Here is a 122,280-nt window from a genome sequence, read left to right as displayed (position 1 = left end):
TAAACAGAATAACCAAATGCGTACGTGCAGATTGCAAATAGGCACCAACTTTCTTCACGTATACTCATCTGCTCTTGAATTCGAGAAGTCTTGTCCTCTCGAGCTAAAGCCGGGATTTGGCAAGCCCATCTTTTGCAGCCCCACCACCAGCTCTTCTTTGCCACTACACCAGCCACTTACTATGTCTGCCTGTGTGCCTGAGCTGTGAACAGTTTACAAACTGATCTGGGCTAAAAATAATCCAGTGCAACATCTGTTGGTTCAAACCTGTCCTCTTTATTAGTCACAGGATGGCATTAGCCTGGGGTCATTTCTGTCAGACAAATTGCCTGCTTGACATAATCACCATCTCTTCTCTTTTCTGGAGCAGATGGATCATTTCCATGATGGTTTCGGCTGCACTGGTGGTTTATATTTAGTTATTTGAGATAGAGTGATAGCTAGAAATGCGCTCCAAGTGGCTTCGACCCCCCTGGTCTGGGGTTAAGGTGAGGGTGAGATGTCCATTACCCCATGCCACTAATGGTGGAGGAGCATTGCCAGCTCGGTTTCAAGCCAAGTCAGCCAGGTTTCATGTTTAACATGAGGACCTATTTTGGTAATCCCTTCGGTGATGCTGGTGATCCCCGTTGGGTTTTGGAGCCTCCGATAAAGGTCAGCATGACACCTTGAGGTGGGGGAGCATTGTCTGTCCTTGCTTAAATTGCAACGTAGAGTGCAAACTCCATGGGGCAGTGTGTCAAAATGGGGCAAGTCTGTTGCGTCCTCCCAGGCTGGTGAGGTTAAATTGAAGATATACAAGGTTTAAAAGGAGATTTTGGGGGCAAAGGATTCCAAACAGATTTTTTTTTTTTAGGTTTACATGCAGAGTAGCATGTGCCTGTTGATTCCTCAGTTGACTAATCAGTGGATTTGATGTGTGGAAATGGTTTAAGGGCTGATCTCTGGTGACATATAGAGTGTCATAATATAGTTGTTTGCTTTCTATTGTCTGTTGAAAGAAATCAGGCTTATTTTTATTGCCTTTTTAAAATAAACCAAATTTGAAATACAGACCCTTGTAGCAGTCCAAGAAAAAATTCTCCAGTTATATTTTGCAAGAAAACTTCACTCGTATGTGCTGTTTATTTCTATTATTATTAGTGTTCACATGGCCCTCTAGTTGTTCTCATTTTTTTACACATAGACGTTCCTCTCAGAAATTTATAATCTCAGCTTATTTCCTGGTGTCCTTGTAATGCTTTAGAAAATCAGAGGACAAATTAATCTCTGTAATAATTTAATTTTTTTCTAGAAGATTTAGTCTAAGGTGAAATTTAGTCCCAGAACTTCACTAAATCATGTCAGCAATATTAATTAGAATATGCACTTTATTCATTTTCTTTATTATATGCAGCTACTTGATGTCTTCTTGCATGTCAGCTACAGCTCCAATTCTGGAAATAATAAACTAGATAATTTCTCATAGATCACTACTTAGAAGAAGGTGACTAGTAGGTTGCATGTGCTATTAGTGCTGTTTTAAGGCCGAAGTGAACAGCCCCACTCATTAATGTTTAAGAACTTGCTTGCTCCCAGAACATGACGATAGCATTAATTCTCATTTACGAGAAACCTTTGGAGTAATATTTGTTACCGGTAAAAGCAAGAAATGAGGTTGTCATCTCAGCAGAGATAAACATTTAAGTTTACAGTATTCTTTTCATAGTATAACACTATTACACCACCAGTTGTTTAAACAGACGTTTCTAAATCAACTGCTCTTTTAAAATCTAATTTAGTAAACACTGTGGCTCATCGTGGCCCAGGAAGGTTCTGTTCCCCCACCCCAAGACCACCTCGGGGGGCACATTCAGCTCTGAAGAGCCGTGGTCCAGTGACCGTGACTCGCCCGACGGGGGTTTGTGTGTAGAGGGTTGCACCACTGGCAGGCACATCGGCACAGCAAACACGAGGGGCAGCAGGCAAATGGTCATTCCTCAAAACACACACGTACGCCTCTGCCAGTAAGTGCCTTTTCAGTACAAAAATACTGTACAAAGGAATGTCCTGGTACAACGTCAGGTCCATGTTGTATTATTACAGTTCCTAATAGCAGGTGTGTTGTGGTGTCATGACCACGTTAAGTCTGGGAACAGCTTCTCATTAACCATATGAGTTGGGGGAGGGAATATGATGAAAAAAAGATTAGGTGTCCTGTTTTGAAGAGGAAGCCTCTTTGACATCGTTTTTAGAAGAAATTTAAGCCATGCTTTTGGTTGTTCCTAAGGCTTCATTCAATCCTTAGAAAGTGTCAGCCTAACTGTAACGGTTGCAAGCATGAGAGAAAAATCACATCTCATAACCAGCACACTAACTAAGATAGATTAAGTTCTGCTGCCAAAATGTTTTTCTATATGGGCATATGTTTGCCAGTACAGATTACTCTGTATACGGTTCCCGATTTGGACTGTTTTTTTCTGATAAAACTCTCCAGGCAAACCCTCTGCAGTGTAGACAAGGCCTCCGCTTACCAGATCAGCGGTCGCACGATCCGCGTCCTGGGGCATCTGCTCATTTGACACAAAGCTGCAAACCCGCTGTGGTATGACATACATGTGTTGTTCGTGGTAAATCCCCGGGGACACACAACCACCCAACTCTCTTGGTGAAGCCAATGAAAAGTACCAGAGCTGGGAGGGTCAAAGGCTGAGCTTCAAAGGGGAAATCCCATCTGAAGGCAGATGAAGCCTGTGGGTATCTCATGCTGGGACTCTACAGCTGGCTTGGGGGATCCCATGCCAATCCCCATCATCTGGTCCCCAACACCCTCTGCACAGACACAGCCATGCTTCTTCGTAGGGGGGCGAAGAGTACTTAATGCCTAAGGAGGGATACCATAAGTTACTGCAGAACACGGTGATGGTTTCAGAATGGATTTAGGACAAATATCGTACATTTAATTAAGATTTGTTTGGACTCAGCTAGGATAATTCAAGAGTAAGTTTCTAGCTCAGGGCCAGTGAGACCTTGTTTTAGTTCCACTGTACCACAAGCTACCCATAAGCCCTTGGCAAGGGTTCAGCATCACTATGTCCCTTCCTTATGTGTAAGATGAGGGTGACTGAACTTCCCTCAGAGGTACATGGCGGGGGAAACTGCATTTAAGGTTGGGACATGCCCAGAATCAGTGATAATATCTTGGCTAGCATCTTTAAGTGGAAATAATATGTTAATGATGTCAGTTTTGGCCTTAGGCAGATTTCTTTAATGCCTGTAGAGAGAAGTTTGTGTTCTCCCAAATCTAATAGTGTTGGTGATGTCCTCATGCAAGGGATCAAATTCAGTGCAGTAAGAGCTCCTTGAGCCTCGTCTGATTTTGTTTAATAATGAAGCTGTTTAATAATTAAACCAGTTAAGTTAAACAGTTTTCATTATTTCAGGAATCTCCATTTAGTTTACAAGAACTCTGACAAAAGCATGAATACAGGAAAAAAAGGGCTAAACCAAGCAATTTTAGCTGTTGTCGTCTCTGTTTATCACAAAATCTCCCACTCCATCAAGTTGCTCTTTGAAATGAAACCTCAGCCCATAGTTCACATCTCTTCCTGTCTTCAGACATTGATATGAATGACTTCAGAAAAGTGTGCTGGCCCTCACTTGGCACATTTTATTTAATTCATTATATTATGATCATTTATAATGCATAAGAAAATCACAGGATATGCAGACACTGAAATGTTAAAACTCTGCTAATATGAGGGCCATATTCTTGTAAAGCATCAGAAAGCATGTTTGAGTATTCCACTATGATCACAAATAACTTCATGCTATATTCATTTAAAAGATTATTAAAAATATTTAAATAATGTTTATGACATATACTTTTTGTATTAAAAAAGGAAAACAGCAAACTAATATGTAAAATTTAATTATTTTAATTCATTTAAAATGTTGTATTTCTAAAGTAATGGAATAGCATTGTTTTATACTTACAATATTAATCTGATCTTTAATCAGAGCTAACAACGTTTTCACACAAAATTATTAATGTAATGAACGTAATATACTCTTTTTTAATCTTGTACTTAAAGAAACCCAAAGGCTTGCATACCTATCCGGGCACCATCAGAACTATTTAGAAGAATGTAACAATCTGTATGATGTGAGTTTAATTAAGATTTAATATGATATTTCTGAAACATTCAGATTTTCAGCAGGGAGAAAAAAAAAGAGGTGTCATAGACTGTGACATCTGACCATGTTTCTTTTCTTTGGATGTTCACCTTTTCAGCTGTTTTAAAAGGCTTGTGATTTTTGAGAAAATGGTAACCTTGTGTAATCTGAGCAGGAGGTACTTTTAAGGATTTAAACATTTATTTGATGCCAGCATCAACAGAGGTCTCTGGGACATGTAGATAAGAGTTGTCCAGAGAAATTGCTCAACAACAAATGTATTCAGGCATGCAGTGAGGAGAAAGGTTGAATATTAACAGAGATACAGTGATTGCTCAGAGGGGTTGGTCCTATCACTGTCAAGCTGGGAAATGAGGGCTGCCGCCTGTATATATAGGAACAGGGAGGACCTCTCCCTGTCGGAGCTGCTGGTGGGAGAAGGTCACTGAGCTGCTCAAGCAAGCCAGGACCATGAAACTGCTCCTGCTCTTCCTGCTCTGTGTTGCCTCTGTGAAATCCCAGGGCGCTACTGACTATGACGATGAGGTTGTAATACTGATCATAATTAATAATAATAAGAGTAAAAATGATTAATTTTATTTAATTGCATGCATGACTTAGTTTATGGGAGTTAGCTAAGGTAGAAGCTGTGGGGAAAAATGATTCGTCCAGTGCGTGTTCTTTTTCCACGTGAAGTGTTCAAAGAAATAACCTTTGTATTATTTCTTCATGTATATGTAACTGCACAATATTTATTTTCTAGTTTTGGATATATTTTCTTCCTATTTCTTTTCTTTCTCTGTAGGGACTGCAGAATGTATGACGGTAAGATTAGTTACTTAGCTTAATTTGTTTAAGGATAATAATTTAGCAATATTGACATATGATGTTGAAGACAATTAATTTGTCAGGTGCAAAAAAGTGGAAATACGTAATTAATCGTATCCTGTCTCAAAGACAGTATAAACTTTTCTATGGATTCAGTAGACATCATTGAAAAAAAAAAATTAACTGCCAGATCAGATATCTTTACATTTGAAATGGAGAGGAAGCAATTGTTAAACAAAAAGGCAAACAAGGAGGATCAATCTAAAATAACAATTTAACCTATTTTGTTTAAAATAAGTTTGTTGTTTTAAACAAAAAAAAATTGTTTAAAATATTTTAATGGAAAATACAATTTAGTATCTCAGTACATTTTTTTGTATTTTGAAAATCCCTGCAACAATGAAATAGGTCAGGGTGATCAGAAATGAGATTTTTTTTCTGTTGTACAATCTAAGCGTTTGTGTCTGTACGTTGACTACTGATAAGACTACTATGCTAAGTAACTTTCAGCAATTTTGTGATTTGTATGCTGCCTACTTTTGAAAGCTTTTGAAACTACTTGAAGCCTCTGATCCTGGATCCTTACAAACGTTTGTTATTTGTAGCTAAGTCTGAGTGGGACTGGGATGGTCAAAGATTTTGATCCAGTTGTTCAAATAACAATTCAAATGGTATAGTTTCAACAACTGCTTAGGAACAAAGCCTGATTTTCTTGCTCAGCCTCTTAGACTTTCTCATTTCTGGCAGTGATGGGGAATGTATGCATGAGAGGGAGCTCTAAAAACCTACCCTGAGTGATTTTATTGAATGGTTTTCCTAATTCCGTCAGTTTATAGCTGGCTTGTGGCCTCAGACCTGATGATATATTTGACTGTGTCCTGTTTTTCTGAGACATTACAAATTTTCCGGTAGCCCAATGAAAAATTGGGACACTGATAACATTATGATAAATATTCTTCTTAGCCCCAACAATGTCTAATTACTCTTTTTTTTATATCTGACTACTTCAAGTTTCATGGTGCTTAGTGGCTCTGAACTATATAAACTTTATTCCTTGGTTAGAAAGAACTATTGAAATACTGTTTTGCTTTGGGTTGAAGGCTTTTTAGTTTGTTTGTATCTAGGAGGAGGGAGTGTGACTATTCTTACAAGGGAGGGCATACCAAAGACTTTTACATAATGTCAGTATAATATTTCCATTCTTGCTTTTTTCATGCCATTCCATGGTTTTCTTTGCTGTTTAAAATACTAAAGAGTGCTGAATGGATGCCTCCACCCTGTGCATAGCATTTCAAAATAGCAGTCCCAGACTCAGAGAGTTTCCTCTCCCCCTGGCTTTGCAGGACGACAGCCCCCAGCTCGGGGTTCGAGGCCACCGACCCGTGGACAAAAGGCGGGAAGCAGCCCCCACGCTCCGACCCGTGGCACCTCCCATCAGTGGAAGCGGGTACCAGCCCCGGCCCCCAAAGCGGGTGAAGCCGAGCGACAAGAAAGAACGTATCATCTACCCTGACGCTGGTGGCTGCAAGCATTGGGGAGAGGAGCTGGTGGGTGTCTGACCGTTGATGCAGCTGATAACAGACTGTCCTTTTCTTCTAGTGTGGCCAACACGGAGTTTTCTTCACCAAATAAGGGATGGTCGTTCAGTTAGAGCAGCCCAAGTTTGCATCTTTTTGCTTGATTTTTGTAGGACTGCATTCAGAAGAGTAATGCCACGGAGTCTGTGGGATTAGTCACAGTCAGACAGCCTACAGTGAAGGTGGGGAGATGAGATTTGAACTGTAAATGAGGAAAGGAAGTATCTATGGGTTAACCTACACTTTCCCCATTGCTTTGCATAGCTAATTATTAAGGACAGAAAAAAGCTCTGCAGAAGCGCTTGCATTTCAGATAATCTCGAGAAACCCTAGGGACCAAAAAATGTAATCACAGAATCACAGAATCACAGAATCAATCAGGTTGGAAGAGACCTCAGGGATCATCGAGTCCAACCGTTGCCCTTACACCACCCTGTCAACTAGACCATGGCACTAAGTGCCATGTCCAGTCTTTTCTTAAACACATCCAGAGATGGTGACTCCACCACCTCCCTGGGCAGCCCATTCCAATGTCTAATAACCCTTTCTGTAAAGAAATTCTTCCTGATGTCCAACCTGAACCTCCCCTGGCGAAGCTTGAGGCTGTGCCCTCTTGTCCTATCGCTAGTTGCCCGGGAGAAGAGGCCAACTCCCACTTCACTACAACCTCCCTTCAGGTAGTTGTAGACTGCAATAAGGTCACCTTGGAGCCTCCTCTTCTCCAGGCTAAACAACCCCAGCTCCCTCAGCCGTTCCTCGTAGGTCAGACCCTCCAGACCCTTCACCAGCTTGGTCGCCCTCCTCTGGACTCGCTCCAACACCTCAACATCTTTCTTGAAGTGCGGGGCCCAGAACTGAACACAGTACTCAAGATGCGGCCTCACCAGTGCCGAGTAGAGAGGGACGATCACTTCCCTAGACCGGCTGGCTACACTATTCCTAATAGAGGCCAGGATGCCATTGGCCTTCTTGGCCACCTGGGCACACTGCTGGCTCATGTTTAGCCGGCTGTCGATCAGCACCCCCAGGTCTCTTTCCACCGGGCCGCTTTCTAACCACTCTTCCCCCAGCCTGTAGAGCTGCATGGGGTTGTTGTGGCCGAAGTGTAAGACCCGGCACTTGTTCTTGTTGAACCTCATGCCGTTGGTCTCGGCCCATCTATCTAACCTGTCCAAATCCCTCTGTAGGGCCTTCCTACCCTCCAGCAGATCGACACTCCCACCCAGCTTGGTGTCATCTGCAATCTCCCCTGTCTGTCTTAAAATTTGTTTCAAACCGTAATTATAGTCTACCCTCAGCCACTGCCCCAGCTGTTACGGAAGAGCGTGCAAGTATGCTGAGATCTAGCATACTCTTCACTGCCTTGCAGTGGTCTATCACACTGTCCCTGCTGTGCTCTCTGACAGAAAATGCAAGCTGTAATGGTGTGTAGAGGCATCTTAGTGCCTGAGAGCAAATTTGAGTGTGGAGGTTTCCAACAAATGAAGTCTGTTAAAGCATAATGAATACATGATTGTGGTACAGAGTCACACTGCTGCCTGGGTATTTTGGTTCTCATGGGACTTCAGAATTTCCCACCTCTCTTTAAAACACTGTTGTCCTTGATGGTGCAGTGCTTGTTGCAGAAGCAATGGTACTCAGCTTCTCGAGGTGATGATAATATTTTAATGAAACGCACTTTGTTATCTCATGTGAGAGGTACATGCAACAAGATGTAAAGAACAAGGTTGATTCTCTGAGGCTAGTGAAAGAGGAAAGGAGAAGGTAAAAACATGCACAAGCAGCAGGTAGTTCCTGACAAGCTTTAATCATAGTTCAGGTGGCTTAACACCGTGAACATTTAACAGTGCAGAAAAGTGAAAAGCAGATAGTGGACCAAAAAAGTGTGAAGAGAGAGGGCTTTTCCTAAGAGCTTCAACAAAAGAGCCTTCCTGGGGGACTCAGGGCTCCTTCCTGCCCTTCAGACTGCAGCTTCTTCATAGAAGTTGAATGTGTTGAGTCCTTATCTAGATGCTTAAATATATGGTCTCACATTACTAACTATTCAGTGTGTTCCAAGGTATGGTCATTCACTGATGGGATTAGAAACTTTTTATCTTGACTTTTATTCACAGCCCTTTTTATTTTTTTTAAGGGAGTGCTGTGTCCAACTGGATGTGAGCTGCAAACTACCCTGGTAAAACAGGAAAAAAATGTGAAAGCAGTTGTTCGTGATCTCAAGGACAAAGTGAGCAAACTGTCTGAAACCTCTACAACTTTCTATGAATACGTGACTGTTCTAGACGATAAATTGGTGAAGAGGCAAAAACAAAGAAAAGGTATGCTATTTCTATGGACGATTGGTGTAAACAGTAGTGCAGTTCTATTGGCATTGCTACTGTTACTTGTTAGTGGGACTGCTTAAAAAAAAAAGCGGACTATTTAGCAAAGTTCCATTACCATGTCATCTTAAAAAATATCCTTTGAGAGAGGCAAAGGAATGGATCTCATACTAAAGCAAGATTCATATGAGGCCCCTAAATGTAGGGGTCGTGTGTTACCCTCCACCTGCTTTCCTATGTCAATCCAATCCCTTTATGGGCAGCTCCTGGCTTGGCACCATGGCTCTTTGGAAAGAAGGTAATTATAGTTCTTTGGCAGAATATAGCACCACTGACAAATCTACTAGCTAGTAGAGAAATAACAATACACATTGTACCACTTTGCACATTGTGGAAAGGTAAACAAAAGAAATGCATATCCTTCCTCCCCGCTAAGGAAAGAAGTGGCTTCTCAAATTGTGCTTACAGATTGCTCTTCATTATTTCATAGCTGGAAAACACGTTGAAAACTAATCTGCTTTTCATCTTTTTGCTTTTCTAGACAATGATGATATACTTTCTCAGTACAACACAGAAGTAGAATTGCATTATAATTATATAAAGGATAATCTGGACAACAACATCCCATCTAGCCTCAGGGTCCTCCGTGCAGTTGTGGATTCTTTACACAAAAAGATACAAAAACTAGAAAATGCCATTGCAACCCAGGTGGACTACTGCCGTTCCCCATGTGTTGTTTCCTGTAATATTCCAGTGGTTTCAGGCAAAGGTACTCATTTAACTATAACGACATCTCTTCTCCCATTTATATCACTGTGCAAATTGATAGATGCTTCATTCAATTGGTGTGAACATTCCTCTGAAGCCTGTGTCATTGATTAGGATAGCAGAAAAGATGGGAGGTGATCCTAAATGAAAAAAGTCTTTTATGGATGCCTGTACTTGTCAGACCAAAGATCCTCTTACCCAATATCAGTCTTCATTAGTGGCCAGTAGCAATATGTGCTTCAGGATCTTTGTAAGGTGGAGGTGATACATTTGTGACTATCATAGTTACATGTACCCTTGATTTTTTCAGTCAAGCAAAGTTCTTCTTTCACAGGCTCATCTAGTTCAAAAAGTCATTGGCAAATATGCAGTCTTCCATCACTCAGGTTGACCTTCTAGAAATTCCTGTTTGGAAAAGTAGAACAATGCAAGTGCACTATTCTTTCTTCCCTAATTCTTTCACATGATGTATCACAGAAATCAAAATGAAAGCAGAATTACATATATGTTTAAAATTGTTCCCTTATAATCAGCAAACTGAAGGATAAGAAGATTGTTGAAGAAGTTCAGAGCTCTTTCAGTAACAGTGTCTCTGGTTTATTCTTGCAGAATGTGAGGATATTATCAGAAAGGGAGGTGAGATATCTGAAATGTACCTCATCCAGCCAGATCCTTTCGCCAAACCATACAGAGTATACTGTGACATGCAAACAGATAATGGAGGTTAGTGTGAAATAACTATGTTGTTAAAATATTAATTAATATGGATGCTACAAAAAATCATATTAGTAATTTGCATTTTATGCAAACTAATATGGAGTTATAACTTTTGTAATTACCTGAGTATTAGTCTGATTGACTCATCCAGAAAAGTCTTGTTGGTCCCCTTCAGATGCACAGTAGGATACTTCTACAATGAAAATGAAAATAAATTGCTGGGATGGGGTTGGTAAATACAAACATATCTTACTATGACTAGAATGGACAACATATAGGTGGGCAGGCAAGGAGAGCCTGGCTCATTTCTTAGCCTGCTACTATGCGCTAGACAAAAGACCAGGGCAGTCCTTCAAGTTCTGCTTTTTCCACCTTTCCTTATGAAGCAAGGCACTACTTGAGTATGAGTAAAAATGGCAAGGCTGAGCTCATAAACAGTGAAAATTCAGACCTGCTGCAAGGAAGCCATATGCTCTGTTTGTCTTGAGATGAAGATAAAAGGGCTGTATCTTAACGTTTCATGCTCCTTTCTTAATGGCGATTTAATCTAAATACTGTCACTCCTGCAGGCTGGACTTTGATTCAGAACCGCCAGGACGGCAGTGTTAATTTTGGAAGAGTATGGGATCAATATAAAAAAGGATTTGGAAATGTTGCAAAGAGTGGAGGGAAGAACTACTGTGATACACCAGGTAAAACTGCTGGGCATGAAACTTGCAGAGCTCTTCTTACTGAAACTGTTTTCTCATATTTCTTGAAGATCTTTAATTTTTTTAAAATTAACTAATCCACTTTGGCAGACATGTAGGCAAATCATAAAGTTGTCTTGGAGTATATTGTGAAGTCTATTTCACAGAGCTCTCACTTGTTGCTTCTCAGGTGAATATTGGCTTGGAAATGACAAGATCAGCCAGCTTACCAAAATAGGGCCCACTGAAGTTTTAATTGAAATGGAGGACTGGAATGGCGATAAAGTATCAGCTCATTATGGAGGTTTCACCATACAGAATGAAGGAAACAAGTATCAGCTTTCAGTTAGTAACTACAAAGGCAATGCAGGCAACGCGCTAATGGAAGGAGCTTCACAGCTGCATGGAGAAAACAGGACAATGACAATTCACAACGGCATGTTCTTCAGTACTTACGACAGAGACAATGATGGATGGTGTGTACTTGCATTAGACATTTAAAAAAATGATATATCGGGCTTATGTCTCTGCTTAAAATAGAGCTAAACATAGAATATTGATTTTGCTGTTAGTTTTCATAGCAGTTCATAGTATCTTAAAATGTGTTTTCTCCCTGCAAGTTACCAGTCAAATGTCCATGTCATTTCCTTCATGTAGCCAAAGGCCGAATTGGCATAGCCAAGGGCAAGTAAAACTGTATTTTAGGATAATGCTGCTCCACAGCCAAGTGAGAAGCAAGCACACTGAATTTTATTGATTCCATGAATGGTGTTACCATAGACAAATCAGCAAATTTGGATGCAATATATTCATTGTCAGAGACTGATTGTGGCTGCGCTGAGGACACTGTCTTGCTTAAGTAGGAATATTGGTATTCACTCCAGTAATACATAATGGGTACTGAGGAAAGAGACAGGTAGCACGTCGTATTACTCAGAAGACAGGAGCTCAGTTCTAAAGTACATAATTCAGCACTGTATCTCTACACTATGTGCTATGTCTTTATCTTAACACCTGATTACATATTCATGAATAAAGGAATTGTTTAGATTGGGGAAGACATACATTTCTCATTGTTTTATATCTTTAAATTCCATTGATATTGCAATTATCATTATGAACTGCAAGTAATTGTAGTTACCAACCAGTAAACTAAAATGACATTCCCAAAGAGATGCAGCTAAAATTTTACTTGTTTTTCTTAGCTGCTTCACCTTCCAAGTGCACCATGTAGCACACACTTGTGATGGTCAATTTTCTACAAAAAGTTCAGAGAGGATTTTAAACGTTTATTATGGTTTGTAATTTCAGTACAGGGGCAGGTGTATGTACTCTGTTGATCTGCTTACTGTTCATCTGTCACTCTTAACACTTGCTTTTCCCTCATCAGGTTAACTGCAGATCCAAGAAAACAGTGCTCCAAACAAGATGGTGGTGGATGGTGGTACAACCGCTGCCACTCGTCCAACCCCAACGGCAGATACTATTGGGGAGGGACCTACAGCTGGGATATGGCAAAACATGGTACAGATGATGGTGTTGTATGGATGAACTGGAAAGGGTCATGGTATTCAATGAAGAAGATGAGCATGAAGATCAGGCCATACTTTCCACATTAACCATTATCAAAATGTCCAGAATCAGGGATTTTCTTTTAATATTTTTACTTGGTTATCTCTTTAGGCACAGTATTCAGGCTTGTCTTTACATATGAGAACCAAATATGTATGTACGAGCATATTGTGACCTGAAGTGAAAAGCTATGTATGTCAACTGTAAATCAAAATTTGACCAATGAGAATAACTCAGAAGTGTATTTTGTTCCATTTTTCATTTGTTCACAAGACAGAAGGAATTAGCATAGAATAACGCTTATTAAAAAAAAAAAAAAACCCGACTTGTTTCACTCTTTTACAAAGGACTTCTATACCACATTTGAAGAGGGAGAGGATTATTTTTAAATGTTTTCTAAAAATTAAATAAAGCCTTAAAAACTAAAGTTTTCTTCACATGATTCCAAAGTATTTATGCATTATCCAAGGAGAAGCAAACACATTCCACCAAATGAGGGATGGTATTTTTCTCTTATATCTTAAAGGTACAGTAACTACCTGCGTGACAAGTTGAGAAGGAATAAAGTGAAAAGATACTATCCAACAAACGGGTAGGTCACCGGTCAGTTCAAATCCTGTATGCTGGATAAAATATGCCCTTTCCTGGGACCTGGCTCACATGTTGTGCCTCATAATACCCCTTCCACCATCTCACATCCTTTTATCATAGAACAAAATACAGTGTTAGAAGACCTGGCTGGTATGTCTTTCACACAATCACTATTGTGGGACTAGAGCAACCAGTGACTCCAATCATAGGGTAGGTGGAGGTTGGGTATTTCATCGAAGCTAGTGGTCTAGGCTCCCTCTGTAGCTGGGAGCAGAGGTGGTCCCAAAGACAGGACTTCCCAACCCTAGTAGGCAGGATCAACCATCTCTCAGAGGGGACTGCCTTCCTCTACAGAGGAGGGGACCCAGATCACTAGTGATAGATGGATTCCCATCTGAAACTTCTCATGTTGATTTAACCTGTGGACCCCAGGAGGACAAGGAGGAGACATCATGGTGGCACCTCACTACAGGAGCACAAATGTTCAGCATCCCCACCAGCAGGCTTCCACTGAGGCTAGGGAACAAAAAGACAAGGTGGAAAGCAGAAGCACCTTTTCCAAAAGCACAGAGATTTCTCCGCACATGCCTGTAAAGATGTCTTTGCTCTTCAGCAAACTCTCTAAAAATGTTAGACAGTGACTGTGTTTGAGAAGCACTAGAAAAAAGGCTAAAAGTGAGCTGCTTTGCCAGTATTTGTTTTCATACCATTGTTAAATGGTATGAAAATTGCTGGCCAGTGAGATTGGAGGCAAAGATGTTTGCTCATGCTTGTTTCTCAACAGAAGCACAGAAATATTAAACAGAGTAAATACTTGTGTAATTTTATGTCATAAGGTATAAAGGTAAATACAGCACGTTCTTGTGTAATTGTGTAACTGATATAACTGGTTTTCCATGCAGCCAGCTTTTTGGTAAGAAATCCTTAAAACACACTGACAGCAAGTTGCTGATTTAAACCCCTTATCTGTAGAAGAATCCTTGCTTGACACCTGTTCCAAAAAATATTCTAAACCAAGGAAATATATACTATAGCCATCCAGGTGCTCCTCATCTTGCTTGTGCTGATTACAGTCATAACCTTTTAGTGGTCACTAGAAAACAACAGCCTGTTTTGGGAGTTGTATTTTGATGAGTTGTCATGAACTGTCTTATTTTGAAAGCTACAGTACGCCTGATAAACTATCTAGAATTCATCAATGGGATGGAAGGTCTACCTCCATATTTGTAAAATCAAAGCTTTGGAGATCCTTAAAAGTCAGTCCTAAAATGCAAGCATCATTTATCAAAGTGTACTCCATGTTAGGTGTGTGGCAAAAGTGAGAACCCAAACCACCCATGGCTCTGCCTGAGAACTGACTCCTGCCACTGTTGGGCTCTCCTCGAAATGGAAATAAGACGAGATGGCCCAGAAATGTGACTGTCAAACTCGATCAGACTTTCACGGTTCACTTTAGTGGAGGCAGGAGTTCGTGGTGAACATACTTCTAAATTCTTTTACTTCTTTAAAATGGTTAAACAAAGTAAATAATTCAAATTGTAAATATTTTTATCTCTAGACAAGTTGTGAGCTGCCAAAGACATAGACATAGACAAAGGTATAGTCAGAGACATAGACGAGGTTTATATAAAAAGGGTTTTAAAATCAATATTTCCTTCAAAAAGTTTGTCAGTTATAAATAAGATGAAAAAACTATTTTGTTAATAATTAATCAGTGTTTATTTTTTAAGCCACAGATGTGTCCAGTTGCCTTCAAATTCACAGGGTAAAGGTACATCATGCACATATATATTAAAAAAAAATCCTTTCAACTTGTAGTTGTAGCATATATATTAAAAGCCTGTCTTTCTACAGGGTTTCTATGGGCCTGATTTTCATTCTAACAATTTTGAGGGAATAGTCAGATGCTCTAAATGGCAGCCAGACCACGCCATTTTCAATCTCATAAGGAATGTTGTACCTGGGGTCATAGTGGCCCCCCAGGTAGTAAATGCCATTGAGGTTGGCTGCCTGGCAGCTGTTGTACCACCAGCCACCGCCGTACATCTCCGCGCAGCTCTCCTCCCAGCGGTCCTGGTCCCGGTCGAAGGTGCTGAACCGCATCTGGGCATGGGATGTGTATTCGGTGCCCTCCTCCAGCCAGCCTGCGATCAGCGCGTCCCCGGCAGTCCCCTCATAGGAGGACACAGCAAGGGCATACCCTTCTGCTTCAGACCCTACCTGTATGATGTATTCTGCATACACAGCATTTCCATCCCAGTCCTCTAACTCTACCCGAAGGAGAGTATCGTTCTGAGTCAGCAAGTGTATGTTTTCATTGCCCAGCCAGAACTCTCCTCGCCCTCTGCCATCCACGCTGCCGAAACCTCTCTTGTAGTCTTGCCAGGTCCTGTTAAAATTCACTGATCCATCCATTCTCTGTTGGATCAATAGCCATCCTCCCAAAGTGGTCTCTTGGTCGCAATAAACTGACAAAACCTTATTGGATCCCGCTGGCTTGATTTTGAAAATGCCACTTTTAGCACCAAAAGTGTGTTTCTGGCGGATATCATCACAGTCTAAAAAGAAAAGTTGATCTGGTTTGACGGGAGTTATCAGCAAAATTTAATAAAAGGTTCAGAGGAATCCAAGTACCAATAGCTCTGAGGAAAATTGTTAAACACATCTTGGACTACACTAGGTATAGTGACAGGCAACATTAAAAAGAATTTCAGAAAACAAAACTTTATATACTTCTTAAATTGTGAATTGTCTATGTAATACCCGAGTATTTATGAAATATTTTCCTTTTTGTTTCCAAGGTGGCAACAAACAGACACAGTGCTTGCATTTTATCATCAAACTGTTGTACTGCAATATCTAAAACCAATGCGTCAGCTTGGTTACAGATGGAGTTTGCCTCCACTGCCTCAATAACTACTTCCATCATGCCTGTGTACCTTTCCCAGTGTTGGCTGTCCTTTGCTTCACTCCTGACGATCTGAAGCTGCGTGCCTGAAAGTCTGGGGTATCCTCTGCACTCTGATCATGTTGCACCCCACCTAGCTGCTCAGTTATTTCACGAGTCTTTAGTGATTTGGTTTCGAAAGTGGAGCCTCCCTTGTTGAAACTAGAAGAGCTGCTGGTCACTACAGTCTTGGAGTGACTTGCACTGCCAGATGGGAATCCAGATGGCTGAAGGTGAAGTCCTCCAAAGTCATCTTCTTCCTCCTCTCCTAAGTCTGTAAATTTGCCTTTCCCTGAATGACTGTATGCTCCAGTACCTAAGTGGCTACTGCCTGTGCCAGTTACGTGGCTGCTAGTTGAAATGCTGCTAGATCCGCTAAAGTGCCTATTAGCATTGGATGGAGAGTCAGGAGTAAAAAATGACTCTAGCTCAGGGAATAACCCCTCTAGCTTGTGTAATTCATCCGTCCCACCAACATGGTACATGCTCCCTTCCCCTCCAGTGCTTCCTGCTCCTTGTAAATAAGAGCAGTCTGAGCCATCAGAAGAAACCATTTTTTCAACTACTTCTTCTCTAGGGCCATCAGGTCCAGTGACAAATTTTGTGGTGGTAGTTTTGGTGCATCTACGAACAGTGGAGGAGGTTTTGTCTCCCAGACTAAGTGTTTCTCTCCCATGAGTAGGAGTGACTAATTTGCTGGTGTGTGAAGGTCCATCCCCTCTCGATTCTGCTATGTGATACCGGCTGTCGCCTCGGGAGGGGTTCTTGTCTGTTTCTGATCTTTCTAATACTACTTGCATCTGCCTGATGTTATTAATTATGTTCAGAGCTTGCATTTCTGGCAGAGGCTTATGCTTAAAATGCTCAGGAACATCCGAGTCCTTAAGTGGCCTCATTTTCAGTGTGCTCAAGGTGGTGGCTTGAAGCTCTGGGTGCAAGTTGATGGAGTTGGCTTGGGTAAGTTGCTTCTGGATGTTGTCGTAGCTTTCTTTGTCCACCTGGTAATCAAAACTTCTAGCACAGGTTCCTTTGCAAGCTCGTATCTTAATATCAATGTCCACCTACATAAACAGAGAGAAATAATTTGGTTAGGGAGCTTTCCTGACTTTCTCAAGGAAGTGTATCCTTTAACTGGACTGGGGAAAGGTGGGAGCTGCCCTGGTACCCCCCACCTACAGCTGAGCTTTTCCAAAGCTCAGTTTTGAAATCATCCCTGGTTTTACTTCCGCTGTAAATACAACACATGCAATAGTACAGTGCACATGAGCTCCATGGAGAAGTACATTGTAGCACGTTCCCAACCTTTGCTCCCTTTATTTTCAGGGCATAGGGATGTCTTCCTGGGTTTGAAGGGAGTGCTGCAGAGCTGGGCACACTCCCTGGGGACCTGGGCAGAAACAGGTCCTCCAAGGAGAGGGAGAGACACTGAACTTGTCCCAGAGCCTGTCATGGCCCTGCTGTGAGGCCTGCCATCCTGCACGTACCACTGTTTTCCCAAATGATCCAAAAGCTGGATCTCTGATCCAGGGATCAAAATGGGCTTTTGAGCAAAACCGTTTGTGCCAGGACTTTTCCTTGCATTACCACCAGAAGAATTGTCTGCAATCTGGGAACACGGGCTCTAATGCCAGCACTGGCTGTGGGCGGCGGTGACAGCACCAGGGAAGGAGAGGGCACGTCCCCCTCATCCTAGCTGCTCAGCAGCTCCTTACAGGAGGAGAAACACCTCATACAGAGCCAATTATCAGCAGATATAACATCCTTGCTGCCTGTCTGAGAGCAGAAGCAGCAGATGGGACCAGGAGTCTTCCTGAGCTCACATTGGTTCCCACACAGCAGGAAAAGAAAACCAATCTGCACAGAAAGCAACTCATTTGGGTATTTGCCTCAGCAGGTCAGATCCTGTGAGAGCTGCATCATGTTTTCTCCCAGAGGGAGCCCTGCTCACCATGTACAGTACAATGGATTGACCCTCTTTCTGTAGCTAAGCTCTGGAAAGAATGGGAGTTAGGTAGCTACCTACCTCCAAGCGCTTCATCTCCACCACCTGTTCCTGGATGCTGCTCTGCAGAGCTTTAATTCTGTTGAGTTGAGTGACAACTCTCTGCTTTAATGTCACAATTTTCCGCCTCAGTTCTCCTGACACGTGACCGTAATTCTCATCAATCTCTGAAACAGAAATGCATCACAGTCACCTATGCATGTGTGATTTTCTTTCCTAAAAGAGTAGCATATTTTAAAATATGTAAAGAAAACATGTCATTAAGAACATATTTCTCATAGTACTAAGCAGGTAAAAATTACATTAGTTTTTACTAGTTAACAGTTAAAGAGTCTTGTATTACTATGTTTATTCTGGCTCTTGATAATAAGGTCCAGTGCAGCATATATTTTCACTACACATTGCTTATGCACAAAAAAAATAATAATTCAGCAACGGATAATAAACCTGGGTGCAAGATACTCACTCTGAGCACTGTCCAGGTTTGGTTTCAGTACATTTACCGTTTCCACAATTATCCGATTGGATTTTTTATAGTTGTTTTGATTTTCTGCGAGCAGCTTCTTGATTTTGTCTATTCTGTGACTATAATCCTGGTCCGTTTCATCAATCAGTCCTTGCATTCTGCAGCCTGATGGACATTTTGTACCCTAAGATTGGAAGAGGGAAATAATTGTGTTAAAATATTCACGAATAAACCTTTTTTTAACATTATGTTTTCAAACTTTTGGCCAACACTGAAAACACATTAAAAAAAATTTAGGGCAAGATTCTGCCAGTTCTCTTTAGATGTCCTGTGTTATTCATACAATGACTTCTCCAAGGACTTGTGTGACTTATAGCAAGCCACCTGGGGACTGCCTTTACCTCCTATGCCTTTGACACTGGTGGGATGGAATCAGTGAAGCGCGTCCTCGGAAACCTGCCATAAAGGGAGGATCAAGTAAACCCTTAATTTTCCCTCTCCTCTGTTCCTCAGGGATGAAATTATATATATATATATTCCAAAGGACTGCTGTAAGGAGAAATTTGTTGGCCAGTTTGAGCAAGGATATCAGAGGCCAACGTATTTAAGCAAAATTTTCCTCAGAAAAGCTTAATCTTCTTACAGACTAAAGCTCTTTGCCAAGATTTCATCAAATAAATGTAACATAGAGATGGGCTGAGATGCAAGAGAAAGACAAATTAACAGTTTATACACAAAGACATCCAGTCAATCATTACAAATCTTTTACGGAACATTTTGTCATCAGACTTCCTAAAAAGTAACTAGTGAAGTGTAAGTTTTTTCTAGCTATTTCTTTTCTTTGTCTTTCTTTCTGGTGCCCTTCTCTTGCCAAATCCAAAAGTGGCAATATCAAAATTCTGAAAAGAAATCCTTCTTATTTTTTTCTAGGAATACATTTCTTTTATTTCATCTTTCTTTTCCAGACTTACTTTCCCTTCCGATTCTGCACCCCTGCAAATTACGTTCTCCCTCTTTCTTTCCTCTCATGTTTTTCTTTCTTTGTTTTCCGCAGGAGATCTCTCCAGGCTGCCCCCACATGAAACATTACCTGTCCTCCCTCAGACCCAAAGCCCAACCGCGTGCTGGCTGCACGGCACCCATTGTAGTGGTCCAGCTGAGGTCCATGCATGCCCTACTGATGGGCACCACTTTCGCCCCCAGAGCTCCTTGCTCACCCAGTCATCGTCCGCACAGACGGGCCAGTTCTTCTCATACTGGCAGGTGGACTGGGACATGTGCTCCACAATCCTGGGACCACGCACTCCTGCACCCTCCTTTTCAAAGGTAGTTTCTCCATCTTGTGCCTGCCAGCAGATAAAGGGGGAAAAGCAAAACCAAGATTAACTAAACAGCTGCCAAGAGAACAGAAACATGATGCTGACATCCTCAAACACTCAGTGGCATAGCTGACATGTGGAAATTACAGCCATCTGGAAAGCATCACACAGAACAGTGCAAGGATTTTATTCCTGACATTTCTTGAAAGATATGATTTTTTTAGTTTTGTCAGAATAAAGCTTTTCTTCTCTTAAAATTAATGCTGCTATGTAGGGATCTGGTGATGCTCAGGATATATTATGATAATATAATTCCACAGAAATCTTTTGTTCTGTGTGTAAATATAATATTAACGTGAAATTAGATTGCAACTGATTAACTTAAAGCAAATACTTAAAAAGTCCAATGTTCTATTTCCATTTGCTGCAATCTCCCTAAATTTCTCATTCTACCACCTTCAGTCTACACAAAACAGGCTTAAAGATAGTTTTCCCATTAGTGTTTCTTATGTTAATCACAGTTGCTAGCTGTAAGCTTGTAGCACTGTGTTGCCTGGCATAAAGAGCAAGAAAGCTAATAACATCATAACAAAAATAATCATGTCAGTGATGGATGGATTCCACTGTGCTAATGGAAAAAAGACAAACAAATATACTGAGATTTTCTTCAAAACTGAGAAGCAAAAGTGCATATATACAGGCTAATTCTAAGCCAAAACACTGTAAAGATTCCTACTGTGTTATTGCTCAGTAAAGGTCTGGAAAATAAATCTTTTTCATAAAAGAAAGCCCTGTTTTAGGGCTTGAGATGTAATTAGGTCTGACTGGACTCGTCTGCACACCTTATGTTCTTTTCAAGCAGCATAATTAATGCTTGAAAAGGTTAATGATTAATTATTATTGTGATTAATGATCAATTCTGAGGCAGATAAACTTTTCCTAGTTCTAGTCTCCAGGACCAGAACCTCAGCCCTGGGGAACTGGAATGTCATTATTAAAATCAGATGGTTTGATTCATCCTGAGGATCTGGTCGAAGTGCCTCTTAAATGTAACATATAAAAACTTTACTTTTAGGTGGTCTGTGCCCTTTCAGCATTGACAGCTCCAATATGACTGCTTCTGTTTCATCACATCTGCTTCCTACAATTTCTGTCATTTGTTAAATCATGCACATCCTTCAAAAAACAGTCACAAAGAGAAACATAAAGAATGTAACATTACGGCCTAAGATTATTGCCTAAGACCTCAGTGAGAAAACAGCAAGGTTACAGCATAGTTGAAAATGAAGTCTACCTCTTTCATTATCTAAAAATTGATTCTTACTCATCTCTAGTTTAACCTGATGTTGCTGCCACAGGAATCCTTGGGTTCTAATGTGTATTTTATAATAAAAGTATTGTGTGTCATTTGTAGGTGGAAAACCCTGCTGAAGTACCATCCAAAAGAGAGTAGAGTTCATTCTTATAAGCATGAAAATTCCTGAGTGGCTGGACCCACTAGCATCCAGTCAGTTAGGTTTAAGACTTACAGCATCACCGATGAATCTATGAATTCGTGTTAATGCATCTGCTTTGCTGGTCCTGAAGCCAGGCAGATTCAGCAAAACTGAATTAAGCAAAACTAGAGAGCTGGATACTCAAGAACTACCGATGAAAGTTCAGCAGTGAAGTGGTTACAGTACGCTTGTGCTACGTGTGTGCATTGAATTTTACGAGCTAGGTGACAGCCAAAATGTATCTATCATCTAATGAATGAACATTAAATAAACGCTCATTCTTCAAAAGAGAAAGATATGAAAAGAATCAAGTAAGCAAACTCATACCCAGGCTAAGTTGAGGCACAGCAATGCACAGAGGATCCTCACTGATGTCATCTTCAGGAGAAGAGCGAACAAAACTCTGATTGAAAGGATACTCTTCACCGGTCTTTTGGTGCAATTTAAACCTTAATGCAAAGCTGAGATTAATCATTATGCTCCCTTCTGTTTGGAGACAAAACATGCCAAATGCTCCCCCCTTAGGTGATTACCTAAGGCCTCTTGCACAAGTTCCTGGTGTTATTTGCTCCAGATAAGTTTGTACAACAACAACGTGCGGGTAACACCATGTATTCCAGTAAAAAAAATCTGTCTAAAGCTTAGTTTCTCGTAACTGGATCTTCATCGAAGATGTATGCAGGACCTAGTGCGATCCAGTAATACTTATCTGCTTGAGGACACACACTCTGGGCAATGGGCATTTAGCTCACATAATCAAAGAGTTGATATTTGGAAAAGGAAGTCATTGGTTTGACCTTTCTGTGAGACTGTGTTCCACTGCTGTGAAATCCACCGGCCTTTCCAAAGCAAGTAAGATAGGCTGATACAGTCTATCTGTGACCATGTGGTCATCAACCAAAACTAATTCCTGAGGTCTGCAGAGCTCAGTTTACATGCATTTTTACAGATGGACCTTACTGGTGTTTGTATAATGCATGATGTGTTTCACAGAATCACAGAATCAACCAGGTTGGAAGAGACCTCAGGGATCATCGAGTCCAACCGCTGCCCCTACACCACCCTGTCAACTAGACCACGGCACTAAGTGCCATGTCCAGTCTTTTCTTAAACACATCCAGAGATGGTGACTCCACCACCTCCCTGGGCAGCCCATTCCAATGTCTAATAACCCTTTCTGTAAAGAAATTCTTCCTGATGTCCAACCTGAACCTCCCCTGGTGAAGCTTGAGGCTGTGCCCTCTTGTCCTATTGCTAGTTGCCCGGGAGAAGAGGCCAACTCCCACTTCACTACAACCTCCCTTCAGGTAGTTGTAGACTGCAATAAGGTCACCTCGGAGCCTCCTCTTCTCCAGGCTAAACAACCCCAGCTCCCTCAGCTGTTCCTCGTAGGTCAGACCCTCCAGACCCTTCACCAGCTTGGTCACCCTCCTCTGGACTCGCTCCAACACCTCAACATCTTTCTTGAAGTGCGGGGCCCAGAACTGAACACAGTACTCAAGATGTGGCCTCACCAGTGCCGAGTAGAGAGGGACGATCACTTCCCTAGACCGGCTGGCTACACTATTCCTAATAGAGGCCAGGATGCCATTGGCCTTCTTGGCCACCTGGGCACACTGCTGGCTCATGTTTAGCCGGCTGTCGATCAGCACCCCCAGGTCTCTTTCCACCGGGCCGCTTTCTAACCACTCTTCCCCCAGCCTGTAGAGCTGCATGGGGTTGTTGTGGCCGAAGTGTAAGACCCGGCACTTGTTCTTGTTGAACCTCATGCCGTTGGTCTCGGCCCATCTATCTAACCTGTCCAAATCCCTCTGTAGGGCCTTCCTATCCTCCAGCAGATCGACACTGCCACCCAGCTTGGTGTCATCTGCAAATTTACTGAGGGTGCACTCAATCCCTACGTCTAGATCATCTATAAAGATATTGAACAGCACCGGCCCCAGAACTGAGCCCTGGGGAACACCGCTAGTGACCGGCTGCCAGCTGGACTTTGCCCCATTCACCACCACTCTCTGGGCTCGGCCATCCAGCCAGATTTTAACTCATTGAAGAGTCCACACATCCAAGCCCCGGGCAGCCAGTTTGTCCAGGAGGATGCTGTGGGAGACAGTGTCGAATGCCTTCCTGAAGTCTAGATAGACTACATCCACAGCCCTGCCCTCATCTACTAAGCGGGTCACTTTGTTTAACATTATGCTGTCTCTTACACAAAAGGTATAATTTTTTATCAAGCAGGATTTGTTTGAAATGAATACATATTTATGAAGAGCACAGTAGAGTGGTACTTGAAAATGTCCCAGAACAGATCTTAAGCATAATTAAATCTTCCTAAGGAGTCATGTCTCCTTAAGTGTTTGCATAATGCGTACAGTTTGTGTGTGGCAATTGATGATCACGTGCTGCTGCTCTGAGCTCTGTAACAAACTTTACTGGGAAGTGTTGTACACGGCTGTCAGACACTTGAGATATGCTGCCCATCTCAAAAGTTGCCACCACAGTGAGCAGAAATGAGCAAGAAAACCTTTACATGAGCAAATGTGGGCCTAATCAGTTGAAAGAACGTAACTCTCTCTTGGCTTTTTAAAAGTTCATGATATTCACAAAACTCTCCATCATCTACAGGTTGAAACATCTTATCATATTCTGCTTTAGAAGGACATGTTTAAGCTCAATGCTGGCATTGTACAACGTATTTAATTCAAAATAGCTGATTGCATCTCTGGATCCATTCCAACAGCCTCTCAGGTTTTCTCTTATCCTTTCCTCTGCTTTTCCTTGCTTTCTGCCTTCAAGAGGCTTGAATCCTCTTCATGTAAAGTTCACTGCAGTTGAACTGGACCCCATTTCTGGCCTTGCACTTCATGCTTCTCTTACCTAGGAAAACCCTCTTAAACTTAACAGAACTTATACCCATCTCGCTAATAGTGAGTCATATCCTCAGGTAGCAGAAAACGGAAGAGCTCAGTAAGATGGTGCTACATTGATTAACACCTACACCATCAGGATCTGGTTTTGCGTGACAAAGGGTTTGTATTATAATTAAGGCTAATCTTATCTGTGCCCAGTCTGAAACAAGATATTGTGTCTATTTTGATTCACTGCAGCACGCTTTGTAAAATCTTCTGTTGAACCCCGTGCAGTGCCAGTAATACTATGCTGCAAAAAACCTCTTCTGATTTCAGCAGTAAGACAGTCCAACTAACTTTAGCGACAAATGTCCAAACAGACGACATGTTACCTTTGCTCAGTTTGAAGATCAGCCAGCCATGGCTGTGTTGTTTGGTTGATAAATGTCTGTAAGGCAGCTCCTGAACTCAAAGCAGATTTAATACACTTACATACCAAAATCCTCAGCTGCTAACTTCAGGAGGGGCAAGACTGGTGATGCTTCACCACTCCAAGTCCTACGCAGTTTTGTTCACTATGTTGCAGCAGTTCTGTGAAAGAATTATAAAAAGCTCAGAGAACAATAAGATGCTTAAAGGAGGGAAAGACCGCAATGAGAGGGAGTCTTGCAGGATTAGGACTAATTATTTTACAGAACAGAGTAAAATGAGCTTCATCTAAAATCTGCTGGGGTCCATGGAGAGTTTCCCACTCAAACCAACTAGCTCTAATTTAGCCTTCACAATAGATAAAAAACTCTGCTAAAGGATCACAACCTTAGGCCCTCTGTGGTCAGGAACACAAGAATTGCACGTACAACCTTCATGTGCTCCCCTTGTGCATACACTCCTGTACTCTGCTTTCCTGCAGGATTACGTGTGATGTTTCTTCCACCAACCCCTTCCTCCTCACATTGGGCATGGATGGTGCTCTGCAGGCAAGCAGCTGCCCAGAGCTGTACTTTCTTTTCATTGTATGATGATGCTCTGCAGACTGTTTAAAACTAAAGGGATTTTCCTATGGTGCTCATCTCTCAGCTGCCGCAGTGCTTTACAAATATTCACTCCCTGGGCATGACTTTCCCGTTTTCAAAGCTGCAGAAGCCAGGTGAGAATGTTAAGTCAAAAAGTAGTTATTAATTTTTGGGAACTGTTTTGATAGTCTGAGTCTTCAGAGCACACCATATGTGCAGAGCCCACTGACAGCAGCTGTAGCTCTGTGCCTGCATTGGGGCTCAGGAGGAACATCCAGCAGCCAGCTCTGAGATGTGTGTCTTGCCTCTGGTCCCACAGGAACCCAGAGATGAGGGCAGGAATAGCACCTAATTCTGCAGGGTATCAGCTGTAAGAGACAACTGTGCCCCACCTGGTCTTACTCACTGCATGCATTACAACCTTTGCGACAACTAAAGCATCCTTCGTAATTCAGATGTGACCTATCACCTTAGTTTTGGCTTTTCCCAATTTGTAAGAGCTTGATCTTGTGATCTTCAATACTCTCCAAACATTATTTTTGTAATTTAATAGGCCTTAAAAATCAAGACCATTCAGAGCACACCAAGGAGAAGAATTTCTGCCTTTTCAACTGTGCTAACAGAGGATGCGACAACTTGCTGGATGGTGTCCCAGGTACCAGCTACCGGTGTAAGACTGGACACGGCAGTAGCATGTGCCAGGCATCCTCCAACGCTGATGGAGGGCACAGCTCTCTGGTGACCTTCAAATGCAGAAAACTTAAGCTCTGGTCCAAGTCAAACTTGGCCACCAAGGTTAGAGGGACTGGAAAAAGCTGATAACCAATCATAAACATCAGGTAAGCTAAGAGGGGTTTCCTACTTCATGCAAAGGGGATTACTGGGTGAAGCTGGGGTGAAGGAGGAGCTCCTCAGGCCTTCCAGTTGAGGGCTGAATCTGGGCATGACCTTCAGCCTGTACCTTTGCTTTCATGTTGCAATCATCCAGTCACTTATCCCAGCGTTTGTTTGAAAAGCTAAAGGCCAAGAGCTAGACAAACTTTGGATTTAACTTTAATTCATGATCAAAGGACAGAAGTGCACTTCACTACTTCAGCTGCCCTGCTCTTGGCAGGTTGCCACAGCAATAGATGGGGAGTCTGGGATTTAACTCTGGCTTGCGTGCCCTGGATGTGAGCCAGCCCTTGTTTGCCCAGCACTGCCCCTGTCTCCTGTCCTACCACCGGTCCCCACCACCAGTTTCCAAGTGGTGCCTTCTCTTCCTCTTACCTGCTCATTCCTGTCCCTCCTCTGGATACCTTGTCTTAGACTCCATTCTCCTTCAGCCCCAGCTCTCAGCTCCACTTTCACTTCATATGCTCCTTAGACTACTTAAGTCTTTTGAATTTGTCACTAGCCAGTCCCAGCATCTGGTCCCACATTTTCCCTTGCAGTGCCCCAGAGGCTGAGGGACCCAGCAAGTCTACTTTTTCTTTTTCTTTTTTTTTTTTTTTTTTGGCTTTGAGGTGAGCATGCACAAGAGAAATTATTTCTGTTCCCGATTCCTCCTTTTTGTGCTACAGTGGTCTTTGAAAGAGTGACTGCAAGCACAAGATATGAAAGAAAGGCAAACTCATTGTATCCACCAAATCTTATAATGAACTTTTATAAACTCAGAGGGGGACAGGCTTGACTAAGTACAGATGACTTTCACTATAGGCTATGGTCTAAGGATCATGTACAATAAAGACTGATTTAGAAAAGAGAAATATGACCTCTCAGTATACAAAATAGGGGCATTAAGTCAAATTGCAATGTATTTGCTTGCAAAAAATAATACTGAGTATTATTCTCTCTCTAAGAGTGTCCTGGTTTCATTGGGATTTTTTTTTCAGTTTGTGGCCAGCCATGGTGATCAGGGCCATTAGCAGTTAAATGCAGGGCAGCTGACCCAGGCTGGCCCACAGGTGTGTTCTATATCATTAACAATCAAGTTCACTATAAAAGGGAGGGCTTGGGGAGGAGAGGTGAGGCTGTTTTTGCTACTTTCTTCTGGCTTTCCCTATCCCCTTCTCTCCTTCTCTCAATTGCTGACAATTGCTGTTCCTGGACAACTTGCTGCAACCTGTAGCTAAGTATACTTTTGTGTGTTTTGTGTTAGCATTTATATTGGTTTCTTTATTTTATTAAATCTGTTCAATTTTAACCCATGACTCTCCCTCTTTTTCCCAAATTCCTTCCTCAGTTGGGAAAGGGATATTGGGTGAGAGAAAAACTGTTATTGTTCAGCCCTGGGTGTGGGCTAAATGAAGACAGAGTCAGAAGAAATAGGAGATCTTTTCAGGCCCCTTTCTGATAGTTAAAGGGTTGGAAACAGTAGAAAGGAGCTCCAAAAGGCATGAGTCTTGCCAGTCTTCTTTTAGGGCCCAGAGAATGTAACTGCAGGCTGTGATCCTGCAGACTCCCTGATGAACTCTGGCATAGGACTTTGAAAGATCAGGCTGCTTGGGTTTGATAACTCTGACCCTCCTGACCACTGGAGCAGATGATCCTCTCCACAGAGGTTAAAATGATTTTAATAAGAGGATAAAACTTAGGACACTGATCAACAAATCAACTGGAAGAACAAGCTAATCTTAGCTCTGGTGAGCAACCCATAAAATGCCAGCTCACACCAGTGAAATGTGTATAGTTACAGCAGATTGTCATCAAATTAATCATTGTGGCCAAAAGCAGAGGAGAGGCAAATCACGGTTCAGACCTAGCAGAGTGTGGATACAGAAGTCAAAGTGACAGAGGGGAAAGGAGTATTTTTTAATTCTGTGTTGCAAATATATAAATAATAATGACCTTAAAGTCATATCATAGGTGGGATAAACTGAAAACAGAAAGTGGAAGGGACTTGTCCAATGCTACTTAAGTGGCTGTTTGCAGAACCAGGATCAGACTGGGCTTGCCAACCCTCAGCTTGCATCCTTCTCCCAGACCTCTCTACACATACTGCTTCAGCTACAAGGAACAGTGGGAGAGGCCTCATGGCACAAAATGTTCAGGAAAACTGCTTTGCTTGGTTAGGAACTGGGTGTCAAGCCTAGTGGTGAGCCACGCAGCATGGCTGGTTGCATGCGTGCAACATAGCTGTGCAAATACACCGGTTCAGTGGTGTGGAGGTGGTGTCCCTCATCCCAAACAGTTGTTAACCCTATGCTAACGATGGCTTCTCACCTACTCCTAAGAAACCTGCCTTCCTCTTAGATTTTGGCCCAAGGGTAAAACTGAACTAAGTCAAAACAACCTCACTTAAAATGACAGGGGGACAGCAGCTTATCATGCTATGGAGACTCAGATCCAGGGAAAGAGGCTCAGCAGCAGCTTAGCTAGAGACCTGGGCACCAAAACTGGTAAAATTGAAGCAGCATAAACTGCCTTTGAGATCTGTCTTAGTGTAATGTCTGTCTTTATAAAATAAAGCATTTGAATGTGCTAACCAGAAATACCAGGTGAACTTCTGGCCTCTCACTAGTAGCTAAAAATAAAGACCAGGATACACTTCGTATTTCACTTCTTAATATATCAAGTTGATATAGATATAGATGTGTAGATCTAGATATATATTCTGAGTGTATTTTTTGTTGCGCAATTTATCCACAAACCTAATTTGATTTGCTAATGCACCCCTCAAATGCACTCATCAAATATTCTGAGTACATCCAGACAGCATCGCAAACTCTTTGCTGTTCTTATCTGTGCTGTGAGATCCACATGAGCAATGTGGATCCCATGGAAAATTATTACCAGATCTAGAAAAAGAAAATGCAAGTAAAATATAATTAATTTCTGCTGCAAATTTTAACATTTTTTGGTGGGATAATGGCACTAGATAAGTTAGATTAATTTTTAAATATTTATGAATAAAAAGGGAGTATTCATGAACAGTGATTGTACAGTGTAATACTATGTGCTATATAGCAAAGGCAACTGTGTAACTTCTTAATATGTATGGTCTGGAGTAAAATATCTGTTCTTGGTCATTGATGATAGTACACTTCCTAACACATGCTGATTGAACATGTATTTGTTACTTTGGTAAGCTCAGTTAAACTAGGCCTCTTTCAAGTCGCTATGTACTTTGATCTATGTCACAAATCAATTTCATCAGAAAAAAAGAAAGAAAACTTTTGGAAACAAGCCCCATTTCATGGAGAAATAGCTCCAACACTCTCCTCTAAACAAAGAGCAGAAACTACTGGTGTGCAATGAAGGAAACACTGAATCAAACTGTTTGGATCAGAGTAACCTTCCAACCATCATAAAGTTTACTTTGTTTTGTTTGGCCAACAGTAGAGCACAGATAAGTTTAGATTTTTTGTAATAATCAAATTTATTGAGAATTTGTACAGAAAAAACAACCATGTACAGAGGGAAACACTGCTCAGGGAAGAGGCTTGGGCATTTTACAGTCAACGGTGTTTTATAGTCAAAACTGAACTGTGTGATGTTAGGTAAGTTCAGTGTCTGAGAGGTAAAAGATTTGTTTTCCCCGTTCAGACCAGTCTTTGTGAAATTGTCCCTTTATGAGTCTCCAACCTACAACAGAAAGAAAAAAAAAAAAGAGAGGATTTTAATGTTCTTCTAAAGAAAGAAGTACTTAAGTTTATGATGACATGTTGATAGTGTTCATACATAATTACACTAGTTGGAGATTAAAAATGTATCATTTAAAATGCATGAAGGCAAGGGATTATTTCTGATCATGAGACCATCCATTTATCTGTTAAAAGAACAGTAATGTTTTAGTATACAGTAGTGTGGAAGGTATACTAAAATCAAAGTACAAATATTTCTGTGACAAAATGGTAAATGAAGCCAACTTCTCTAAGATGCAGTAGGTTAACACTTCAGCTATCCATGCTCAGTGTTTGAAACGATAACTATGTTCTGTTGTCATTTCAAATATCTCCTCGGCCCTGTGGTCAAACCTGTTTGGCGCTGCCTAAGTTGTGCTGCTGTCCATCTACTGACAGCCTGTTGAATGGGATGATTTTCATTGCAGTTTTCTTCATGGAGTACCACCGGTCACGCCATGTTGCCCATATAATGCCATTGTCATATCCAGATGGACTAGCATCTTTTGATGTGTACACACCATCTGAAAAATAGTTGGAGCAAAACAGTTGCTTTCTAAAATAATTAATATGTCCACACATTTTTCTGGTACTAACACCTCCATGGCATCCCTAGGCACACTAACAGGCCCTGCTCACTGCCCTTCTGCCCCTAGTTTTCTTCTCTCAGGACTGATTCTCCCACTTTGGGCTAGAGAGCAGCCACAAGTTCCTACTGCTGATGTTAACAGTTATTGCAAAGAATGGGCTAGTGCCAGCTTTGGGAAATCCAGATGGCAAAACATACTCAATGAAAGTGACCCACTTTTCTTTGTCATTGAAACGTGGTGTCCTGGGTTATAGGTATTTAGAAGATACTTCACCTATATAATATTTGCCATTGAGGTGGGCAGCATGACATCTATTCATCCACCATCCAGATCCATCTTGCTCAGCACAGTTGCCAGCGAAGTTATCATTGTCATTATCATAGGTACTGAACCGCATGCCATTATGGTAGGTAAAGGATTTGTCACTTGGATCATCTCCAAAATCAAAGCCATCAAAGGCATCACCGGCTTCACCACCAATAAAGTAGGCATAAGTCAATCGGTACTTGTCTTCTTCACTTCCCACTTTGAATACAGCGTAGTCAGCAGTGCTGTTAACAAAGGAGAATGGTGAATATGAGCATGTTGCATTCCCAGTACATGCACAAATGAAAAATATATAGGTTAGAACTGCAGAAAAGGCATTTATGGCATCCTAGCATTTGAAAAGGAACTGGTTTTGCATGATTGTGTGCCTCAGTTCAATGACACACATCCAACCAACTTTTGTGTTACAGTATCAGACATGTTTTCTGACTACTAGTCTTCAGTGATGTATGAAAGATCTACATTGTATAACCACACATATATATATATCTCCCAGGTTCATAATGCTTAGGCTTACTTAGGTCACGAGGAAATTCTTGGTGGGAGGAAGGAGTGGATGTCTCAAGAAATAGCAAGGATAGTAAGCCCTCGTGGAGACTGGAATACAGAGAAAAGAAAGAGAAGAGAAGAGAAAGTAAATGAAAAGAGAATAAAAAATAAAATAAAACAAAGGAAAGGAAAAAAAAGTAGAGGAGAGAAGAGAAGAGAGAAAAGTTTAGTTGGAATGGACCTACAACAATCATCTAGTCCATAAGATGCATAAGATGTGAAGAAACTTGAAGAGAAGAAACAGATTCCTTCTGCCAAATAAACTAGGGCTGCCAGCATGTGGCCTTCAGACATGCACATGTGCCTGGCAACACAGTGACTGCTGTCACAGCTGTGAGTTCAGGAGCTAAAGCAGCGTCCTATGCATGTTATCAGCTCTAAGGGCTGATCTTTTTTTTGAAGAGCTGTACAAAGTGATGCAGCAGTGGGAGCAGTAGGTTTTAAGCTGTCATTTTCAGAAGCATCATGAGTAAATACCCTTTTTTGCCACTCCAGTCCTCCAGTTCTATTCGTAAGGTGTATGGCAGAGCGGACTGTGTAGTTATTAAATGAATCTTTTCATTGCCCAGCCAGAACTCGGTGGTGTCATCTGGAGACAGATGTCCAAATCCTTCCTTGTACTGAACCCAATTTTTCTTGAAGTCCTCACTCCCATCCAGTCTCTGGGAAAGATAAACACAAAACCAAAAACCTCAATCAAAAAGATACATATCTTATGTAGGTAAATAAAAACAGTGCTGATGCAATAAGCTTGCTCATAGTAATAATACATAAGTGGCATACCCTCTGTAATACTGTCCAGCCGTTGCCATATGAGTCAATCTCACAGTAGACTAGGAATGACTGCTTGGCTTTTTGAGGCTTGATAAAGTAAAGACCACTTTTTCTGGCACCTTTATTTGCAACATCTTGACAGTCTGAAGTAAAGATATTCAAAGGATTGTTATTAATCTAGCTACAGTTCTATCCTCAAATTTATTTGGTATTGTAACTTAGTGCAAGAAACACAATTAATCTAAATGTCATTGTTGCAAAGTTAGCTAGTCCACATACTTTAATGTCATTGCCATAAAAAGTCCTACTGAAGGTCACAGGACTTGTGTAAAATGAGGAGGAATTTAACCCCACATAGAGGTTAAGCAACCTAAATGTAAAATATAGTCATTGCATTAATTTCTACAGCAACAAAAAAGGCACTTTTGGAGCTAATGGAATAATTAATTTTTTTTCAGATGACTCAGTAGAAATGTGATAATGAGTTAACTTCTGTTTGTCCTGTGTCCATGGAAACTCTACTCATGTCCCTCATGTTTAACATACATTGCAAGATAATCATATTTTGGCCAAAAAGGCCAAAGGAGCAAGCAAGACCTCTGTTCCATCTGAATGCCTTGTTTGCAGAGCACCTACCTGGCACTTAGATTGATCCAAGCACTAGTTTCATAACTTGCAATCTTATATATCTTTGCAGAGATCTATGGCCCATAAGATTACAAATAACTCACCACTGTGATGCCAACTGGCCATACTTGTAACTGAATTAACCCTCCACCTTATATGAAGCATTTTGCGCACCTCTTCCAGTTGTCTCCTGTATTTCAGCTGTGTCTCTGCATGGCTCCCGACAGCTCGACTCAAGCTGGGCAATCTTCTCTTTCAGCTGTGCGATCCTGTTGCTGTTCAATATATGTGTATCTGTCAACTGTCTGGACAGAGAGACATAAAAATGGTTTGTTGTTTCAGCTGTTTCTGAATATGTAATAGACATTTCCCTGTACACATGCCTCACCTATGTAGTATGCTGCTACATACATCCCTGTAAAAGGGGGTCCCTCTATTAGCACTGATACTTAAAGTTGGAAAAACAAGATAAAATAGGAAAGCACACGCTTAACCTTATACAAAACTTGACCCTAATCAGCAAAACTCAAACCAATAATTAATGTATGAATATAACTTTATGGAAAGTTTTTCTTTGGTCTCCTGAAGTAAATGAAAAATTATTTCTCTTTAATAATGGATGCATTTGTAAAACATAAATGCTGTAAATAAACTGCTGGAAGTGTCAGAATGCCTAAATTGTTTTTGATATAATGTTATAGAAGTGGAGATTTTTCTACATTGAGGTCAAAAACCATATCCATAAGACTTAGAAAAGTTAATGTTTTCAATTTTATTTTCAATGTCAATTTACAAAAAACTGCCACTGAGTTTGTAGTTACTTATGATTTACATCAATGTAACTGAGCTGATTTTCATGGATATATGCAGAAAAATTAGCCAGAGTGAATGATTGGACAAATATTCCACACGCTCTGCATTACAGCACTAACTTACACTACTAAAGTCTCCAAAGGTCATAAAAAACATTTAGGAGTAGTTGGCACAGCAAAAGAAACATCAATTTAAAAATTGCCATGCTTGTTGGTATTCTTATCTCGCATTTCTTGCACAATTAATTGCTTGCGCAGATGAGCAGAGAATGCAGTATCAGATCCACATGATCCTTCTGTGTCTTGCTAGGCAGCTACTAATGACAGTGTGGGCACAATGGTCCACATGAGCACAAAAAACCTTTCTGAGGGAGCCTTAGCTGCACTTGGTAAAAGAACAGAAAGAAAACAATTTGGATTGTCAAGTGATGTGAAAGGTGGAAGATACCTACTGTATGGTACTTTCATGAGACAAAATAGTGTTTTCATATCTGAGAATTTCTTCAATTATTTTCCTGGACTTTTGAGTATAAACATCAATTGAATCTGTAAAACAGACAAAGGTATAAAATTATTTCAATTAGGCAAATTAAAACCCAAGAAAACTACATAAATTATATTTTTCAGTTGTGTAGTTATTTTTATACTCTCACTTGGTAGTGTCTGCTTCTCTGGAGGATAGATGCTTTGGATGTGTTGAATCAAATGTTCTGCTGTTCCTGTGGAGTTAGCAATTTGCCGCAAAATTCTCTCCATTTCCTGCAGTTCATTATCCATAGCGAGACTGTACTTATTAAAGAAATCTGCAATGCCACAGGTTGTTGGGCAGTAGTTACCCTAAAAAGGAAAGAAAAAAAATTGACAATGTTTCAGGAGCAAAAAAAGGAAAGCAGAATATTTGGGCAGGGGAACTTTCAGGCGCCGCTTATACAAACTCCTGTAGATAAAAAAGGCTAGGCATTTGCCACTTTGTCTGCAGTATTTGAATTTACAGAGGCAGTTTGGTTTCACACTGTGTGTATGTACACACACAGAGCAAGAAAACGGTGCATGGTGTTACGTGTAGTGTCTCCTGGATATATGCTTTTGTCAACAGTGCAGCCTCCCCTACATTTTTACCAAGCGTATACCTCTATTAATAGATAATGAGTTTAAGCACAGTGCATTTAACAAGTATCGGAAATGACAATGAAGATCAAATAAAGCTAAAAGGGATAATTATAGTTAATAATCAGCGTCGGAAAGCTTTAATTAAACTCTTAAGATAAAAGAAAAGTGTTCAGGTACTTACAAATCGTTCATCCAATATGCAGCAGTTTTCTCTGGTAGCAATGTACTGAAGAGAAGAAAGAAGACCATTTTCAGTGAATTTTTTCCGACAGCGCATTCCGCGCCGACGTGTTTTCTAACAGTCTCTTCACTTACCGCCATGCTGGTAGAAAAGAGCAGGGAGAGGAGAGGCCCCAGGGGAGCCCAGCTCCGTAACCTCAGCACCATCATGTCTGTCCCACCAGGCGCTGCCGACTGCTCAGTGCAGTCGTGCAGTCAGCAGCCGAAAATGTTGAACCCAGCACAGGGCGGCAGCAGTTTAAGGGAGCAGGCTGAAGCTGGGGGCGGGCACTGGGAGGTGGCGGGAAGAGGTGGGGTAGGGGTTTGAGGTGGATTCCCAGAATTTGCACACATCTCTCACTCCTCCCGTTTTCAGAACCTGCTCCCACTTATCCACTTGATCTCTGCTCCAGCCAGGAGGTCTCAGGGGAGGCAGGAAGGTGAGACCAGTCATGGAGATGCTACTTCTAGTAACAGGAGCGTAAGGAAACTCACACATGGCTTCGGGATGGGGCTGGCAGAAGTTTCACTCAAACAGCACAAGGAAAAGCCACAGTAGCTATCTGAACTATGTGTAACAACTATCCATAGCCTAACAATAAATACTATTTTGTGGTTACATGGTGCTTTCCTGCCACAGATCTCAGTGTGCTTTGCAAAGAGAATCGACTTCATTTTCCCTGTTCTGCAGATGACAAAACTGAGACATAGAGGGGTATGAAGTCATGTTGGGGAGTGGCATACCTGGAAAAGAAGCCTGTGGTATTTCTCACAGGCAAGGAAAGCATGAGTCTTCCCTATCCTTCAACTCAAGGAGTACATGTGAACCACTTTGGCCAAAGCTTCCTGGCTGGGGAACTAATGTTGCCAGTATCTGCCTTATTCAATACACCTACAAGACTGGTGGCAGGCTCCCTCTTCTGCTATGGGCTTTATCCCAGCCAAATTATTTTATGTATGTGCTTCTGCCTGCTATCTGTATTAATAGCATTAATAGCTTCCTGCTCATGCCTTGCACCTGATTTTTAGGCTGTGACTTCTCTAGAGAAAGCCTGCTGTTGTGTCTATACAATATCATGTGTGACGAGACAATGTTGAATGAGGCTTTTGACTTCAATACATGTTTGACCAAATGATGAAAAGAATGGCAGGACTGCGTCTCACTGATAGATCTGTTGTTGGGTTTGTGATTTCAGGCAAATTACTTCAGCTCTGTACAGCAGGATCGATGTTTCAACTTTGCTTAATAGGTATTTAAAATCCATGGACAAAAGCACTCTATAGAAGCTAGATGTTATATTACAAAATTAGATTCGATTATGCCCTGAAACATGAAGAGTTCCTGACCTGTATATCCTGGTGCCCATCATGTTCAAGGATCCAGCCACATATTGCCAGAAGGAAATCTGAGCATTTATGATGCTAAAAATCAAATTTGTGGGACACTTATCTGAAGCTGAAGCACTGTTCATGGGAGAGTCAGCTTTCCAGTAACTGTACTGATGACCAGTGAGTTAGCTGACAGGCTGCCAAAAGTCCTTTCCAAAGGATGACCGATGCCAGAAGTTTACCCTTCAAAATCTGGCATTAATTATCTTAAAAAGTCATGTGCAGAATGTGCTTCTGTTGTCCTCACTGATACAATTAGGGCATGGCTTCACCTTTTACATGGTTCGTTCTGTTTCCTAAAGAGTGAAAATAAAGTAAATAAAACTGGGTAAAAGTCTGCCTGCTCTTGTGTTTTCTATTGTTGCTTCATCAGTGCTTTTAGCATAGACTCAGCAAACTATCAGTGAATCTCCTTGCCACTGCTGCTTACACATTGCTTGAGCTTGCTTTGCTGCTTCACTGGCTACAGGTCATGACACGGGGTCCAGAGGATCCCGGAGGTACAATTTCAGTGGCTGTGCACTACCAGGATTTCCTTAGATACGACGGTATAGCGTGAGTAGGTAGCTGGTATGAACTTTGTAAAGTAACTGGCCCAGCTTCAACTACAGATGTACACTCAAGAGTGCAGATGGGCACGTAATGTTCATGACATGATAGGTGAACCACGTAACACAGTCTGGGTATATCTCATCCTTTAACAGAGTAAAGAACACACCCTTCCCTTTTGTCACTAGTAGTAGTACGTAAAAGCTTGAAACTCTTTCAGAAGAATATTTGGTAACAGAATACAGAAAAAAATTGTCTTGTGTTCCTAGGCAAGAATTTCAGGAGTCAGAAAAGATGACAATAGCCAACACTGGCAGTAATAGTTTAGTTCATCTTGAGATAAAACACCTAACATTTTAGAATTAAAACATGAGAATGGCTGCAATTAAATAATTTCAATGCATAAATAGAGTTTCATTGTTCTAGATAACTAGCTAGTTGGGTGGGTAAAACAAAAGTATCATTATGCCTACAAATAGGTTAGGAATAAGAAAACTGAATTTTCAGTGAGGTGCGTGTGTTACACAAATTTACCACCATATAGATTTACATTCATGAAGGAATCGATATTAAACATTGCTTTAATGATTACCAAATATCTGTGCACTGCATTTATAAGTGCGGCCTGGTTGTATTTCTGGTTGCAACCTCTTGTGCTTCTTAGCAGAAGATGTAAGTATTTAAAACTCAGGAAATTTTTGTTGGCTTTATTGATTACATGGTCATGATTTAGCCTGGAATACTTAATCCTTTCACATCTTTGCTTCCTTTTCTTTTCTTCTATGGTTTCACCTTAGAAATAACTTATTCCTGCTTTTCATTAAGCTGAAAACTACATGTATTCTTAGTGGAATGGCTATTTAGCATTTTTCCTCCCTTACATACCATTTTGTCTTGGTTGGTCCTGGCTGCAAAATAGCTGACCCATTTACCAAACAAATGTGCTAGAGACCTAGTCATACCCTGAGACGTGTCCAACAGAATTTGACTGTGTTGATTTTCTGGCCAGTTTTTTGTTTCCAGTAAGTCTACTTGCTGATTTGGTAACAAATGAGAAATGATTTGTGTAGCACAGGCAGAAGAAAGAGTTCTCAAAGTCAGTTTACTTTTTTCTTGCAATTTATTTTTGAGTAGATAGTAAAGGTGAATCATTATTTGTTTAAAAAAGCCTTCTTCAACTCCATTTTGATTAGCATTTTTGTCAAACAGCCACTGGGAGACTATCCAACACCTTCCCATTATTCCTAGTAAATCTTCCCACAGAAATACAAATCAGAAGAAATATGCTTGTGTTTGTAAATTTGTTCCTGAATATCAGAGTATTCTTATGGCTGTCTTGGAAAAACAAATGTTTTTTAAACTTAGGACTCATATTTACATACCTTAAGAATCTAACTTGAAAAATCAGTCTATACCACTTCAGAAATACTACAGTGATCCATTTTAACATTTCTAATGTGGTTTTGTTACTGTTTTAACTGAAAGTGTTCAATGGACTTGATTTGAATTTGCCTTTTTTTTTTCAGATATTCCAGAAATTAATTTTCTTACGTAACCATAAATACCAAAAATAAATGTTGAAAACCCTCAAAAATTAAATATTGAAAAAACTTGCCTACTTTGCTTTTCTATCTATAATCAATATGCATTACCTTGCTTGTACTACTAGTAAGCTATACAGATCAGTGGGCAAAATCCCCTTCACTAGGTCAATCAATGAGTGAGTGATAATTAGGATGAGAAAAAGAGATGATTAAAAAGCTGTGTAGTATTGAGGTTATGCTGCTGGTGTACTATAGAACCAACTGCTTTATAAATAGAAGCAAAAAAGTGAAAATGAAAAAAAAAGTTTTGTAACTCATCTTTCTCTTTCAATATTCAAAACTTGGGCAAAAGGTAAATGGCAACAGTTTTGCCAATCCGATTGTCCACTCTGTGCAGCAGGCTTCTTCCTCACCCTTCCTGAAGTGAAATGCCTGGAGGATTCGTGAGTCAGCAAAAATCAGCTCTCAGTTGATCTACACAGGAGAGGCTTATGTTTCTTTTCACTTATGAAACCAGTACAGATATTCACTATGCTTCAGTTCAAATACAGGCTGTAAATGGTTCTGTTTCTGAGGAAAAGTATGAAATGTATGCATTTCATGTCAGCTACGGCTCTCCATTTTGGAAAGAATTCAGGGGATATTTTGCTGTATGCACACTGTGAATACAGAAAAATCACTCACTTTAGAATGCATTCTTAAATAATGATCGGATATTATATTTTTTTAAATCTAAGCAGGGAAACTACACTGATGCATGATTGCTAAAAGTCATTCAGTTTGTGACTCGTGTTCTGGTGCCATTTTTTCCAGTACTTTTTCTACAGCATATAGCCATGTAAATGACCCTTTGATTTTTGCAAAGAATAACCAAGGTTGTTTTTGTAGCTAATGCATCATTGCTTTAATATATAGTTCTTATTTTGATTTCAAATATTATTACAAACAAATTTTCAAAAGTATTTAACAATCAAAAAGGCCAAAAATCAAGACACCCCGTCTTTACAGTACTTCTGAAAATACCTCATGTCCGTAGGCCAGATGTTTGATGGTTTGAATGAGCTATTATCTTATTTTTAAAAATCCTATATTCTTTCTTTTTAATGCTTACTTACTTTCATAAACTTCATTCAACTGTTAAGGAATTAAGAGAGAACATATCTCCTAAAAACAACAGAAATGTTTTATAAGGGAACAAAATCAATATCGTTCAGAAGATTACGTATATTATTGCATTGTCACAACTGAGGTTTTTCTGAGTCCCAGAGCGTAGGATGTTATACTTCAACATGCTAAAAATCTACTAAAATACTACAAACCCCCAAACCATGAGTTGGGATCAGTTAAAGATCATTATTGAGCTTTGAGTTGTTTGTGCCTTATATAGGGGTATTAGATGCAACATGGCAAATTCTCTCCCATTACTGATTTACAGAGACCATTTTCAACTGTTGATTCACTTAGTCAGAAAAGGTTGGTTTTCAGACTGTCTGCAAAAGAGAGATTGCAATGTATGCTTTACCTTGAGGGCAAGAGCAGTGAACTCCATTTGTTAAACAAAGAGATGCACTAATTTGTGGGAATAAGATAAGTAATAAATTCAAATATTTGCTGAAAATTTTGTAATTAGTTGAGAGGACAGAGCCTCAATAAACTAACAGAGCCTCCTCAATAAACTAAAATATTTGTCAGTATCTGCTGATACCACTGGTTTGGACACAGGAACTTATTTACAGTGACATTAAAGGAAACACAGCAAAAATGTAACATATTTCACAATAAAAGGCTGGTCTGTGAAATAGTTTGCTTGTACTTTTTTTAAGCAATCAGAGGAAGCCCGACTGTCAGAAAATTCCTAGAAAAATATGGAATGTGTATTTGCTTTGGAAAAATGTACTCTGCATTGTCCTTCCTGACTTCCAGGATTAGCTCTGAATGCTATTAATTCAGGATGATGGTAGTAAAAGAATGAATGTCACATTTCTTTTACACGTGATCTGTGCTCCTTGCTGGGGCACAAATCTGTTTACAGGGAGAGAAGCACAGGCCTACAGTTGAAACATTAATAGCACTAGCATAATAAAAGTAAATCTAAGCATTTAGGGTCACTGAAGGAAACTGAATCTCAGACTGACCAACATTTGAACCTTGAACAGGGAAAAAATTATATTCTTTATATTATTTTTTTACTCTGTAACCATTTTCCTTCTCCAGCATAAAAATTAAAGCCAGCAGATTTTTTTTTCCCCATCCTTCTCACAATTGATGAGATAATGCAAAATCTGGCTTACTCTTAAAAGTTGTACATTAAGCAATGGAGCCAGTGGATGTGGATTCCTACCATGCAACAGAGTTGTGGCGTCTACTGACGCTTGTTGTTGACCCTTATCCCCTATATAGATCACAGATACAGTCAAGTTTTTCACTAGCACCTCCGTGTGTGAATTTCACATAGGCTTGTTACTGAGTGTAGCTTCTTCTGGGCTTCACTGACAACCGCACAGTGCCATCTGATGTCCTCAAAGAGCAATAAACTGTTTCGAAAATCTGTTAAATCACATAAAGGCCAAAATCTCAAAATGACAACTTGACCATCACAGAACACTGCTTCCCAAGTCTACCTGGAAAAGAGCCTCTGAATAACTCGCCTCTGTTTTCATCAAAATGATTCTAACCGTGCGTATGAAACGATAGGCTCTGAACTAACCATTACTGCAGCACTGTCTCAGTATCTTACACGTATTGGATATTAATTCTCTCACACACATGTAAACATCCATATGCAAATTTGCTAAAATTGTATTCATGCTCCATAAGGGTTTTAAAATGGTTTCTGACAAAGCAGGATCCAGCCCATCGCAGAACCATGAGCAGCTGATGTCAAAATCCACGCTAAGAAAATATTTGAAAGAAGTTAAAAGAATAAAGCACCTTCTAGATTCCAAGACTGTTCTACCAATGTACACACATGCGTGTGAGCATTTATATCTTAATATAGATAACATGTATTTATTTATCCCCCGGGGTATTGGACACATTTGCCTCTCTGCATAGCGCAGATGGCACAGGGGATGCCGGCTGGAGTAGATGACACTTTTTGGGGCCAGGGATGGCTTTGGGTGCGAGGCGGGCGCAGACGGCGGTGTAACACAGCCATCTACCGGCCTCTGGTTCACTGTGTTTGAGCAGCCTTCTCTTCTCAAGGCCAGAAATTCAGTTTTGCAAGCATGAACTCTTGGCCCAACCCATTTCAGCAGGAGTTTTACTTACATTCATGGTTATAAATGATTATGGTTGTTAGTGATTGGCATTTATTTGGGATATGTTTAAGCAGAGAAGCGAGTGAGGACTGCAGCACGTTGATAAGGAGTCTCAGCCAAGGTAAACCGCCAGTGAATTTCACCACAGGGTCTGAGCCCATTGCAAGACTTGCTGAGGATGACCCATGTTTCCTGCTATGTTACAGTATGTTGGAATCTTATTGCAATGTATTCCATATCAAAACACACATGGAAGGCACTCTGAAATTTAACTACAGAAAGCGTTTGTCTTCATGTCTATACTGATAGCTGTGTACTTTGTACCAGACAGTGCTTTTTCTGGTTCTTGCTTCAAAGTTTACTTTAAGGAGCTACAATAAGTATATATTTAGGAAAGAGCTATCTGGAGTCAGCTCTGTATCCATGTTTGTTTTTTTTTCCCAACTGTAATTATTTGGATGTTTACTAGTTTACAGGGATCCAAAACCTGCAGGCTTTCAACTAATTTCAAATATTTTAATAATTTAATAATAAAAAGTTAGGTCCTTTCTATGTGTGGGGAACCAGCTTTTCTTTCTCGGTGACCTCTTTGGTTCTGCCTGTTTAATAACTTAGGACAGTAATTGTTCACCACTGTTTAGGCACTGAGAAGGTTAGAAGATGGTGCTTTGTGGCCTTTTTGCAATAGGAAAACATTGCACCTCCCTAAATAAGGAATCAAATTCTAAGATCACAGCATGACTATTTTCTGTCTTCTCTCAACTGCACCATTTCTAACTGCAATTAGAAATTAGTCTAACTGGACGCTTTATCAACAATTTTCAAAAGTACTTATTTTTATATTTTCAACATGGTTACTTTTAACATCAGTAAAACCACCTCTCGTCATCGTATACTTAGCATTGTCAATGTTGCACTGAACATTGTATTTTTCAGTGTTCCTGCAAAGACCCCAAATTTTATTATTGTTTCCTTTGCATGACATAATTCAAACCCACTTAGAATCGAAGTGTACTTGTTAAGGGAGGCCTAGCAGTTATTGCATCAGATTAGCATGTAAGACTGATTCAGTCACAGTCCCTGTCATATCAGACGAACGACGTGGATTTTCTGTAGGCAAGGAGTCACCCTGAAGTACCTCTACGTGGTTAGCCCTCTGTGGAGATGTTCAAAGACAGCCCCTCGATTCAGGCCTCAGGACCAGGAAATTGTTCGTCTTTATATACTGGGGAATTTGCTGGTTTGGTGACAATTACCTCATGTCCACTGACTATAAATTCAGTCTGGGACCTGAGAAAACCTTCCTGTCAAAACTGAGACATGTAATTCCACAGAAATTCTTATTTTTTTAATAAATGCATTTTTTATTTAGGGGAAGTATAAAGGGTTTCATAAAAATTTCATGACCAGACTATCTGATGTGCTTTTGATGTTACCATAACCTTGGACAGAGTTTCCACTTTCAGTGTGAACCCCCTTCCATGCACCGTGCTTCAGTAGTGATGCGGGTGCCCTCGCCATCCCTGCAGCACTTCAGGGATGCGGCAGCCCCAGACCCACCTGCCACTGATCCACGTCCTGCGTGGGCCAGAATAAAACCAGAATCAAACGAGACGCCCTGTTTAAGCGCGTCCCGGAGAGCAGCCACCACAGCCGTTCCGCCGCCTGGTGCGGCTGGTGTTGAACAACGCGGGCCGGCCGGGCCGAGCGAGGACTCCCGGAGCTCCTGTGCTTTTCCCCAGCAAACTCGGAGTTCATAAACTCCCTCCCGCCCACTTCCCCACCCACCTCCACAGGCCCTCAGGGTGCCCCTAGCAAGCTGTTACGCCGCCGCTGCGGGTTGGGCCGGGCCGGGCAGCGGGGCGGGACCGGGTCTCAGCCAGGGGCGGTGCCCAGGAGCCCGCCCGCCGCCACCATGAGCTGCGCCGCGTTGCTGGGGCTCCGCGGACCGCGGCTCCTGGGGGCGGCCGCCCGCCCGCCCCGCTGGAGCAGGCGGCGCAGCGCCGGCTGCGAGCCCCCGGCAGGCGCCGCGGTGCGCATCGGCTGCGCCTCGGGCTTCTGGGGGGACACGGCGGCCGCAGGTAGGTGGTGGCGACTGCCCGCGGGGCGGCGGGGAGACCCGTCCGGGGGGCGGTCGGTGGGCCGCCGAGGCCTGGCGAGGCCGCCGGGCGGGCGGGCGGCGGCTGCTGCTAGCGCCGCAAACAGCCCCGTTGCGTAAGCGGCCGGGCCGGGGCTGCCGCCGCTCGCCCGAGCGGGGTGGGCCGCCCGCAGGGCCGTCACCAAGGGCAGGGGCGGGACGGCCCGGCCGCCCGCTCGTCTCAGCCCTGCCCCGCGGTGGCTGGGGCGGGCCCGGACCGCCGGGCAGCCCCCAGGCTGCGGGCGGAGCGGGCCGCGGGTACCGCGGTGCTAACGGCGGGTTCTCCCCCGCCCCGCCAGTGCCGCAACTGCTGTATGGAGGGAAGCTGGATTTCCTCGTCTTCGATTATCTCTCCGAGATCACCATGTCGCTGCTGACGGCCGCCAAAGCCCGGTCTCCCGTAAGTAGCTGCTGGGAGCCGCTGCCCAGCCGCAGCGTGCCCGGCTTGGCTCGGGGAGAGGGACGGGCTGGGTGGGGTAGAGCCCCGGGGGGAGGCGGGTGGACTCCGGTACCTCCGCGTTCTCCTCCGACCCAGAGCACGCTCGGAGCCTCTTTAAAACATGCCAGGTTATGGGGACGCATTTGCTTTGTATACTTATATGTATTTATTTATTTTCATATATTCAGTTTCATCTAGTAAAAGCGTTCACGTCCTATTCTATAGCGTTATCCAAGCACTTGGAGAGAGGGTTGTTCTACCCTGTTTTCTCTTTTCTGTTAACCAGGAAAAGGGATTGGGTTGATTTAACTGTAACAAATGGCTTTTCATTCTTTCAGGTTTTAGGTTACGCTCCGGATTTTGTTTCTGCTGCCATGGCTCCCTATATAAAAGATATTCACAGGAAAGGTATGCTACTCTTCATGTGAATTTGTATGTTAAGTTCAATTGCCTAGGTGGGTTTCGTATGGTTATTATTGCTATGAACAGCTGGTTTTTACCCCAGCGTTTTGCTGTCCTCTAGGAATAATGTTTTTAACATCAGCAAAAATCCCATCGTAATAGATGTGAAGTGCAGGTCTGATGGTGACGTTTAAATTGGGTTAATTTGAAATGTTTTCTCTAATTGTAATTATATACATATATCTCTCTATGTATTTCTCATTGTAGCTTTAGTTTGTGAATGGAGGATTGCTTTGTATATCTTTGTTAAAACGTGAGATCTACACGTTTTCAATGAAATCTAAGTTTTTCAACATTCCCATGTAGTTATAGAATATAACTTATTTTCTGATCACTTTTTTTCTGTTTACATTAGTATAGCTTCACAGCTTTCTGAGCTTGAGAGGAGAAAGGGAATTACTTCTAACTACCCAGTACCTTGCTAACAGTCTGGAATTTATAGAGATAGATGTATATTTCTGCTAAAATGCAGTTGTTTGGAGAGCATGGATGCTGGTGTCAAATACTGTTCCTGTAGGAGCTGTTTTGATCCTGTCTGTCTGCCTTATCATGTATGTCATCTTGGTCACTTTCTCCTTCCATGCATAAAGGAAAGATGAGAAGTATCTGTAACAATTATTTTTCTGTAAACAATTTTGCATTCGCTTATTCTGATCCTTCTGTGGATTAAATGGGTTCATATTTTAATGTGATTTTAGTATTTCACTTGATGAGATGTCTGACACCTTGCAAAGATTATATCTTGCTTGTGTTTCAGCACGCTTTAAGTTTTTAAAATACAAGTGATTGTTGATGCTGCTGAACTTATTTGTCTTTTTTGTTTAGGTGTTCGTGTCATCAGTAATGCTGGTGGAATTAATCCACTTGCTTGTGCAGCTGCCCTTCAGGAGGTGGCAAAGAAAGCGGATGTTGATTTGAAAATAGCTGTTGTTGTTGGAGATGACCTAATGAGTGAGGTATTTTGTTTTGTCTTAAGGCTTTGTAGCATTATGGAAATTATTATAGTCTATATAGCATGAAGGTGGTGTTTACTGTCCTATAGGAACTTATTTTGTGTATCTTTGTGCAGTAGCCTTCTACAGTGAAAAGCATCTAAAAATTGTTGCTTCATTTTCTTTATTTTTTTAATGCATGAAAAGAATTATTGGCATATCTTATGTTTGGTATGTGATGGGTGTGAATTTTATAAGACTGTGGATCTGCTGTTTATATTTTTGAAGCAAACTGTGAATCTGATCAAAGATCTGCATGCTCTTTGGGAGAATCTAGGATATGCTGTTACTTATTGTTTGTGTCTAAACTAAATAATCCTGAATGTTAAATCTCTTAATTTTAAATGTGGTGTAGTTACTACGTGTTCAAATGTTTATCCCTTCTAGCTGGTTTTAGTAGTGTACAGGCGTTTCCTGTTGTTTCCAGGTAGCTATTTTTCTGTTTTTAATTAGTTTACGGCCTGTAAGTTAAGTGGGAGGATCGAAGTTTTAATATTTTAAAAAACCCTTGAAATCTGGAGATGAAATATATGGCTTTTTTTGACTTAAAGGATGACGCTTTATGTATGAAGTCTGGGTCTGCAAAAAGCATTGGCCATACCTGAAAAGATATTGTGAAAACAGTTTATACATTGATAGTGGTTAAGAGGGGACAGGTTTACACTGTGGTTAAATCTCTGTCTGTAACTTGGAAAATTATTTATCTGTGTAGGCTCTGTTATTCCTTGCATGCTATTGCATGTGGAAGATGGTCAAGTAAGATTCTTTATTTGCAAATGGTGTGCAGTGCTTGGAGTTCCTTTCAAGAAACTTCTGCCCTACTGAAATGACTTTAGCATCAGTGGTCCAGAATTTCATTACTGGTACGACAGTGGAATGGTCATTATTTGGGCTTGACGTGGATGTTTCTGATCTGAAATGGATTATTTTCTATGCTATTGTCAGTACGTAATTTACAGGAACAAAAGAAGAGACACCTTTTACTGTCTACAGGCAACTTTTACTGTTGATATCAAACATCTTAAATTACACTAGAAGTGTTACTTGTGGTTTGGAGGATTTCAAACCTTAACATAGAATACTAAATTAATTCTAAGTGGAAATTTTTTTCACACTATAGATCCCCCCCTGTAACTAGCATTAGACATGGAGTTTATACAGTCACTGAATCCACTGGTTTCTCAAGCTGCCTAATGCACGGCCAAAAACACCCACCCCAGTACCTACCTCTCTGGAAACATAATGTATTGTAAGTATCACCTGGAGCTGCAGAATTAGCCTTGTTTTCTGGCCGTGCCACCACTGCCGTTATGGCAGACACATTTCTGTTTGCAGGGTTTGATTTATTCAGTCTTACAGCAGTTAAAGGCAATTCAAAAGCCTGGGGAATATGCCAAGTCATTGTAGTTGATCATCTATGAATGGAGTAGCATTCCTTAAAGACTGACTTATTTTTCTGTGTGCTGGAAAACTGTGGTTAGAAGTGTGTGTAGGACTTTTAGCCATTCAGCTGATTTGTATTGTTGCTAATTTTAATGATTATACTTTGCTTAGAGTTGCTATGAAGTGGATCTATTATCTGATACTAGTAAAAGGCTTACAGTAGATACTGCAAAATACTCATAGATTTGGTGTTTTGTTTATTTTCTAACAGAAGGAGAACCTAAAACGAGCTGGTATCACTGATTTAGAGAGCGGCAAACAATTTCCAGAGTGTGTTCATAGCATGAATGTGTATCTTGGGTGAGTTATTTTACCAAATTGTTTTTATTATGGAAAAATAATTTCAACACATTGACTGTGTGAAATTGTTTTGTTTTGCAGGTAGAACCACCTAGTATGTGATGTTCACCTTTGCATTATTCAGGCAATCAGAAAACAAAATTTTGTTTGTAACCTGTAAATAACTTTTAATTTAGAACCTTGCCAGTTGTGACTCCTTAGCATTAAATCTTCTGTGAATCCTCAGGTTTTAGTTCAAGCCAAAATGGTTCTAGTTTAATTATAACAATTGCAAAAATCTTTTTTCATATGTGGAGTATCCTGTTGCTTCATAGAGCAGATGCTTAGGATGTTGTCACTCGAGAAGTACAGCTGAGGAGTTAAAGTATTGGGACATGCTCTGAGTGCTATAGGAGATTCCATTAGGCTGTGCTGAATTGCGTGTCGGGCTTTGTACTGTTGAAATTTTGGACACTGGCTTTCTAGGACGGATCACTGTTTTCAAAGATCTCCCTTGCCTCCTTTATGATACTAAATGCCTCCCAAAAATCTCTTAATGCAGGTGTTCTAGTGACCTGTTTGTGAACAGTTGCATTTTCATTGTCACCATCAACTTCTTCAGGTGAATCAATGTCAATCAAGACTATCAAAGGGGAAGGACTGAGAAATGGGACAATGGGTCAGGTGTTCCCAAAAGCCACCATCCTTTCTAGCTGATAATCCTAGTGATCCTGTTTTTGCTTTTCCATCCTCCATGTCGTGTATATCATCCCTCCTGTATTTTTATTCAATATATTTCTGTGGGGAACACCTGACTGATTGTGCAATTTCTCAGTGTGTGCACACAGTCCCCCCTCTTTTACATGAATCTTTATGGGAAAACTACTGTGCTCTCTCTTCTATCATTATCATTGCACTTTCCAAAAAATGCATCACTGACAGAGAGCGAGGTATGACTGTACCTAACACAGCACATATTTTTCTCTGTAAAATAAGAACCTTTTAATAGATGAGTCTTTTTTTTTAATTCATCTTTAGGGTTTTCTGTTGTTGCTCGATTTTCTGTTTGTTAAAATTTGACTTGCAACATTTGCAGATGATGAGTAACTGTAAATTAGATCTAAGAAATAATGTTTTAAGATTTGTAATTTTGAGAAAGTGTTCTTTCCAGTTCTGGTGATTCTTCATTTATTCACAAATCTAAACCGCAATGCAAATCAAAGCAGAGAGGCCAAAAGCAGGCTAGTATGAGGATAAGGCATTTTAGAAATCTGTTACCTCTGTCTCTGCTTTGTTAACAGATGCTAGAACAGTGAACTTTGCTCTTGGTTTTCTCATAAAAGCACTGTTTCTTTATGAGTCCCTTAATCTCAGTTGCATTGAAATGTAAAACTATTACCAGCTTCTTAAATTAGTCATTTCATAAGTTAAATTTTTCTTTGACAGCATCAACAGTGGATGCTTATTTGTAAAACAAATGATAAATTTATATATGTCTGTAAAACAGGTCAACATCAGTGTTTATTGGGTAAAATCTGTAAGTTATGTAGATGGTTCACTTTTAATTTCCTAAATCTGATGATGTTTACAGCTTGATTCTTGATTTAAATGTGTAAACTCCATCTGAAAAATTTGCATTGGGGTATCAATCCTGAAGTGTTTCTTCTGTCCCTCCTGATTTGGGTTATTAGGAGTTCTGTGCCATGAGTTCACGTGTTTTTTTAACAATAACAGCCAAACGGCTTTATTTGCTGCTTTTGAAAGGTAGTTAAACAGTTGTTCCATGGGTATCCTGTATGTATGTATGCAGAAACCTCATTTGTGCTTTTTACCTGTGACTGTTACTTAATTTACACTTCCGGGCATAGTGTTCTTTCTGTATGCTGTATATTTGCTTGTTGTTGTAGCTAGTATCCTTTGGTTCATGTAGCATTGGGGAAAAAAAAATATGTACTTACGTTTTACGTTTACATCACTAAGAGAACTTCTGTGTCTTCTAACTTACCTCTTGACAAAACCAGGGCTAAGTATACAGAAACTGTAGAAAAACAGTGCACTTGGTTTTGTTCTTCAAGGCACATGGTTTATGTGGCATGTGTTTTCAAGCTGCCTATTTCACGAAGGATCCAGCAGATAGCATGGCTTTAGAAGCCAGAAGCCACACACTCTGGTCAAAGCTTGCTCACTAAAGTATATAAACTCGAGCGGTTCACCTGGGTGAACATTTTCAAGCCTGACTAATTTTTGACTGGGCTGACTTACCTGACCAATCTGGAAAATCTGTTGCCTGAGTTTCTTTGAAAATATTGACTGCACAGTGCTGCTCTTGAAATTGGTTGATATTGCAAGTTCTAAAAACACTTACGGAAATTGACCTGAAGGGTTTAAAACTGGAGGGCAAAGACACCAGGCTTTTTACGTGAAGGGTATTGGTCTTTATATACTCACCTACAAATGAAATAAGAGTAATGCATCTCTGAAAAACACTATTTTCTGTTACTGATAATAGAAGTGATCCTCTATGCACTATGTTGAAGACAGTTTATGTGAGCATCAAGACAAGTGTTTCAATTATGTCATTTAGGTACCTGAATTGGATAGGGTGTTCTGATGATTGCTTTTAAAAAATATTGTTGTATATACAAAATGACAAATCTGTTGTTAAAGTTGATTTAATTGATTTCCTACAGAATTTTAAAGTGATTTTTATCCTGTGTTTGTGACAAGGAACTGATTTTTTTTTTTTAAATGATGCTTTAAAAAGTAAAAGTACTTAACTGTTGTGTTTTGTCATCTTTAGCGCAAGACCAATAAGCAGGGCTCTTGACCTTGGAGCCGATATTGTTGTGACGGGTAGATGTGTTGACAGTGGGATTGTATTAGGACCACTCATTCATTCTGTAAGTACAAGTTAATTTCCATATGATAATGAACGTGTGTGAATGAATATTCAGCAACCATTGTCAGACAATTTTTGCTCCTTATGAAAATGTAGATACTAAATTAAAAATAATGAGCACCTTAAACTTTTTTTATCTTTTTTTCCTTGCATGCATGAAAAATTGCCAGCTTTCACTTCTCCTAAACTTATAGCAGTGGTATTTATGAACTTGTGTATCATGAAGCTGGAAAGTGTTTTGGTAAAGTTAAGGAAGTCTTACTATGTTTTGCCAGTATTTCACTGTTACTCCCTGCCCCCGCCTCCCTTTAAAATTTGCTACGCAAGGTTAAGAAACAAGTACATTTTTCTTTACCACAAGGTTGCAATAGTAGAGCTCACTTTGGTTTTTGGTGAGGGGGAAGCACATGAGGTGGTGTAAAACACTGGTCTTTTTCAATGGGTAAGCAGTTTTATTTTAAGTAGTTGAGTTTCAGTGCAACATTTCGCAAATTCCTTGAATTTCAAGAAATTATACAAGCAGGATATGTGGTTTTCTGAACTATTTTGAATAGGTTATACATTTTTGTGAATGACCACACACTGTGAAATATGGAAGCTTTCTTTTGGTGCATGTTAAAAATATGAGGGTATGTGTTAGTGTCTAGTTACAAACTTCCTTTCTAAAACTTCATACGCTTCTGACTGCATGAATGCCAAACATTGCCTAATCTAGAATTAAACTTTCCCATTTATAATGGCCGTTGTGATGTGTTATTTTATTCCTAGCTGTTTACTTCTCAAAATAGCTGTCAGTGTGTATTATCTACTCCAGAGACGCCTTATCTAATTTATTGAAAGGTTTTAGAGAGATTTCTGCTAAGTTCTAAATAAGAAGCAATGAATAGATTCCTTGCACTGTGTTGAACTTGGGAAAAATAATTTCTAGTTAAACAGAAAACATACTTCCAGTATTTAAGGATGACTGGTAGTATTCCAGGAACTGATAATTTTCAGGAGTTGAAAAAACATAGTGGTTTGTTTACATGACATAAAACAGATGCTAGACTTCTAAATCTCTGGGTTATGCAAATTTTGAATAATATTCATATCGCACTTCCAGTTTTTTTGAAGAGAGTATGACTTTGAGAATTTATATTTGTTTGGGTGTATTAATAAGTGGAAAGCTGACATACATCAGTAAAAGAGCTCTAATTTACTGTATAGCAACTCAAATCCACGTACGGTACCTGCCATTTTTTGTTCTTTAGATTTCTGCAGTTAAGCAAAAATATATCCAATGTATTATTTCAAAGCAGTGAACGTACTATGTGCAGTTTTCTGTACTGTATGAAACTTTTATAAATGTAACATATATGTATTTTTCTTCTAGTTTGGCTGGAATAGGGATGAATTTGACTTGCTAGCTGCGGGAAGGTAAATGATATAAGAAGAAATGGGTAAATCTATATTTCATATCATATAATGTCAGGATAACAGAACTTTTTCAGCACTTAGTGATTTTGCATATTGAATTCATTTATTTGAATGTTTTTGATAGGGTTTGGGTTCTTCTTTAAGGCTCACTTGGAATTGAAATTATAGAGACTTCATTCTGGAACCAACTTAAAATAACAAACTAAGGAAAGGAGTGAATGATTTTATTTAACAGCTTAACTTTCTCTTCCTGTCCATTTTGTGTCAAGAGATCAAATCTTACAGTACAGACCAGTGATTCCCAGCTTTTTCTGTGTGGCCATCACTGTTGATAGTTGATGTGGTAGTAGGTCTTATCCTCAAAGATGCGCAGAAGAAGATTCAGTCAGAGGTCAGCATCCTTGTATGGTTTTGCAGAAGCTCAGTGTCAGTACTCCTATTTGCAAACCGTAGCTGTCAGTCCTAAAGTTAGGAATCTGATGCAGAAAGCAAAGGGTAAAATTCTGCCACGTAACTTAACTTTCTGCATCATCTGACTACATCGAAGTCCATAAAAATGAGTGACTACTTAGGTAATACGAGTATACCTAGTAGTAGTATGCTTGGACCTCCTGTTGCTTGAGAATAAATGTGGAGAGAATCTTCGGCTCCACTGAATTGGGGATGACAGAGATGAGGATTTTCCCTGTAATTCTACTGAGTGTTTGTGGAATATCCCAATCAAAGATTTGAAAATCATAATACATTCTGTCCTTTGCATTAGAAGTGAGATCTTATGTCTTTTGATTTAAAAATGGGCTATGCGTATTTAGTTACACACAATGCAGACTGCTAAGATACTGAAGTTAGATGAAGATTTCTTGAAATGACCAATGAAACATCTTTTTTGGTGTCAGATAATCTTTTAGGTGTTCATTTTTTTCAGGAAATTCACTTGATTCTCATGTAAAAGTTACTCCTTTCAAGTCTTCGTATATCCATCTTTCAGAATCCCTTTTTATGTTTAATGCGTAGTTCATAAATGTATTAGATGACTACGGAGGAAAAAATAGCATGTTCTGTTATTTAGCTTTATTTCCATTATACTATTATATTTTAAAGCTGGATTTGTGAAGCTTGATTTTACAGAATATTTAGTTATTTGAATGCCATTTTCCCAGCCTTGCAGGTCATCTCATTGAATGTGGTGCTCAATGTACAGGTGGAATATTCACTGACTGGCATGCAGTACCAGACTGGTAGGTAACCATGGTATCTGTATGTATGTTTGTAGTGGACAAAAGATTAGGTTTCTTACTATACTTGTGTTGTGAAAACTGCTTCTACTTTATTCTTTTGGGAGAGGCAATACGGGCCTCTTGGTATTTTTCTGTCTTAATGTTACTGTACTACAAGGTCTGTTCTCCCTATTGCAGTTTTATTTTCTGGTCAACTGGGGGCTTTCTTTGTTAACTTAGGAAGCAGATGATTTGAAAAAACTTTTAGCTCTTTAATTTTTTTTTTTCCTTTTAGATTATTTTTTCTGTTTCCCTTTTTTGTCATCTGCTTTTTGGAAAGACTTGTTACTGGCTTTCATGTATGATTGTAATGGAAAAGACAATATCCATATTTTGGATGCTGTTTCATCAGTCTTCAGTTAGATCAGAGTTGCCTACTGTTCAGTCACAAATTTTGTGTAATTTGGGTGACTGTATGCCACAGTCCTCTCCTGCTGTATGACCTGGTCTCCACAAATGTGTTGAGCTGTCACTCCTTTCAAAAAGTTATGTGTCTATCTTGTGTTCAGACGTACTGAATTAGACTTTCACATAGGTAGGTCCTTCTGTCTGCTGAGAAGTACCACAAAGGAGGACTAATGTAGCCTGCTTTTGACCAACTTTTTTTTTTTAAGAGTAGTTTAAAAGTAGTTAGGGAACATGTTTTGTGTAGGATGAGTGATTCTGGCTGCAGTTTATTCCTATTTTCCTTGGGTTGAGAGGGAGGAATCTTGTCCTGTGCTGTGTCATGAGAAGGGCAGTGCTTCCTTTATGTGGTGGAGGAAAGGGCTGAAGAACAGTGGGAGAGATGCAGGAGAGAAGGGTGGCTTTCATCAGGTGTGTTCCTGCTCCCAAGTTGACCCTGGGAAGGAGGCCACTGTGGGCAGCTGGTAGTCCAGGTGGATGAACCAGCAGGATACTGCCCTGCAATCTGAAGAGCTGCTCTTCTGAGTTAGTTTCCTAGGGCTGCCAAGCTTTTTTTATCCTCCTTGTAGTGACTGTTTTTGATTCCTGATGATTTTATTATGCTCTATCATGAGACTTACAAGAATCTGCTGTAACTGTGACACCAAAAGACCTTGCTCTATAAAAGAATGAAAGAAAAAAACAGAATACTACTTTTCTTATTAAAATGCTTAGCAGTTCTTTATTTTTAAGGATTTTTCTGTGAGATATGGCAGTCTGGTTTAAAAAAAAAAAAGGAAGTTTGAGTATATTAAGCAATGAGCTACTAGAGTGGGAGCAGATACTTTTACAGGCAAGTAAACGTACGTTGTATATGCATAGCTAATACTTGTGTGTGTATATATAAAAATCATATAACTGTGTCTAAAATCATAGTAGTCCTGTGGCTTAGAGCTGACTGGTGCTGACTTGAATTGCTACTGAAGAATATAGAAGGTTAGCACCCAGTACTGCTCTGTTACCTTGTCCCCATCTGTCTGCACACATACTTCTGAACCATGCATGATTGTATCTGTGCTATTACAACAGTGATTTATTTACCTTCAGGTTAAGTCTACTAAAGAATTAATCACGATGCCTTAAAACTAGTGTCTTTGCGAATTGAAAAAGTCTTAGGCATGTAATTTATGAAATTCTTGAAACAAAAGCATGTTAGGCGTCAGCCTGTATGATAAACTCCTAAAACTAGTAAAAATAAACCCAAAATAATGTGTGAGATTTAATTTTATATTTGCAGAGGCAGAGTAGAAGACTTGACTAAAGTGGACATGTGGTCTAGCACATCTGTTTAGGATACGAGGGAAGGAGGGAGGGGAGAGGAGGGAGCTAAACTGAGGAAGTGTGGTCTGGATGATCGGGTAGTGAGGTGGATTGTGAACTGGCTGAAGGAAAGAAGCCAGAGAGTAGTGGTCAGTGGGACAGAGTCCAGTTGGAGGTCTGTGTCTAGCGGAGTTCCGCAAGGGTCGGTTCTGGGACCAGTTCTATTCAATATATTCATTAATGACTTGGATGAGGGATTAGAGTGCACTGTCAGCAAGTTCGCTGATGACACAAAACTGGGAGGAGTGGCTGAGATGCCGGAAGGCTGCGCAGCCATTCAGAGAGACCTGGACAGGCTGGAGAGTTGGGCGGGGAGAAATTTAATGAAATATAACAAGGGCAAGTGTAGAGTCCTGCATCTGGGCAAGAACAACCCCATGTACCAGTACAAGTTGGGGACAGAGCTGTTGGAGAGCAGCGTAGGGGAAAGGGACCTGGGGGTCCTAGTGGACAACAGGATGACCATGAGCCAGCAGTGTGCCCTTGTGGCCAAGAAGGCCAATGGCATCCTGGGGTGTATTAGAAGGGGTGTGGTCAGCAGGTCGAGAGAGGTTCTCCTCCCCCTCTACTCTGCCCTGGTGAGGCCGCATCTGGAATATTGTGTCCAGTTCTGGGCCCCTCAGTTCAAGAAGGACAGGGAACTGCTAGAGAGAGTCCAGCGCAGAGCCACGAAGATGATTAAGGGAGTGGAACATCTCCCTTCTGAGGAGAGGCTGAGGGAGCTGGGTCTCTTTAGCTTAGAGAAGAGGAGACTGAGGGGTGACCTCATTAATGTTTATAAATATGTAAAGGGCAAGTGTCAAGAGGATGGAGCCAGGCTCTTCTCAGTGACATCCCTTGACAGGACAAGGGGCAATGGGTGCAAGCTGGAACACAGGAGGTTCCACTTAAATTTGAGGAAAAACTTCTTTACTGTAAGGGTGACTGAACACTGGAACAGGCTGCCCAGAGAGGTTGTGGAGTCTCCTTCTCTGGAGACATTCAAAACCCGCCTGGACGCGTTCCTGTGTGATATGGTCTAGGCAATCCTGCTCCGGCAGGGGGATTGGACTAGATGATCTTTCGAGGTCCCTTCCAATCCCTAACATTCTGTGATTCTGTGATTCTGTGAGATTAGTTAAAGAGCTTTGCAGCACCACCCCCCCAGCCCCCCTGATAAATAGTTGTTTGCTATATTTAAGCCTAAATGCATGAAGGGGAAATACTATGAAAGCTTTTGGGCTGCAGAAAAATGCATTTTCCATTTGATAGCTTAGTAGTAACCTGTTGACTCCTTAAGTTAAAGAAACTTCACGGGGTAGGATTTTTGTTATTTAGACAGTCTGAATCCGTTTTCAATGTATGCAGATAAAGCATTGCATAATAACTCACAATAATAATATGATAATTCATAGTTTCAATAATGACCAAAACATGGAATACCTGCTGCCACCAACATTACTTATATTGCCAGTAGGTCAACAGAGCTCTGACAGAGTTTGTAGAAATTACTTGACTATAGTCTATTAATGATTTTTCCCTCATTTAGGAAGAGCTACGTTTTTAGCAGTCTGAAAGTAAGTGTGTGTAATTTTGATCTCAATAAATCGTAGTGCCTGTCATACGTAATGTTAAATCCAAACCAGCCCAACAAATTCGGTAAATGTGGGGGGAAGAAGCCAAGTCAAATCTCTGTGTTTGTCATTAAAGTGCCTTTCACATATGAATTTCTCACTGCCATGAGTGCATTCATGCAGCCAAGGACCACTTATCATTCAGCTCTGCAAACATTTACGGGACTTTTATGCTAAAGCTTAAGAAAACTGTTCACAGCATTTACGCTGTTCATTGGTGACTAAACACTAGAGGGCAATCTCTCTTTTCCTCGCATCTTGCTGCAGAGTGTAGGTTTGGTTATGATTAGACTCAGGCAATTTTTTGACTGTCTTTTGTTTTTTTTTTTTTTTTTTCTTCTCGGGATCAGTAGTCCACATTGCTCTTCTGTCTGTGGCTGCTGAAAAAAGGTTTAAGTGTACTGCTAAGAAGGACTGACGGGTATGAGTTTTTCTAACTTGTAAACAAAAAAAGGAAGAATTTATTGAATTTTAGGCTTATAAGCCTTATCTGTCTCTTGTTTATGCATAAGCAAAAATAATTAACTACGTAAACAAAGGCACTTTAAATTAAACTAAGTAAAGCCAGGCAAGTCAGACTCAGAGCTCACGTTCTGTGCATATATTATCATGTCTCTATGAGTATTGAAGCATAGGATTGGACCCTCTTCATTCATCCACATATTTGTTTTAGTGGTTTTGGATTTGTGGTGGTGTTTATTTTTGTTGTTGTTTTTTTGTTTTGTTTTGTTTTTTTTTTTTAATTTTTTTGAAATGTTTGATGTAGACCACTTCTGGGAACTCAGTTCCACTGCGAAAGGGTGCTTTGAGTCTCAGACATGTTCATGTGGGTATATTGTGGCACTTGAATGGTTAGCCATTAAAAGCTAAGCTATTCTTTCATTTTCTTCGTTATCTCAGTAAACTAAGTTTTTAATGTAAGACAATTAAAGTGCATGTTCCATCTCATGACTCTCCAAGTTACTTTAGTTGATAGAAGCCAGACTTAGTTGATTTCTGTCTGCTTACTTACGGCACTGGGATTTCTTAAATTGTGCTGGGTATATCTCCTTAATGTGTTTGACTTAAAGGGAGGAATCTTGAAGCTGTAAAGTTTTGTCCAGTTTTCATGAAAACAGGCAGACAGGTAGAGGGGATAGATGCTGTTTACTTTTCCAGTGAGAGGAAAGCTGCTTTCCCTTGTGAACCCTCTTGTGTGGGTTCTCTGATGTTTAGAAGAGAAAATGCAAGAAACCATTAGTTCGCAGTTTATAGAAGACTAATCTGCATTCTTTCATGACTGATTTTAAGTTAGTGTTATCAAAAAGGCACTTATTCCTTTTCTGTTACTTACGTAGTAATGTATGTCAGCAGATGATCAGAAGAAATGATAATACGTCACTGCTCCCTATTTAATGTCTAGTGCACAGCATTCAGTAGGGAATTCACGCAATGTGTCAAAATGAACCATGATGCCAGGACTATATCAATAATGCACAACTCTGTATTTAACTTCATTTAACCCCAGACATTGCTGTATTTTACTATTATTTAGTGCTAGTGGGTGATTAGTACATTGTTTTGTTTTGTTTTGAAATGCAGGAGAGAATAAACTAGTGCTGATCAGTAGAGTAGTCATTTTGAGGAGATGATAAACACTGACGTTTTGCCCTAAGCCAAGGGTGTACAGTAGTTGAGACTGCATAATCCTCTGGCCTAGGATGACCAAAAGGGTAAGTCAGTAGTTGTAGTCTCTTAAGGGCTGGATCCAGATTGCTTAATTTGGGACTTGAACAGAATCCAGCATTCGAGTCCCAGTCAGCAATGTGGAATGCCTTTTTCTCTGTAGCACCATCTATTCCAGGCAGCTGAGAACACCAGGCAACCTGTCTGATCGGCCTGAAATTGTCTAGGCATTAAGAGTTTACATACAATGCATACTCTGAAATGCCCTAGTCAGAGGAGAGAAGTGATGCAATCAATAAATTTTGCCTGAATTGGAACTGCAGCAGAAGTTAGGAAACATGTTGGTACCTACGTGTAGAGGGATGCATATACCTTACCCGTAAGTTTGTGCTGATCTTGCCTGACATGTTAGCAGTTTTGAATTGGTTGTAAAACACTGCTAGAAGTGGTAGCAGTTTCTGCTTTTTGCCTAATAGCATTGTGGTTAAACTATGTGCCCAGCGAGTCAAGAAGCTTAGCTTAGAGCTGTTCTCAGTGTGACATTCATGAAGTCACTTCCCAGGAAACTGCCTTAGCTGTAAAGCTAGCAGTTCATACCACAGCCTAGTTGGACCCTGGTTCACTTCCATGTCATATGCATTGCTGTGGCATTTTTGTGGTGTGTTTTTTTGTTTTTTTTTTCTTGCAGCATCTTTCCCTGCAAGTAAATGTACTAGACTAACAGTCTTATCTTTTGTTGCCAGTAATCTCAGTCTACCAGTAGCGGCCAGAATGAGATACTTGAGGGGTTTGGCACCTTATAAGGGAAGAAATACCCATTTTATCTCCGACAATGTCTTTCTCCCTGAGCCAAGCAGGACCCAGCACTGATCATGGATTTTACTCTCTTTTTGTGATGCAGGTAGTGTAAGATACGTGGCAAAACAAGAGGGAAGGCTGTCTTCGTAGCTGCTCAGAGATCGAATAGTGCATTGTCCAAGAGTAGACAGAACATCTCTGCTTAGACAGTTCATGTTATCACCTGTGACATTCTCAAACTGTAACATTTCTGAGAGCTGAAACTGAAGAAAAAACAGCATTTTGCATGGAAAAAATTAATCCAAGAGAAAGTCATTGGCAGGCAGAGAACTGACATGAGACCTAATTTCAGAGCCCTGATTCCTGTTAGAGTAAGAGAGCAGCTGTAGGTGTTTGAGAAGGTGGCTTCAGCAGCAAAACCAGTTTTGGAACTTAGTTACCTTTGTGCTGTAGTCAGTGAGGACCTGCTTTAATTGTTAACTCCTCACCTAGCCCCGACTTGGAGGTGGTTTCTGAGGTTTAATTTTAGCTTGGATTTATTCAGTGCTTTGGTTTACTAATGCATATAATTTATTTAATTGTTAAATACTGAACACACAACCCAAATCAGACGTTTTGGTTAAAGAATGGTAGTTGTCATCTCCTTTCACAAACTGATGTATATTACTGCTGTATTTTAACTCTGTGTTAAAGGAACTGCTCAAAATGTTTTAAAAGTAGTACTTTCATATTTATCTCTAGTATTTTATTAATTACATGATAATATAATTTAATTAGAATTCATTTTAGTAGTTTCCTTTCAGAATTGTTTACATTACTTGATATTGCCCCATCCTACTAGGGTATTTTATCACTAAACTGATGCAATTCTTTTATTATTGAAGGGTGCCACTTGACCACTGTGCTGCTCAGATGCCATGACGGTAGTTGCTGCCAAAGTTCAAGTTCACAGTTCTGTGGTTTAACTGCCCTGCCACACTGTACAAAATTGCAGCTTGGCTGTGGGTTATGGCCAGCATAAAGTTGGGATGTTACCGAGCAGATGTCGTACATTGTGTAGTCGTTCAGCAAAGCCTACTAGTGAATTGGGCAAAGAGTTACTTCTTTCAGTGGAAGTGCTGATCAAGGTGATGGTGTGGTCATAGTACCTGTGGTATGTGCTAGAATACCCCTGTCCAGGTAGCTGTTGCTGCTAGTGAGCTCTAATGCTGGGTTTAAGTAGCTGTCACTTGACTGAATCGTGCCATAGAGGTGACTTAGCCCAGTTGGTTCCCATCTGGAAGTTAATTTTAAGTAATGTCTTTTAGTAATATACAAAACACTTTTAGCTCTTAAGCATGCATATGATAATGTAGATTACTGGCGTCTACTACAAGGTAGTACAGGATGTATGTATTTTCCCAGTCATCCAGTTACAATACAGGTGGAATCCAGGGGCTTCTTGCTCAATTCATTGCATGTTTTGAATTGTTAAAGAGCAAGGGAAGCTTTCAGAGCTGATGTGACCTGGGAGAACACACATCTTGTGAGCATTCAGGAAAGCTCATTGGGTAGTGTTGGACCTTGAGGAGGAGACATCCCTCTTGCTTATCTTAGATGAAGGCAAGAAGTGTTCCTTGATACCTTCACTAACTGTTGAAACAGAATAACAATAGAAGAGGTGACCAAAGAGTAAGTCACTGATTGCAGTGTTCTTTTCATTGGCCTTCTGGGTCGTGGATTTCAGAATGGTTTAATACAGCTAAAAATTATTCTCATTGTCCCAAATGCTGGGACGTGCTAGTGTCCTGTGTCACCCTGCCTTTCCTAGGAAGACTTTTGTTTTTCCCCTTTGTTGTTTTTTTGTTTTTTTTTTTTTTTGGTTTTTTTTTTAGTTTTTGTTGTTTTTTCTTTTTTGTTGTTGGGGGAGGGGTTTGCGTTAGACTATCTTCTCTCCTTCATACAATTTTCTTACAAGCTTTGGGTCAACACTTTGCTGCAAGTGGTGAGAGCTACCTTTTCTATATAGCAAATACATCTCAATCTTAGAGGCTATTTAGAAGCTGTTCCAGAAAGTACATTCATACCTATGTGGTCTCCTTCCAGCTACTCTGGCAGCATAAAATAATTCCACTATAAAGATCCTCTGACTTTGATGGCCCTAAGATAACAGGAAAAAAAAATTTAGAATAACATGTCTAAAAAAATTGTTGATTCCATTCAATTCTTTGTATTCACCAGGGTGAAGGCTTTTTTATTTCCCTTTGTCTGTTTAGTGGTTTAAATAGTTTCGAAGACCAGTCTAATAAAGTATAATCTTTACTGACTACTGGGCTTTTCTAGGTGTCCTCCAGCTACCATACTTTCCAGGTTTTGTACACTATCAGTATTAAAGTTGCTGATCTCTGGTAACACAGCTTGTCTCTTAATCCTTTTTTTAAATAACGGGGTTATGTTTGAAGCTTCCCGATGATAAAAAAATCTGTTCAAACTCCCATGAACTTTTACAAATGTCACTTAAGAGTTCACTGGTTTTTTTGCTTACTTTCTTCAAAACTTTCTGGATTTATGTTACACAAACTACATTCATCTAACCTTTGCTGATAACCAGTTTGGTGGTATGTTCACCACACTGTTCCCACTAGCACACAAAAATAATTAACTTCAGGGATGGACTGACTTTAAGTACATATGAAGGACCTGAAGGTCATATACTTTAATGAGAATGGTGATGTTCACCACCTTTCGTTATTAGGACCTTTTTAGAATAGTTTTGCTTTTGCAAGGGGCCGTATCTCCTTAACTCCTCTTTTTTGTGTTCTTTTTGTGTCTCTGGGCCACTTTATTTGCACAAATTTCCAACTTCCTGTGAGAGATGAGTGAGCCAGGTAGCCTTTTTATAAGAATATTAAGGCTCTATTTTAATTTTCATGTACTTTTATTTTTTTTTTAAAGTCATTACTTTTGCTCAAATTCTCTGCAAATAAAATAAAAGCCTTTTAGCCAGGAAAGCAGATAAGGAGATGTCATCCACATAACCTGAAAAATTCTGCCTTGCTACTGTAATGACCAGCACGTGCCTCTTAATATGAGTTATTTGATCGATTTGTGTATATTACTCCTGTGAGAATGTGAGAAGAAATATTTTCATTTACAAACATATCTGTAATTTTCTGTTTTACTGCTTTTCTTTTTGCTGTGTCTCATAATTTTCTGTTCATTCTGTCTTTCATTATTGTTCTGGGCTGATGATCTTAACTTTCATATATCTGTTTTCTGATTTATAACTTTTTCTGTGTGTAATTTATTATTAACATGTGAAATTGTCTTTAATTGGTGTGATTATTTCAGTTTCCTACTTCCTTTCATCTCTGAGGCTTCCAGCACAGTGTGTTCTTCCTGCTTTGACTGCTTTTTTTGCAAATCCAGAATGCAGGATGCATTTACATGTCTTTACCTTCATGCTGCGTGTGCTGCTGTAGCCAAACTAGGCTAGAATTAGCAATCACGGTTTCTCTTCTGAATTTACTTCTCTAATCATAATCCTCTTCATTCTTTCAGCTTCTTTTTGCTTTAACCATTTCTCTTAGTGTCCTTCTCCATTCCATTCCCCATATCTATCAACAGATAGATACTGTTGGTATCTGTTGCTATATCTGCACTTCTTTGCCAGGCAATAAAATGCATCCTCGTATTATTTCGGTTGAGCAGTTTGTTCAGTGCTTTTTCTTGTGTATGTTTCTGCAGAAGCAACCAGATATTTTATAACCCTTGATCAGTTTTACTTAATTAGTCATTACCATAAAATTCTGGTATGTTGTTATTCATTGTTGTTTTCACTTTCCCTTTGTATTTACAGGTTTTTTTCAATGTTTTTCGTATTCTAGGCACAACATAGGCTTTCCTATTGTAGAATGTTCCTCTGAAGGAGACTTTATTCTTTCCAAACCACCAGACACAGGGGGACTAATCTCTTTCGGCACCGTAGCTGAACAGCTGGTGTATGAATTGGGCAATCCTCAGCGCTATCTTTTACCAGATGTCACGTGTGACTTTTCCGAAGTTTCCATCACTGAAGTTCCAGGTTAGTCCTCTTACATGTTAAGAGATCTGTGTCAGTGAACTGGGTTATCAGACTGAAGCAGTTACTTTAATTTCCATGTTTTCTCTGCATATTACTTGTTAAATCAGTTCCTTAAGAGTATGATACTGTATTAAACTGTTTTTTTTTTTTTCAAGGGCTTCTGCTAGAAATTCCTTTAGAAATTTTAATCAGCATTTTATGATGCTGGCTGGCTACTTTAAATCTTTGATCACTACTATTTTTGCTTTACTTTTTAATGCACGCCTTGCACCTACCAAGTCTTTAAACTATGTAGTCTGTGTGAGCAACACTGAGACAGCTGCACTATGATTTCAGTATTTTTTAAACTGCAGCTCGGTTTCTTTGCTCAAAAAAATGTGTGTTTTGTACATGTTTTCTCATATGGCATTTGAAATGTTAGTGAAAATGGAAAGCTGTGTCTTTCAAAGCACTACTTGGTAATGGTGTTTTTCTTCGACATTCAGGTGGATCATCTTAAGTGGTAGAAGCATGCTTAGGTACAGGATTTCCACCAGAGAATTTCTGTTTGAAAAAGTCCATTTGCTATCCTTGATACACTCAACAGCCAGTAGACTAAAGATGGATATAACGTATGTTCTGGATTTAGCTTGAAAGGCAAAACAAACAAAACCCCCCAGGTTTAACAGATTTGAAGATCTGTAGGTTGGATAAGACAGCTTGAAAAAAATGTTTAGCTGCAGTCATTTGAATTTTGTTTTTTACTGCATCTGTATTATATATCCTTTTTCTTTCTAATGGAACTTATCTGTGAGGGTATGCCAAATGTCTTTATAAAACTTAGAACAATTGAAATCTCAAATTAAAAACTTAGTGTTTTGAATTTCATCACAGTGTAGCATAAAAAATATTTTGCTTCAGTAATAAAAGCACTGTAAAATTGTACAGTGAACCGTCTGCTCATGCAGCATAACCCAATGGCAGTCTGATAAGGCCAGCTTGCTGCTCTTAGCCACTAGTCTTTTTTTTTTTTCAAAAAAAAAAACACCAACCCCCTAACCTTCCTATGAACTTTTAGCTTGCAAATGACCTGATATGACATGTTTGAACTTAAAATGAACTTTCACATGAACTTTCAGTTAGCCCTCTTAGAAATATAACAGATGGAAAATGGGCAGATTTTTAAAATATTTTTAGTTTGAAGTGCTTTGACACGTACACCAGTAAAAACAGGCAAGTTATCTATTTTTGCTGTTTACATGGCCGATTTTATTGTCCTGCTGGATTACTTGCAGTGTTTGAACTGAGAGGTGCTTCTCTTTTTCTTTTTGTCAATGGATTTTGTTTGTGGCATTTTTTCTTTGTGTTACTCCTTCACCTGGAACATGAAACTCTTCCAGATCTTTACCCTGACTGTAGGGATATTGTTCTGTATTGAGAGAGTTAAATTGACCTTATGTCGATCTTGCAGGAAGAGGGATGATGTTATTTGAGTGACGTGTAAAATTTCTGCTAGTCACATTCACTTTTTCAGATATGTTCTGATTTGATCTCTTCAGAGTATTTGTGTAAAGCTTTGAACTGCTTCCTAAATATTTGCAAGCACAGGTTAGGTACGGGTGAGCTACAGTATAATTCTGTCTGTCTGACATGAGGTGCTGATCCTGCACTGCTAATTTTGAAGGATTTGCATCTATTGATCTTCTCCAGTTCAAGAATCTGATGCAATGGCAGCAATTTTCCACAGTTTCTTTTTGGCATTAATATTCCTAATACTGAACATGGTAGTTGCCCTGGAAAATACATTCAGACTGTCCTGTTTCTGTCATTGACAGGAAGACTAGAGTTAAGTTATCCCTTTACTTACTAAGCTATCAGCAAATAAGCTCTCACTGGTTTCTCATATTTCTTGTTTTGTTTCTTTGCCAAGTGAAGGACTTCAGTCCACTCCAGCCAACCACAGTAAATTTGTATGCTCTGTGTGTGTGCAATAACTGGCTGTTAAGTGGAAAATAACTATTGGGTCTGAAGTCCTGAGGCTGCTTTCTGTGTTAAGTATTTTTTAAGTACATGAATAAACATTTCAAGCATTCTATTAAAAGGCTCAGTGAAGTCATAAATTTAGTCACCAAATTGCTGTTTGTGTTTCTAAGGCAGGGAGGATTGTTTCGTGAAAGGTTCTCTCTTCTGTGGCAGTACAGCTATCAATGATTTGCTTTTTAATTAAGTGCATTTGATTAATATGTATCACATAAGAATGTCTTTGAAGTTATATTAAAGCAGCTTAAATATTGATTTTTAACCGCTATAGGTTTTGACGGTGGGGCAGTGAAAGTTCATGGAGCAAAAGGATCGCCTCCTTCAACATTTTACAAGGTATTCTCTCTTTCTGTGGAATGTAAGGTATTTTTGATTTACAAAATTTATATTTTGGAGAAAATACTAAATATTTTCTGCCAAAAACTGTTTCCACTTTAAAATCCTCATCCTCTCTGCCCCAAGAATAAAAGAAGGGGGGGGGCGGGGGGGAAGAAAAAAAGACAAACCTTATTTGATACATAAAAACATGTTAATTTGTATAACAGGCTTATCCACAAACCTCCAGAGAAGGCTGGGGTCATTCTTTTACAGTAATAATAATAATTTTTAAAACATCTTAGCCCACTAACACCTTTGTACTTGTTGATTTTTATACTGGCATGTTAATTTTGTTCTATTTCGATGTGAAATTTATCTGCCAAGTAGTTTTCAAAAGGTAATTAATGAGTAACTGCATCTGTCAAGAGAGCAACTAAGAACGAGACAGGTAGTCTCCTGAAATACTCTGTTGAAAGAAACCTGCACTTCTAGTAAAATGGTTAAGTTTTATGTTTGTTATTATAGTCCTCTAGTGGTCTTCATTCCCTGAATGGATGCTAAGGTAATACAGTTCTGGTGAAGTGCCAGCATGGCTGGATCCTGTTCGTGTTTAAACTAGTGGCAAAACTGACTTTTACAGAAGCAAGGTCGATATCAGAAATTAACTGCCTAGCACAGCCATATCAAAAGTGAGTTAACCTAAGCAGGGAATTGTGCTAATATTTCTGTTTAAATAATATAATGTATGCCTGAGCGTAATTTTTCTTTGAAACTTTTTACTGCATCTTTAAGATATTTCTGACACTTTTAAAACCAGTTTTGTATAAGATAGAGTTTTCTTTTTTAAAAGACACAGTATTTCAAAGATAAATAATAATATCACCAAAGCAGGTTTGGTTTTGGTGCGTTGTAAAGTCAGAATAGAAGAGCTCTCTAAAGACTCTATAATTGAAACATACTGACAAAGCATTTTTAGAATTGGTTAGTATACCACAGGTCACTTTTCTCATACGCTTAAATTTGTTCACTTCTGTCAGCTTTCTAATAACCGCATTTCTATCACCTTTATGAAAAAGGGGTTTGATATTTTAAAAATATTGTGGGAGTGTAATCTGAACATGAGTTTTTCTAAACTTTCACCTAATGTAATGAAGCATTGATTTTTTTTGATAGCTTACAATTTCAGTACAATATTGTCTTGTCAGCTTTTTGCATTTCCTCAGAATTTTAATTATTAGTTCAAGAGTTCTAGTTACATAATGCTGGAACAACAAATTTCCTTTCTCTGAGTGATCTGTATCTGCGTTATCTGCATCTGGGAATAACTGTCTTTTTAATCTGAAAATATGTTTTGTTGTTTTTTCAAACCCAACAAAAAGTCTTAAAACATAAATTATAAGCACATTTCTAAAAGATGTTTGGTTTTAAAAATCAGGCTTACAGTGTCATTGTATAACTGACAGAGAAGTCAATTTAGAAGTAATTCCTAAAAATGACACAGAATTAAGAGTATATTTTTGAACAAAACATCAAATTCCATCAATCAAGTGATAGCTATGCTAATGCTCTTATTATTCCTGTAGTAAATAGTGGCATTTGATATAGGCAAATATAGAAGGCAGTGAGTGTACGAAGCAGGAAATACTTTTTCTTCCTTGGTCCGAGTGTGCAATTTGAAGCAGAATATGCTTTGCTTCTTTTTGGCAACTGTTCTGTTCAGCAGCCTTGTCCTCCCGCAGTTTTTTCCTTGACTTTACATTTCCATACTTCTATATATTTAAAGGAAATAACTGAGATTTGAGATTTTCAATTGATGAACCATGAACTGGAATAAGCAAAACGGAATGGGAGTTTGTTTTTTACATAGCAGTAAAATAAAAATAAGTTTTAATTTATTTCTTATTTATTATTATGTCTTAAGTAGGACATTTGAAATGTGTGTGTTTAGGAACATTTTTAATTGCATCTTCTGTTTTTTATATTAAACAGTGTAATGATATTCTAAAATATGTAAGTTGGACTTTCTGTGAAATATTTCCATTTTTTGAAACTGTTTAATTGGCTGTCAGTGATAAATGGACATATGTCTTGCACACCTGTTTTGGAAGTAATTTTTAGAAAATGGACTTAGTATGTTCAACTTGGATAAGAAGTGACTGAATGGGCATTATAACAAGCTGGAAGTATTTTAAGGGTGTGTTTTATATCTTTCAGTAACTTTACAGTAAGTGTAGAGGAAATTAACTTAATTGCGGCATTAAAGGTGAAGTGTAGTTAGTAAAGCAGTGATAAGAGAAAGTGAGATACAAGGTAAATTTCAGGGAAGATAATGAGAAATAAATTACCTGTGAAATAGCTTCTCAAAAGAAATAGCTGAAACACCATTTTTGGGGACATTTAAAAGTAGACTGGGTAAAGTGTTTGAAAATTTACTGTAGGAAAAACATTTCTGGTTGTATGGAGTTATGCTGAATATTTTATCAGGTTCTTCGATTTTTGTTTTTGTTTTTCTGTTAGGTCACAAATGTTGAAAGTGCTCATCATGCTTAGTTTAGATAGCTATTAAAGCTTTTCTGCCATTTATGGCCATGCATTATGGTCATTACTTTCACTGTATTAGAGCTCTGTTAAGCAGCTGTAGCACTGGAAATCTAGTAAAATGTTTATTAGTTAAATGTTTGTAATGTATAGCTTGTTATTTTGTGTGTGTGCGTGATATTTTTCCACATTTACTTTAATACTTCTGGGAAACTTATGCCTGATCTATTTCACTGTGATAGATTATGCAGCTTTTCAACATCAGAATGTGTCCTCTGTACCAAAATAGATAAGTACAGGAGAATTAAAGGATGACAATGAGAAGTGATTCAGAGTTTCACAGTTTTGCAGATTTGAATCTTCCTCCAATAGAATTTTGAATTTTAAATAATTTAAATTTTTGTGGTGATGATGGTTTCTTGCTATTCTGCTTCAGCTTAATGTATGGATAATGATTGTCAGAGAGCATTTATAGCATATCAGTACGGAATCCCATGCAATTTCATAATCCTTTATCATTAGGTAAATGCCACTTACCTTGATGGCTTCAGAACTACTGCTGTCTGTCCAGTGGGAGGTCCAAAGGCAGTACAAAAAGGAAAACGCACTGCGGAAAGTATTCTGCAAAGGTTAGTATTTGAGTCTTGGAAGGGGCTTTGGCTTTTTTGTTTTCAGAGATGATGAGGATAGAACTGTGACATACGATGGCAACCATGTTAACCTTGTAAGAACCCTAGAAGATTATAATACTCCAATTGGGGGGACATTTCAAGACTTAAGTAGCCTGTTTAGGAAATCTGTTTTCAACATACACCTACACTTCAGCTACATTTGACAAGAGCGAGAAACATCTCAAATATTGTTGAAAACAGATGGCTGGATAGTGGAGAGAAACACAAATTAATGAGGGAAAAGCTGTGATTCAGATTAAATTTTATTAGGTGCCAGAGAGAAACCCAAGTGAAACTACTTTTCACTTATTTTCACAGAACTTCTTTTTATCAGAAATCTCAGTGACATGAAATGTAGGCAGTTTACCAAGTTTCTGTTTTAAACAAAATTATCTTAGTACCTTGTAAAATGTGACTCATTTTGTTTGCTAGAACAATTTTACAATTGTAAGACAGCCTGATAAACGTTCAGTCATATTGTCATACCAGTATATTTGGGCGAGGAGGGATTCCTCTTAAATATAATTCCATATCCTCGCAGAAGTCCCTGAGCATTTACTCCAATAGTCCCAGTCTTTCTAGTTAAGAGATCTATCTCTTTGTGCCATGTTTTAGGTATAACTTCCCCTCCATCCTATTATAGACCCGTGCAGCAAGTACACTAGGATAGACGTGTCAGAAATGCAAGGTTTACTGTGGACTTAGAGTGACTTATTGCTCCTGTGCTCGCGTACAGCGCTGTGATGAAGGAGGAGCTGTGTGACTTCCCTCAAGAGACATAGCAGATGAGAGCGGGCTGATACGGGATGTGTAACTAAGCTATGGAATCCCTTTCTTCAGAGTGGTGTGAATGCTAGAAGTGTACATGTCCAAGACTTACTGAGAAAATGAATGAAGAAAAAAACCCTTCAAGAGCTGTTAAATACCAAGACTCAGGGACTCATAAGTCCCTGAAAAGCAATCTTCTTAGAAGCTAGGTGATTATTTGGGGAAAAAAAAAAAAAGGTATATTTTCCCTTTCATGTTTGCTCTTGGACATTATTTCAGACTGGACTACCTGAATCTTTTGCCCGATTGAAACAGCTTGTAGTGCTGCTGCCTCTGTGACCACTAGCAAATTAATTCAGCCTGCTTACTGTGCTGTCCTGAGTAATCCTCAGAAGAAGGCTGATGGGAGACAGCCATAGGCTGGTTAACAGGCTTGAGAAGTGGCCTCTAGCCCATGAGGCATGCCTGGAGCAGCTGTGGCTTGTTCTGTGCATTAAAAATCACAATATACAGTATTGCCCATCAATATATTCTCCACCTCAGAGTCTTAAACAGCTTAATGTATGGAATTGTTTATTCAGCATGTTCGAAAGATTTGTGTATGTCAATCCAGATCATAGAATAAGAGTTAAGCTATTCTAATCACTGTCAGAGAATTACCCACAGAATGTGTTTTGAACTCTAGTATATCTATCTGTAATGTTTGTAGTTAAATAACTTAAAATAACTTATTACAAACACGGTTTGCAAATTCAGGTACCTTAAATCAAGTATCTGTCTTTCTGTGGTCATCAAAATAAAGATGGCCTCATTTGTGGTACATGGACCACCTTCACCTCTTTACAGGTACCATGCTAATATTTACAACAATGGTGATATATTAACAGTGTCTTCAAAATGTTCCACTGATGCAAAATATTTTTCTCATCCTAACATAATTCCAATGTTTCAACTGATAAAATCTTCTATACAGCTAGAAGGGTGCCAGACGAAGATTATTGGGAAAACAGTTTAGATGCTTCAGAATTTAACTTATTTTTCTAAACTGCAACATGTTAATAAGTTGGACTGCTTTTAACAGCTGGATTATCTTAAAACTTTTTTCGAACTTTTTTTTACTGTGTTTTTTGATTTTGGACTTCATATGATAATTTTTTTAAAACTATAGCAGTCATTTTCAGTTTCAGTGCTTGAGAGTTGGGCTGTTTTCTAAGAGATGTTGCAAACAGTCTATTTAATCCAAATTTAATATTTGTCAAAACCAGTATTCTTGGCTCTCTTAAAGCAATGTATGTTTTCATGGTATATAAAAAGAAGGTAATGTTCACCCCCATTATTAATCATGATTGCACAAACTTGGCACTCCTGACACAATGTGCTTTTGGTGGAAATATCCTTGTAGAAAGAGTTTGAGGGATCTCAGTGCCAGGCTGGGAAGGCATGAGTAATGAAGAAATGTTCTCTTTAAAAACTTCATCTACTTTTTGGCATTTGAGTTGTATGTTCATTAATCCCAAATAAATACCTTTAAAGTTTGAATAATTCAGTTTTTCTTCATTGGTGCCTGTGAAGTAATGAGGTAGTTTCATGTATTTATTGGTAGTTCATAATGCCTAATAGCAGAAACAGAGTTAAGAACTGAATTACCAGTATGAAAACCAGGAAGACTGCATATACTGTAATTACATTTCAAGCTGTCTTTGTTTTAAAGATAAAAGTAAGAGCTGAAATCCATTTGTTTGTCTTTGCCTGTCATCTTTCAAATAATTTGAATAAACAGAAGGCTCAATTTGAATCCTAGGGATAAATTCAGAGGCATAACTTCCTTGTCAGTAATCACTTGATTTGTAGTATTCAGATATATTTGTTTAGTGTAAAGTATTCATGGTCCAGTTTGCATTACAGAGCTAACTCCTGCGGACCACGCAGGGCTACTTCAGATAATCATTTTGAGGCAGTTTACTAATTAAAAAAAAAATCATTTGTTGCAGGACTCGTCTTATTTTCAGTCAGCTTGGGTATGAAGATTACAGTGCAGTTAACGTACAGGTTTTAGGGTCTGAAGATACATATGGACCTCATGCTAGAAGGAGTATAGATGGTGTAAGTATTCAGTGGAGTGTTCTTAAACTTTTGCTGACCTCTTTTAATCTCTCCATATTGTTATCTTTTCCACAACTTTAAAGGAAGTCACTATCATCTTGGGAATTTCACCCCATCATCTTGGAAAGAGTTCAGTGTCACTACTTGGTGTAGAAAATTAACACTGACAAGGTCTTTGCAGTATTGGATCTTCCAGAAGCACTGATATGAAATCTTACAAAAATGTTGTTATAGTCTGTTCTAATGTTGTGCATCTAAATAAAAAAAATCTTCTTATAAAAGTTCTTATGATGTAGGCTTAAATTGCATTAGATGTAACTCTAAAAGACCACATTATAAAGATTGCAGAGTCAGGAAATGGCAGAATTATCGTTGCCTGTGCAATTTTAAAACTGTCTGAGAGTACTATTTGTGAAATAGTCTTCAACTATATAATTCTGCATTGTATTTTGTGACTTAATAAATTCATATGTAAGAATATGAATGATGACCATAGGCACTGCAGCTGTGATACCCATGGTCTGTTTTCCTAATCTAGAATATGAAAGTCCTTTTTAAAGGAAAGACTATGTAAAAGACTGACTTTTTTGCCTCAGTCTTCACCAGCAAGTGCTCAAGCCACACTGCCCAAGTCACAGAAGGCAAAGGCAGGGACTGGGAGAATAAAGAACTGCCCACTGTAGAAGAAGATCAGATTTGAGACCATCTAAGGAACCTGAAATTGCACAAGTCCATGGGACCTTATGAGGTGCCTCTGTGGGACCTGAGGGAACTGGCAGATGAAGTTGCTAAGCCGCTATCCATCATTTTTGAGAAGTTGTGGCAGTCTGGGGAAGTTCCTGCTGACTGGAAAAGGGAAACATAACCCCCCATCTTCAAGAAGGGGAAAAAGGAAGACCCAGGGAACTACAGGCCAGTCGGTCTCACGTCTGTGCCTGACAAGATCATGGAGCAGATCCTCCTGGAAACTGTGCTAAGGCACATGGAAAATAAGGAGGTGATTGGCAACAGCCAACATGGCTTCACTAAGGGCAAATCAAGCCTGAGAAATCTGGTGGCCTTCTACAATGAGGTTACAGCGGTGGTGGACAAGGGAAGAGCAACTGACACCATCTATCTGGACTTCTGCAAAGCATTTGACACTGTCCTGCACAACATCCTTGTCTACAAATTCCAGAGACACGGACTTGATGGATGGACCACTCGGTGGATGAGGAATTGGCTGGATGGTTGCACTGAGAGTTGCGGTCAACGGCTTGATGTCCATGTGGAGACCAGTGACGAGTGGCGTTCCGCAGGAGTCAGCATTGGGACTGGCGCTGTTTAGCATCTTTGTTGGCGACATGGACAGTGGGATTGAGTGTGCCCTCAGCAAGTTTGCCAATGACACCAAGCTGTGCAGTGTGGTCGACACGCTGGAGGGAAGGGATGCCATCCAGAGGGACCTTGACAGGCTTGAGAGCTGGGCCTGTGTGAACTGCATGAAGTTCAACAAGGCCAAGTGCAAGGTCCTGCATGTGGGTCAGGGCAATCCCAAGCATAAATACAGGCTGGGCGGAGAATGGATTGAGAGCAGCCCTGAGGAGAAGGACTTGGGGGTGATGGTTGACGAGAAGCTTAACATGAGCCTGCAATGTGCGTGCTTGCAGCTCAGAAAGCCAACTGTATTCTGGGCTTCATCAAAAGAAGCGTGGCCAGCAGGTCGAGGGAGGTGATTCTCCCCCTCTACTCTGCTCTCGTGAGACCCCACCTGGAGTACTGCATCCAGGTCTGGGGCCCCCAACATAAGAGGGACATGGAGCCATTGAAGCGAGTCCAGAGGAGGACCATGAAGATGATCAGAGGGCTGGAGCACCTCTCCTATGAAGACAGGCTGAGAGAGTTGTGGCTCTTCAGCCTGGAGAAGAGAAGGCTCCGGGGAGACCTCATAGCAGCCTTCCAGTACCTGAAGGGGGCCTACAGGAAAGCTGGAGAGGGGCTTTTTACAAGGACATGTAGTGATAGAATGAGGGGGAACGGTTTTAAACTGAGAGAGGGTAGATTTAGATTAGATCTTAGGAAGAAATTCTTGACTGTGAGGGTGGTGAGACACTGGCACAGGTTGCCCAGAGAAGTTGTGGCTGCCCCCTCCCTGGCAGTGTTTAAGGCCAGATTGGATAAGGCTTTGAGCAACCTGGTCTAGTGGAAAGGTGTCCCTGCCTGTGGCAGGGGGGTTGGAACTAGATGATCTTTAAGGTCCCTTCCAACCCAAACCATTCTATGAAATCTTGTCCTCACTTACATGGACTTTAAATATTTAGTTTATTTTTTTCCAAGACAGTAGTATCTAATTCTTTTTTCAATGACAGTCTTGCAAAACTCTTTAACGTACGTGTGACAAAACTCAGCTCTGAGTTTAATCTTGGGAGCGCCAACACTTAAAATAGCTGACTCTGTATGTATAGAAAACAGGAACGTGATGTGGAGAAAGGCAGCAAACTTCTTACTATAGAAATTAAGTGTTCTTAGAAATTGGGTAAGCTGCAGCTGTCCATTTAAGTGCTTGAGCTTCAATTTCATTCTGCACAGCAGCAAGCGTTGCTTCCCCATGAACCAGCTTTATAACGTGGTCTTTTTTCTTTTAGGACCATAAACCCTGAAATGTTAAGTGTGTTACTGAGATTGCAGAATCAAAATTTTGAAACATAGGAACAGATGGTCCAGATGTTGAACTTGACTGAGTTCTGTTTATACCAGCTCCTTATGATTATGCATTGTAATACGTTCTTTAATTAAATTGTTACATAGAAAGCTTTCTGTCTTGTTGTATAGAGTGAATAATGATTTGTTCAGTTTGCCTTGCTTATGGTACGTTAAATAAATTTTCCAAATGAAATTGACTATTTGTAGTATTTTCTGTATTTCCAGCCTCAACTCCCAGGTCTTGTATCAAAAGTAAATAGAGCGTTATCTCTGTATGTGCTTCTAATAGATGCCTGAAATAGGATGTGAGAGCTGAGGCTGAAATACAGGAAATTGTTCTATTGCCTTCACCTGGTGCCTCCAACAGTTTAGAAGAAACTAACCAGAGGAGTTTTCATCTGGAAGGCAGACGTAGCAGCTTGAGAAAAAGGGGTGGCGAGTGAGGGTTTGCTTTTCCATTTAAAAAATACAAAGTCATAGAATCCTAAGGAAAACATCTGTTCGTTAGGGCTCCAGGTAGGAATAATGTAGTCTCTTAAACGCTCTTTACTATCATGTCTTTCCATACAAAATTAGATGTGGTTATTCAGGTTGCAAACAACAGCGCTCAAAACCAGAGCCATGTTATGTTAGGCAGTATATTAACACATAAGGAAAACAGTTCCTGCTTTGAAGATTCTACCATCTAAATTTAAAGAAGAGAAGCAAATACGTGTATTAATACTAAGACAGGATAAGCTGAATAATATTTGGAGCTTGGTGTAGGTGTCTGGTATGGTTGGACTAATTCTCACAGAGGTCTGTCAAACTGAGTGCAAAGGTTTGCCTTTGCGGCGGTGAAATCACTGTATATCGTGGGCTTATGGAGGGCTGTACACTGTATTCTGAGCTGCTGTGTGAAGCATTGACTGTTCCTAACACAAAGTATCCTTGAGAAATCAAGAAATGCTGCCTCCGTTCCTCGCTCAGTCTTCCCCGCCTGTTAACATGGTTGTTGCTTGGCACTCTGATAGCTTGCTTTGTCAAGAGCAGCCCAGCATGAGCAAGAAAGGGACCTGAATCAGCACTGAGTAACCCTAGTAGTGGTTAATTTTTTGATATATCCTGCTCTGTGGTTTTCTGTTGAGGAGGAAGAAGGGGTCATGGTAGTGTCACAACGTCCTTGAGTTCATGGTTTAGAAATACTGGATGTGTTTCATGTGAAAGGTATCTATTAATAATAGTACATCAGGTATTACAGTTTGTTATATAAAAACCGTATGTACTGTGTCTGTTAGTTTTCTGCTAACTTTTTGTTAACCAATTTACAACACGTTGTTAAGACTTGATGAAGTATAACTTTGTTTTGCTATTTTGTTGTTTTAATTATGATACTGTAAGATAAATTACTTTAAAATAGTCTATATATCCAGTTTTAATACTGGGTTCACCCACTCAAAACAGGATTCAGCCTATTATTTTCTGTTGTATCTTGCATCTGTGGGCAAGGAAATAAACCTAGAACTTAAATGGAATCTTGAAGACATGGTACAGTTTAGAACCAGGAAGCAGATGTGAATGCATAAGTGTTTTCTGCAAGAGTATTTCATATTAATTATTTGTAGTAATTTAATGAATCTCTTGATAGCTTTGGGAACACTGAATATAAAAAAAAAAAACCAAACAAACAAACAAAAACCCCAAAAAACATTTGTAGAGTTTGTGGCATGGCTGCATATTTTCTATGTAGCAACAATTTTTATAACAATCTAGTGAAGCTTTTTTAAATTGGAAAATTGATTGATTTGTAATTTATATTACCTTGATCAGGACGTCTGTTTCCGTATTCACAGAAGGAAATTTCTATCATTTCAGTGATACATGATCTGATGAAATAATATAACATCTCCTACCTTGGCTCTGCTAAACTCATTTTAGGGTTTGCCTACATGGTATCAAGATAAACTAATAAAAATGTGAATCAAGTTTGCAGGATTTCCTACACAATAGTATTGTGGCAGGTATTTTCGAGGCTGGGAGCTTGGAGACTGAGAAATGAACTGTGTGTGTCTTCCTGTATGTCTACACAGGGGTACTTAAGAAAGATAAAAGCAACTTTATTTACCATTACAGTACCTCAGAGTACCTCTGTGGGGATATGCCACTAGAATAGGAAGTAGAGAAAAATCATCTTTCGACTTCGTGAATATTTAGGACTTAGGTTTAAACATGCTTAACCAAGAAGGCCCTCCAGTACTGGGTTTTAGCTGATCACCAGCTATAAAGTCAGGAAGTCTTCCTCCCTTGGTATAAGCTGGCATAAGTGAGCTTGTTTGTGTTGAGGTTTTGTTGTGTATTTGAGTTGGAATAGAGGATTTAGTAGTCTGTTAACATAATGGTCTCTTTGGGATACTCTTACAATAGCCAGAATGCTTGGTGCAGCGTATTACAACATTTATGATAAACACCATTTCAGCAGCTGCCACTAGGAAATACATCCATGTTCCTACATTCCTGAAGTTACTTAAATTCCTGAAATTGACTTGAGATTTTCAAATGTTGACATGTTCAACAGTATTGCTTTTGGGAAAAATGTGCTGTATACACACAGGAAAATGATACTAATACACAAGACATCAGTATTTCAAAAGCTCGTATTAAATTTGTTGGTTTATATAATGTTTTTAAAGAATGCAGCTTTACAGAAATGGGGGCAGCTAAAACAAGTAGCACTGGAGTTAGGAGATGCATTAAAAGACGAGCAATTCAGGAGTTCAGATCCAGCGTATAGTTTCTCGGGCTGTTTTGAAGAGGGGAAAAAAATTTTTTTAAAGTTTAAAATGTTAAATCTTAAAATTTGAGAGAGGGGAAAAGGACAGTTTGTTTTGTTATGATACTGTTAAATTTACGAGAATTCTAATGAGTAAATTTCTGTTTCGTTAGGCATAATAGTCTAGCATTTTTCACTGCCAGCTGTGTAGATTGATAATTGCTTCAAGTAATTTTGTAATTGTTTCTGACATGACTTCTAGTTCTTGAAATCAGGGACATGCATTCAACTTTGGGTAGTGAATAAACATCAAAACATGCAGCAAGAAGGATGAGATGTGGTTTTGTTTGATCACTTTAATTCAGCTCATCTAACAACTGCCTGCATATTGTAACAACTCCCAGGTGTTTATCTTTTCTCTCCTGTTCCTAGCTATTCGATGCAAGGTGCTGTTAGCATGAAGAAAGATTCCTCTGTCTTTCCAGTGCTGAGTCATGAAAAATTTGATGCTGTGTAGGATGATGCTGTTCCTTAGCCCAAAGGAGGGAGGACTCCTTTAAGGAGTCATGGCTCCGTTCTTTTCATCTGACCAAAAAAACATGTCCCCTCTGCTCCACACCTCAACCCTTGCATTTTGAAGTTGGGGCTGTTGAATTCTAGCAGCATCTGTGTCCTTCCTGTCTGCTGAGTTATTTAATCTCTGCTGCTTTCAGAAATGTCACTGGGTTCTGTATTTGTAAAGAAATAGACTTTTTGCTAAAATATGTTAAGTGTTACACTAGGAGGAAAACTGTTATTTTAAAATATTCTTCATGATTTTATGCACAAATGGGAACTACTAAATGCTTCAGAAATTATTATATGTAAGGAAAAAAGTTGGAATAAACTAAAAATGGGTTACTTAGTCAAGTATGTTCATTTCCTGGTATAGCAAATATCTGGCATAGATTCAGAAGGGCTTGGATCTTCCAAAATCCAGTTCTTCCTTTCTTCCAGGAAGATGTCCTCTTCAGTATCCTAAGTAGCTGTATGTTCAATTTTCCTTTATTTTTCTACATTTTTAGTGGAATAGCTACCAAATCTCCAAGAATTCTTTAGACAGGGCATTTAGAGTTATGAAGTTCTCTGAGGTTTTTAGAATAACAAAAAAAAACCCCCGAACTTTATTTCATGAAAGCATGAAAAACATACTACATCTTTTTCTGTTGATATAAAAAAAGGACATGGACACTGGAAGAAATCCCCTAGTATCTTGTAGTCAAACTTCTCCTCCTTTGAATTTTACATTGACTTAAGTAAGCAAAGAATTTCATGTAAGGTTACCAAAGAACTTTTGGAAACTTTCTTTGTGCTCATTAACAAAAAAAAAAGTTGACTTCCAGAGAGCTGCTGACCAGAGAGAAGAAATACCTTGCTGCAGAACTCCATAGTTGAAGTAGTGCTGTGTGAGAAACTCCTGACCAGTAGATTTTGAGACCTTCTGCAGTTCCATTTCATATCTATGATGGAAATGGCTGTGCTTGGGCTTTGGGACAATTAAGAGACACTTGGGACAGACTTGTATTTTGAGCAGGTTTCACATTTTTAGAGATTCAAAGGTAGACCAAAGGTGGTTCTAACGGGTGGATGCAAATTTTTGAATAAATACAGTCTTTGCCCTCAGTGAGACTTAATGTTCACTCTAAGGCTTTTGCCAGTATATTGATTCCAATATCAGATCTTTCAGTGGCAGAAAAGAGATTTTGAGAGAAGTAAAATCTTAAGTGAAAGAGTGTGCTTATCTGTAAGGGTGGGTGTATTAGTTGACTATAGAGAGCAGAGTACTGGTTGGGTTTACCTTTAGAAGAGTGTCTGCTCTTTTCTCTGGAAATGTGGCTTTTATAAGCTCCGTTCTCCCATTTAACTCCCAAAGGATTAGGTTTGAATTCTTTTCCGTGAGAAGATCTGCTTGCTTCTTGATGCTAAGAGAAGTAAACCTCGCTCTCTAACTTACAGAATCATAGAATGATTTGGGTTGGAAGGGACCTTTAAAGATCATCCAGTCCAACCCACCTGCAGTGAGCAGGGACACCTTCCGCTAGATCAGGTTGCTCAGAGCCCGAAGTATTTGACCCCAAAGTATTCTCAGTGCACTTAAAATAAGAGGAAAGTTTGTTTGCCAGTTCCACTGAGAGTGAAGCCAAGTATTTAGTTTCTTATAAACTACTGTTAGCTATAGTGCATGATTCTCTGAGAATGCTGGAGAAGCACAACAGTGTCCTAGCAGTCTGAAATATCCAATAGTTGATTTCATGGTAGCAAAATAACAAAGGTAATAAAACATTAGCAGAAAATTATAGTGATGCTGGATGAAAAGTCACTGAATGAAAAATTGTAGTTTGTAGCAGTGAGCACTAAACGTGTCCATTAGATTTAACTTGAATGCTAAGCTACAGTTATTTTTCAGTTTGATAAATTTAACTGATGTTCTACATCTAAGCTAATCTAATTTCTAGTTTTTTTGAAGCAGGGCCCTCGGGAAGCTGTTATTTGGCTTGCTGTACACCATAAGCAAAAAGAAGCTGTAGAAATCTTCTCCAGAGAGATTGCACCAGCTGGAACTGGCATGGGTAAATAATTCACATAATCATCTAAGAATTTTAAACTTACTTTATTTTTTTTCCTGAGCATGACTAGCACCCAAAGACTTAGTTGTGTTCAGTTTCATTGCACTGTGCATAGTGAAATCGTAATTTTTTTAAAGGTATTTATGTTTTGTGTAGAAATGGGACCTGCAGACATTAGCAAAATAATAAAATGAAAGTTCTGGAAGTCTGCCTTTTTGTTTCTTTGCGACTCTTTATCCTTCCGTTGCTGCTACTGTCCCTTTTTGCCTTTTGTCTTTTTCCTCATTTGTCTGTTTTCCTACCCATGATTACACTGATGTGCAAAACAGTCTTACTCTGTTTTACTGTGTTATTAAAACTCAGTAATGCTATTAGACTTCACTGGCAATAAACATTAAGACTGTTACTCAGCTGGCAAAAATTTATCACAGTGTCTGGCTATAACATCGCAGTTTATGAAGAGCTGTACAGTTTGAGGGTTTTGAAGGTTCTTGTCAACACTTAGTTATCTGATGTTACTGCAAAGGATTTTTATAGATACTACTGTACTTCTAACCTCTTTAATGTGTAGATGCTTGTGTAGGTTGTTACAACTTTCAGATACAATTCAAAACCTTTTAATATGATGCTGCAGTGAGAATGCTAACCACCTGCATTTAATTCTTTATTCACGGTGTATATTAACTACTCAGATTCTGATCCTGCACTATTAAGTCTAACCTCAAATTAATCTGTCTTTAACATTTAATTTTGTATGAATTTGTGGTGTACTGCAACTATTGCAAGATTTATTTCTTAACTGAATTGTGAGGTAAAAGTCAAAATACTGGGATTTAATTATGTCTGTCTTAGTTTTGAGTGTCTATTTTAAGTATTTGCATAAGGGTCACCTAGTGTGAAATGATCTGTGCATCTATTGTTTACCCAGTGTTTGTTCCAAAAAAACTTTACATTTGTTCTTTGTAAATGTCATTGGATTCTCTTCACTTTCTAGGAGGACTTACTGTTTGATTATTTTGAGCAAACTCTTTTTTTTTTTCTTTTTTTTTTTTTCTTCTGCCAAGTCACTTAAGTGTCACCACTGTATCCATCTCAGTTGTAAGTAGCACATTCACGTGTTGTGATTTGCTGCTTACATTATGGATACTCATCCCACTTTTATTACCCATTTAAAATTTGCACAGCTTATTTTGAGGACTAGAGCTCAGATATTTTGCAATGGCTTCTATGTGTCTTATGGAAGAATATATCAAGGATTTATATGTAATTTAATTTTGAAGATCTATGAGCTTAACCTGAATCTCTCAACTTCTATAGCAAATCTTAGAATCTTAATTATGGGGTGAGTAGGTGTTGTCTTGCAGTTAAGGAACTAATAAACGCTTTATTTTCAGTGGATTCAAAATTGTATGGAAGTGTTGTAGTCTGTGTTGTAGTCTTTACAGTGGTAGCAGGGTGGGGTTTTTTTAAAGTTGTGTTTATAGAGGCAAGGTCAGGGCATGGTCATACTTTTGTTTTTTTCTTTTTTAATTTCCTACAAGACAGAATATGATCATGTAGAACTAATCAGGCATATTCAATGAGGTAATTTTTAAAGACTTTGCAGTTCTGAGGGCTAGTTAGTAGGTCAGCATTTAGCATAGATTTAAGTTGCTTCTAAAGACTTTTTCTAATGAATGAAAGATGGTATTTTAATAGTTGGACCAAACTACCATTTCATACATTAGTTTCGAGGTCCCTTCCAATCCCTAACATTCTGTGATTCTGTATTTTCCTCTTTTTTCATTATTCAAATAGACTGTGTAACATACCTGAAAGTAAAGAGCTATACTTACTCTTTATTTTATATATGCATAGACAATCCCCTAGCAAATATCTTTTTGAACAAAGGAAAGCTGTGTGGATTTTAAAACAACAACATATTTGTAAGATCCAAAGCTAATGGACTGTACTTGTCTCTCCAAATTCTTAATCTGTGCCTCTTCTTTTATAAAGCAACTTCTGTGTATATAAACCTTGTTTGAAGTCTGAAAGCGCTAGGTTTATTAAGGTTTCAGTTTTTTCCTTTCACCACTGTTCTTCACAGAATGAAAAAAATAAAAAATCTGCGATACCTGGGTTGTGTGGAATTTGTACAGTATTGAAATTGACTTATAATATGTGAACATCTGTGTCTGAAGGTGGCTGACAAGCTTTCAGTTCATGTTATTGGGGCTCTTCGTGATGAAACAGATGCATTCCTGTGTAGAATCAGGTTAGGCATTCTGTGTGGACAATGGTGGGGCTGCTGGCTTTGTTTCCTAAAGGAACAGCTTAAACTTTTTAGAACATCCTGTAGCAGTTATTCTCTTAAAAAAAAACCAGAACAAACCACACTGTTTCAGTTCATAGAACTGCTGCTAGTGAGCAGCAATGGGAAAGAGTGTATTGCTGGAAGAGCCTGGGGCATCCGGTGATGATAAATAGCACTTCTGCTTGCCAGGTACAGGACTGCAACAAGGTTTTTGGCCTCTGTGATGTAAATTACTGGTGTCAGAGGGTATCAGAGCTGTTTATTGACATGCTTCTGAGTGCTTGAACAACCCCATAAATAGTAATTTTTAAAATTTGTTGAAGATACATTGAGTTTCCTTCACACAGTCACTTCTTTCAGTTGTTGTTTTATGGTAGATTTCCATATTACCTGCACAGATAAACTCTGTGTATGCAGAGAAGGGTCAGATTTGGGATCTAAATGCTTAATAGGCTGCTTGTTGATGTGGAATACTTTTAAGGCAGTGGTTGTGAAGAGTCTTATTTTCTTCAGAGAGACTTAGCAAAAAAAAAAAAAACACAAAAACAAAAACGTGCAATACTGCCAAACAGTGATTCGTGGTGTGCTAATAACTGAATCAGCTTAATGATGCTTAGTTTCTGATAGTGGTGTAGGGTGTTAGAACTTGCTGTGAAGAGCAGAACAAGGAATGCCTGCTGCTTAGTTTTCTTGGAACAGAGAGCTCCGTAGACAAGACTTAAATTAAAAACTCTTACCAAATAGATGTATAAGTGGTCTTGGGAACAGAAGCCAGAACAAAGATGATGGCTGTTGTCCTAGGTGAACTTCTCATAACAGCACCCGATGTTCATTTCCTGCCCCCTTCTCCCATGGCTTTTTCCTCCTCTGGAGGACCGTTTTTGCAAATGATTACTATTCTCCAAAGCATAACAGCTTCAGCGAGAAGCAGACCATGCCCCATGGGAGTTTGATCACTCTTACAGAAGGGCTGGAGAGTCCACAGGCGGAGAAGAACCCAGAGCTTCAACCTCCCATACCCTGAGTAAGTGCTGTGGGCAATGAGCACCTGAGGTCCTTTTTTGTATAGCACTGCACCACTTTTTCTCACTGGGTACTGGGCAAAAATAGCTGTGGCTGCTGTCTCTTACATGACTGGATCTTGCCTATCAGGTGTGGTTTTGCACAACCCATGTGGGTCTATATATGATGTAACCTTGTGTGGCTTTGTTCTGCCAAAATGGTGGCAGTTGTGGGGCTGCACACTAAGTGAGGTTTTGAAGCATGTGTGGCTTTTCCTGATGAAAACAGAGGCACCCTTTAAGCAACGCAGTCCTGCGTTTCAAGGATTGCCAGCTTGGTCAAGCCCCTCCCAGCTCTCCTGTGTTAGTTCTCTTCCAGGAAGAGAGCTAGTGACTATGAGAATGATTGCAAATAACCCTTCTTTCTTATTTTGTATACTCTTTTAACGAAAAACTGAGGAAAAGCAGGAACAAATTATAAATCCTTTGTAACCAGCATCAAGGAGAAGGGAGGAGTTGTTGACTTGTAGGGTGATGTCACCTGAACTGAAATAATTCATTCCATTATTTCTTGGACGCTTTGAGAGTGACCTTTAAGAAACACAGAACACTTATTCGGTCTGTACCACACAAAAAGGAAAAAAAAAAGAAAAAAAAGGAAAAGTGTTGCTTTTCTGGTTGGACTGTATCTAGTGATTGTGAAGTGTTGTTTTTAACTATATTCTTCTTTCACCTCAGTAGCAGTTTTGTGTTACTCTAAGTGATGTGTGGACAATTGTACAGATAATAATTTTTCATATATAGCACGTGTCATCCAAGAACCTTTAGCAAGCTGTGTAAACACCCATCGACTAAGCTTTCTAACGTCTAGTAACATTGGAAAGTATTTTCTCTGCTTTACAGATGGTTTCCTGAGATAGTGGAAGGAAGCATAACGACAAAAGAATTTGAATCAGGGTCCTTGGTTCTGCTTTCCCTGTAAGAAATGCTAGAGAGGGACTCCACCAGTATTTAAGGGAACCAGGCTGGCTAAAATTTAGGAATGGGCAGTACAGGAGAAGAGGGATAAAGAAAGGAGATTTGGTGGTTCAGAATGAGGTTGGGGAGTCCTAAGAGCTCCTGCCCTGGTCCATGGGATTTTCCAGTACTCCTGTATCTGAGAGGGAGGCAGCACTGAGCCTAGGCTTTTAGATTTACCAGTGTTTATCAGCTACATGTTTAGAGGTGAAATCCAGGAGCACTGTCACTCTTGTTTCGCCAGGTTGTTTCAGCCTGCTAGTCGCTACTTGTGGAGCCCTGAGCTAGATTTGGCAGGCAGTTGTATTTTGGTAATAGTATCATAAGAATTACAAATTGTAGCTAAAAGAGGTATTAATTTCTTTTAATAGCCATTACTAAAACCCAGTTTTGGTGGCTTTCACTTAGGCTAGATTTAAATCACTTGTTAAATTTCTTTGAGCTATTTGCCTGATAACTGAAAACTCCCTCAAAAAGTTTATGGTTTTTCAGACTTTGCAGGGAGCAACAGTAAGACAAAAATAAATTCTTTTTCTTCCTGTGATTAAAAAGCATATTACAAAAATTTTGTTGAGGAGTGATCTTACTAATGCTTCACAGCAGAGACTTAAGATGTTATGTCTTAAGTGTCAGAGATGTGCTTTTTAGCTCTTCTAGTGAATTTAAAGTCTTAATGTCAGTATTTCTTAACTTTTGACTCATTTTGCAGCTTTGATTATTTCAAAACATTTTTGAATATGATACGCTTTTTGTGTATTTGTATATGTAAAGGATAATAAAACTTAGGTCTCATAAAAGGAGAGCACTATATAATTTCTGATCAATTTGAGAGTGCTGATTTCCCCCTAGCACCACCCCATTTATGGTAGATCTTTACTTCTGAATATCAGTAGAAAGACAAACATCTCAAGGGTTGAGCTGATTTGAACTTCCCTATTTCTTGTGAAATTTCATCCTCTGTGTTAGTAAGAAAAGATAAAGGAACGCTGCCTATATGTTGGAAGGGGCTGAAGCATGTGTGTGTTTATGCTCTGCAATATAGACAAGAAGTTAGACCTGCAAGAGAGAAGTTTGGGAAGGTGGCATCTTCTAAAAAGCATCCATAATCAAGATTGAAAGACTGAGTTTTCATAGCTATTCTCTAACATTTTTTTCTAATGCTTTTTTAATTCCCCTTCTTTTTGTTAAAGAGTAGTGGGGCACATGAATGTACTTGCACAGAAATTTTCTGAAGTAGTATTAAAATTGCAGATGAGGTTCTTAAGCCCAGAGAAGAATTTGAAGTTACTGTATATAGACATGCCATACATTAGAGAGTGATTTGTTGTTTATTTTCTCTTTGGGCTGGAAGGCTTTTACTGTAAACTTCTGTTGAGCATAGTATTTAGTTTGCTAGTTTGAACACTTAATGAGTTTTCATTTGGATTATGCTCTTCTGATAGGCTTAAAGTGATACAAGCTATTAATAAAAAAGCCAAACACATCTAACCCAATCTTTTTATCTTTTTTTTTTTTTTACAATTAACACCTGAGTTGGTTAAACTTCCAATTGGTAAAAGTATGCTTTCTGTTTATTTCTCAGTACTTTGATAATAGCCTGGTTTTTTTAACAGCAACTAGCAAGTTTGTTTGGTTTTATGCATGTACGGTCTCATGAAAAAAATAAAAACTTCAAATGTGTCTGTAATATTCAGTCTTAATAGCAGGGTCTTCAGAGCTATTTTCCTGTTCTGTAAAGCTTTTCTGTAGTTGGCAGTGAAGACTCCTAGACACACAGACTCGGATTTTTAAATCTGCAGTAGCCTGTGGGAGTTCAGTGCAGTTCTGCAGCAGTTCTGCATTGCCCAGTCTATAAAAATTCAGCTTCACTTAATAAAGGTAGCAATCACAGACCAGGTTTGTACCACTCGGTGAAAATGTCTTCATTATGTACAGTCTGGACAGCTATATGGTTAGCATTTAATAATTTGTGTTGATGCAGTGTATTTATTTTGTCTTCTTTAATTCAGATATTTTATTCTGAATAAAATGCAGCGTGGAAGAGGCTCCAGAAATGCCTTGCTGTGGGAAAGTGGCGTTTATAGTTTAATAGGGGTTCAGTAGCTAAGAAATGTTGTACTAATAGCTGAAATAATGTACTGACCCTTTTTTCACATTAAAATGACCGGAGTTTGACACTAAGATGACAGCTGGTTAATACAACTTGAGATTTTAAAGTACTTGAGTATATGTAAATATTATGACTGATCTACTAAGCGTGTTGGAAGATACTTCCAGAAATGTCCTCGTTCTAACAGTTCACTGCAGACTCTATTTTTTGAGAATAATGTTGCAGAAGATAGTTTATCTGCTGTATTCAGAGGACATAGATAGAATAATTAAGAATGTATAATGACCCTCGTAAACAAAGATTGTATGTATTTTGTATTTCTTCTCAAGTATGTTGTCAGAACTGTTGAGTATAAACCCCTGGATTTCACATTTGTATAGTCCAATCACTTAAAAAAATAATGCTTGAGAAGTAGACTACTTTGATGTCTGTTTTTGATATATAAATATATCATCCATATCATTCCTTAGAATATGCAGTAAATAGACTAATAACCTTTTGGTTGAGCTAATTCAGTCACTGGAAATATAAGGGACAAACCATTTAGGGTCAAAAACTGGAAGCTAGTGAGCAAGAGACATTATATTTTGGAACTCGAGAAGTTTCAAAGAAAGAAGTGTTACCTGTTGAATTTAAAGTACTTAAAGCTTTTTAGATTTCCACTAGTCAGAGCATTTTCATGCTTTTTTTACTCCAAAACATTTTACAAAATGTTTCATGCAGTCTAGCATCTTTCTTATATTGCATAATGTTTTATTCTGTTGAAAAATACACAGATTTATACAGAAATATTTATTGTTTTTTTAACAGAAGTAGATTAAGAAGTAATAAGCCAAAATTGGGTGTGGCCATCAAAGTGGGATTTGAATAGGCTAGAGGAACTGTTAAGGAGGCAAAATATAAGCCTTTCCCACCATCAGAAAATCCAGTGGGGAATTATGAGAACTGGAAGGAATGAAGCTTGTTTTGCTGGGAATTTGCATCTCATAGGTTGGTTGCAGGTTTCAGCCGGAGCTTTTCCTGCCCTGAGGTATTTTACAGGTGAAATAGGTGCTTGCTTGGGCCGATTTTAAGCATTCTTTTTGTCAGAGCTGGTTTTCAGTGGATCCACTCCCTGAAATGCTTGTGTGAACACCAGAGCTGGTGTGGGGGATGAGAGAGGAGTGAGTGACAAAGGATGAGGAGGGGGGAGCTGTGGCAGCCCTGACTCGGAGCAACATTGGTTTTCCCAGTACTGTTTCGTTTGCCTGCTACCACTGTTCATGAAATTTGTCAGAAACTTGCTGTCTCTTTCCAGCATGTCATGTATGAGCTTTAAAAGTATTGGTATTTGCAAGTTTGTCCTTGGATGAGTTTTGCAGGTTAAGAAAATAAAGATTGAGAGGCAGCTAGAGAGGGAAAACATACCTGGAGGATCAGAAACAGTGGAACTGCTGCATCAAGGAGTGTATCTCGAGTGGACTTCACCTTGTATTATCTACATGCACAGCTGTCACTACACTGCTGCCAAATCACAGGGTGGTGGTGGTCGTGGGATGTTAGTGTGGTTTGATATTCTCGAGATTCCTCTCCATCCTTCAGATTTGGGTGGAATTTGCCATTGGACCCAAAATTTGGGGTCTTGCAGGTATGCTGGAAGAATCATGAACACAAAGGAAAAAGCCTGACAGATATAAATATACATACATGTACACACAGAGGATGATGGTTTGTTTTTCCTAAGGTAATTGGGCGGAAAATGGATAAGATTGAAAGTAGGCTAGAGGGAAGAGTCATAAAATGAAAAGACAGGTTAAGACTGTGTGAATAATTGTGCAGATTAACCAAAGAGAAGCACTTGCTAAATAATAATTGATTATTTTGTAGATTCAAACCTTGAAGCACAGAATTCAAAGGAAGGGTCCTATACCAGTGCTTATTCACCTAGAAAGTAGTAAATTTAGTGGCCTTTGTGCCTGACATTTCTTCAGTCATGCCATATATTTGGGAGTTAATGAAATCAGTAGAATTCAAGTGGTATAATCCCCAGTACTGACTCATTGCTTTTAAATGCCAGCCACCTGGAGAATTTGTAGTTATCAGGCTAAGTCCTCAGGCACTGCAAGGGAAAATGTTCTCAGAAATGGTGGGCTTTTGGATCATATACATTTGAAGCAAATCTTAGAGGTCTTTTCCAACCAAAACAATTCTATGATTACACCAGACAAATGCCGTACCTGCAGATGAAAATGAACAGAATATAAACAGATTGAAAGGAAGGTCTCTAACTTAAAGGCATTCAGCTCATTTTGCAATGCATCAGTTTAGTGCCATTCTGAGGCACAGAAGCTGGCAGATAGTGGTGGTGAGTTGTTCGTCAACTTGAAGTGAAGCAACTTGTTCAAGAGGGTGACTGGTGGCAGATAGGATGACACTGTGCTTAGTGATAGTTTATCTGCCTTGAGGAACTAGTGAATGGAGCTGTGATAGCAAAAAGCGGTCATGTGAAGTTTCTGGGAAAGGAGATCAACAGCTTCAATTTAGCTGATAATCTTACCGACCTGATATTGCAGCCTGATTGATAGTCTCTACAAGTATGACAAATTATTCATGTAATTGTAGATAAAGATAAGTCTTCCTCCAGAAAGGAGGGGGAGAGAGCATCTGTGCAGATATTTAAGCAAGCAATGTAAAGTAAGCACAAAGTACAGCATGAGTAGATCTTTTTAAAGAAGGTGTTTTGGGAGAACAGTTAATCTAAGGACATCACAGTTAACTTAGCAGAAGTAGATCTGGCCACAGTGACAAGCCCACTGTTACCTGGTTGTGCTTCACCTTCCATTGCCTTCTTTCAGTTTTTCTGGAGAAGTGTAATGGGGATCTGAGCCCTGGGCTGAGGTGAGGTGTTGTGCTCTAGTGCTGTTTACACAAATAACAAATCACTGATTGTATGCCATAATCAATTTAAGATTTGCTTGATCTTCTCTGCCTGAAGTCCAAATAGGAATTGCATATACATAAACTTAAATTGTACTTACAAGCACTCCCATCTTACTTATGTTAACATAAACAATGGATTGGATAATCGTAAAATAGAAATTAATAATGTTGCAACTGGGATGTTGGTCTAGCTTTGCTCTGCAATTGCATTTATGTGCAGGGGTAGCTGTAGTATCTCCAGAGGCAGATCTGCTGTTACAGTAGCTTGTGCTGGAGAACTTTGCAAGACTAGCAATAGCAAGCAGCAGTAGAAGGTTATCGTAGCCTCGAGGTGTGAGCAGTGGTTGCTCTTAGATGGATTGTTTTCTTGTCAGTGTTTAGAGAACTGCTTTGTTGATGGAGCCAAGTTCCATCGTGTGGGAGCAGGCAAGGGAAGAGCTTTCTTTGAGAGCTTTCAGGAAGTTGAAATTGATGTCGGAGCAAAATCTGGTATCCTTAATGAGCAGTTCAGCTGTCTAGCAGGAAGTGCGCCATGTGACAATCCACAGATAATGTAAATTAACTAACTTTATGAACCTGTATTTTCAGCATGACCTTACCATATCCAGCCTTCTCCCCCAACAACCTAAGTAAACTAGGCATGTAATTCAGTAAAATAACTACAGTTGGTTTTAATGTTGAATGTCAGTTTTCTGCTTGAACGAGTGCATGGGTAATATGTATAGGGCCGAATCTTCACTGGATCGTTTAAAATTGTGTAACACTAACGTAAGGGATTCTTTCACGTTCTATCCACCACCACATTTTTTTCAGCAGAACTTAGGGTAGGGAGGTGGTTACTCATGGGGTTTTTTTTTGTTGTTGTTGAAGGCATTCTTTTTTTCCTGTACTAAAAAACATCATAGGCTTTTTTGGGGAAAGAGGAGAAGTTGATACTAATCCCTTCCAGTTGTTCTCGACTGTAGCACCTTCTGAAGGTAGCTGTATTTTGAGGTTGGTTGGTTGGTTTGCCTTTTCAGCGTCTGGCTAAAAATACGGTCAGTGAAGTCTGTTTATCTTGTGAATTGGTTATAATGTGCAAGTACTGTACTAGCACACTGGCCAAGCTGGCAGAGTGATTATGGACTAGCCTTAGGCAAAAGACCTCTTCCATAACTTTAGGTTTATTTACTGTAATTACTATCTCTGAATCAGTCATTCAGATGTGTGCTGAATTTTAGCTTTGTTGATTCCAAATGTGACTCTGATTGTAGAGCAATGTGATCAGGATAAGGACTACGTAACAGCATCCCTCTTCAAAAACTTAATTAAAACACCTTGTTAACCGCCATTTCAGGGAAATCACTTCCATTGAACGTGAATATGGCAAGACTCTATAATCTATGCTGTGTTGTACCAGCTATGCTGTCACTGGTATGGATCCACATTACTAAGGCACTGAATCCAAGCTAAACCAGCCTGCTGAGAAGTAGAGGTTATCAGTGTGAGCTTAGTACTACAACAGCATGGTTACATGGCTTTTAGTCTGTTTGGAGCACAAACAGAATTCACACCTGAAGGAAGCATGAAGCCCATTTTAACCAGGATTAATTTGGGTAAATATACCATGTGGGCAGCTTTCCACAGCATTTGTTTTTAAGGGACTGCTTAACATACTTGTTAATTCCTAGGCTGGTTTAATGTATTCACTTTACCATTTCTTTCCCGTGAAATACTGTAGGGAGCTCTGATGTATCGTGTATGCATGCTGTCCATGCCAGAAAGAAGGGTGAGAAGCTATGCTCAGGATGAGGAGAGCAGAACTGTTTCTTTCAGAAATACTGAGCTGGGTAGATGGGTTTAATGGTAGTAAAGCCTGGCAACCTGATATTAAGAATAAACAAGAGTCTAATCACAGTGCTGAGTTACTGCAAATCTGGGATCATGCTAGTGACTTAAGCCCCTAAATTACCTATCTGTCAAAGAGAGAGAATAGGATCTGCAGTACCCAGCACCTTAAAAAAAATAAGGTGAAGTTATGCAGAGAAAATGCTAAAGAGAAAGATGAAAGTTAATCTGAAACAACTGATCTAATAAACAAAGTCATATTAAACAAGCATTAAAACAAACCATGGTTCAGGTCAGAATTGTTTCTCTGCTCTCTTTAAAAGTAAATAAAACATCACCAACAAAAACCCCAAAGCTAAGTTCTTTTTCTATCAAATGTGTCACTTGACTGGCACTGGTATACAAAATATTTGGAAGAAGAACCTAAAGGTTTAGTTTACACTTTGCACATTTTGAAACAAATTCTTCTTTTTTTTTTTTTTTTAAAAAAAAAGTCACAGTACCTTTTACATGTTTTGCCTTTTTAACTGTTGTATGAAATGTTCAGTTTTCTTAATTTATGAGAACATACGTAATTTGCTAAATATTTCCCAGTATTTATTAAACATGCATTAAAAGCGCAATTCAAGCTATGGTAAGCTATGACCTCTAGTGTTTTGAAGATGGCTTTAACAGTTCTTTTGTGAATTTAATTTCCATTTCCAGCACCCGGCCTCACTGGAATTGTTGGAGGGCGCCCCAGAGTGTAAGTGAACTTCTGATCATTAACTTCTTGTAATGTGTGATGGAAGTGTTCCTACCACTCACCGTCACAAGCTTCCCCACCTTGAAACAGCAACCGCATAAGCAACTAAAGTCTTTCTGTTGCACGCTATGCTTAATAATTGATAACAAGATAATAGTGAGTGCTACAAGATATGTATGCAAATAGTAAAATTCTTTATTGAGTTATTGAATATGAGTTACGTAAGTCTGATCAGCTCGTGACAATGTCTTTGCTTAATGAGCTGTAGGGAGAACTTTAAATGTGACTTTATGGCAGGGCAGTAGCTCAAGCATGTGCCAATACATGCAGATTTCTGTACCGGATTTCTCTTGTACCTGTTAGTTTGGCATATGGCACAGCAAATTTAAGTCTGTAGCAGCCCACTTTACCTAGAAATGTAAGGTCAAATGTCCCAGAACATCCCACAAAATGTTACCATGAACCCATTACATGAGCAAGCTGAACAGAATAATGTTCAGCATATTAAAAAAAATAGTTGTTTGATTCGGTATTTTTCTAGATATGGCTGAAATCTCCTGGTGATTTATTATGCTCACTTTTCCATGCTTATTCATGAGAGCATCTAAAACTTTCCTGTCCCTAAGCAAATACTTTGATATGTCTGTCTGGCACATGGAGATGGGGTAAGAAACTGTAGATACATTTTCAGTAGCTCTGTGTAACTAGCCTAGGTATCAATGTGGGGCTAATGACAGTGCAGTACACTTCAGTATCATGAAGTGCATCCTTTGTCAAGAAAATATTTTCTGTATTTTGGCCACTCCCCACCACAAAATTTTCTTGTGTGTTTTTTTTTTTTCTTTAAACGAAATCTTATTTTGTCAATAATGATATTTAAGGAATTTCTACACTTTTCAGGCTTTCCAAAATTGTTTGGAAAACCATTGCTAATCATGGCTAAATAGTTTTTAATTTCCCAAGTGTTTGTCTGGTGTATGAATAGTCTAAAGGTGTATGATCTGACATTTTCATTAATTTCTGGTTAAATGCATTTATGCTTGTTGTTTTGTGTGTCTAGGTCTCCAGTTTTGAAGCCATTTTTCTTCTGTTATCCCAAAAGCAATGTTCAGGTAAGACTTACTGCTTAAAGCCTGCTCTCTTCTCTTTGAAGTCATTTGAAAAATTCTGCTGACTTGCATTTTTCAGTGACTTTGAGTCCTAAAACTGCAAAGGTAACTTTCATTAAAAATATTTTCCTAGAGACTAATGTTATTCACACAAAATGTTTTACAACAGTTGAACCTGCCAACCTAGCATTTTAATTGCTGTGAATTTTGAAATATGTTGCATCAAAACTGCACTTCTCTTTTCAGTTTCTTAGAATTGTAGGTTTGAATTATTTTTACTGCATTTGCAAAGAGTGCTTATGAAAATTATATATTTTTTTGAAAGTTAATTGTCCCTCTTTAAAGAGAAGGCAATTGGATGTTCAGAGTTGAACATTTAATCTTGTGAACCTGGACACGTCTTCAGACTTGTGGGGGGGGTCTACATTTTGTGTATATGTCACGGTTTAAAGCTGGGCCAGCTATTAACCAGGTGGCAGATGCTCTCTGTTAACCCTCTCCCCCCCCCGCCCAAGGGAAAGGGAAAGGGAAAAGGGAGAGAGACTTATGGGTTGGAAAGTTAAAACAGTTTTAATAAACTATAATAATGAAAAAGAATATAATAACAATAATAATAGAAATAACCAAATATATACAAATATGTACAAAACCAAGATCAAGAGCTTGGAAATCCTCCTCAGACAGAGTTGCTCCCCCCAGTACAGGCAGAGGGGAAAAGGCAGTACCTCCCCCCAGCACAGGCAGAGGGGAAAATGTAGTAGCTCTCCCCAGCACAGGCAGAGGGGAAAATGCAGTAGCTCTCCTGCCATCACACCTGCAGGCTTTTAACTGGAGATTTGGCAAAGCTGGTACCAATCAGTGGGAGACAGGAGGGCCCCTCCCTCCTGGGCCCCACCTCCAGGAGGCAGTGGGTTAGTGATAAGCAGGAAAGTGAGAATGACATGTATGGGATGGAATACCTTGCCGGTCAATCCTGGGTCACCTGCCCTGTCCACTCCTCCCTGCAGGTACAACCCCCTTCGGCTCTTCACTCGTAAGCAGTGAGGAATTTAGCAGTGACCTTGGTTTCTCTAAGACTAATTGGCCTGGTTTGGGCCAAACCAGGACATTCCACCCCTTATTCCATACCATTCATGTCATACTCAGATCACCACTACCTTTTCATTTTCAAATATAGATATACATATCACTAGTTTATGATTCATCTTTATGCAAAAAGTCCATCAAGTTCATTTGGTTCAGGATTGTGGGTTTCCATCTGGTTAGCAGTCTCTCAGCAGTCTTTCTGGCTAGCAGTCTCTCTTTTGTCATGGTTCGTGCCCACGGGTTGCAGGTTAAAGATGTCAGACTCGAGGAGGTTACTGGACGCCACTTGATGAAGCTAGCTCCGGTCTCATCACCACTGTCTTAACCTGAAAGACACTTATGCAGCAACAACATACAGTTCAGAATTAAGTAGTCTCACCCAGAATCAGATCACCTTCAGGGACACATCGGATTTCACCATCTTGCAACATCACCCACCAAGTACATCCAGGTCCCTGAGCAAAAGCAATCCCACGAATGGGTTTACCTTTGCCCGTTACAGGAAGAATCCAGACAGTTTTTCCCAATAGATTCCTTTCATGCACCACAGGGACTTTATCTCCTTCTACTGTATGTAGAAGGTCTGACTGAGCAGGGCCAGCTCGGTTGATAGATCCCCTGGTGTTAACTAACCAGGTAGCTTGTGCCAGATGCTTATCCCAGTTTTTAAAGGTTCCACCCCCCATTGCTTTCAGGGTAGTTTTTAACAGCCCATTATACCGTTCAATTTTCCCAGAGGCTGGTGCATGATAGGGGATGTGATATACCCATTCGATGCCATGCTCTTTGGCCCAGTTGTCTATAAGACTGTTTTTGAAATGAGTCCCATTGTCCGACTCAATTCTCTCTGGTGTGCCGTGTCGCCACAAGATTTGCTTTTCAAGGCCCAGAATAGTGTTCCGGGCAGTGGCATGGGGCACAGAGTATGTTTCCAACCATCCGGTGGTCGCCTCCACCATGGTAAGCACATAGCGTTTACCCTGGCGGGTTTGAGGGAGTGTGATATAGTCAATTTGCCTGGCCTCCCCATATTTATATTTCAACCACCGCCCCCCATACCACAAAGGTTTTAACCGTTTGGCTTGCTTAATTGCGGCGCATGTTTCACAATCATGGATAACCTGTGCAATAGAGTCCATGGTTAAGTCCACCCCTCGGTCACGAGCCCATCTGTATGTTGCGTCTCTCCCTTGATGACCTGAAGTGTCATGAGCCCACCGAGCTAAAAATAGTTCACCTTTATGTTCCCAGTCCAAATCTATTTGGAACACTTCAGCAGCTTGATCCGCTTGTTGGTTGTTTCGATGTTCCTCAGTTGCCCGACTTTTAGGTACGTGAGCATCTACATGACGTACCTTCACGACTAGTTCCTCTAGCTGAGCAGCAATATCTTGCCACAATTCAGCAGCCCAAATAGGTTTCCCTTTACGCTGCCAGTTGCTTCGCTTCCACTGCTTTAACCACCCCCACAAGGCATTTGCCACCATCCATGAGTCAGTATAAAGATACAGCCTTGGCCACTTTTCTCGTTTAGCAATGTCTAGAGCCAGCTGGATGGCTTTTACCTCTGCAAATTGACTTGATTCACCTTGTCCTTCTGTGGCTTCTGTGACTCGTCGTATGGGACTCCATACAGCAGCTTTCCACTTCCGATGCTTTCCTACAAGACGGCAGGATCCATCAGTGAACAGGGCATACTGCTTCTCATCCTCTGGTAGTTCATTATATGGTGGGGCTTCTTCAGCACGTGTCACCTCCTTTTCTGGTGGCATTCCGAAGTCTTTGCCTTCTGGCCAGTCCATGATCACTTCTAAGATTCCTGGGCAATTAGGGTTTCCTGTTCGAGCCCTCTGTGTAATTAATGCAATCCATTTACTCCACGTCGCATCAGTTGCATGATGGGTAGTGGGAACCTTACCCTTGAACATCCAGCCTAGTACTGGTAATCGAGGTGCCAGGAGAAGTTGTGCTTCAGTACCAATTACCTCTGAAGCAGCTCTAACTCCTTCATATGCTGCCAGTATCTCTTTTTCAGTTGGAGTGTAATTGGCCTCGGAGCCCTTGTATCCTCGACTCCAAAATCCTAGGGGTCGACCTCGAGTCTCCCCTGGTACTTTCTGCCAGAGGCTCCAGGTAGGACCATTGTCCCCAGCTGAGGTGTAGAGCACATTTTTAACATCTTGTCCCGTACGGACTGGTCCAAGGGCTACTGCATGCACAATCTCTTGTTTAATCTGTTCAAAAGCCTGTCGTTGTTCAGGGCCCCACTGAAAATCAATCTTCTTTCTGGTCACTTGATAAAGAGGGCGTACAATCTGGTTGTAATCTGGAATATGCATTCTCCAGAAACCCACAATGCCTAAGAAGGCTTGTGTTTCCTTTTTGTTAGTTGGTGGGGACATGGCTGTTATTTTGTTGATCACCTCTATCGGGATCTGGCGACGCCCATCTTGCCATTTAATCCCTAAAAACTGGATCTCCCGGGCAGGTCCCTTGACCTTGCCCCTTTTTATGGCAAAACCAGCTTGCAGAAGAATTTGGATTGTTTTCTCCCCTTTGTCAAAAACTTCTGCTGCTGTATCTCCCCACACAATGATGTCATCAATGTATTGCAAATGTTCTGGAGCTCCACCCTTTTCTAGTGCAGTCTGGATCAGTCCATGGCAAATAGTAGGACTGTGTTTCCACCCCTGGGGCAGTCGATTCCAGGTGTACTGGATACCTCTCCAGGTAAAAGCAAACTGTGGCCTGCACTTTGGTGCCAAGGGAATAGAGAAAAATGCATTAGCAATGTCTATGGTGGCATACCACTTGGCTGCCTTTGACTCCAGTTCGTATTGAAGTTCTAGCATGTCTGGCACAGCAGCACTCAGCGGTGGCGTAACTTCATTTAGGCCACGATAGTCCACAGTTAATCTCCATTCTCCATCAGACTTTCGCACTGGCCATATAGGACTATTAAAGGGTGAGCGAGTCTTGCCAATCACTCCTTGATTTTCTAATTGTCTAATCAGTTTATGAATGGGGATCAGGGAGTCTCGATTGGTGCGATATTGTCGTCGGTGCACTGTCGTTGTAGCAATTGGCACCTGTTGTTCTTCAACCTTCAGCAACCCCACAACAGAAGGATCCTCTGAGAGGCCAGGCAAGGTAGACAGCTGTTTAATGTCCTCAGTCTCTACAGCTGCTATACCAAAGGCCCATCTGTACCCTTTTGGGTCCTTAAAATACCCTCTCTTGAGGTAGTCTATGCCAAGGATGCACGGAGCATCTGGGCCAGTCACAATGGGGTGCTTTTTCCATTCATTTTTAGTTAGGCTCACTTCGGCCTCCAATACAGATAACACTTGAGATCCTCCTGTTACTCCTGAAATGCTGATAGGTTCTGCCCCTTTATGATCCGATGGCATTAGGGTGCACTGTGCACCAGTGTCTACCAGGGCTCGATACCTTTGTGGTTTTAATGTGCCAGGCCATCGAATCCACACAGTCCAATAAACTCGGTTGTCCCTCTCCTCCACCTGGCTGGAGGCAGGGCCCCCCTCATTAAGAAATGGATTCATGCAGCTCACAGGGACTGGACCTTCATTTCTCCTATTCACACTTGGGAAAAAGGAATTTGAGGCCCATCTACCCTGACTGGGGTCCTGCTCACTGGTAACTGGAGCAGCCATTCTTCTAGAAAAATTCTCTCTGGTATTTCTTTTAGCTTGCAACTCACGTACTCGTGCCTGTAGGGTACTGGTAGGTTGTCCATGCCATCTGCTCATGTCCTCCCCATAACCACGCAGGGCAAACCACAGGATACCTCGTGACGTGTTCCGTTTCCTTTGAGCTGGTCCTGTAGGAGAGCGTTTTCTCCTAACGGCTGCAACGCGCGCCTGTGTAGGTAGAGAGTCAAGTTTATTCTCGATCATGGACAGTTTGTCTGACAGTTGTTTAAATGAGTCCTTGTTCTCCTTAGTCAGTTTTTCAACAGCCGAGATGCGTTATTGGAAATAAGTATTAAAATCAATGAATTTCCTCTGTTTCACACAAGTTTTACCTTAGCTGAGCCTTTTCCTTCCAAATACCGTGTCTATAAAAATAGGAGTAGTAATCTCTCCTCTTGCCTATATTGCAAAAAACTGTGAAATTATGAAAGCCTGTGCAGCTATTGCGATGACTGTCATGGAGGGGCCTGTGAATGAGCTCTGTCTCTGTGGCCCTATTCAGTTCATAACAATAACTTATTTCAGTCTGAGAAGTTATAGTTCAGATGACTGGGCAGGCCTAGGTGAGAAACTAGTGTAAGATGAAACGTTGAGCTAGAGCCCTACTTCTTTTCTGTTACTTGTGTACCTCTGTGTGGATTGAAGTCTTCAACATAAACTTGAAGAAACTGGTTTTACTGAAAAAGTCAAATGTTTGGATTTGTAAATGTTGGACTCTGCTTTTTGAGTGCCATCAGATACTTAATTTATTTGTTGAAGACTGCAGACAAAACTACATATATTCTTATTTTTCCGAGGCCTTTAGTTGACTTTTAGCTATTGCACGCATCTTATGCCAAGGCATCCTAATAACGATGCTTCTCGCTCAGTAAGAGCTTTCTCACTCATTCACCATCTCATTCACCATCAAGAAAGTGGCCAAAGGCCAGAACGTTGGTCTGTGTTAAACCACAGCTATTGTGACAGGCTTCTGCTTGGGGTGGTGAAGGGAAGCCTTAGGAGCACAGGCAGCAAGTGAAAGGGGGGGTGTGGAGAGAGGGGAAAAAACCCAAACAAACAAAAAACCAACTCTTTAAAAATATTATCAGTAATCAATTTAAATGTTCTAAGCATTTCAGAAAAGGACTGTTTCATTTTCGTTTCTTAACATGTGTACAGTGCTTGCCACAAATAAGCCCAAATGTTACGTTTTTGTTTAAGTAATACTCTGCATTAGTGGGAAATAATTTAAGGTTAATTTTACACAGGAGGTACTAGTTATTAAAACTAAGTTTAGAAACTGTGCATAGTGGAAAAACATTAAAAAACCCTCCACCTTTGTTGTCATTTAAAAAAGTTCAATTACTTATTTTTTACTGTCACTTACATTTTGCTTTATACAAATGGCTTGTCTTTACCAAGTTTAATATGAAATGATCATCTTTGTGGAAGTTTAGCCTACCACTGTTTTGTTTATCAAATTAAATGTAAACTTATTAATTAGCACTGTGTTCCAGACTTGGTAAAATGGTGTTGAGATTGAATAGTAACCTAATTCAGCAGGGAAAGAAAGCAGTGTCTCATCTACTCTCTTTAATACAGAAAATCAAAATCCTTGCTCTAGGTAGCTAATCTGATAAATGCACTGATATGCTATTAACAAAGTGCCATGTGACCTATCACTGTTGTACTGCAGTAATATTAAAGGTTATGTAAAAGTGTGGTGTAAGAGATTGAAGTCCTTGGTTCAAAGTTTTAGCCGTGTATTAACAACAATGGTCTAGCCAGCGATTACAGAATAAGGAAGGAACGAATTAACTGCTTTTCTATATTGGAAGTTCAGTTACAAAGAGTCTAGTTGCTCTAGTTCAGCATTTGACCTAAAACCAAAAAAACTCCATAAGGAGATTTTCAGCTATGTTAACATTGCCACAGTGGGTTCTTTTGTTTTGCGTTTGATAACACCGTTCTGGGTGTCAGTTTGGATTCAAGATCTCATTTGTTTTTTCCACTGCTCTTATGCAATTGTCCTGATTTTATCATATATCACCAGTGGTTTTGCAGTGCAAACAGTAGTTATTTTCCATGTATGACTTTTCATGTTTAAAAAGTAACGTAAAAGCTTTCCTAGGGAGAAAAATTCTAGCAAACCTACTGAAGGCAAGGACAGCTTTTCTGAAATATATATTTTTTTTAAAACTTCTTGCGTAAGCATTGGAGGCCTTTGTCACTATTAGCTATTCTCTACGAACAATCTTAAGAAAGAGGGCTAAGATGAGTAGAATTATCATGCATTTGCTGACAACTGAGCACTGATAACTTCTGCAGCTGCATCGGTGTATATTGTTTTGTTGTGGCAGTGTAACCTGGTTGTATGTCTGAGTCTTTAGTACTGGCAGTTCCCCAATGCAGGTGAAATGGATGCAGTTAATTTTTCTACATGATTGTGCTATATGATTTAACCAGAGAAACCTTTGCTCACATCTTAAGTGAATAGCCCAATCAGATAATGAAATAGCAGACTTGACTATGTATTTTTTCAGATTTCTTTGGTGGGGGTAGAGATGGTTCATCATGCAGGAGGAACAGCATGGCATTTTTTTTTTTTCATATATTCATCTCAACATAAACCAAAAATATCCAGTATTAATTTATTTTTATAAGCTGCTTTCACAAAATTTATTTGAAGATGAAATTGGGATCCAAAGAGAAGTTTGTCCTTAATATGGACAGTGACATTAACAAGAAAAGGGGGTTATATCATGGAAGAGCTGGAAACTTTCCAGTTTTGGGATCCAGCTGTCAAGAGTTACGACACAAAATTCCATGTAGTGCTGCTCAGTATAGAGGGAGATGGAAAGAGAGAGATTTGTCTTCCTTTAAAACATACCTAACTAGATAGAGCATTTCTTTGATTTTTTTTTTTGTGCTTTTTTTCCCCCACACAAAGATTTCTTTTAGGTGTATAATGGATCATTATTGTTATTGTGACTTTTTTAAAGGGTGGGACAGAACCTTATCCGTAAAGCTGTTGCTGAAGATGTGCCAGATCATTACTTAATTAGAAATATGCTTTATTTATTCACATGTCACACTAGATTTCTAATTTGACAGTTTGCAAATGGGTATTTTTTTCCAGATCGACCTATTTTTAAATGGGCAGCACGTTGAGACATTTGAGGAGGATCTCACGTTTACATCAGATGAGGTTGTTTCGTTTGATCCACCAAAGATTAGCAGTGAATTGAAAGGTATGTTCATCTTTTTATTTGTGAATGCATCATTTGCTGTCTTCCTGGAAAATCATGTGCTAGATTTTATCTATAATGTAGACAAAATACAATATAATATATTTTTCCTTTTTATTCTGTATATTTTTAAGTCTGCTGCAAAACAGTTAAGCTACTTTTCTTGGAAGGAGGGAGGTTAGCATCACACAGTTTAAAATGTATTTGAGACTATAACAAGTATGTAAGTAAATTGTTGTTCAAAACACTTAGACACAACTGAAGACAGTGAACGCTGGCTTGAAATTTAAACATGGTTTCCAAGTATACTGCAGTCTTACTTTGTTAATCCTGGAAATAGTTGGTTTTACCTTACATCAAAATACTTGTGTTCAGAATGGAGGACAGACTTACACAATGCTTAGCATTTAGATAATTAAGAATTGTCTCTATTCCATACAGCAGCCTTCACAAAATGAACAAGAATGGGATCAACCTGGAACTGGTGACTTTTAAAGAAAACACACTAGGCTAATGATCCAGCATGATAACTCCTGTGTTGCTGTTAGACTTGTCTAACCAAATTCTCTGAAGACAGACAAGAAGAAACTTGAGAAGGGCAAACCAGTGAGCTGAGTGGAGCAGGTCAGGATATCTGCAATGAAAAGAAAGTGTTCAATCAGAGTTGTTCATACAAGCTAGGTACTAGGTTACGGATTATTGAACGTGCTAGACATTTGAAGATTTTTATGTTCTTTCTAATGGCAGAACTATATATGGTATTTCTTAATGTGTAGCACACTTCATAATTCACTTTTGGTCCAAACAGAGTCTTTATTACCTTATACCTGCTCACCAGAGAAATGAGAGAATTAATTTAAAGCCGTAGATAGGTATTTTCAATATAAATCAGGTTACTGTATCTAAAGATTACTTGTTAGAAATATTTCTAAAAATAATACTAATGCTGAAAGAGTAATTCAGGTATTTCAGTCTGTGTATACTCAAAAAATTAATGCTGTGAAGGCACCAATATGTTAAGATTTATTCTGGATTCCAGGTATAGGTGAGTAGTATTTCTGAAAACTGGTAATAGAATAGTGTAACGAGTAATTATAAGTTAGTAGGGAATGTTCTGTATCTTGTGGAGAAAATTTGAAATACACATATGTTTGTTGCCATTTGACAGTCTCTGATACCAGATGCCTGATTGCCATGCACGAGTTCATTTTCCCCATCTATTCAATCATCTCTTCAATGCGATGATTTATGTGTTGTTCAGAAACAACTTAAACTCTTAAGTATGTTTTCACCTCTTATGTCTATTGCAAATTATGTCACACCAGAAGCTTTCTGATACTTGGGAGTTCCCAGGAGGGCAGTGGGGGATTCGCAGCATCAAACTGGGCGAGTTAAGGAATAGGAAGTCATTGTTCTGTTTAATAAAAGGGTTAGCAAAGGTCCTGCTGTTTTTTTTTCAAGGTGACTACAATGCTAAATATTGGAGAAATAAAAAGCTATTAGACTCCCTGTTGCCTTCTTATCATTTGAGAAAACTTTCTGAGGTGCCTGACATCAGCATTTAAGTACTGAATTCTTCAGGCTTTATCCAGGCAAAACCCCACTTTTGAGGGACAACAGAGCTCCTCTGGTTGTTTCCCCTGAGAAAGATCTTTAAACTTTTGCCCTTAGTTGTAAATAGAAATGTTTTCTGTATGTGACTAAATACTTACCTACTTCTGTGGCTTAACACATGGACAGCATGGATGAGAAATAGACAAATGAGTTAGACTGTAAAAGGAGTAACTTCTGGTGAAACATTTTCTGTCAGCATTTAGTAAGGAGGGAAGTATTTTTCTTAGTTTAATCGTTATCTCAAGTGTGAGGGACTGTTAGTTGTCTTTGAATTGATAAGAGAAATATGCGAAAATGGATTTAAAAAATGCTGCTAGATGTGATTCTGCGAGGGTGGAATTTGAATTTACCATTTGCCCTAGCTTTGAAGGGAATTCTTTTGTAGATTTGTTTAAGATGTTTATTAAATGAAAACAATTTCCTGATAAACAGATCAGCAAAGATAAATCAATTAGGGTAATAATAAATGATAACACCAGAACACTGTCTTGAACTGGTTTTGTTTAAAGGGAGACTGTCAAAGACTGTCTGTGTAAAATGTCTGATGGAGAAAAGACTTCTACAGCTTATACAGTTTAAACATTGTTATACTTTAGCCTTTGAAGAAGCACTACATTTTTTCTTGAATTGTGTATTGAATTAAATTATTACAAATAATGTGATTTCTGTGGTATATGAAGTGTGGTGGTCTTGTCCAAAATGAACAATGAGCTTTAGCTGGACTTTTTCAGATCCACTCTAAATGGAGATGTTTAATCAAAAATAATATTCCCCAATTAAATAAATACACCCTTTAATATTTTCTGCCAAGTTTCACGGCACATTTCTGCTTGTGTTTTTCATGAAAGTGAACATGGAAAAGACTGAGCATCAAGCTCAAAACAAACCTCATGTGTCAACTCTTTCGTTGTATGCTTCCACCATTTCAAATGCCATGCTACCCTGACTTACTACCAACGAAGAACCGTTGTGCCAGACTAAACTATAATCACTCTTTCAGCTCATCTTTGACAGCGACCTGAGATATGTTATAAAACTTTAGATCTTAGTTAAATCAGTTCAACGCTGATAATGTTGTTGGGGTGAGGGTAGATGTTCTCTTTCTGATCCAGCTGTGCCAGCAGAAGAGGTTGCTGTGGTAAGCCCTCAGTTGTTATTACTCTCCCTGTTATTGCCACTCAGATGTGCCAGCAAAGCTACTCTTCTGAGTGTTGCCTGATCTGTTTCAACCAAATAAGTACCATGAACTAAGATACAGTATACAAATTATGTGTCGTGTTGTGGTGAGGCATTTTTGTCACCCACAATCTCCCACCCCATATCCAAATGAACTTTTGGGATCTGTCCAGCTGCCACTGCCATGGACTTGCAGCCTCCCTTTCTGATAGGGACAGTGAAAATTGCAGCAAGTAGGACTTAGGCATAGTTTCTTTCTTACGCACCTTTGCTAAAGCTCTTTAGGTCAGCCTGGCTTGTGTCTGAGGAGTCAGCAATTCTCTGTGGGCAGGAAGGAATTGAAGGTAACGATGATTTGGCTAGGGCTGGTTTTACGTGATCACCTGACAGTTCATGGAGTACGTATCTACCCATGCCTTAATAGTAGATGCACTTTAATTTAAATCATACTTGAATTTACCACAGTGTTAATTTTGGTTTTAAGTATAATTTAAACATTCATTTGTATCTTGAGGGTGAATTTAAATTGGTATAGTTACACTTCTTAATACAGTCTGCCTTTGGCCAGCATTCAGAGCATAACATCTTTAGTATTGGGTCTCTTACTCCCTAAAATTAAAAACAAAACCACAAAACCAGCACAATAGTTTGGTATGCTCAGCAGAAGCAATAACAATGCAGAAAAGATAGACTGATGCATTTCCAAATTGAATTGTGTCTTGCAATGAGAAGTTTGTCCAACATAATTGATTTACAAGACCTTCTCTTCAATTCCTTTAAATTTGACAGTTTTTAATACATTAGACTGAAATTTTTTTTGACAAGCATATGCCAAGGTCTGAATTGTTTGGTATTTTACAAAAAAAAAAATATTTGGGACATTTGTCAGTTGCTTCCTGTGGCTGCCACCAGCAGCTGTAGCAGCAGAGGTTGTGTCAGGAGGCAGGACGGCTGTAGCTTCTCTGCTCTGAATGTTCACGCTGCTGGTGTCCAAGGAGCAGAGAGGGGAGAGCTGCCACCTGGGTGCAGAAGGATGAGACAAAGACAGGAAAGAGACGGAGGAGAGGGTGACTGAGGGGCGAGAAGTCTACATGTGAATCAGGAGCGTAGATGAGTCTGTTACAGATGCTGAGACTGAAAAGCCAGGGATGCCAGGAGAGCTGATATGGCCATAGGGAAGTTGGATCAGACGCAAAACTGGCTGGAAATTACTAAATGCTCATTGCCTAAAAACTGGGACATAACCTATGCTTCAAGTTTCAGTGTTATGCTATTAGCAGCAAATAACTGAAACTCAGTGACTAAGTGACCACTTCATCTCTCGCTTTGGGGAACAGAAACTAGATGGTGACAGCCTACTACTCTTAGTAATAAATGATTGCAAGAGGTCTGTGCTGTGTAACTTAACCATCAAACCTCATGTATAAACTGTGTGGATCCCACAAGATTGAATTTCTGGATTTGGGGAGGAGTGCGTTTGCTTTTTTTGATATGTAAATGGATAAAAATAATACTCAATGTGAACTTTGTTCAATGAAGTGCAACAATCTTTATGTTCCTAAAGGCTTGAAAGTCCGATATTCAGACATAGACAAGATAAAAAATTAAGATTGGCTTCCTACAGAGCGTGCATTTATTACCATTTATGACCTTTTCTTGTATAATACTAAGATATTTACAATATTAGTAATTTGAAAAGAAATCTTGGGTTTCTTCTATGCAGCTGAATAAGTAACTGTTATAACAGTGTGTATGAGAGACACATACTGTCTTGAAAAGGAATTGTAGATTGTGACTGTTTTCTACAGACATTATCAGAATAACCAGACATTACAGAATTATCAGGACAGTAGCAACTAGAGGTATTTTCCACCTGCACTGGAAGCAGAGAGGTCTGTATGTTAAGGGGACAAAGTTGTCAGATAGTCCAGAGGTGACAAGTAGGTGCTGTGCCTCCTCCAGAGATACCACATTGCTAAGACCAAGATGAATTTTCATATTCAAAGGTGGTGGAAGAGGGGATGCCTGGCACAATGTTCAGCTGTGAAAAGGTAAAAGGAATTTGGGAGATGGAGCAGGAGGGATCAATTTCATAATTTTGGCCCCCAGCCTCACCTCTTGTTCCCTAGGTGTTCCTCTGGGAAGAAAACTTTGTGAGTTTTTTCAGGAGTACTACAAACAATGCAGAAAGTATACAGTTAAAATCAGTTGCTTCTTCAAAATGTACTATTATTTGTAGCTGTCATTAAAATGTATTAATTCTTATCTTGTATAGATCTGCCCAGTGGTCCACATACTTATCGCTTAGAAGATCTTGCCTATACTAGAAGTGGAGACAAAGGCAACTCTGCAAACATAGGTATTTTTGTTTTTCTTGCTTTCCAAAGTGATGTAGAATTTTCAAGTAAGAGTTACGTATCAAGTGCTGCTCTTAACTTTTTTTTAAATCTCTCACATCACTTCATTTTTTTTGTCTCTGTGCTGAAACAAAAAATCTGCATAAAACAAGGATTTTACTAATGAAATGTCTGTAGTTTTCTGTTTAGCAGCTGTTGAAATCTGAGGTACTAAGGAAAAATACTTGTCATGTCATACTACAAAGAAAGATCTTTGTTTAGAGTTGCAAAGTCGAGCTCCCCAAAGTTAAGAAATGCCTTTTTAAGTTTTCCTTTACACATTAGTTGTTACTTCTTTGTGTGTGTGTGTTATGCAGTAAAATCTCTTGGTTGTCTGATCATGTACAATATTTCCATATGTGAATTGTAACATATATATGGCTGAAACATTAACAGTGTTAGGAAATACCGAAGTTGTTCTTGAATGTACGAGAATGTTTTTATTATATTGTTAATCCAAATGGTGTATTTCAGTGTGCAGTCTCTACATTGATTGTGCTGCTTCTTGCATTGTTTAATAATTCCTTCTATTCCTTACTTCTGCATGCAACAATTGGCTCTCTAACTTGTTGGAAGATGAGAGCGTGTGGTGTTCAAAGCTCAGTATGAATTAAAGGTGCGTTTGGGATTTGATTTGCTATTAGCTGTCATGCTAAAACTGATGAATTTTGTTCATTTATATTTAGGAATATAGTTTTCTTGTCCTTGTTTGTGAAACTGGTTTTTGGGTTGAAGAATGAAGGAATATTGATTTTTTTTTTTTCTTTTTTTTTCTTTCCCCATGATAGACCACTGTTGCAATGTAGCATTGCCAAATCGTGAATGATGCATAGCTAATAGGCTTCCTCAGTTATAAAGACACCATTGCTTTATTAAGGAACAACAATAATAAAAACAAACTTGACCTCTAAGATTAAATTAGCTTTGAAGTCCACAGATAAAAAGATCCCTGTGACATAAATCTGCTTTCATGATCCTGCTGTGGAATGTCAGCTTCAGCATTCAGTTACCTGAAGCTTATGAAAGCATATTTACAGCAATAAAAGTGTAATTGTGGCTCCTGACACTTGCGTCAGGATCTTATGCAAGGAACGGGGCAAGGATCAAACCTTCAGTCACTGATCATGCCTTGTTATGGTTAATTGCAAGTACTTGTCTAAGTCAAGCAAGCCATTTAGGGGAAGAAAACTGCATGTGTGTTGTTTGTTGTGATGATGTTGTTGTTCTTTAAGTGTCTTTCAGTGACAGGGGCTGTTTGCAGCCAGAAAAAAGTCCAATAATCACTTAGTCTGGGAGCATTCTTTCATGTAATGCTCCACACTGCCTCTCTACTGACAGAGGGAAAGCTGTCATTCTATTGTTTGTTATTCAAGCACTCATTAAAGAGGATCCATATGTACAGTTTGAGTTAAGAGGAGGATCTCAAATCAGTTTTGAAAGGATAAATACAAATTTATTTTAATAGCTCCTATTCCAACTAACAACAGTTATACCTAACAGGTGTGATAGCACGGCATCCCCTCTACTATCCATACCTAAAGAAAACTTTAACTGCTCAAGCCTTGGAGAACTACTTCCAACACATTTTAGAGCGAGAAAAACACGAAGAACAGCTAGTAACAAGGTGAGTAGCTTGCTGCTCAGTCCACAGTTGTGCCGTAGCTACATGATGGTATTCAGAACTTACCTTAAGGTATGTTAACATAAATATTGCACATCTGTGTGTATTGTCTTAGATATTTTTTATGTATCTTTCTTTGCCTTTTTAAATAATTGTTTAAGCAATAGTCATTGAAAAAGAACATGAACTTGGACCTCTCCTGAAGCTGGACAAAGGTAGTGAATCTGTTTAGTGATAGCATTTAAATTCTCAGAATTAGCATATTAGTGTTGGGGCTATTTCTTTGTTTTGTTCCAGTACGGAATCTCTCTACAAAATATAAGTAACTTCTAATGTCCTTTGAGAAATCTGTCTTTCCAGTGTGTTTGAACCTTTGGACTGCAGAAGCCTTAGTAACCGATGCTTCCCAAGCCTCAGAGCTTCAGAATTGGGAGTCTCAAATCCCTAAAACGCTACCTGAAAGACATGCACACAGCCACTATAGACTGGAGCCCAAACTTCCCTGATCTTCCATCAAAAACATGCCTTATCCTGGCATTATCTCAGCAAAACATTTTAATTTTTACGAAGTTCACTCACTTCAGAGAAAGTATTCCTTTGAGTACAGCGCTCTCACCCACTTTTTCACTACGTGCACCAAGCCAGAATTTAAAGGCAAAAAAGTTTCTCTTTTAAAATATGAATAAACTGTTGTCTTTTGCTTGTTCAAAGAGCTTGAGTCAGAAAGGTATGGCTCAGAGCAAGCTTGGAGTTATTTTAGTTACTGCTCTTTGAGTTGTAAGTGCTGTTCTTTGTCTTCATAAGCGGCTCAGTGAAGATCTCACCCATTGTTTCATAAGTGCTAACAAATCTGTGTATCTAATAAATTCTGATATCAAGAAATGTTAATTGAATTTCCTCTGAAACAGAGCAGAGAAGGGAAGAAATAAAAAATGTCATACCTCTTAATGATACTTCTAGAAATTGATTAATTGTGGTTCCTTCATGCTGTTTATGTTCATAAATAAAAGTTAAAATTTGCTGTGTCTGGATGAAGCCAATTTATTTTGATTAATTAGATTATCGGTTCCTGGGTTTGGCTTCCTTTAATAATGTGATAATGGAGCTCTGTGAGTGAATTGAAAAACTACTGGGGGAAAAAGAATAAATCCTTTTGTGGAAATATTTAGGCTTATAAGGATTACGCTCATGTGCTTCAGATTGTATAGTTTCTTTTTCAATTACTTGTTTATTTTTAGTTTTAGCTGTCATAAAAAGAGCTACCTTACTCTTTAATTTTACTGCTTTTCCTTTATTTAAAATGTGAGTGGTTAAAAAAAATGTATTAGTTTTGCCACTAAAAACATAACCAACCATGGCTCTGCTTCACTACAGAACAGAGATTGTCAGCCAGTTGCCTTTCATTCTTTTTCATTAAAGCTATTAAATAGGTGCACTAAACAGAGGAAAGGTGGGGTTATTTTTAATAGAGAACACTGGAAACTCATAAACTTCCAGATTTTCAGGTAACATAGTAACAAAAGATGGTCTTTCAAACCCCCCTCATACCCAGAACCCCAAACCTATGTGATTGCTTCCCCCTCACGTAGAGTACATTCTGAAAAGTTAATCACGTTTTTTCTTGGGCATAGGAGTGATGCACAAGCTCAACATGAAACGTCAGACCAATCTAAGTGAGGGTAAGGAATGAGCACAGTATTCAAACAGAAATTTGCTCAAAGTTTAGAAAAGAATGTTAGTTTCTTGAATTCTGACTGGTACCACCGTTAAAAATAGCCTCAATGCTAGACCATACTGCATGTAGAACATTTCTTTCTTTTTTTTCCTTTAGCCATTTTGCCCCCTGTGGTGTTAATACTAGCTTATCCAATGCTGAGAAATAAAAATATGATAGCAGACTACTTCTTGTGGGATATTTTTACTAAGAGCTGAAGAACAAGAAATGTGGATACTGATGCTTCTAGATTGCTTTTTTGTATGTATATTTATTATGAGGGGAAAAAATACTTCTCTACAGTATATCTCATATGCAAACACTGCTTTTATCCTACGGACTCAGTTCCTGCTTTCCTCTGTTGAGAGGAATCCTATCTTTTTCTTGATTTAAATATATTAAATGATTTTTGTACCGTTATTATTTCCATGCATTTTAACAGGAAATTCTTAGGGGAAACCTGATTTCTTTGACTATGTACAGACCACTTTAAAGGAAGTAGTTAAGCAGGCACCCCATTGGGCATAAGCATCGAAGTTTAGCTAGAACAGTGAATTTTCCTTGTTTTATTGGTTTGCCACAGACTTAGTATTCTTTGAAGGGTTTATTTGTTTTCTGTGCTTTTTAAAAGCAGCTCTTAAAACTTTTGATTGAATTGTACAATTAGATAATTAACTGAGATCTAAAGGAAGAAAATATTAAATTTAAATTGTTTAATTATGCTGGGAAATGCATGCCAACATTTTGGTTGACGCATTGTTGCTGCTTTAAGACTATTGTGATGGTTATAGTGGTTTTTCTTTTTTTATTGTGGGAGTGCATTTTTTGTGCAGAAATATTTTGGATGATCAGATGCTTCAGACGGGCCTTAAAATACTGAAAATGCTGACCTTTGTATATTATTTTCTAATCCTAGTTTTAGCTAGAGTATCTCACTGTAAATATTTCCTCAAAGTACTTGAAGTGAATGTACCATTCTGTGATGTTCCAAATGAAGATCTGTTGCTTGTATTATATACTCCCTCTGCCAGAATTACTGCAGAAAGTGAAATGAAGTTCTTCCACTCTTTTCGTTATTTGCTTCTGGTTTTGTACGCTCTTCAATTTCTCTCCTGATTTGTTTAAGTGATTGATTTTTTTAATGAAACTTCTTTTGAGAGCTTCTGGAATACATATTCCATTAATGTAGTTCTCATGGAGAGATCTGCCAGTTGTGAAATTGCTTGCTGCCTGGAAGTGTTGGCCAGTTTTTCAGAGTAAAATTTACAGTGTAGTGTTTTGGTAGACCTCTAGCTCTCATCATATATCGTTATTGGTAATTTGTATTGAGTTTTTTAGTTGAAAATTTTGTGGAGTCCTTTGATCCTGCTATGTAGTTGATTATGCTATTAAATTTAGTAAATTATGTAGATGGCTTATTGTGGAAGTTGCTTTATTCTTCATATTCCTGTTGTCTAGTAGAGCACTGTTGGATTAATTGAACTTTCCTGCCTTCCCAATGGATATGCCTTTAAGCGTGATAATGTTGCCTAGCAACTAGTTTTCAAGGAAGGTCAACAGAATGCTAACACCAGTTTTCTTCTTAATAACAACTAATAATATTAATACTAAAGTAGAGTCTGGTAATGAAAGAGTAGAAGGAACAGCGAAAACTCCTTGCCTGGGAGACAGGGACAGACACTCCATGACTACTGCTTGCAAGAGCATAAGGAGAACTAAAGTGTTTGCCAGGCCCCCAGCAGAATCATAGGCTGACTGCACCTCCTTCCATGAAAGGTTTGGGTCACGTGCCCAAGATGCAAGGGCGTACAGAGCTGTGAATATCAGCAACAGCCATAATTTTCACAATGCTAAAAAGGAGATGAAAAAGATAAACCTGAGTGACAGAATCGTCAGTGCAAGACCACTGCAAGAAATTCCAGCTATTTCAGAGGATAGATTTGAAGAATCTGTCCCAAACAGATGAAGATCAGATAGATGACTAAAGAAAAACAGGTGATGTTGGAGGAAGCATAATTTAAATTGCAGCAGTCAAACTTCTGGAGACAGAGCAAGAGCTGGATATCGTCTTTCTCTGTTATTTCTCATGTCTTGCTGATGTCCTTATGGAAAAAAGGAAAGCTATCGAGTCCTCAGACAAAGAAGATACTGAAGGAAAGCAAAACCAAAGAGAAACAAGAATACAAGGAAGATGACAAAACACGGAAAAACTGTGCAAGGAGAGGCAAATGGAAATATGCTATAGACCTATTTTTGGAATTTGAAACAACTTTGTTAAGAAACCACAGAGCCATTTGCCAAACTTCTACAAAAGTTTCCAAATTGGAACTGCACCAGTCAAAAGCAAGGATGGAAAAATGCTTACAGTGGCAATGGAACAGAAAAATAGGTCTGTCACACTGAAATAAAATTTTATCTGAACAAAGTACATGGCTCCAAGAAAGCACTGAAATGTAGCTCTACCTTTCATTTGTTGTAAAATTATCTCTAGTAGGTCGTAAGAGTTTGACCTAGTGACTCATAGTAATTTCTCAGTAATAAAGAGGATGCCTTCCCGGTTAGCTAGCAGCCTTTGTTAGCAAAAGTGAGTTCCAGGAATTAAGCAATTGTATTTTTCAGTATCAGAACTAGGAAATATTAGAAATACTTCCCTCTGCCCACTGTGTTCTCTGAGTTCTTATTGGATCTTGAGCCTCTTGCCTATGGAGCTTTCTATATGGGCTTTAACTCTTAAGAAAAAAAGATGTAGAAAACCACCTCATTAGAAATGAATGAGTTTTGAAGTTGAATAAGAGGAGAATGATTACTTTATGATCCCTCTTTAAAACCATTAAGGACTGTTGATTTGGAGTAAGGTGAAGGAACAAGAAGGCATGGAAGGCCATGGGTTAATCTTCAGTTAGCTTTTAGGCTTGACTCAACAGCGGGGGATGTGATCACAAGTGTGAAGTTTTTGCACGCCATGTTTTGCTTGATCTTCTGTACAAGTGTTTCTTTCAAAATCTCGTGAGCAACAACCTGTGGATTTTATTTTACAGGTATGAGTTGCCAGGAATCCATGGATTAAATTTTGTTCTGAAGAATTCCCTTGGTGGTGGTGGCATAGCATCCCTAAGAAGTGACCCACAGGTACGTATCCATGCATTGATTTTAATGTAGTTATCTTTTATAACTATGTATTACACAGTCTCTTTATAACCACCTTTTGGGCTGGAACTGTAAGCTTTTGGTTTTGACTCTTTAGTTCCTTTTAATTTCCTGTTAATATAGATTATCTACTTAATTGTTTTAAGGTTGGAAAACAACATAGGAAAGTAGAAAGTTGGTTTAGAATATTTGGTGAAAAAGATGTGTACAAGAAACTATTAAGAGAGTCTTCAGATCAGTTATGTTCTTTATGATGTGCTACCTCTCTTTTTAGATGCACCAGCAAAATTATCTTCTCAAAAAGGCTGTCATGTTTTGGAGAATGCAGGTTTACTAGACAATTCTGATTTAAGTGTTTCCTAGTACATACAGGATCCATTAACTGTACAACAACTCCTCTAGCTTAGCCTATGATTCCTATAGTTAAAATACTGATAACTAATATAAATCTGAAAGAGAAAACTGATGGATAGGAGATCTTTTGTGTTGATGACATTATGTGAATCTGAAACGAACATTTTTTGCAAGTGTACAATTTGAGTATTCAGTATTTGAAACATCTAAACCTGACAATGCGATCCCTTAATGTGGCAGTCCTGTGGCTACAGCGAAGCACAGTTCTGCCACCATAGGCTGAGAAATGCTAAAGTGTACAGATAATCTCAGCATAGTAAAGACTCTTCACAAAATAAGATGATGCTATGTATGAGTCAGGTAGCAGAACGAACCCAAAATAAATTGATTTTAGCACTAGGTACCAAATAAATTGAAGAAACTATTCAATCTGTTCAGGTTCAGATGCTTCAAAACTCAACTGCATAGTTTTCCTTAGTGAATTATATTGATTCACAAGTGAGAAAGCCAAATAAATGGAAAAGGTAAATATAACTTTGGATAACCTACAATCCAAGGCTTGATAAAACTCGCCCAAAATTTACATGTAAGTATATGTAGAGATAAATACTCATGAAATGTAGAAAACATACTGAATTCTTACACTGATGATAGGACAAATACCCTATTAAACCATTTTTAAAAACTTAATTTACAAAGGTGGTATATTTAGATAGTAAAATGAAATGTTGGGGTTTTTTTTTTTCTTACAGGGCAAAGCACTTGGACAGATGCTGTTGGATTTCCAGATTAAAAATGTTCCTGATTTAAAATCACTGATAGAGTAACAGGTGTTTAATACATATGCTTTTAACACTGAGTGGTATAAAAATACGTTATAAACAAGAACTGGCTTCTTGAGTGAGATTTTTTTTTTACGAGTCAGAGAGTAGAAATTAGTGACAGTTACCTCTGAGGCTTAGCTATATGGCACAGATTAGCAAATGTTTTGAGTAATACCAGACTAACAGCTTTGTCTGTGACTGATAACATTGCCTGTCTAGATAATATATTGGATGAAGAATTAATTTATTTCCTGTAAAATAGAACTAATCAAACTGCAACATAACATTTAATTATGAGACAAGATAATCTTTGTTCCAAGATGGAACTTATCTCCTGTTCAGTCCATCTCTCTTTTCCTTCTCTCAGTCTTTATTTCAAAATTAAATAGACCGATACAGTTGAGCTCCTGTCAGCTGTGTTTGTCCTGTGCGTAGAGTGAGGCTGGGTAACCTGCTGTGCACCGCTGTGACGGCAGCACTGTCTGGTACTGGGGAACAGCTTTCCCCATTGGGCAATGAAGAAAAGTAATAATTGTTACTGTTATAGAGTGAGGGGTAGTAAGTGCTGACCTTTGGCGGTGATCCACCAAACTTCCAGCAATTTGTCCAATTAATGACAGACTTTATAATTACAATTTCCAACATCTCTTACTAATTAATCCATCGGTTGAAAGCACTGACTAGTAGTAAATCGCAGATCTTGGTGTGGGAATAGATTTGAAGATGAGGACAGAGAGAGTGCTGTGAGCTAGTGTGCCTGCTTGCTCTATCTTGCGATGGTGCAGTCCTGGCAGGGAGGATGGGGGGCCAGGTGGTAGAGGGATACCTCATTTTGTTTCAGGGCTTTTAAGTCCTTATTTTGTGCAGCAGAGTCCTGCCTGGATTAAGTTCATTTGACTGTCCTTTGCATTGCCCTTCCCACAGAAAGGTCTGTCTCCTGCTGTGAAGGAATACAATGTTGAATGCAGCATGCTCCATTTCTCTTCTGACTCCCAGTTACCACTTTCCCATCTCCCTTCCTGCACAATATGACTAGCATGTTCAAATTGGGATACTCCTAAACTTCTTCACCTGGTTAAGCAGAGACTTAAAAATCCATATCATATTTCCTGGGACAGTATCAAGGTGGAAATTCTGGCTCAATAACTGTCTATATTTCATCTGCAGAAGCCATGTAAATATTACTCTGCATGTTCAGGCATTTTATATTCAGAAATGAATATTTTCCTTTATTTTGGGGAGACTGTATTAATTGTTTACTGCTGACAAAATAAGACATTACTAATATCAGATAAAATTATGAAAGTATTTTTTAAGTGTCACCAAAACTATCTGTTATTGTTCCTAAATCTCAATCCGTGCTACCACTATTATTTCTTAGCCTCTTGCTTCCTAATGAGGACTATACAATGAATTGTTCCCACCTTTTCTGTGGTTTTGTTCATTTGAATTGAAGGGAGTATAAGTGAATGCTTTATCCATCTAAACATATTACTCTCTTAGTGAGTCCTAAGTACTATCTGTGTATACAGCGTGATTCAGTCTAGTCGTAAAAAAACGAGTCATTACTTTATGGCAGAAAAATATCCAACTTAATAACTTCAAAGGGAAAATGGCATGCTGGTTTTATTATGTTCACAGTCCTTGTTTGTTAGAAAACTCCTGTTAATAATTTGGAACCCTGTTAGTTCAGCAAAACAGACAAAGGTAGTGAGAGGAAATAAAAAAGTGATAGACCTCAGTAGCAAACCTACAAGGATAAAAAGGCTACAGTAAATATTTGCAGTTTGCTCAATATGCTGCTTAAGTCACTCTGTAAATGTGTATGCAAAAATTTTTGAATAAAAGTGAACATTTATAAAGTATGAATTTTAGTCATTTACGTTGTTTCTTCTGCCGGAGGAGAGTGATACTTAGTTCAAAGGTTCTTTGTTTTGGAGTTGTTTCCCTTGCCTGCAATTTTGTGCATTGTTTTGCTGGTTCCCTTCTTCTTTCTGATTTTCTCTTTTCTGTTCCTAGTATTTGTCAAATACAAAACCTGAAAAAGTAAGTGATACTATTTTCTAGAGAGCTGGTCATTTACAGCTCTACAATGGAAGCAGTAATTTGCTGAAAAGAATGGTACAGTGTTCAAATGGATTGGATATGGGAATACAAAGGCATGATTTTTTATCTCTGGAATTGCCCTTTTGGATGCTGTGAAACCGTCCTTCACAAACATATTTTCTGTCCATTATTTCATTCAGTGCACCAGCTTAAACCAAGTGGCATTGCTTTTCAGATACTTTTCTTGCAAATTATAGCCTCCAAAAATCCCTATCCAAAGATTTTATTCTCCTTGACCTCCTTAACATGGTTTGAATTCATGAACCTGAACTTGTTCCAGCAATCCCAGCTGACCTGAAAGCTTGGTGAAGCTGCATTTGTTTCTTCATCTACAGTAGAGATTGAGTAATTGAGAAAGGTTTGGCATAATGTAAATTGTACTCAAGGTGAGCATGTATGCAGTCAGTATGGCTTAACTTCAGTCAGTTAAAAATGCATTTTGTCTGCTTGTTAAACCAGGGCTGTTCCTCATGTAGGCAAGAACTTACCCTTCCAATTGCCTTTCTTTCCTGTTTTTTTCCCTGCTGCGTTAGCTGTGGGGGCAGGATAGAAATAGTAATACCTAGCGTATAAAATGAGGTTCCGTCTAATATACAGGTTTTAGTGTAATGGAAGCTGGCTCACACCTCTTAGTGGGAAGTTTTTTGTGCTGTGGCTCATCTGCACTACAACACAAAGGCTGCATTCTCTTGCCTCTTGCAGCTTTCTTACTGCCTCTCACCTAACTCTTGAAAATAAATCATGAGGTTTATCATTAAATTGTTCTATAGCAACTAACAGTACAAACAAATACATTGTCAATGTTTGCTGGTTTATATTTAATATTTCAAAGTGATTTTTCCCACTGCAATTTGTGTATCAAGGTACAAAAGTTACTGTACAAAAGTTGTTATACAAAAGTGACCCGAGATAAAGGATGTGCCAGAGTGTTTGAGGCACAAAGTGTATTTTCAGTTTAGCCATCTCCAGTGAAGCCATTTTTCCACGGAAAGATGGGAGTGTTTTTCTCCTTCAGAGCAGAAGAAAAATGACTGTAAGTATACTGTTTAAATTTTGTTTTGCATCATGGTAGTTTGAAAGTAATAGGAGTGCAGCCTTTAAGGTCTGAAAGCAGAAAACGTTGGGTTGCAGGTTGCCTTTCAAGAATCTGAATGGTTTAATTCAGAAATGACTTCTGATATGTTGTATTAAGTGCTTTGCACACAGTAACGCTTCCAACAGTTGCAAGGTAGTGGCAAAGCATTACCTGGGTGGATTTCACTTGCTGCAGCTGGGTATGTGTGTTGGCTGGCGGAGCAAAGCCCTTTCACAGACCTGTCTGCTGTGTAAGGCCTTTTGTGCTTGTTCCGTTGAGGTTTCCGGGCCTGAGAGCGAGTCAGTGGTTTGGGGGGAGGGAGACAGGAGGCTTGTCAGTGCCTCAGGTATGAGGAAATCACAGTGCAGAAATGTCACACCTCTCACCTTCCTTCTTTGAAACCCTCCCATGCAGTAAGACTTTGAGTCTCCTCATTGCAATTCCTTTTCTTTGGTTTCATCCTGGTTTCCTTTCCAGATTTACTTGAAATGGACCCTGGTGATTTTGGGCTTAAAGCTAACTGGCATTAAGAAAGCAAACACAGGATGCCTCCAAGTAAAAGATCCAGTTGGGAAATGTCTGTTCCGGCCAGGGGGTCCAGCCAAATCCCTCTACCTTCCTTTGCGCAGGGGAGAGAAATCTGAACTGTGGGATTGAAGCACCTCTAACACCTATTTCAACAAAGACCATCCAGGCATTCCCTTGACAGCTTTGGGGAAGGGGAGGGGGAGGTCTTCAAGTGGCAGCACAGTGCAGGACCAGTGCTTATCCTCAGAGACAGGAACCTTTCTGTTCCAGGACTTTCTGTGGAGTCTTCGATAACCTGGCTGTGGCGCAATGCTCTAGCTCTGTACCAGCCACTGTGACCATCACCAGACAGGTAAGACCCTTTATCATCATCTTTTCTTTTTCCCCTGTCCCTTAAAAATAATGCACTAGTTAAAAATGGTAAATGCTCCCCTCCTCCCCTCGTTTTTATTTACTAGTAGCAAAAGCTTCAAACCTTCCAAATTTATTTAAACATTCAGATTTGAAAAGATGCTGGTTTAATTATATAATGATGTGTGGCTGGTGGCTAATCCACAATGTTCCTACCAGCATCATAAGCCACATCTATAAGGTATTTTCTCTTTGTAAGTGACGTGATTTTAAGTAGGGGGCTTGAGAGGGCTAAGCCTCTGTTGCGTAAAAGTTTGGCCGAGGTTCTCCAGAAAAAATTCCAAATGCCTGATCACTCCGGTAAGAAGGGCTGGGGCTCTGGCCTGTGATCAGCGACCAAACGAGGTTATGGTGGGCCTCCCTCTTGCAGATGAAGCAAGGTAAGGATAAGCTTCAGTTCCATAGGAAGCTGCTCTCTGCTGGGAGGAGGAGGAAAAAGGAGGGCAACACCAGCCATCATTTCTTGTTGGCAAACAGTGAAGTAACTCATTCCCCTGAAATACTTTCTTCACTGAGGACTGGAAAACTTGCTTTGGGTCATTGATAAGCCTCATCTTTTCTGAGCCTTTGTTCAGTATCCATGGTGGTAGGAGGCTTTCACCTGCTGGGTCCTTCACATCCCCTTTGCCTTTATATTCATACCAGAGCTGTTCCCTGATGGAAAGAAAAGGGATGGTGAACCTTTTCTCTTTTTGGCTGGTGTGACCAAAGGGGTTCTACACCTCGAGGGTGGTCTAGGGATCTCACTCTTGATCCATAGGCTCTCAGGTTTAAAGTGAGTGAGGAGGAAAAAATAACTTGCTGTTTCAACATGGTTTGTCTATGGAGAGGTGCCAAGATGTCATACACTAGTGCTCCTCTTCTTGCTTCCCTTTTTCGGACTTGGCATCATGTGTGTCACGGTGTTTGCCCGAGCATCCACAACCTGCAGGAGGAGAGATCAGGCAAGTTGGCAGCTTCAGAGCCTGGGTTTGGTGGAAGATGCTCTAACAAACTACTACTTCTCCAGCATTTCTCTTGCTTCCCCCTTGCCTACTCTGAGTTTCTCACAGAGGTGAAAGCTTCCCCCGGCAGTGCTGGAGCAGCAGTGTCTGCGGCACGAACAAAAGTCAATGGCAGCGGGTCTGGCCGAGGCGGCGGCGGGCGGCCCCCTCCCCTGCCACCCTTCTCCCCCGCCACCCTCCGGGCCCTGTCATCTTCCGGGCGATACGAATGTCTGTCCCATCCATCATCCCGCAGGCCCCGGGAGGGCGGGAATTTGCTCGGCTACTGAAACTTACTAGCCTCAGATGGGGCGGCTTTGTTGACCTGACAGGGCCGCTCTTTTGTGGGCTCTGTTGCCGGGATTTAGCCATTTACATAAAGGATTAGCATGAAACAAAACGCACGGGAATGCGTTTTCCCACTCTTTCTTAGCTGCCGGACCTCGGGCGAGTTAATTTATAAATGTGACTTTTCCCCCCCTCTTCCTCGGGGACCCGTTTTCTTCCGAGGAAGCGAGGCGCGCTCAGGAGCCAGCCTCCCGCTGCCAAGCGAGCACCGCAGCAGCCCCCCGCCTCTCCCGCGGCCAGCGGGGCGGGCGCCCGGAGCCCCTTAGGTTCCGTCTGCGGGGGAGAGTGAGTAAAGCAGATGAAGCCCCGGGATGTGCTTCGCCGGGGCGGATGAAGGGTTTCGAACACACTTTGTCTCGCCCTTGTACCTGGGCAGAGCCGCGGGGAAGCGGGAGAGAGCTGCGGGTGGCACCCAGCCCCCGGGTCCGGCTTGCGGGCACCCCGCCTGTCCCAGGGCTCGGACCGGGCCGGGGACGCCGGGTCGTCTCGGTGCGCCCGCCGCGCTCCCCAATAAAGCCCGGCCGCTCCTCGGGGCGGGCGCTCCCCGCACGCCGCTTACCCGGTGGGCTGGCCCGCGTGCCCGCCCCGCCCCGCCCGGTAGCCTAGAAAAGCGGGGCCGGGTGGCGGCGGGGGCTGCTCGGCGGCAGCGAGGGCTCCCCCCCGCCGACCATGAAGAACCCGGTGCCGCAGGCGGCCTCGCTGCTGCTGGAGAAGCTGCTGCTCCTCGTCCACGTCCGGCCCCTGCCCGCGGGCTCCGACGGGGAACCGCCGCCGCAGCCGGCCCCCGGCTACTACGACACCAGCTGCTTCAAGCGGGGCGACCTGCTGGAGGTGCCCCGCACCCTCTTCATCCACTTCGGCATCTACCTGGGCGAGAACCGCGTCGCCCACCTCATGCCCGACATCATGCCCGCCCTCACCGGCGACCGCCGGCAGATCCAGCAGGTCGTGACTAACAAGCGGCTCCTTTTGGGCGTCATCACCAAAATCGCCAGCATCCGCGTGGACACGGTGGAGGACTTCGCCTACGGCGGCAGCATCCTGGTCAACCACATGGACCGGCTCTTCGAGGACCAGGTGCTGAGCAGCGAGGAGGCGGCCCGCCGGGCGGAGAAGCTGGTGGGCGCCACGGCCTACAGCCTGCTCTGGAACAACTGCGAGCACTTTGTCACCTACTGCCGGTACGGAGCGCCGGTCAGCTTCCAGACCGACAAGGTACGGCCCGGCCGTCGGCGCGGGGAGCCCCGCGGGGAGCGGCTCCGCCGGAAGGCGCGTAGCTGCCGGGGGCGGCGGCGGCCGGGGTCGGGGCGGTGCTGCCCCTCCTGCCGGAGGGGGCCCCGCCGGGCACTGCGCGCCCCGAAACTGGGTCAGCCGCCGCCACGGGCCCCCGGGAGCTGCTGCCCGGCGCCGCCCGCCGCCGCCGGCCGGAGCTGATGGCTGTTCTCCCCGCAGCGGGCACCGCCGCGGGTGCGGAGCCGCGGGGAAGGGCGGGCAGCCTGGCCTGCGTCGGCTTCGAGCGGCGAGGAGAGCGCGGCTGAACGCGTGAGACAATTAACGTGCTCGCAGAGGGCTCTGAGGCTTCTCGGTGGTGCCGGAGCCGCGGGCAGCGCTGGGGCTGAAGCTCGGGCCGTGAGCCAGCGCCAGGCTCGCATTTCGCCTGCGCTGTGCCCCGCAGAGCCCGCCCGAGAGCCGGGGCAGGGGCTGCTCGGCTGTAAGGGAGAGAGCGGGCATCTCCAGCCGTCCGGTTAAAGCTTTCCTCTTTAACCCTGATATATTTTTTTTTTTTTTTTTTTTTTTTTTTTACAGTTCTGTGAGACTTTGAAGATGATTATTCGGGACCAGAGGAGTGTTCTTGCTTCAGTACTTGTGGGATTAGTGTCAATAGTCTGCCTAGGTTTGGCACCCTCCACCACGCTCCCCACTATCTTCATTCCCTTCTTTCTGTGGATGGCTGGCTAACAGCCCTTGCGGAGATTCACGGCCAGCATCTGTATATAGAATGTATACTACTTATTTATGAAAGCACAGATTACTCATCAGTGTCGCGTAAAGTTTCTTAGCCTTGTGTGCCATTTTTAAATACAACTTTGTCTAGAACGCAGTGCACAAGGCATAGCTTACTGTGTAAGCCAAATAATAGATTTCCTGAAAATCTCGGTGCAGTTTAACACGCCTTTAAATCATGAAAAAGTAGGGTTGCGATGGAGTTCTGCTCCTTGCCTTTAGCCATAAGTGATTCTGGTAATATCCTTCATGTTCTTCAATTTCTTAGCTGTATACCCAGGTGCCGTAACTTAATAAAAATGCATGATGGAGTACCACAAAGCGATGGGTATTGAGAACAAACTGCTTACCTCTTCCTTTGATAGATATAGCGTATATTCAGAAGTTACCGTCTCTGTTCCTAAAATACCCTTCAGCAGAGATACAAGTAAGTAAACTGCCTCTTTTTGATAGCAAAGAAGAAAAACCAACCCTAGGCTGGGTGCTGGGTGCTGCAGTAGCACATCTGGCCGGATTGGCTACAGTCCTTTGAGCTCCCTTCTGCGAAATGCTTACAAATCTCTCATTTGTATTAATTACGTAAACACTTGCTACTGTATTGAACAACTTTTTGTTTGGGTTAGAGGTAAGGAAAGTCAGCGATTCCTCAGCATTTTCCTTGCTACTGATAGTGGCTTGTATGGCTAATATAAATGGCTATAGAGGGTTTTATGGGATACAGGAAGAAACTAGCTTGCTATGTGACAACTAGTGACAGACAAAGGTCAGAAATTTCAAGTGTTATGGGGCACATGGCGGGAGGAGGAGGAGAAGATACACCAATTTAGTTCCTCGCTTCCCTCAGCAATGGGACCCATGTGGGTGCTATAATGCACCAGGGATCATTGGAGCAGTTTCTGTGGTGGCTACGTTGTCATTTCGGATATCGCCTTAAAACAAGATGCCTCTCAGTGAAAGATGACATGTCTTTCTATACTCGTTTCTTGTGAATAAGTATTAACTTGCAAACCAGCAGTTGGTGCTAAAAATGTTTCGCCTTCAATGTTGAGGCCTTTCTGTTTATCAAGAATGTGTGAAGCTGGATTTGAAATCAAGTTCATCCAGCCAATTGTTTGAGTGCTAAAAACCTTTGCTGTTTTTTTTTCCTTAGCAATGTCTTGATGTATGCAGAGAAATTGTTCAGCTTCTGGAATGCCTTGCATGCGATACGTGCACTTACATGTTCATACTCTATGCTTGCCTTCCTTTCTAATCAAAGGTAAATATGATGGTGTCTTCTCCAAGGACTGAACCTCAGATTTACTTATTCCTATGAGTGGTGTTCAGTATCCTGTCATCAGCTCTGCTACTGAAGTGGCTGCTTTTCCCCATTTTTAGGAAGAGACTCATTTTAACTGTGCTGTAAACCCCCTTCTTGCTCCCCTAGACCTTACAGCTGTTTGAAGATTGGATTCTTGAACTGTGAGTCTACTTGGCTGCTCTCTAATCACCTTTCTTCTGGCTGCTCCACTATAACCGACGAAGAATGTAAAGACTGGGGTGAAATTCTAGGCTCATAGGAAGGAACAGC

General features: G+C 39.9%; 5 protein-coding genes across 6 annotated transcripts; 3 read left to right on the top strand and 2 right to left on the bottom strand.

Moving 5' to 3' along the window:
* The first annotated feature begins 4,588 nt into the window (after nucleotides 1-4,588).
* Nucleotides 4,589-13,054, top strand: FGB (fibrinogen beta chain). 2 transcript variants are annotated; one of them, XM_068403787.1, is made up of 9 exons: nucleotides 4,589-4,701; nucleotides 6,111-6,118; nucleotides 6,299-6,530; nucleotides 8,695-8,878; nucleotides 9,423-9,650; nucleotides 10,259-10,372; nucleotides 10,936-11,058; nucleotides 11,246-11,531; nucleotides 12,446-13,054. In XM_068403787.1, the coding sequence occupies exons 1-9, from the start codon at nucleotides 4,627-4,629 to the stop codon at nucleotides 12,672-12,674; spliced, it is 1,479 nt and encodes a 492-aa protein (XP_068259888.1). In that variant the 5' UTR covers nucleotides 4,589-4,626; the 3' UTR covers nucleotides 12,675-13,054. The 2 variants fall into 2 exon arrangements, with proteins under 2 accessions (XP_068259888.1, XP_068259887.1); XM_068403786.1 differs by lacking the exon at nucleotides 6,111-6,118 and having other exon boundaries at nucleotides 6,327-6,530.
* A 1,859-nt stretch (nucleotides 13,055-14,913) lies between these two features.
* FGA (fibrinogen alpha chain) lies at nucleotides 14,914-21,826 on the bottom strand. Its single transcript, XM_068403904.1, has 6 exons — nucleotides 21,776-21,826; nucleotides 19,851-19,979; nucleotides 18,634-18,817; nucleotides 18,189-18,334; nucleotides 16,158-17,226; nucleotides 14,914-15,776 (listed from the first exon to the last, which is right to left on the bottom strand). The coding sequence occupies exons 1-6, from the start codon at nucleotides 21,824-21,826 to the stop codon at nucleotides 15,067-15,069; spliced, it is 2,289 nt and encodes a 762-aa protein (XP_068260005.1). The 3' UTR covers nucleotides 14,914-15,066.
* A 7,863-nt stretch (nucleotides 21,827-29,689) lies between these two features.
* On the bottom strand, nucleotides 29,690-35,090 carry FGG (fibrinogen gamma chain). Its single transcript, XM_068403955.1, has 10 exons — nucleotides 35,016-35,090; nucleotides 34,882-34,926; nucleotides 34,244-34,427; nucleotides 34,043-34,136; nucleotides 32,953-33,083; nucleotides 32,161-32,294; nucleotides 31,855-32,039; nucleotides 30,775-31,052; nucleotides 30,266-30,435; nucleotides 29,690-29,873 (listed from the first exon to the last, which is right to left on the bottom strand). The coding sequence occupies exons 1-10, from the start codon at nucleotides 35,088-35,090 to the stop codon at nucleotides 29,859-29,861; spliced, it is 1,311 nt and encodes a 436-aa protein (XP_068260056.1). The 3' UTR covers nucleotides 29,690-29,858.
* Nucleotides 35,091-43,576: 8,486 nt separating this feature from the next.
* Nucleotides 43,577-115,120, top strand: LOC137665290 (uncharacterized). Its single transcript, XM_068404162.1, has 20 exons — nucleotides 43,577-43,742; nucleotides 44,098-44,198; nucleotides 44,576-44,645; nucleotides 45,525-45,655; nucleotides 47,346-47,434; nucleotides 50,214-50,313; nucleotides 51,685-51,728; nucleotides 52,889-52,966; nucleotides 62,712-62,908; nucleotides 65,199-65,263; nucleotides 68,306-68,412; nucleotides 71,214-71,325; nucleotides 79,266-79,365; nucleotides 91,235-91,274; nucleotides 92,335-92,386; nucleotides 100,301-100,412; nucleotides 105,475-105,558; nucleotides 107,096-107,219; nucleotides 111,969-112,059; nucleotides 113,184-115,120. Exons 1-20 carry the CDS (start codon nucleotides 43,577-43,579, stop codon nucleotides 113,256-113,258), a joined length of 1,938 nt encoding a protein of 645 aa, XP_068260263.1. The 3' UTR covers nucleotides 113,259-115,120.
* Nucleotides 115,121-119,375: 4,255 nt separating this feature from the next.
* Nucleotides 119,376-120,665, top strand: LRAT (lecithin retinol acyltransferase). The gene is made up of 2 exons (XM_068404116.1): nucleotides 119,376-119,921; nucleotides 120,513-120,665. Exons 1-2 carry the CDS (start codon nucleotides 119,376-119,378, stop codon nucleotides 120,663-120,665), a joined length of 699 nt encoding a protein of 232 aa, XP_068260217.1.
* The last annotated feature ends 1,615 nt before the right edge of the window (nucleotides 120,666-122,280 follow it).

This window comes from Nyctibius grandis, chromosome 6, assembly GCF_013368605.1.
Source record: "Nyctibius grandis isolate bNycGra1 chromosome 6, bNycGra1.pri, whole genome shotgun sequence".
NCBI classification, from domain to species: domain Eukaryota; kingdom Metazoa; phylum Chordata; class Aves; order Nyctibiiformes; family Nyctibiidae; genus Nyctibius; species Nyctibius grandis.
This window is presented reverse-complemented; position numbering and strand designations above follow the sequence as displayed.

Bases quoted from the DNA above. Each gene is read 5' to 3' on its own strand.
- FGB (XM_068403787.1), top strand. From the start codon at position 4,627: ATGAAACTGCTCCTGCTCTTCCTGCTCTGTGTTGCCTCTGTGAAATCC. The intron at 6,531-8,694 runs GTGGGTGTCTGA...ATTTTTTTTAAG, and splicing joins AGCATTGGGGAGAGGAGCTG to GGAGTGCTGTGTCCAACTGG. The intron at 11,532-12,445 runs GTGTGTACTTGC...TTCCCTCATCAG, and splicing joins GACAGAGACAATGATGGATG to GTTAACTGCAGATCCAAGAA.
- FGA (XM_068403904.1), bottom strand. From the start codon at position 21,826: ATGACATCAGTGAGGATCCTCTGTGCATTGCTGTGCCTCAACTTAGCC. The intron at 18,818-19,850 runs GTGAGCAAGGAG...TTCCAATCTTAG, and splicing joins TCTGTGCGGACGATGACTGG to GGTACAAAATGTCCATCAGG. The intron at 15,777-16,157 runs GTACACAGGCAT...TTTTCTTTTTAG, and splicing joins GACAGCCAACACTGGGAAAG to ACTGTGATGATATCCGCCAG.
- FGG (XM_068403955.1), bottom strand. From the start codon at position 35,090: ATGATGGTGCTGAGGTTACGGAGCTGGGCTCCCCTGGGGCCTCTCCTC. The intron at 31,053-31,854 runs GTATTTACTCAT...CTTTGTTAACAG, and splicing joins GACTGGAGTGGCAAAAAAGG to CACTGCTGACTACGCTGTAT. The intron at 30,436-30,774 runs GTGAAGTATCTT...ACTATTTTTCAG, and splicing joins CAATGGCAAATATTATATAG to ATGGTGTGTACACATCAAAA.
- LOC137665290 (XM_068404162.1), top strand. From the start codon at position 43,577: ATGAGCTGCGCCGCGTTGCTGGGGCTCCGCGGACCGCGGCTCCTGGGG. The intron at 71,326-79,265 runs GTAAGTATTCAG...TTTTTGAAGCAG, and splicing joins CTAGAAGGAGTATAGATGGT to GGCCCTCGGGAAGCTGTTAT. The intron at 105,559-107,095 runs GTATTTTTGTTT...TATACCTAACAG, and splicing joins AGGCAACTCTGCAAACATAG to GTGTGATAGCACGGCATCCC.
- LRAT (XM_068404116.1), top strand. From the start codon at position 119,376: ATGAAGAACCCGGTGCCGCAGGCGGCCTCGCTGCTGCTGGAGAAGCTG. The intron at 119,922-120,512 runs GTACGGCCCGGC...TTTTTTTTACAG, and splicing joins TCAGCTTCCAGACCGACAAG to TTCTGTGAGACTTTGAAGAT.